This window comes from Microcaecilia unicolor, chromosome 9 (genome assembly GCF_901765095.1).
Source record: "Microcaecilia unicolor chromosome 9, aMicUni1.1, whole genome shotgun sequence".
Taxonomy (NCBI): Eukaryota; Metazoa; Chordata; class Amphibia; order Gymnophiona; family Siphonopidae; genus Microcaecilia; species Microcaecilia unicolor.
The window spans coordinates 40,120,610-40,234,161 of NC_044039.1; the positions used below are offsets into that span (position 1 = coordinate 40,120,610).

Genomic DNA, 113,552 nt, shown 5'->3' on the forward strand with positions numbered 1-113,552 from the left:
CAATAAGTATAACGATATTAAAAAACAAGAAACACAAAGTGATACATTTGTACTGGACTAACTAACTTAATATATTTCTTAAGTAATTCAGCAGTTTTAAAATCCTTTAATAAGTTTAATTAAATGACAGCCTGGCTAGGAAAAATGCGTGAAGAGCAGACGACGTTGACGACTGACGCGTGACACTCAACCGAGCATGTTGATGAGCCTGCAGTGCCTTCATGAACCAAATGCACGAGAACTACATTTACCAGAAGGCAAACTCCACTCACCATCTTTCTTTTCTCTACTTGTACCTTGGGAATCGTAGTACGAGGAACCTTTCCGCATCACGTGACAAGAAAGCGTACTATCGATTGGTCCCTCTGATGACAGGCAGTGCCGGTTCTGAGAGCAAATAACTGGTGGTGGCGTTTTATATTCCTCTTCTTCCCGTACGCGGGCGGGATGGCGGTGGTGCTGTCCTTGACGAAGCGCAGTTTTTCGCTGTTGAAAACTGGCCGGTGGCTGCGGGATTTTGGAATCTGTAGAAATGTTTCAGGAAGCATTCATGAGGTAATGACCTCGATCGGGTCCCATTTCCCTCTCTCTCCTTCTCCTTTATCGCTCATGCTTGCGCTGTCCCGGCTGAGCTTTAGTTTCTATGTATGTGATGGTCATCATTTGAAAACCGAAACTATTCAGAAGGTAACGGCGACGAAATAGCTAAGGTGGACAGTAGATGAAAACATAATCACAAATAAAGATGCCAAGATTATCCTACCACCGTTTCGATTCTTTGAACCTCGCGTCTGTTAAGACAAGAGATAAAGGAGAGGGAAAGCTCCAAAGCAGCCTGTATTAAATCCGTTTGCCCCTTTCCTCAGAAATGGGCATGAAGCAATAATGAACAAGTTGTATCTGATGTTTAGAGTCTTGAGGTTTTCACAAAAGGTGAACAAGTAAGGTGGTAGGTAGCAGGTAAGGTTAATACTTTAAAAAGAGGGCTTAATTTGTAGACAGAAAGTGTAACTGTTGAGCTGAGATAACCCATTAGTCTGCTCTGCCTCCCCTCCTGGCTGCCTAGAATGGAGGAGGAGCTGAAGCACAACACCTCTGCAGCTCTTGAGTTTGAATATAGAAGTAGTGGAAATCAGGGCTGGCCCTGTCACTAGATGTTCACCTACCGTGGCTAAATTTGGAGGGGGCAGGGCAAAGAATACTTTAATCTTCTTTAGCCAGCACATGCCCTCCCTTCCTGTCCCTGGCTTCCGAGCTACCACTGTTGCCCTACTTCTTTCCAGACGACCCCATATGTACTCGGGGTTGGTACAGGGGCATCCCTAGTAGAATCAGCACACTGCTTTATCTCGCCCTCCTCTCCAACAAGTATTGAGAGGAAGGCAGGACCTGGTAACACTGGGGCACGGGTCTCTACCGGAAAGCCACATGCTAGCTTCAAGTAATACTAAAATCTTTTTCAAGTGTATTCGAAACAAAAAGCCTGTGAGGGATTTGGTTGGCTTGCTTAGATGACCAAGAGGCAAAAGGATGCTCAGAGAAGATAACAGCCGAAAAAAATGAATTCTTTGCCTTCGTCTTTACTGAGGAGGGGTTGGGTGTCATACCCCCATCAAGAGCTTTCTTTGGTGGTAACAAAATTGCTTCTGTGCTGAAGATATACAACAAAGTATAGGAAACCTTCAACAAAGGAATAAAGCTTTATGATATTGAACCTTGGATAAACAGAGAAAATGGTGACGGATAAAGGTATTATGGCTATCCGGTGTGCCTATCTGTACCGTCTACTATTCCCTGTCCTATCCGTAGGAGAGCCTAATGTTTGTCATATGATTTCTTGAACTAGCAGTAGCAGCAGCAACTGTGGAGTTCCTAGTTTAAAAAATACAACAGTTAACTAAGATCCCCTTTAGAAAGTTCGTCTTACTAAGTTAAAGAGAGAGAAAACAGAGGATCAAACGCTACAGATTGGATATTTCAGGAATTATTTCTTTACTTGAATTAATTTCAACTGAATTGCACAGAGTTAATCCTCTTCTGCAGCCCTTCCTCTTGAAATCAAGCGTTCTTTTGAAGTTTGGAGTTCTTTTATTGATTGGTATGCACAAGACAGGTTACAGTCATAGAACCACATTACACTTTCTAGTGTGGCTTCTGTTGGACAACTATCACCACCATTTTGGATGTGTAAACCTGTGGCCTTTCTTTCCCATCGGTTGAAGGGAGGGATGGGGTTAGAAGGTTTAGTTGTATTTTTGTTATTGAGGTAATTGTATTATTTTTTTCTTGTTCCCATTTGACCAAACTGCAGCTATTATATTAGTTCGGGACTTGTATACCTTTAAAAATTAATAAAAATCAAAGTAAAAAAAAAACATCATCAAGCTCAAATGGCTCCTCCCACACTATTGTGATGTCATAATGACAGAAAGGTGGCTATAAAAGGCTGAACTTCACAGTGGCACTGCTATTTGAAAGGATGGCAGCAAGCAATGAGCATCTCTGCTGATGTGGGTCTGGATATTGGGAAACTGAAGGGGCTGGACCACAGGCCATAGAATAAAGGTGAGACTATTGCTGCACAGAACTAAACAACACATTAACTGTTCCTACTCCTTCAGCCTCTCCTCATCTTGTTCTCATCCCTCACTACTCCTATTTGTGAACCCGTCATGAGCCTCCAGACTCAGAGCCAGGTGTTAGTGTCCAACCTGAGGCTGAATGGCATGCCATCCCCGCATCAAAGGCTGACGACCAGCCCATTCTCATTCCTTTGGCTGGGCAGCCCACCCCCATACCCAGGACTCTGTTCCTGAGGCTATCCACTACTGACACCATACAGACACCCCCCTCCCCGCAACATGGGCTGGACCGTTCAGACCTCCCTCACCCCATAACTGGGGCTGGACTGTCAAGCCCCCTAAGCCCTCACACCAAAGGCTGGGCTGTATAAGAACCAGCCCCCAATCTCCTATGTTTGGTGCTGGAAGCTGCCAGAGTACCCTGGCTGGGGTCATCTGTCCCTACTCCTTGGGAGGAGGCTGGGGCTGTGGGTCACCCCCCTGGGGTAGTGGAGGGCAGTTGGTTCCCTCACCGGAGTAGTGGAGGCTGGGGGCCACCTGCCCCCTCCTCTTTGAAGGGGTGGGGGCCAGAAGCCCTCTCCTCCCCTTGGGTGGGGGCCAGGAGGTCTCTCCACCGTGCCTGGATGGGAGCCAGGAGGCCCCTCCACATCCCTGGATGGGGAGAGGCCTGAACCCTCCACCCTCTCTTGGAAGCAGTGGGGGCCCCTTCATCCTCCTCCCTTTGAAAGGGTGGGGGCCGTCAGCCCCTCTGCCCCTCCTCTGATGGGGTGGGGGCTGGGGAGCCCTTCTACCCATCTTGGAAGGGGTGGGGAGGAGTGCCCCTCCTCTCTCCCTTAGAAGGGAAGGGCAGTGGGACTTGATATATCACCTTTCTGTGGTATTTTGCAACTACATTCAAAGCAGTTTATAGGTACTTATTTTGTACCTGGGGCAATGGAGGGTTAAGTGACTTGCCCACAGTCACAAGGAGCTGCAGTGGGAATCGAACCCAGTTCCTCAGGATCAAAGTCCGCTGCACTAACCACTAGGCTACTCCACACTCCTCCTCCTAGGGGTGGGAGTCGTCAGAACCTCCCCCTTGGATGGAGGTGGGGGCTGGAAGCCCCTTCCACCCCCTTGACAGGATGGGGGCTGGAGGCCCCTCCACCCCCACCTTGGATGGGGCTGTCTACCCCCTTGGAAGGGGTGGAGGCTATCAGCCCTTCCTCCCCTCCCCCCTTGGAAGGGGTGGGAGCCGGATGTGGAGAGGCTGGAAGCCCCTCCACACCCCTGGATGGGGGTAGGCTGGAGGCCCTACCTGCCTTTGGGTGGCTGGAGGCCACTACCCCACCTGGATGGGGTGGAGACAGGTCCCTCCTCTCCCCTTTGGATGGGGGACTAGAGGCCCCTCCACCCCCCCTTGCATGGGGTGGGGGCTGGAGAATCCACCCCCCCATGGAAGGGAACTGGAGGTCCTTCCACCCACCTTGGAAGGGTTGGAGGCTGTTGGCCCCTTCACCTCCCTTGGAGGGAATGGGACTCTCGACCCCTCCCTTGGATGGGGTGGGAGCTGGAGACCCCTTCCAACCCCCCTTGCATGAGGTAGGGGTTGGAGGACCCTACACTCCCACCTTGGACGGGGGGTGGGGGCTGTCAGCCCCCTTCTCTTGGATGGGGTGGGGGGTGGAGGCTGAAGAATCCCCATCCCCCCGTGGAAGGAGTGGGGACTGGGGGCCCCTTCACCTCCCTTGAAAGGGTTTGGAGGCTTTTGGCCTCTCCTTGGATGGGGTGGGAGCTAGAGACCCCTCCAACCCCGCATTGCATGAGGTGGGGGCCCCCTCCACCCTCCTTTCCTTGGAATGGGTGGGGGGCTGTCTGTCAGCCCCTCTACCTGCCTGGGTGGCTGGAGGCCACTACCCCACCTGGATGGGGTGGAGACAGACCCCTCCTTTCCCTTTGGATGGGGGACTAGAGGCCCCTCTACCCCTCCCTTGCATGGGGTGGGGCTGGAGAATCCACCCCCCCATGGAAGGGAACTGGAGGTCCTTCCACCCACCTTGGAAGGGGTTGGAGGCTGTTGGCCCCTTCACCGCCCTTGGAGGGAATGGGACGGCTCCTCCCTTGGATGGGGTGGGGGCTGGAGACCCCTTCCAACCCCCCTTGCATGAGGTAGGGGTTGGAGGACCCTACACTCCCACCTTGGACGGGGGGTGGGGGCTGTCAGCCCCTTCTCCCTTGGATGAGGTGGGGGCCCCTCCACCACCTTTCCTTGGAATGGGTAGGGGAGCCAACTTCCCCTTCCTTGGATTGGGTGGGGGGCCGTTGGCCTCTCCCTTGGAATGGGTGGGGGGTTAGGGGCCATTCAACCGTCCGGAAGGGTGATTCGCCTTCGGTCCCTCCTCTTGGAGGGTGTTGGGGCTGCGAGTGCCTCTACCCCTTTTCTTGCTCCTCCTCCTCCCTTGGAAGGGTTGGGAGTGCCTTCACCCTCTCTTGGGAGGTGGAAGGGGTGAAGGCAGTCTCCCTTGGAAGGAGTGGGGGCTGGAGGATCCTCCATCCCCTTCCTTGGAAGGGGTGGGGCCTGGCGGGTTCTCCTCTCCTCCCGGGGGGGGGGGTTAGAGGCTCCGCCCCATTTGTGCCCTCCCTTGGAGGGAGGCTGGAGGCTCCCCCTCCCTTCTTTGGAAGGGCCCGAGGGCTGGCTCCTGCACCTTTTGGAAGAGGGGCAGCTTCTCCCCCTCCCATGGAAGGGGGGCTGGAGTCCTCTGCCCCTCTCCCTCCATTGGAAGGGGGAGGTGGAGGCTCCTCCCTTGGAAGGGGGTGGAGGCTTCTCTTATTCTCATTCCCTTGGAAGGGGGGTCCACCCCCCTTCTGCAAGGGTCCACCCTCCTTCTGAGGGGTGGGGTTGGATGCTCCACTCCCTCCCTTGAAGGAGGGCTGGAGGCCTCCGCCCCTCTCTGAAGCGGGGCTGGAGTTCCTCCGCACTCCCTTTTTCCCTTGGAAAGGGGGCGGCTGCAGGCTCCTCCGCCCCCCTCCCTTGGAAGGGCACGCTGGAGGCCTCCGCCCCTCCTCCCTTGGAAGGGGGCGGCTGGAGGTTCCTCCGTGCCCTCCTTTTGGGGCTGGAGTCCTCTGCTCCCTCCCTTGGAAGGGGGCTGGAGGCTCCTCCGCCCCCTCCCTTGGAAGGGCGTGCTGGAGGCCTCAGCCCCTCCTCCCTTGGAAGGGGGCTGCTGGAGGTTCCACCGCGCCCTGCCTCCCTTGGAAGGGGTGGTGGAGGATCCTCCGTGCCCTGCCTCCCTTGGAAAGGGGCGGCTGGAGGCTTCCTCCGCACCCTGCCTCCCTTGGAAGGGGGCGGCTGGAGGATCCACCGCCCCCTCTTCCCTTTGGGGCTGGAGTCCTCTGCTCCCTCCCTTGGAAGGGGGCGGCTGGAGGCTCCTCCCCCTGCCTCCCTTGGAAGGGGGCTGGAGGCTCCTCCACCCCTCCCTCCCTGGAAGGGGCGGCTGCAGGCTCCTCCCTTGGAAGGGCGCGCTGGAGGCCTCCGTCCCTCCTCCCTTGGAAGGGGGCGGCTGGAGGTTCCTCTGTGCCCTGTCTCCCTTGGAAGTGGGCGGCTGGAAGATCCACTGCCCCCTCTTTCCTTTGGGGCTGGAGTCCTCTGCTCCCTCGGAAGGGGGCCGGAGGCTCCACGCCCTGCCTCCCTTGGAAGGGGTGGTGGAGGCTCCTTCGCCCTCCCTCCCTTGGAAGAGGGTGGCTGAAGGCTCCCTCCTCCCTTGGAAAGGGGGCGGCTGGAGGTTCCCTCCGCGCCTTGCCTCCCATTGGAAGGGAGCTGGAGAATCCTCCGCCCCCTCCCTCGGAAGGGGGCGGCTGTAGGCTCCTCCGCACCCTGCCCCTTGGAAGGGGCAGCGGTTGGAGGATCCACCGCCCCCTCCTCCCTTTGGGGCTGGAGTCCCGTTCCCTCCTTTGGAAGGGGGCGGCTGGAGGTTCCTCCGCGCCCTGCCTCCCTTGGAAGGGGGCGGCTGGAGGTTCCTCCGCGCCCTGCCTCCCGGAAGGGGTGGTGGAGGCTCCTCCGCGCCCTGCCTCCCTTGGAAGGGGGCGGCTGGAGGCTCCTCTGCGCCCTGCCCCTTGGAGGGGGCGGCGGCTGGAGGATCCACCGCCCCCTCTTCCCTTTGGGGCTAGAGTTCTCTACTCCCTCCCTTGGAAGGGGGCTGGAGGCTCCACGCCCTGCCTCCCTGCCTCCCTTGGAAGGGGTGGTGGAGGCTCCTCCGCCCTCCCTCCCTTGGAAGGGGGCGGCTGGAGGCTCCCTCCGCGCCTTGCCTCCCCTTGGAAGGGAGCTGGAGAATCTTCCACCCCCTCCCTCGGAAGGGGGCGGCTGTAGACTCCTCCACACCCTGCCCCTTGGAAGGGGGCGGCGGTTGGAGGATCCACCGCCCCCTCCTCCCTTTGGGGCTGGAGTCCTGTTCCCTCCCTTGGAAGGGGGCGGCTGGAGGTTCCTCCACGCCCTGCCTCCCTTGGAAGGGGGCGGCTGGAGGTTCCTCCGCACCCTGCCTCCCTTGGAAGGGGGTTGGAGGCTGCTCTTCATCTTTCTCCCTTGGAAGGGGTGGCTGGAGGCTCCTCAATCTGCCTACTCAGCCCCCCCTCCCCTGGAAGGGGCGACTAGAGGCTCCTCCGCGCCTTGCCTCGTGGAAGGGGGTGGCTGCAGGCTCCGCCCCCTCCCTTGGGGGCTGGAGGCTCTTCCACTTCCTCCCTTGGATGGGGGAATTGGAGGCCCCTGTTGGGGGGGGCAGAGGGCACCTATAGCCCCCGTGCCTTCCTTTAAAAAGGGTGGGGGGCTGCTCGGCCCCATCCCATGGAAGGGTAGGAAACTGGAGGCTGCTCGCCCCTACCCTCCCTTGAGGGGGGGGCTGGAGGCTTCCCTTGGAAGGGGCTGCTGGAGCTCCTCTGCCCCTCCCTCTCTTGGAAGGGGCGGCCAGGCTCCACGCCCTGCCTCCCTTGGAAGGGGGAGCTGGAAGCTCCTCCCTCTCCCTTGATAAGGGGGGGGGCTGAGGGCTCCTCCCCCTCCCTTGGAAGGGGGTCTGGAGGTTCCTCTGCCCCCTCCCTCCCTTTGAAGGGAGTTGGCTCCTCTGCCCCCTCCCTCAGCAGGGCAGGCTGAGGCTCCTCCGCTCGTCCCTCCCTTGGAAGAGGGGCTGAAGGTTCCTATAGCACCCTGTCTCTCTTGGAAGGGGGGGTGGTGGCTCCTCCGCTCCTCTTTGGAGAGGGGGCTGGTTCATCCTCTGCCCCACCCTGGAAGGGGGGGCTGAAGGTTTCTCCCCCCTCCTTCCGTTGGAAGGGGATGGAGGCTCCTGCCCCCCCTCATTTCATCTCTCCCTTGAAGGGGTAGAGGATGGAGGTTTCTTCTTCCCTTGGAAGGGGTGGGGGCTGGAGGCTCCACCCCCTCCCTTGGAAGGGGGCTGGAGGCTCCTCCGCCCCTTTCCCTTGAAAGGAGGTTGCAGGCTCCTCCCCCTCCCTTGGAATGGGGGGCAGATGCTACTCCTTCCCTTGGGAGTGGGTCTGGAGGCTCCTCCACTCTCTCCCTTGGAAGGTGGGCTGAAGACTCCTCCCTTTCCCTCAGTTGGAAGGGGGCTGGAGACTCCTCTGCCCCCTCCCTCGGAAGGGGTGGGTGGAAGCTCCTCTGCTCCTTCGGAAGGGGTGGGTGGAAGTTCTGCCCCCTCCCTCACTTGGAAGGGGGGCTGGAGGATCCTCCTTCTCCCTTGGAATGTGGGTTGAAGGCTCCTTCGCCCCTTGGAAGGGGTGGAGCTGGAGGTTCCTCCTCCCCCTCCCTTGGAAGGGGGGACTAGAGGCTCCTGTGTCCCCTTCCCTTCCTTGGAAGGGGGTGCTGAAGGCTCCTCCCCCTTCCTCTCTTGAAAGGGGGGGCTGAATGCTCCACCCCCTCTCCCTCCTTTGGAAGGGGGGAGGCTTGAGGCTCAATGGGTGGGTGGGCTGCAGTAGGCTCACCTTTACGTGGTTCCTGATATCCAGACCCATTCAGCACAGATGCTCACTCCTGGTTGCCATCCTTTGAAATAGCAGTGTTCTGGGATGTTCAGCCTTTTATAGCCAGCTTTCTGTCATTATGACATCACAATAGAGAGGGAGGGACCATCTGGAAAAGGGAGGAGAGTATGAGCTTAGTGTATCCAGTGCAAATTAATTCACATAAGGAAATATGGTGCAGGTTGCAAGGGGGTGCTCCGAGCAGTCGCGTGGCTGTCTGTTCCACCGGTCCCCTGCCCCCTCTGATGTTATTTCCTGTTCTGAGGTAGGAGACTGCGTGTGACTGGCTCCATGCACTCCCTTGGTAGTGACCTGTCCCAGGTGGCGAGCAAGCTTGAATTATCCACTGCTTGAATTATCTCATCTGCAATTCTTTATCTATGGGGAAAATGCTTAGTAACAAGTGTTTCTTGTTTTTAATGTTTTAGAATAAAAATTCCAATCTGTCTGGCTTGAATCCCACCCTAGACGATCTCCGTCTCTTTCTACTTTCTCCTCCCCGACAGTGTCAAGCTCCGGTTTTTTCTGTTCGCCCCTCTTCAGGCTGGGCACACCCCCTTCCTTTTCTTTGCTCTTCTTTTTTTCCATACCCCAAACAAGACCCTCAACTTTCTGCTCTCCAGTGTCTGTCTGCTTCTCTCCCTCTCTTCCCTTCCCCAAATTGGCTCTGTATAGCTTCTTTCCTGCAGGAACTGGCCCCACCTCCTACCCCTCTGCTTGCTTGTTGTCTCTTCCCACACTGATTATTGTACAGCAGGAGAAATAGGAGAGAAGCAGCACATTATTTCGTGTCCTCCCCTCTTCTGCATCCCGATACAGGTCCTGCACGGTTTAAATCGGCAATCGGGCTCAGGGTGCCAGACGAGGAAGATGTAAACCAATATGCAGTTGCTGTCCTTCTCTTGTGATCAGGTTTGGGAGGAATGGGGGGGGGGGGGGGGGCATGGGAGGAGTAGCCTAACTGTTGGTGCAGTGGGTTGAGAACCAGGGGGAACGTTACAGCATTGCTCCGATCAGAATATTGGCTTCCACTTCCCATCAATCACTTATAAAGCGCTTTTACTGACATAAATTCTTTATCTTTCTTGTTTTCTAACAGCCAGATGCCTCAGTTGACAGCATAATCGTCTCCTTGTACCAACCCATTAACAAACTTGTTTTGACACTGTGCTAAAATTTTCTCTGTTGGCGGACCATCTCTCTGGAATGTTTCCTTTACACCTTTGTCAAAGTAGAATTTAAAACGTTTTATATTTTCATATACAGTAGCTAGGAATCTGCCGTTCCTTCCTTTAAACGTTTTTCTGATGTCTCCTATACATTTATTCCTCTGTCCTTTTGGTTTTGTAGTTCTTTTTGAACTTTTATTATAAATTTACCACCTAGATGGTATATAAAATCTGGAACTGGTTGATCCCCACTGCAGCTCCTTGTGACCCTGTGCTAGTCACTTAACCTAACCTTCCATTGCCCCAGGTACAGTCCCCACTAGTGACAAAGTGCTTATTGCAATATATAAACCACTTTGTGCCACAGAAAGGCGGTATATAAAGAGTATAATAAATAAAATAAGCCTTTGCCAGTGTTTGTCCCTCTCTTGTGTAGACTTGCTAAATCTCAGCAATATGACCTCTGCTGCCGAAGATAATAGCAATAGGACAAGTACAGACCCTTCAGGTAAAGATAAAACCTCTGGTGTAGCTATAAGGATTAGATGAACCTTTTTGTGGACCCTATTGTAGCAGAAGAGGGGCTATATAAGCTAAGAAAAACATCAAGAGGAGTAGCTACAATTTGATGGTCCCCTGAAACTTTAAAAGGAGATAATGTATGGCTATTTTAATGCTACAAATATCATTTCAATCAAGAGGGTTCACAAAGAAAACATACTAAAAGGAGGAACGAGGAATACTGCCAAAAGAAAAGTGTCAAGTGAGGGAGAGAGATTTAAAATCTCTCACTGAAAAAAACCAATGGAACAAAATATGAAAGTGATAACAGCTTTAAAACAATGCTTCCCAAACTTGTATCCGATATGACCCCCATATTAACACTAGAAAATTCACAGGTTCCCAGATGATGTGAAAACAATAGCAGACTGTCTCTCCCTCTCTCTCCTTTCTCCTCTCATTGGCTCAAAGCAGGAAGGCAGCAGCTTTTAAGCTTATTATGCAGATGCAGAAAGACCCCTCTGTTTCTATGCACACAAACCTGTGGTGTTGTGTTTGATGACCAATCCTGAAACATGTTGTTTGCAGCTTCAACCCTCCTTCGGGCTGCTCTTTGATATTGATGGTGTTCTGGTCCGTGGGCGGAACCCAATACCAGCTGCTGTGGATGCCTTTCGGAAGTTGGTGGACCACACCGGGAAGCTCCAGGTGCCAGTTGTTTTTGTGACAAACGCTGGGAACTGCCTTCGCCAAGCCAGGGCTCAGGAGCTGTCCAGTTTGCTGGGTCTGGAGGTAAAGAGGATGATAAGGAATGTTGTATTGTGCGTATTTTGTTATAAACACGCACCTGACAGTTTGGCAAACAACTGTATGCAGCCAGGAATTAGGAAAAGCAGAATTTTTGTTAATGCCCCTTAAGTTTTCTCCTGCTCCTGCTTTAGCTAATAAGAGCTAACCTTTTTGGGCTGTGGTGCCAATAATCTACATTGACTACTATTTAGGGAATTTCCTATCTTCCCACAAGCACAAATATTGCTGTGATAGGGCCTTGTCCATGGGCCACACATAGGGGGTAATTCTTTAAAGATTGCCTAAGGTTGGGTGCTGGGATGCTTAGCATGGAGGAGTGGCCTAGTGGTTAGGGTGGTGGACGTTGGTCCTGGGGAACTGAGGAACTGAGTTCGATTCCCGGCACAGGCAGCTCCTTGTGACTTTGGGCAAGTCACTTAACCCTCCATTGCCCGCCGCATTGAGCCTGCCATGAGTGGGAAAGCGCGGGGTACAAATGTAACTAAAATAAATAAAAATATAACAACAATTACATGCCACATTTACATGCCTAACTGTAGGTGTAAGAACTTGTGCAAATGAAATGGCTGATGTAAAGGCTCGCGCATAACTGCAGGTAGGTATTCTAGAACCCCTGCACGTAACTGCCAGAATGCCCCTGACCTGCCCATGCTTCTCCCTGTTGTGCACGCTGGAATTTGCTTGTACAATTTATAGAATACCGAATGATATTTACATGTGTAACTACTAATTACTGTTAATTATCACCTCAGGTACAAAAAACTTAGATTGTGAGCCCTCTATGAGCAGAGAAAGTACCTATATATATATGTGTACATTTAGTAGCACTACAGAAACGATTACTAGTAGACATGCGCAACTGCCCTTATGCTATAACGTGTGCACTAGTCGTAAAGTTGATCCTGCAGCCCTATAAATTAGGGGGATAATAGCTTCCTTTAGAACTTGGTATATGTGATCATCATCTCCATCCCCAGCCCTTGCTGGCCTAAGGTATTTACCAGAACCCAAAAGAACCCAACTTACAAGCCTCAAAAGCAAATATGTCTATGGAAAGAAATCTATACTTGTCACCCAGACTGGGGTCTCTCTGCTTAACTAGCTCCTCTTCATTCCATTGCACCCCCTCTGTATACAGTATTTGCTTGCTTGACTTGTATACAACAAGTTTGTTGCTTTGAGACAAAGCTTCCTGTTGGTTAACAAATCTATTTCTTGATGCTGAAATGTATTGTTTGAGATGTTAAGAAATGTATTTTTTAAACTGCTGTAACTCGGTGATCCTGACAGGGTAACTTCTACATACTAGGCTGTACGTGTATCACAGTAAAAGGTAAATTTTGTTAGTGGTAATGTTATCTGGATTGTCATGTTCGGCAATGTTGTAATTGGATAAATAATAATAAGCTATACAAATGGCAAGTCTTCCATCAGAGGCAATAGTGTCGCTGCTGGGATGGTGGGAGGAGGATGGGGCCTGAATCTGAGTCTTCGTATAGCAGTTGACAGCACTTCCACTAAGCTACCAGGCTAACTGCAGAAATTTGGTGCATAGTGAAAGAAATGGCCAGAAGGAAAAAAGGAGGCAGTAGTGCCTCTGTTTAAGTCTTTGGTGAAACCTCATTTGGAGTACGGTGTGCAGTCCTGGAGACTACACCTTCAGAAACCTACTGGTCAGTGGTCTTTGTCATAAAGCGTATGGGGACAGACTTAAGATCTCGTGTACCAAGTAGGCGTGGGGATTGGGTCTAGCCTTGACAGGAAGGTGGAGAGAGTTATTCAGGAGACAGGAAATAAAGGAAGTTATTTAGGACACAAGCAGAATTGATTAGGCTATGATGTAGTGTTAATAGTGGTTTCTGTTTTGATCATTTTATTTTTTGTTATATATTTTATTGATTATATAAGTTTTTGTATGCCACTTAGGAATAGACAGAAAAGCGAATAAACTAATTTGGAATTAAAGTGGGAGAGGGGAGGTTTGATAGAGAGATTTAAATACACCTGTACACAAATACACAGGAGGCAGGCCTCTTTCAGTTGAAAGGAAGCTCTGGAATGAGGAGGTGAAAGGGGACAGACTGAGGAGTAATCTAAGGAAATAATTCTTTTATGGAAAGGGTAGCAAATGCATAGAACGGCCTCCCACTAGAGGAGGTGGGGGAATCAAAGACTATATCTAAATCCAAGAAAGCGCTGGATAAGCACACAGGATATCTAAAGGGGACCAGAAGGGATTGTAGAGTTTATTGAATGGTATAGTGCGTAGACTTGATATGATCACTTTCTGTGTTTATATGTAAAATACCCACAGTTGAAAATGCCATTTTGAATGCTATGCTGTTTGGTAGAATTGACAGCAGAAAGTTATAAGCTCACTGCAAACATAGCACCAGCCACCCAGGCCCTTCAAAGTGGAACATATGTGTGGTTAGAGTCAGAGACAGTGATGTCTCTCTAGACATAAGTTTTTGGGAAGACCATAGGGGGGAGGCCAAAGTGACATTTCTACATTTTGCGCCTGTCCCTACAAAATGTCCCCCATCCAGCCTTTGAATTGGCTATAGAAGGCATTAAAAGAAAAAAATCTCAGGTGTTTTCTATGCAGGGCTGCTTTATTTATTAAAAAGAAATTATATTCTGCACTACCACAAATGTTCTAGGTTGGTGGTTCCCTAAACTGGATAGGTTTTCAGGATACCCACTATGAATATTCATGAGTGAGATTTGCATGCTCTGCCTCCACTGCATGCAAATCTATCTCATGAATATTCACTGTAGATATCCTGAAAACCTGACTGGCTGGTGTGCCTCCTGGACCAAGTTGGGAACCACTCTAGATGGATTGCACTCAATCCACCCATGGGGCCTGGGCAGACCTATTTTGTGGATGGTGCCTGGCCCAGCAGTGCAGGTTTCTTACCCATTTGCCAGCTTGCGGTGTCCTGTAGAAAAAATAGTGTTAAAATTGTGGGACCCCTGTCTAGGCCATGGTGCTGAGGGCTTTCTGATGTGATTTCCTGATTCTGCGACAGGCACCACCCTCAGCAGCACAGCTTGGACAGGGACTTTTGTTTGCTTATTGTAAATATACAATTCTATTTTTTTATTGGGATGTGTCGGGGGGTGGGGGCATCTACCAATACGCTGAAATCTGCCCCAGTGTGCGGCAGCAACCAAAGAAGCAAACAGGATGCTAGGAATTATTAAGAAAGGGACGCAAAATAAGACCAAGAATATTTTAATGCCTCTGTATCACTCTATGGTGCGACCTCACCTTGAGTATTGCATTCATTTCTGTTTGCCGTGTCTCAAAACATTTATGGCAAAGGTTCAAAGAAGAGTGACCAAAATGATAAAGGGGATGGAAATCCTCCTATATAAGGAAAGGCTAAAGAGGTTAGGGCTGTTCAGCTTGGAATAGAGATGGCTGAGGGGAAATATGATTGATGTCTGTAAAATCCTGAGTGGTGTAGAACAGGTAGAAGTGAATCAATTTGACAGTACAAAGATCAGGGGACACTTAAACGAAATTACATGGAAAACCTGTTAAAACAAATAGGAGGAAATATTTTTTTCCCTCAAAGAATAGTTAAACTCTGTAACTTGCTGCCGGAGGATGTGGTAACAGCGGTTAATGTATCTGGTTTTAAAAAAGATTTGGACAAGTTCCTTGATGAGAAGTCCATAGTCTGTTATTGAGATGGACATGGGGGAAGCCACTGCTTGCCCTGGGATTGGTATCATGGAATGTTGCTACTAATTGGGTTTCTGCCAGGTACTTGTGACCTGGATTGGCTACTGTTGGAAGCAGGATACTGGGCTGGATGGACCATTGCTCTGACCCAGTATGGTCATTCTTATGTTTTTATGTTAAGGAATCCTCCATACCAGGGGAGAAGAAGGGAGGGAACAAATATACAGGACCAGAGTGGGCCCTGTGCGCAGAGTTTCTTTTACCGATGGACCCCCTGTTAAGCTGAACCTGGGACAGATAGATTATAAAGTGGCCAGTATTAGGGCTGCACATTTAACATGTTAATAATGTGATTTAACATTTTAATAATGTGATTAACATGTTTAAATGTTTTAACTTGCGTTTAAAATCTTAACACATTGCTCTGTCCCCTCCCTCCCCCATATCCAGCTTTACTCCATTTCCCTGTTTTCTCCCCTCCCCGCTGGTTCATTCCTTTTAGATGGTCTGAAGCTCCTGCGCCTATCCTCTGCTTCTCCCTTCACCGCAACTGTGGCAGGCAACTGCAAGTAGAAAGCAGGTGAAGGAGTGTTCCCTTCTGCCTGCTGCGCCGGCTCTGCCGGACCCAGAAACAGGAAATTACATTAGGGCTTGATTTAACTTCCTGTTTCTGGGTCCGGCAGAGCCAGCGACAGCACAAAGTGGGGAATGTCCCAGCGCCTGCCCTTTGCTTGCTTCCATCGGTACAGGGGCTTCATACCACCTAAGATGAGTGAGCCAGTGGAGGGGGACAAGATGGGGCAATGCAGAATATGGGGAAGGTGGGAAGAGATGGGCAATGCAAGATATGGGGGTGGGGAGAGAGAGCAGTGCAGACTGGGGAGAGGAAAGGATCAGAAGGGGCAGGCTATGGGATGTGAGAGGAGAGACAGAGTAGTGCAGACTATGGGGAAAAGATGGGGCAATGCAGGATGTAGGGGGGAACATGGCATTATTAGGTGGTTGGGTGTGGGGTGAAGAGAGAGAGGTTGGGCAATGAGAGATGATGGTTGGGGGCAGGACTGAGAGATGGGGCAATACTGGATGGTGATGGTGTGTGAGAGAGAAGAGATGGGTGATACTGGATGGTGGAGGGAGAGATAGAGAGGTGATTCTGGATAGTGAAGGGAAAGAGAGAGATGGGTCGATGGTGGATGATGGAGAGAGAGGAACAGTGCTGGATAGTTGAGGAACAGAGAAAAAAAGGGGTAATGCTGGATGGCAGGGGAAGGATAGATGTTTGAAATGGGGGATGGAAGAAAGAAAAGAGAGGAGAGAGATGGTAGACATGAAGAGAGGGAAAATGCACATAGATGGCAGGGAACGGAAGATGCAGCCCATGGATGGAGGGAAGAGATGGAAACTAGATAGATTTGAGAAGGAGACAGAAAAATTGAAGTAAGTTGGACATGAAAGATGGATATAGGGCAGGGAGTGAAGAAGAAAGGAGAGAAAAATAGTGAATGTATAGGAGGCCCTGGAAACAGAGTTCAGAGCACAGAGAGAGGGAAGCAGAACCAGAGACAGGGAACAAAATGATTAGAAAAATAAAATCGCCAGACAATAAAGGTATGAAAAATGATTTTATTTTCAGTTTAATAATCGAAACATGTCAGTCCTGAGAATTTACTTCTGTCTGTAAGAAATATGAGGGGGAGCACTTTATGCAATTGATTGTGTGATTAAAAGTTTTAATCATGCGAATAAAAATGTAATCAATGTGCAGCCCTAGCTAGTATGCTATAAAGAAACCCCTGGCCAGTTTGAACCACTCAGTGAAATTTATATTACACAGTTATTTAATAGCTTCATTTGTTATCCTTCTATGTGGTAATAAAATTGGAGTATGTACAGAGAGAATCTCAAACTAAACCCTGCATGTCCACTTCTGTAACACACACATTTTGGACTAGATTCTATAAATGGTGACTAAAAAATTAGTGCTTAAAAATGGTGTATAGAATAGCGCTTAGCTCCAGGAACCGCGACTACATTTACGTCAATGAAAACCTGATGTATATCCCCATCCTGTTAATTCTATAACAATGTGCATAAATAAATAGCAAGCAATATGTGTGGCTGATGCCGCCTACCAGAGAGACCCAGTTATATGAGTGCTTGTGTCCACTGTGACATGAAGTTAGTTACAGAATTTGCAGCCTTTCAAACAGGTCCAGCTCCTTGGTTTATTCTATCATGATGATATGATCTGAATAGCTATGATTCTCCGAGGACAAGCAGGTTGGTTGTTCTCACATGTGGGTTGACGTCCGCGTCGGCTCAGGAATCTGATGGCATTTTGCAAGCAAAATATAAAAAACGTTTTGCCAGAGTCTTCTGGTGCGCGCGTGCAGCACGGACTGATTTTCTGCCCGTCGCATGAATGTGTTCCCTCAGTTGTTTTTTCTGTGCGTTGAGGTGCGGTGTTGTTTTTCGCTGTTCCTCACAGGCCCGGGAGAGAGTCTTCGTTTTTTGTTTTTCACTTTTTCTTTTATTATTGTTTCTAAAAAAAAAAAAAAAAAGTAGAGAGTTCCTTTACTTTTCTTAGTTTTTCTCCCTTTTGAAGTTTCCTTTCTTTTTCGACGTGGCCGGGTTTTTTCCCCTTATTTTTGTGCCTTTTTCTTTTAACACCATCAGATTTAATAGTCCCTGATTTATTCCTCAATGCTTTTTCTCCACACCGTTTAATGACTTCTCAAAATTGTCACAATATCTTAACATGTCTCCTATAGATGTTTCAAATTTCGCCTCAGTGGTGCTTAATTGTCCAATGATAAGTTTTTGGCAATTAATTTTAGCACTAAATTCCTCATCGGCTTCTACATAGTTTTTTAGAGGTATTTAAAGCACTTAACTTAAATATGCTCAGACTGGGGGCTCAACGCTGTCCGACATGCATGTTTCGCCACCAGGCTGTGTCAAGGACTTCCCCTGAAACAAATATTAGTAGAAACGTCTCAGGTCATTAGGCATGAGTAATATTTCTAATTCTCATACAGAATGACAAATCTAACATCTTTTAACAGGCACAATCGCGTCTTTTGATTTTGCCGAAGCCGTTTTTCCTTCCATGTCATCGAAGACTCCCAGCGGCTTCAAACGTTGTACTCAGTGCAACTGGACCATCTCAGGTACCGATACCTATGCCTGGTGTATCCAGTGCCTTGGGCTCGACCATAGCCCAGCCGCTTGTAGTCTGTGTCTTCGTATGAAGAAACGGACCCAAGCGTCTCGAAAAGCGCAGCGAGAAAAGCTTTTTGGGGCTCAGTCTGGTCCTTCGACGTCGACATCGGTACCGAGGTTGGCGTCATTGACATTGACATCGAGGGAAGCATCGACGTCGGGAACGGAAGTAATGGCTGCTGAAAGACCAATTTACGTTGGGAGCAGTGAGGCATCGAGTGGGTCTCCACCTGCCTCGAGGCCTCCTGCTATGCAGACTCCCCGGGACCGACCTTCGTTGGACCCAGCCCCTAGGAGGCGTGAGGATTCCACGTCCTGATCAGTACCGAGAAGTCTCGATGACGGGCGTTGAGCAAAGGTGAAGAAGCACAGTCATCGTTCTCCTTCGACACACGGTGCCGGGAGCTCCGGGGCGTTGAGGGAATCGGCACCCAAGAAGAGTCAGCGCCGAGAGGATTGCTCCCCCTCCCAGGAGGTGCTGATGCGTCGGTCTTCTGGCAGCCCGGTACCTGCCCCCGAGCCTCGACAGATTCTGCCACCGGCTCCTTTACCAACCCCGCAGCCTTGTCTGACGGCGGCTCTTGACGAGCGCATCAGGGCCCTGCTTCCAGAGCTTCTGGAAGGATTGCTGCGCCAGTTTGCTTGGTGTAGGGGGGTGATTGCGCCTTCTGTACCGTCTGCTGCAGCGGCATCTGGCCCTTCGCCTGTGGTGAGGTCTCCAACCTCGGTGCCGCCTGCCACCCAGGTCGACTCCCCTTCGACATCGGTGAAGGAAGCTTCACCGGAGTCCAGGTGGGCGTCGACTTCTCGGCACCGCCATCGTCGTTCCTCGGCGTCGAGGCAGGCTCAGTTTTGGACTGCTCTGAGGGATGTTTTGTCCGATACTGAAGATGAGCGTTCGTGGATGTCAAGCGTGCTGCAAAAATAGTGAGTCCCTGTGCCAAACAATATTTGACGGCCGAACAACCCTGGCCTTACCTGCGGTAGGAGATGAAGAGCAGGGCACTGGAACCACCACCAGGCGATAGTAAGCAGAAGGCAGGTTCCGGCAAAGTCTCTAGGCAGGCGGCAAGCAAAAGCAGAAGGCAGGCTCCGGCAAAGTCTCTAGGCAGGCGGCAAGCAAAAGCAGTAGTCAGGTCCAGGCAAAGTCTCTAGGCAGGCGGCAAGCAAAAGCAGTAGTCAGGTCCAGGCAGAGGTCAGATCAGGTCAGGCAGCAAGTAGAGAGTAGACAGAGTCTCCCAGTCGCCAGCAATCTACCAAAGTAGAAGCCGAAGCACTGAGGACAGGGATAGACGCTCTTAAATAGCCCCCACCATCGGGAGCAACAGGAGTCAGCTGAGGCAAGAGGCTCAGGATTGGCTGGCAGCAGGAGAGGGGTGGAGCCACGGTGTGGGAGCCCAATCCCGGCAGCCAGAGGCTGAGCCAGACGTCCCGCGCTCCCGGGTCCTGCACCCGGAAGAGAAAGAGATACCAAGGCGCTGGCACTGCCAAAATGGCCAGCGCCTAAATGCAGGGACCAGGATGACCCCTTGGACCCGTGCCCCCGGGTGAAGACGCGAGGCTGCAAGACCGTTGGCCCCGCCACACGGGCCGATGCTCCCTCCCACGGAGGTGCAGAGCGGAGGGAGCGGGGCAGGCGATGAACGCACCGGTGAGGAGCATGACAGTGGGAGGAAGAGGAAGATCCCAGGTACTTCTCTTCTGACGAGTCCTATGGGATTCCCTCTGAACCTTCCCCTCCACCACAAAGGAGACTTTCTCTTCTGGAGAGTCTATCCTTTACCTCCTTTGTCCGGGCTGCAGCTATTCCCTTCCCTATGGAGGCTGAGGATGAACCCAGGGCTGAGATGCTCGAGGTCTTGGATTATCTTTCTTCGCCTAGAGAGGCTACAGCAGCTCCTTTGCATAATGTACTGAAGGAAGTCCTTATGCGAAACTGGTTGTTCCCTCTGTCTAATCCCGTGATCCCGAAAAAAGCTGAATCCCAATATCGGATCCACAGTGAGCCTGGATTGATGAGGTCTCAGCTACCTCACAATTCCATGGTGGTGGACCCCGCCCTCAAAAGCGCCAAGAGCACTAGGGCTATGTCTCGGCGCCCCCAGGCAGAGAATCTAGAACCTTGGACTCTTTTGGGGGAAGACTTAGCAGGCTGCTATGCTCGCTGCCAAATACTAGCTTGTTCACGAGCGTCCACTTGCGGAACTCGGTGAGGCAACTGTCCAGCTTGGTTGATGCACTCCTTCCGGAGCAGGTCGAGCCTTTTTGTCAGGTGGTCAGGCAGCAGAAGGCGTGTCAAAAATTCCTGGCGGGGTACATTCGACACTTTTCATGAAGCATCCAGAAGCTGCCCAAGGTATAGTGATGCGCAGACGCTCATGGCTGCGTGTCTCTGACCTGGATCATTCGGTACAGCAGCGGATGGCGGATGTTCCTTGCCAGGAGTATAACCTTTTTGGTGAGAAAGTAGAGGATGCTATGGATTCTCTCTCTCGCTGGGCGTCTTCTGCTACTACCTCCTCATCTAGGAGGTATTTTGGGGGGAAGAGGAGTGCTCCCTATTCCTATGCTAGGCACAGGTACATTCCTGCTTCTTGGCAGCCTGCCCAGGCTCAGTCCCAGCCCGCTCGTTCTCGTCAACAGCATGCACCTAATGCCACTACGGCTCCCCAGCAAAAGCAAGGGACGGGCTTTTGACTGGCTCCAGTTCAGCATAGCCTCAGTAAACGTGTCCGTACCGGATGACTTGCCGGTTGGGTGGAGGTTAATGTTTTTTCACCAAAGGTGGCCTCTTATAACTTCTGACCGGTGGGTTCTTCAAATTGTCCGGTTAGGATACACCCTCAATCAGGAATTCAAGCCTCCAATTGCCCACCGGGAGCTCAGTCCTACAGCTCCCAGCACAAGCAGGTACTTGCAGAGGAACTCTCTGCCCTTCTACAGGCCCAAGCGGTCAAACCCGTTCCACCAGGGGAAGAAGGGCTGGGATTCTATTCCAGGTACTTCCTTGTGCAAAAGAAAACAGGGGGGATGCGTCCCATCCTAGACCTAAGGGCCCTGAACAAATTTCTAGTTCGAGAAAAGTTCAGGATGGTTCCCCTAGGCACCCTTCTTCTCATGATTCTGGAAATCTCTGGATTTAAAGAATGCTTACACACACATCTCGATACTTCCAGCTCACAGGAAGTATCTTCGATTTCGGCTGGGAACACAGCACTTTCAGTACCGTGTACTGCCTTTTGGTCTGGTATCTGCGCCCAGAGTGTTTACAAAATGCCTAGCGTTAGTCGCAGCGTCGCTACGCAGATTGGGAGAGCATGTGTTTCCTTATCTCGATGATTGGCTGGTGAAGAGTATCCTCCCATACCCTCTAGTAGGGAAGACTTTACTGAAACTCAAGCAAGACCGCGGAACAATGATCCTGATTGCACCCTTCTGGCCCTCTTCTTCTGGAGTTGTCCGAAGAACCGTGGAGATTGGAGTGTTTTCCAACCCTCATCACTCAGAACGAGGGGTCGCTTCTACATCCTAACCTCCAGTCTATGGCTCTCACGGCCTGGATGTTGAGAGCTTAGAATTCGCCTCCTTGGGTCTTTCAGAGGGTGTCTCCCGAGTCTTGTTTGCTTCCAGAAAAGATTCCTCGAAGAGGAAGTTTGCTGTCTGGTGTGACAGCAAGGCCCTAGATCCTCTTTCTTGTCCTACACAGACCCTGCTTGAATACCTTCTACACTTGTTGGAATCTGGTCTCAAGACCAACTCCGTAAGAGTTCATCTTATTGCGATTAGTGCTTTTCATCGCCGTGTAGAGGGTAAGCCTATCTCTGGACAGCCTTTAGTTGTTCGCTTCATGAGAGATTTGCTTTTTTGAAAACCCCCTTTCAAACCTCCACCAGTGTCATGGGATCTCAACGTCGTTCTCACTCAGCTGATGAAAAGCTCCTTTTGAGCCACTGAATTCCTGCCATCTGAAGTACTTGACCTGGAAGGTCCTTTTCTTGGTGGCTGTTACTTCAGCTCATAGGGTCAGTGAGGTTCAGGCCTTGGTAGTACATGCACCTTATATAAAATTTCATCAGAACAGAGTAGTCCTCCGCATGCACCCTAAGTTCCTGCTAAAGGTGGTGTCGGAGTTCCATCTGAACCAGTCAATTGTCTTGCCAACATTCTTCCCCCGTCCTCATACTCGCCCTGGCGAAAGCAGTTTGCATACCTTGGACTGCAAGAGAGCATTGGCCTTTTACGTGGAGCGGACAAAGCCCTTCAGACAGTCCGCCCAGTTGTTTGTTTCTTTCGATCCCAACAGGAGGGGAGTTGCCATCGGAAAACGCACAATCTCCAGTTGGCTAGCAGATTGCATTTCCTTCACTTATTCCCAAGCTTGGCTGACTCTAGAGGGCCATGTCACAGCTCATAATGTTAGAGCCATGGCTGCGTCAGTGGCTCACTTAGTCAGCCTCCATTGAAGAGATTTGCAAGACTGCAACGTGGTCATCAGTCCACACATTCACATCTCACTACTGCCTTCAGCAGGATATCTGACGCGACAGTGGATTTGGGCAGTCAGTGCTGCAGAATCTGTTTGGGGTTTAGAATCCAACTCCACCCCCCTAGACCCATTTTTGTTCTGTTCCAGGCTGCAGTCTCAGTTAGTTGTTTATCGTTTCAGGTCAATCTATGTTATATCCTCGTGAGGCCCAATTGACCAATGTTCATTGTTTTGAGTGAGCCTGGTTGCTGGGGATACCCCACATGTGAGAACAAGCAGCCTGCTTGTCCTCGGAGACAGCAAAGATACTTACCTGTAGCAGGTATTCTCCGAGGACAGCAGGCTGATTGTTCTCACAAACCCGCTCACCTCCCCTTTTGAGTTATTTGCTTCCTTTTATGCCTTTTGATTTAACTGATGGAACACGTTCACGTGACGGGCGGGAAATCAGTCCGGTCATGCACGCGCACCAGAAGACTCTGGCAAAACTTTTTAAATATTTTGTTTGCAAAATACCGTCTGATTCCTGGGCTGACGTAGACGTCGACCCACACGTGAGAACAATCAGCTTGCTGTCCTCTGAGAATACCTGCTACAGGTAAGTATCTTCGCTTTACTAGCGAGCTTCCCAGGTCCCTTGCAGAACCTTCCAGAAAGACCCAGCTGTGCATCACTTTCATTTCCCATTCATAATGGTCAGCCTTCTTATTTTTGCACTATTTTTCTGAATTAATAGTTTACTTGTAACATTACTGAGGCAGAATGGTATCTTGTTTGTCCAAACAACTTGGGTAATGGATGTACAGAACACAGGTGAAAGGGGAGAAGAGCAGTGACCCCGTTTCTTCCTCACATGGGGAAAGAAGAGCCTCTGCTTCCAGCCTCTCTCTCTGGCAATTGAGCCCAGTTGCCTGTGCGGTTCTAGTAGTTTCCTGGTGCTGTCATCAGAGCAAAATGCGTTTCAGAACTTATGACCTGCCTGAGTTGCTCACTGCAGATGACACAAGTCTGCAGTATCTGCACCACCATCAAAGAATCCTTTTTCAGCTTACTTTCTGAAGGGAAAGAAGTCTTATGAGATGATTCTGTGCATGTGCCCTCCTAGTTGCTTTTGTGTTTGGTATCCTATCCACACCAAATTATCATGATCTGTTGGAGAACACAAGAGTCGAATAGTTCCGATAGTGGTATGTTTTAGATCCACATATCTGAGGACTGTGGGCTTGTACATATGTGGCTCCCAATATAGTTCTGTGTGGAACTTCTGGTCCCCAGTCTCCAGTGGGAAAACCCCTTAGTACTTCAGTTTTGTTGTCTGATGTGAGCTCCAGAAGACGCATCTGATGCTTTGTTTGTACTATAGTGATAGTGTGTTTAGAAAAAATATATATTTTCAACTAATAACATATATATGAGCTGGAACTACACAAAGCATCTAGGAAGGGACACTTTTAAGGGTTCTTCCTCTTTGTCTTCACATACATTGTGGCATGTTGATCTTCTCTTAATTAAAAAAAACATTGGAGTAAATGATTTATTTGATGTGGGGGGGGGGGGGGGGGGGGGGGAAGAGACATGCAAGACACATTACTAGGAGACACTTTCATGTTTTCTCACATCACCTTGCAGGTGTCTGAGGACCAGGTGATACTGTCTCACAGCCCTTTGCGAATGTTTCATCCATTTCACAAGAAATGTGTTCTGGTGTCTGGACAAGGACCGGTGGAAGAGATAGCCCGGAAGTATCCTTGCTAATGTTACACTGTATATATGTTGCAGTTACAAAATGATCTCTCAGTAATTACAGTAATTTGAGGCCCTTAATTTTCTGGTAAGTGGAAGTTGAAATTGATAAGTAGCTGCTGATTAATGAAGCTTCCTGGAGACGGCTAGAGTCCTGTTATCCTGGGTAGTTGAGAGCAACAGTGGCCTTTCTCTTCTAGTTTAGGGAAAAACAACCACATCAGTCACACAAATGTAGAGTCGTAGGGGTTTTCTTAATTCTTACCTCCAGTTTGTGTGTCTGAATGACTGCTGTGGTCTCAGAAATGTGCAGTACGCTTGTCCCAGACTAGAGACCAAGGCAGTGCTCACCAATCTTTCTGCAGCCGTGACCCCATTTCACATGGCCATAGAAAGTGTGTAATCCTGGAGTGGTGCAGGACAATGATGTTCTATGAATAGCTCGCCCAGGTCGTGACCCCCAAAATGTTTTATGACCCTATTTGGGATAGTGACCCACAGTTTGGGAAGCTCTGGTCCAAGACTCCTGCTTGTATCAACAGGATTACTTCCAATAGTGTTCTGTTCAGGAATGGTAATGGTACTTGGAGGAGAAGCAGGCAGCTTGTTCTCACATGTGGGTCGACGTCCGCGTCGGCCCAGGAAATGGAGCAAATTTTTGAAGCAAAAATAAAAAGTTTTGCCCAGAGTCTTCTGGCGCATGAATCGCGCGCATCGCGCATGCGCGGACAACTTCCCACCCGTCGCGTGAGCGTGCCCCTTACTTCTTTTTTGTCCTCGACGAGGTGACAGGTTTTTTCTGCTCTTCTCGTTTTTGGCCCAGGAACAGTCTGACGACTATTTTCTATTTCTTTTATTATTTTTGTCATTTTCTTAAAAAAAACCAAAAACATATTTACTCCCGTAGTCTCTTTTAGTATTTTTGCCAATTTTTAAGTTTCCTTTCTTTTCGATGTGTCCGGCCTTCTCCCTTTTTGTGCCCTTTACTTTTTCGGCACGATCGCATCGTTTGATTTTGCAGAAGCCGTTTTTACTTCCATGTCAACGAAGACACCCAGCGGCTTCAAACATTTTACTCGGTGCAACCGGACCATCTCAGGTACCGATACCCACGCTTGGTGTATCCAGTGCCTAGGGCCTGACCATAGCCCAACCACTTGTAGTCTGTGTTTTCGTATGAAGAAACGGACCCAAGCGTCTTGAGAAGCCCAACGGAAAAAGCTTTTTGGGACTTGGTCCGGTCCTTTGACTTCGACATCGGTACCGAGGTCGACATCGAAAGGAGCATCAACGTCGGGAGGAGACGTAATGGCTGCTGAGAGACCAACTTGCGCTGGGAGCAGCGAGGCGTCGAGTGGGTCTCCACCTGCCTCGAGGTCTCCTGTTATGTAGGCCCCCGGGACCTACCTTCGTCGGACCTGGCCACGAGAAGGCGTAAGGATTCCACGTCCTCATTGGTACCGAGGAGTCTCGATGACGGGCATTGAGCGAAGGCGAAGAAGCACCGTCATCATTCTCCTTCGACGCATGGTGCTGGAAGCTCTGGGGCATCGAGAAAGTTGGCACCTGAGAAGCATCAGCGCCGAGAGGATCGCTCCCCCTCAATACAGGAGGTGCTGATGAGTAGGTTTCCTAGCAGCCCAGTACCTGCTCCAGAGCCTCCACAGATTCTGACACCACCTGTTCCACCAACCCCGCAGCCTTTGATGGTGGCTCTCGATGAGCGCATCCAGGTCTTGTTTCCAGAATTTCTGAAGGGACTGCTACGTCAGTCAGCTTCGGTGTTGGGGGTGCTTGCACCTTCTGTACCATCTGCTGCAGTAGTGTCTGGCTCTTCTCCTGCGGTGAGGTCCCTGACTGTGATGCTGCCTGCGGCATTGGCGTTGGCTGCCACCTAGGTCGATTCCCCTTCGACATTGGTGGAGGAAGATTCGCTGAAGTCTGAGTGGGTGTTGGCCTCTCGACATCACCATCGAGGACATCGTTCCTCGGCATCGAGGCAGGTCCAGTGTCGGAGTACATTAAGAAAGGTCTTATCTAATACTGAACAGGAGCGTTCGTGGGAGACAGAGGAAGATCCCAGGTACTTTTCTTCTGATGAGTCCTATGGGATTCCCTCTGAACCTTCCCCTCCACCAGGATAATGCAACCTCGCAAGATCTTCCAAGCGTGGTGGAACTTTTTGCCACTCAGATCAATCACAAGGTCCCTCAGTTCTGTTCCAGGCTTCAGGCCCACGACAGACTAACGTCAGATGTCTTTCTCCTGCATTGGGGTACAGGCATCCTTTATGCGTATCCTCCCATACCTCTATTAGGGAAGACTTTGCTGAAACTCAAGCAAGACTGCGGAACTATGATTCTGATTGCTCCCTTCTGGCCGAGTCAGATTTGGTTCCCTCTTCTTCTGGAGTTGTCCTCCAAGCAACCGTGGAGATTGGAGTGTTTCCAACCCTCATCACCCAGAGCGAGGGGTCACTTCTGCATCCCAACCTCCAGTCTCTGGCTCTCATGGCCTGGATGTTGAGAGCTTAGAATTCGCCTCCTTGGGTCTTTCAGAGGGTGTCTCCTGAGTCTTGCTTGCTTCCAGGAAAGATTCCCCGAAGAGGTGTTATTCTTTCAAATGGAGGAGGTTTGCTGTCTGGTGTGACAGCAAGGCCCTAGATCCTCTTTGTCCTACACAGACCCTGCTTGAATACCTTCTACACTTGTTGGAATCTGGTCTCAAGACCAACTCCGTAAGGGTTCACCTTAGTGCGGTTAGTGCTTATCGTCGCTGTGTAGAGGGTAAGCCTATCTCTGGACAGCCTTTAGTTGTTCGCTTAATGAGAGGTTTGCTTTTGTCAAAGCCCCCGGTCAAACTTCCACCAGTGTCATGGGATCTCAACGTCGTTCTCACCCAGCTGATGAAAGCTCCTTTTGATCCACTGAATTCCTGCCATCTGAAGTACTTGACCTGGAAGATCATTTTCTTGGTGGCTGTTACTTCAGCTTGTAGGGTCACTGAGCTTCAGGCCTTGGTAGTGCATGCACCTTATATCAAGTTTCATCAGAACAGAGTAGTCCTCCGCACACACCCTAAGTTCCTGCCAAAGGTGGTGTCGGAGTTCCATCTGAACCAGTCAATTGTCTTGCCAGCATTCTTTCCCCGGCCTCATACCCGCCCTGGCGAAAGCAGTTTGCATACCTTGGACTGTAAGAGAGCATTGGCCTTTTACGTGGAGCGGACAAAGCCCTTCTTCAGACAGCCCGCCCAGTTGTTTGTTTCTTTGAATCCCAACAGGAGGGGAGTTGCCATCGGAAAATGCACAATCTCCAGTTGGTTAGCAGATTACATTTCCTTCACTTATGCCCAAGCTTGGCTGACTCTAGAGGGCCATGTCACGGCTCATAATGTTAGAGCCATGGCTGCGTCAGTGGCTCACTTAGTCAGCCTCCATTGCAGAGATTTGCAAGGCTGCAACGTGGTCATCAGTCCACACATTCACATCTCACTACTACCTTCAGCAGGATACCTGACGCGACAGTTGGTTTGGGCAGTCATTGCTGCAGAATGTTTGAGGTTTGAATCCAACTCCACCCCCCTAGACCCACATGTGAGAACAATCAGCCTGCTGTCCTCTGAGAATACCTGCTACAGGTAAGTATCTTCGCTGTTTATGGCAGTAGGGGAACATTGGGCTAAGCATTGGTGTGGATTTATGGAGCGGATTATTGAAAGGCTGATTTTAGTGCTAGAAAAAGGATAAAACAAGTGAAATGTCCACAAACACTAAAGGATCTAAAGTCAGATGCCAGTAGTCTGGGAGATGCTCACTGACAGTTATGACAGAGCCAGAAAGTGAACATAGAGAGTAGATGTTCTATTACAAGAGTAGAATGTGTCTAAAGATCTGATCCGTAGAGGAAGGAAGAGAAGAGCATCACTGAATCTGTATGATTCAGGTACATGTGATAACCAGCACAAGAAAGATGAGTTTTGTAAAGTTAAGCAAAGTAAGAAAAGATTTTATCTATTTTGGAGTCATCTAAAATCTGAATCTGATCTAATCTGGTATTTATATTCCGCTGAATCCCTCCAGCTCCAAAGTGGATTGCATAATATTATACTACAGAGATAAGTAAATTAACTGGGAGATACAATAAAAAAAAAATCACTACCATAAAACATTTCTGAAATAAACATTTTATGGGAGCACCAGGAAAAGAGGATAAGTATAAATGTTTTATATTTCAGTTTTAATTTAAAAAAATGCATGCCTATCTATATCTCTTGAAAAATGACTTTTTAAAAACCCACAAGAACTGTGGATAGAGAAAACAAATTGGATAACTTCAATTGGCTTTCTATAATCCTCAAAACTTGTCCTGTGCTATATTTTGGGCATTCAAATGATTATGGCATAGTAACAAAGACGCTTTTAGACTTTGATGCTGTGTTGTGGAAAGGGATTTGGATGTAACTCACATCTTTTCAGTTGTAGCTTAAGGCAAGTTACATTCAGTTACAGTAGTTATTCTCTTGTCCTCAGAGGGCTTACAGTCTGTGTCTGAGGCGCTAGAGGATTGGTGACTTGCCCAGGATCACAAGGAGTTTCTGTGGATTTGAACCCTGGCTTCCTGATTTGTAGCCTGCTGCTGTAACCATTAGGCTGCTGCTCCTCTTCACCAATTCAGTGAGCCTCACTGAGCCTGTAAACAGCTTGAATTGATGATGTCCAGCCTTGTTTCTTAAAGATTTTTATTTCTTGACCATCCCATGTGACTTTCAGTGTGGGCTTCCAGCATGTGGTTACCATAGAGGCACTGAGGGAAGCATTTCCTTTGCTGGACATGGTTGATCACAGTCGTAGGCCAAAAGATATGGTAAGCATATGGTAACAATAAAATCACTTTAAAAAAATGAATGTGTCTCTTAATGTAAATCTTCATGTCAGAGAATATAAAAATGCCAAAGCTGATTTAGGCATTTTGGAGCAGATGTTCTTAACCCAGTCTTTAGAGCAAACCTAGACAGGCTGGATTTTGAGATATCCATAATGAATATGTATGAGAGGTTTGAATGTACTGCCTCCATTGTATGCAAATTTATCTCGTATATATTCATTGTAGATATCCTGAAAACCTGACTGGCTGGATTTGAGAACTGCTGTTCTGGAGGATTGATTCTGGAAGGCTGCATAGTTCTTTCTGCAGAAAATATAGTAAGAAAAAGGGTTAGGTGGATTGTACCAGTGTGGCCATCTTTTACAGTAAGTGCTTATGCAACTTTCACAAAAATGATCCCACTGAAAGGAATAGATTAGAGCAATATGCTGTTCTCTCTCCTATGCTTGCCCCTCCCTCAAACTCATCTCATCATGTGACCCCCATAAAGCTCCTCTGACCCGAACCTGGAACTAGATTTGAACACACTATATTAAGCCTTCTTGTCTCCCAGCTTACTGTAGGGAGCTGCATGTGCCAGTGATTTTTCCCTTCACACTCTGGGCATCACTGATCTTCACTTTAGGACTGCCATAATGCCCCGCGCGCAAGAACTACTTCTGGTAACTTTTTATTGCTATCCTGCTGCTTCTGAACTGATGCTTTCTCTGCTATGACTCTCCAACTCTTCCATTTCCCTATTCCTGTGCTCTGGGGCAACCATCCTACCTCCCTTTGACATAGGCTTCATTCCCTCTCTGTTGGTTTTTGAGCTGCATTAAAATTGCCTACGTCACTGTGTAACCTTCTAATTGACTTTCTCTGTTGCAGTTCCTTGTGTAAAAAAAAAATCTTATTTGCAACTTAATCAAAGATCATGGGTGCTCTCTTTTTTGCCTTACAGAAACTTGGATTAAATCGGGGGAAGAGTTCCACCTTTATGCTTGCCTTCCACATGGTTTTGATGTTTTTTCTGTTTTCCATTCCTGTAAACTTAATAGCTAAACCACTATGGAGCTCATTTTCGAAAGAGAAAAACATCTAAAAAGTGGCATAAAGCACATTTGGACGTTTTTCCTCACAAAACTGTCCAAATTGATATTTTCAAAACCTATTTTTCAGATGTTTTTCAATGCTGTTCGTGTGCAGTGTGTCCAAATCTGAAGAGGGCATATTGGGGGCATGTCAAGGACGGGATTTGCCATACTGGGACAGACCGAAGGTCAATCAAGCCCATCATCCTCTTTCCAACAATGGGCAAACCCTGTTAGAAGTATCTGGCAAGATCCCAAAACAGTACAATACATTTTATGCTGCTTATCCTAGAAATAAGCAGTGTATTTTCACCAAGTATATCTTAATAATAGTCTATGGACTTTTCCTTTAGAAAGCCATCCAAATCTTTTTTAAACCCCACTAAGCTAAGTGCTTTTACTACATTCTCTGCAATGAATTCAAAAGTTTATTTATATATTGAGTGAAGAAATATTTTCTCCAATTTGTTTTAAATTTACTACTTTGTAACTTCATTGCATGCCCCCTTGTCCTAGTATTTTTGGAAACAGTAAACAAGCGATTCACGTCTTCCCATTCCACTCATTATTTTATAAATCATATCTCCCCTCAGCCGTCTTTTCTCCAAGCTGAAGAGCCCTTGCCGCTTTAGCCTTTCCTCATAGGGAAGTCGTCCAATCCCCTTTATTATTTTTGTTGCCCTTCTCTGTACCTTTTCTAATACCATTATATCTTTTTTGAGATGCAGTGACCAGAATTGAACACAATATTCGAGGTGCGATCGCACCACTGAGCAATTTACAAAGGTATTATAACGTCCTCATTTTTGTTTTCCATTCCTTTCCTAATAATACCGAACATTCTATTTGCTTTCTTAGCCACCTCCGTACACTAAGCAGAGGGTTTCAACATATCAACAACGATGACGGCTAGATCCCTTGCCTGGTCTGTGACTCTTAACGTGGAATCTTGCGTTACGGTCAGGTCTAAAACTAAGATGTTTTGAGCTAGACCTGTTTTTATAACAAGGCACAAAAAGGTGCCCTAATTGACCAGCAGGCTTATTTTTGAAAGAGAAGGGCGCCCATCTTTCGACACAAATCGAGAGATGGGCGTCCTTCTCCCAGGGTCACCCAAATCGGCATAATCGAAAACCGATTTTGGGCGTCCAACTGCTTTCCGTCGCGGGGACGACCAAAGTTCATTGGGGCTTGTCGGAAGCATAGCGAAGGCGGGACTGGGGCGTGCCTAACACATGGGCGTCCTCGACTGATAATGGGAAAAAGAAGGGCGTCCCTGACGAGCACTTGGGCGACTTTACTTGGTCCATTTTTTCTTACGATCAAGCCTCAAAAAGGTGCCCGAACTGAACAGATGACCACAGGAGGGAATTGGGGATGACCTCCCCTTACTCCCCCAGTGGTCACCAACCCCCTCCCACCCTAAAAAAAAACTTTAAGTATTTTTTGCCAGCCTCTATGCTAGCCTCAAATGTCATACCCAGCTCCATGACAGCAGCATGCAGGTCCCTGGAGCAGTTTTAGTGGGTGCAGTGCACTTCAGGCTGGTGGACCCAGGCCCATCCATCCCTACCTGTTACACTTTGGTAGGTTTTGAAGGGCTCACATTTACCACCACGAAACTCACTGTACCCATATTTCTCCGAGGACAAGCAGGCTGCTTGTTCTCACGACTGGGTGACGTCCGCGGCAGCCCCCACCAACCGGAAAAAAACTTCGCGGGACGGTCGGCACGCAGGGCACGCCCACCGCGCATGCGCGGCCGTCTTCCCGCCCGTGCGCGACCGCTCCCGCCAGTTCCTTTTTTTCCGCGCCTGGAGAGAGTCGTGCCTTGCCGCTCTCTCTACTTCAGCCGCCGGATTCTTGCGATCGCGTATACGCGGATCGCGCTTCGTTAATTTAATTTAATTTCCTTTTATCTTTTCTTTTTACAAACAAAAAAAAAAAAAAAAAAGACTGCGCGTGTGGAGCACGCGCTCCCCTTTTCCCTCGCTTCCAGCGGGGACGCTACGTTGCGGCCTAGTGGTCGCTCGGTCGTTTGTTTTTTCGTGGTGTGATTTTAGCCACCATTGACGACTTTGACTTCGCCGACGCGATTTTTCCGTCGATGTCCTCGAAGGTCCCGAGTGGATTTAAAAAGTGTGGTCGCTGCGGCCGGCCGATCTCGCAGACCGACACCCATGCTTGGTGCCTCCAGTGCCTCGGGCCGGAGCACAATCTCAAGTCGTGTGCTTTGTGTCTCGGTCTCCGGAAACGGACTCAGGTTGCGAGGCAAGTTCTGCGGGACCGTCTTTTTGGAACTTGTGCCGGCCCCTCGACGTCGACCTCGACGGCATCGGTATCGAAGGCCGGTTCTTCGGTACCGGTATCGATGCCCGAGACGTCGGCACCGATGGCAGCGACCCCAGGAGAACAGGTCCCGTCGGCCCGCCGGTCCGCCGGTGAGAGTGGGGTTGAGAGGCCGCGTGGGCAGTCGGCCCCGGTCACTCCCTCAGCTCGTGAGCCACGGGACCGAACCCTGTCTGACCCGGTGCCTCGAGACCGAGGGGGATCGACCTCCTCCTCCTCCATGCCCTCCGGCGCCGGTGACGTGCATCGAAAGAAGGACAAAAAGCGTCGTCACCGGACGCCCTCGGTGCACCCTGAAGAGGAGTCGACGCCGAAGCGTCATCGTCGAGAGGAGAGGTCCCCGTCGGTTGTGGAGGTACCGACGCGTCGGGGTTCCGGCACCTCGGTGCCGTCTCCTGGCTCCCAGCAGCTTCCGGCACCGACACCCTTACCGGCCCCACCGCCTTTCCCGGCAGCGGGCCTGGACGAGTGCCTCAGAGCCATCCTTCCGGGGATCCTGGAAGGGCTGATGCGCCAGGCTGTGCCGGCGCCGGGGGTGCTTGCGCCCTTGGCGCCGATGACTGTGGCGCCGGCGAGCTCTAGCCCGGCGCCGGAGCTGTCGACACCGCCGCCACTTGCGGTGCCGGTCTCGACTGCTACGCAGGTGGAGTCCCCGTCGACGTCGATGGAGGGAGCTCCGTCCCCGCCGGCGCGGGAGTCCACCGCTCGACGACACCGAGACCTCGGTGCCTCGACGTCGAGCCGGGCCCGGTACAGGACTCAGCTACATGAGCTAATGTCCGATACCGAGGATGAGGACTCGTGGGGGGAAGAGGAGGACCCTAGATATTTCTCCTCAGAGGAGTCTACGGGCCTTCCCTCGGACCCCACGCCTTCACCGGAGAGGAAGCTCTCACCTCCTGAGAGCCTCTCCTTTGCCTCCTTTGTGCGGGATATGTCGATCACCATTCCCTTCCCCGTGGTCTCTGTGGAAGAGCCGAGGGCCGAGATGCTCGAGGTCCTCGACTATCCATCACCACCTAGAGAGTCCTCCACGGTGCCGCTGCACAATGTCCTGAAGGAGACGCTGCTCCGGAACTGGGTGAGACCGTTAACTAACCCCACCATTCCCAAGAAAGCAGAGTCCCAGTACAGGATCCACTCCGACCCAGAGCTCATGCGGCCCCAATTGCCCCATGACTCAGCGGTCGTGGATTCTGCTCTCAAGAGGGCACGGAGTTCGAGGGATACCGCCTCGGCGCCCCCGGGGCGGGAGTCTCGCACTCTGGACTCGTTTGGGAGGAAGGCCTACCAATCCTCCATGCTCGTGACCCGCATCCAGTCATACCTGCTCTATATGAGCATCCACATGCGGACCAATGTGCAACAGCTGGCGGACCTGGTCGAGAAGCTCCCGCCGGAGCAGTCCAGGCCTTATCAGGAGGTGGTCAGGCAGCTGAAGGCATGCAGAAAGTTCCTGTCCAGGGGTATTTTTGACACCTGTGACGTGGCATCTCGTGCTGCGGCCCAAGGTATAGTGATGCGCAGGCTCTCATGGCTGCGCGCCTCTGACCTGGACAACCGCACCCAGCAGAGACTGGCCGACGTCCCTTGCCGGGGGGATAACATTTTCGGTGAGAAGGTCGAGCAGATGGTGGACCAACTGCATCAGCGGGAAACCGCTCTCGACAAGCTCTCCCACCGGGCGCCTTCAGCATCCGCCCCCACTGGTGGGCGTTTTTCCCGGGCACGGCAGGCTGCACCCTATTCTTTTGCAAAGCGTAGGTACAACCAGCCGGCCCGAAGGCCTCGTCAGGCACAGGGACAGCCCCAGCGCGCTCGTTCCCGTCAACAGCGTGCGCCTAAGCAGCCCCCTGCGCCTCCACAGCAAAAGCCGGGGACGGGCTTTTGACTGGATCCACGGGAACATAGCCGCCCTACAAGTGTCCGTACCGGACGATCTGCCGGTCGGAGGGAGGTTAAAATTTTTTCACCAAAGGTGGCCTCTCATAACCTCCGACCAGTGGGTTCTCCAAATAGTGCGGTGCGGATACGCCCTGAATTTGGCCTCCCTGCCTCCAAATTGTCCTCCGGGAGCTCAGTCTTTCAGCTCCCATCACAAGCAGGTACTTGCAGAGGAACTCTCCGCCCTTCTCAGCGCCAATGCGGTCGAGCCCGTACCACCCGGGCAGGAAGGGCAGGGATTCTATTCCAGGTACTTCCTTGTGGAAAAGAAAACAGGGGGGATGCGTCCCATCCTAGACCTGAGAGGCCTGAACAAATTCCTGGTCAAAGAAAAGTTCAGGATGCTTTCCTTGGGCACCCTTCTGCCAATGATTCAGAAAAACGATTGGCTATGTTCCCTGGATTTAAAGGACGCATATACTCACATACCGATACTGCCAGCTCACAGACAGTATCTCAGATTCCGCCTGGGCGCACGCCACTTTCAGTATTGTGTGCTGCCATTTGGGCTCGCCTCTGCCCCACGAGTGTTTACCAAGTGCCTCGTGGTGGTAGCGGCCTACCTACGCAAGCTGGGAGTGCACGTGTTCCCATATCTCGACGATTGGCTGGTCAAGAACACCTCGGAGGCAGGAGCCCTCCGGTCCATGCAGTGCACTATTCAACTTCTGGAGCTGCTGGGGTTTGTGATAAATTACCCAAAGTCCCATCTCCAACCGTCCCAGTCTCTGGAATTCATAGGAGCGCTGCTGAATACCCAGACGGCTCAGGCCTATCTTCCCGAAGCGAGGGCCGCCAATCTCCTGGCCCTGGCTTCGCAGACCAGAGCGTCCCAGCAGATCACAGCTCGGCAGACGTTGAGACTTCTGGGTCATATGGCCTCCACAGTTCATGTGACTCCCATGGCTCGTCTTCACATGAGATCTGCTCAATGGACCCTAGCTTCCCAGTGGTTCCAAGCCACCGGGAATCTAGAAGATGTCATCCGCCTCTCCACCAGCTGCCGCACTTCACTGCGCTGGTGGACCGTTCAGACCAATTTGACACTGGGACGTCCATTTCAAATTCCACAGCCCACGAAAGTGCTGACGACGGATGCCTCTCGCCTGGGGTGGGGAGCTCATGTCGATGGGCTGCACACCCAGGGTATGTGGTCCCTCCAGGAAAAGGATCTGCAGATCAACCTCCTGGAGCTCCGAGCGATCTGGAACGCACTGAAGGCTTTCAGAGATCGGCTGTCCTACCAAATTATCCAAATTCGGACAGACAATCAGGTTGCAATGTTTTACGTCAACAAGCAGGGGGGCACCGGATCTCGCCCCCTGTGTCAGGAAGCCGTCGGGATGTGGCGCTGGGCGTGCCAGCACAGCATGCTTCTCCAAGCCACATACCTGGCAGGCGTAAACAACAGTCTGGCCGACAGACTGAGCAGAGTCATGCAACCGCACGAGTGGTCGCTCCATTCCAGAGTGGTACGCAAGATCTTCCGAGAGTGGGGCACCCCCTCGGTGGATCTTTTCGCCTCTCAGACCAACCACAAGCTGCCTCTGTTCTGTTCCAGACTTCAGACACACGGCAGGCTAGCGTCCAATGCCTTTCTCCTTCATTGGGGGACCGGCCTCCTGTATGCTTATCCTCCCATACCTTTGGTGGGGAAGACCTTACTGAAGCTCAAGCAAGACCGCGGCACCATGATTCTGATAGCGCCCTTTTGGCCCCGTCAGATCTGGTTCCCTCTTCTTCTGGAGTTGTCCTCCGAAGAACCGTGGAGATTGGAGTGTTTTCCGACTCTCATTTCGCAGAACGACGGAGCGTTGCTGCACCCCAACCTTCAATCCCTGGCTCTCACGGCCTGGATGTTGAGGGCGTAGACTTCGCTGCGTTGGGTCTGTCTGAGGGTGTCTCCCGGGTCTTGCTTGCCTCTAGGAAGGATTCCACTAAGAAGAGTTACTTTTTCAAGTGGAGGAGGTTTGTCGTTTGGTGTGAGAGCAAGGCCCTAGAACCTCGTTCTTGTCCTGCACAAAACCTGCTTGAATACCTTCTGCACTTATCGGAGTCTGGCCTCAAGACCAACTCAGTAAGGAATCACCTTAGTGCGATTAGTGCTTACCATTTTCGTGTGGAAGGTAAAGCCATCTCTGGAGAGCCTTTAGTCGTTCGATTCATGATAGGTTTGCTTTTGTCAAAGCCCCCTATCAAGCCTCCTACTGTGTCGTGGGATCTCAACGTCGTCCTCACCCAGCTGATGAAACCTCCTTTTGAGCCACTGAATACCTGCCATCTGAAGTACTTGACCTGGAAGGTCATTTTCTTGGTGGCAGTTACTTCAGCTCGTAGGGTCAGTGAGCTTCAAGCCCTAGTAGCTCATGCTCCATATACCAAATTTCATCACAACAGAGTAGTGCTCCGCACTCACCCAAAGTTCCTGCCGAAGGTGGTGTCGGAGTTCCATCTTAACCAGTCAATTGTCTTGCCAACATTCTTCCCCAGGCCGCATACCCGCCCTGCTGAACGTCAGTTGCACACATTGGACTGCAAGAGAGCATTGGCCTTCTACTTGGAGCGGACACAGCCCCACAGACAGTCCGCCCAATTGTTTATTTCTTTCGACCCTAACAGGCTAGGGGTCGCTGTCGGGAAACGCACCATCTCCAATTGGCTAGCAGATTGCATTTCCTTCACTTACGCCCAGGCTGGGCTGGCTCTTGAGGGTCATGTCACGGCTCATAGTGTTAGAGCCATGGCAGCGTCAGTGGCCCACTTGAAGTCAGCCACTATTGAAGAGATTTGCAAGGCTGCGACGTGGTCATCTGTCCACACATTCACATCACATTACTGCCTCCAGCAGGATACCCGACGCGACAGTCGGTGCTGCAGAATCTGTTTGGGGTGTAAATCCAACTCCACCCTCCAGGACCCGAATTTATTCTGGTCAGGCTGCACTCTCAGTTAGTTGTTCTTCGTAGGTCAATTTCTGTTGTACCCTCGCCGTTGCGAGCTTCAATTGACCTGGGTTCTTGTTTTGAGTGAGCCTGAGAGCTAGGGATACCCCAGTCGTGAGAACAAGCAGCCTGCTTGTCCTCGGAGAAAGGGTATGATACATACCTGTAGCAGTTGTTCTCCGAGGACAGCAGGCTGATTGTTCTCACCTACCCTCCCTCCTCCCCTTTGGAGTTGTGTGTTTCATCTTTTGCTAGTTATTCAACTGGCGGGAGCGGTCGCGCACGGGCGGGAAGACGGCCGCGCATGCGCGGTGGGCGTGCCCTGCGTGCCGACCGTCCCGCGAAGTTTTTTTCCGGTTGGTGGGGGCTGCCGCGGACGTCACCCAGTCGTGAGAACAATCAGCCTGCTGTCCTCGGAGAACAACTGCTACAGGTATGTATCATACCCTGTAGGAGCCCCCTTCACCCCTTATGGCTATGGTAGTGGGTAGTGTACAGTTGTGGGGAGTGTTTTTTTTTTTTTGGGGGGGGGTTGGGGGGGCTCAGCACACAAGGTAAGGGAGCTATGCACCTGGGAGCAATTTCTGAAGTCCACTTCAGTGCCCTCTAGGGTGCCCGGTTGGTGTCCTGGCATGTCGGGGGACCAGTGCACTACGAATGCTGGCTCCTCCCATGACCAAAGGGCTTGGATTTGGTCGTTTCTGAGATGAGCGTCCTCGGTTTCCATTATCGGCAAAAATCGGGGACAACCATCTCTAAGGACGACCATCTATAAGGTCAACCTAAATTTCACGATTTGGCCGTCCCCGACCATATTATCGAAACGAAAGATGGATGTCCATCTTGTTTCGATAATACGGGTTTCCCCGCCCCTTCGCCGGGACGTCCTGCAAGATGACCACTGGAGGGAATTAGGGATGACCTCCCCTTACTCCCCCAGTGGTCACTGACCCCCTCCTACCATGAAAAATGTGATTAAAACATTACTTACCAGCCTCTGTGCCAGCCTCAGATATTATACTCGGGTCCATTAGAGCAGCATTCAGGTCCTTGGGTATTCTAGTAGTTGGGTGCACTGCAGACATGTGGGCCCAGGCCCATACCTGTTACACTTTTGGAAACTGAGCCCTCCAAAATTGACAAGAAACCCACTGTACCCACACATAGGTCCCCCCCTTCATCCATAAGGGCTATTGTAGTGTGTAATCAGGCGCCTCTCTTGTGCAGCCAGGGATAGAACAATGTCCTCTAACCACAGGATCCCGGTACAATGAAGAAACAGATATCCACCAGTAACTTCAAACTCAAGGACTTTATTCCATGCAGGTTTCTAGTACACAGTTCCAACAGCAGCATTCACCTTCAGTCCTAAGCACCTATAAGCCACCTGAAAGTGTGTGGCCAGTAGTCCCCTTTAAGCAGAAGGCTCTTAGCACATGTCAGGATTCAATATAGGCTACAGTCTTGGTGCTTTATTCAGTGCACCATAAACATTAGTTTAATTCCAAACAGCAGCAGTCCATTCAATTCATTATCATGGTTAAATTACAAAGCAGCAGTTATACTTCTATTCTCTTCACCCTCATAATGAGCTCCATATTTTAGGGACTTCTCACACCCAAGGGATTCCCCCTGCAACAGCTTCACTAGTAAGGTCAATACTTTAGGGACTTCTTCTTACCCAAGCATTTTCAGCCCGCAAATACTTCCAAGACTTCAGTACTTTAGGGACCTCCCTGCCCAAGGGTTTTCAGCCTGCAACTGCCTCTCAGACTTCAGTACTTTAGGGACCTCTCTGCCCAAGGGTTTTCAGCCTGCAAATACTTCTCAGACTCCAGTACTTTAGGGACCTCCCTGCCCAAGGGTTTTCAGCCTGCAACTGCTTCTCGCCTTCCTTGCTGCTCTCCCTGAACTGAACTGCTGAGACTCCTTCCCACCTGCCTAATCAATCCCTGGCTTCTGCCTTCACAACCAATCATTCTCCCCTCATTAGCTTCTCTACACACCCATACCAGCTGAGTTGAGCATGAGCCTAATGAGGAGCTCCTGCACACAGGGTTTCCTAGCTCTCTTTCCTCCATACCAGCTGAGGCTTGCGCATTAGCCTAATGAGGAGCTCCTGTACACAGGGTTTCCTAGCTCTCTCCCCCTAGGGGCAGCCAATCTACACATCCTGTCAGCTTATTCTCTTGTCTTCCCCTATTGCAGCTAGAAGTCCAGTCCGGGTTCCTCATCTCACCCCCTGGCTCCTTGCCTGCAATGCCTTCTGGGGACTTGTAGTTCAGATTGAAACTGCCTTAACCCAACTATCCTGGATGTGACTTTATCTCAAGTGGTGTTACAGTAGGGAGTAATGGGATTTGGGGGACTCAGTAGACAAACTAAGGGAGCAATGGTGAGATATGTAACTGGGAGCATTTATTTGAAGTCCACTGCAGTGCCCCCCTAGGGTACCTCATTGCTCTCCTGGGATGTCTGGGGGACAAGTCTAGTAAAAATGCTGACCCCACCTACATCCCAATTGCTTGATTGCCTTTGTTTTTCATTTGGACTTTTTTTTTTAATGGTCAAAAAAAGCCCCAAAAAAGTACAAAGCACAAAAGCTTGTTCAAAATACTATTTTTGAAAAAAAAGATGACATTTTTCTTTTTTTGAAAATAACCTTCTTTCTTATTTGGAGTTTGGACGTTTTGTTCAAAAAGTCCAAAGTCAGACTTGGCCGGCATATCAAAAATGCCCCTCCACGTATGCTAGTGATTTGAAGGACTCTGAAGTCCTTTCCCCTTTTTCCAATCCTGAAGTTTTGATCATTAAAGTAGATGCCACTCATCCTGTACATATTCTTCCATCTATATTGGAGTTCCTTTCTTCTTTTTTTTTTTTATTTTGGTTTTGTGAACTGCTACGATCTTCTGCTAGAAGTGGTGGTATATTAAGCTCGACAATAAACATAAACATACTGTCCCCCTTCCCTCTCTGCTGAGAAATGGGAAGCACGTCTCCAGGCCCTCACTGAAGCCACAGTTTGCTTTCCCAGCCTTCTTATTCTGGGAGACTTTAATGTTCACGTTGATGATCTCCAGAGTTGCAGAGCTAGGTACTTTCTTGATTCCTTATCTGATCTTTCTGTTCACCATTGGGTTTCTTTCCCAAGTCACATAACTGGTCACACCCTGGATCTTGTTCTCACTCTGCGGGACTCGCATGTTCTTCCTTCATCACTTTTTTTTCCAGTCTCCCTTTCTTGGACTGATCAGTCTCTTATTCTCTTTGAATTTGTCTTGAGCTCCCCTCCCCAGCCACTGCCATCAGTCTCTGATCATTGGACTAGATACGCTTTCTCAGATTGAATCCAGCTCTTTCCCCATCGCTGTTTTCAGTCCCTGCAGACTTCTCATCTGAATCTCTTCATGAGCAAACTGGGGCCTGGCACTGTGTTCTAGAGCAAAGTTTTGGCATTATTGCTGTGTACTCCTTTTATCAATTTGTCTTCTCATGATAATCCTTGGTATTCTCTAACCTCCACTTACTTAAATGTCAATATTGTTGTGCTGAAAGACTTTGAAAAAAGTCTGAATCCCCATCTGCCCTGCAAAACTGCAGGAACCTTCACCACAAATACAATTCCCAGTTTAAAAAGGCAAAAAAGTCATACATTAGTAATGGGCTTCTAAAATCTCCAAATCCCTCCAGGGGATGGTTAATCCCCAGGTTCAAAATATGACTAGTATTACCACCACTGCAGAGGCCCTTTTCCTATTCTTCACTAATAGACACCATATTAAAACCCCTGCTGTTGCTGTCTATCCAACTGTCCACCACTACCTCTACCCCCGCTTTCTCATCTACCCTCACCACATCTGAGGTTGGTAACACTATCTGGACCTCTTTTCAGACACAAACCCTTTTCTCTTTGAAAGCAGTCATGTTCACAATGAAATTTGCTTAGTGCCAATGTGATCCTGTTCCATCTTTCTGGTTGAAAGTCCCTGAGCTATGTCTCCTTCCTACTCTTCTATCCATAATTAATCTCAGCCTATCCACTGACCAGTTCTCTGATCTATGGAAGCTGGCTGTAGTCAGCCCTATTCTAAAGAAAGCCAGTTCTTAGACATTACAGCCCTGACTTGAATCTTTCCTTCATGTCTAAAGTTCTTGAAAAATAGTGTTTAATCAGCTTGCTGCTTCTGCTGAAAAAGCATTAGCCTTACACTCATGCCAAATCAGGCTTTAAGGCCCATTTCAGTACTGAGACAGTAATTACTGCTCTACTCAGTGAAACACATTCTCATATTGACCAACATAAAATTGTCTGGTAGTCGCTGTAGATCTTTCCACTACTTTTGTTCTTGTTGGCCACTTTCTACTTATCATCTGTAGGCATTACTGGTGAAGTTCTCTCTTGGTTCACATCTTTCCTATCTCGTTCTTTTCAGGCTATTACTTCCTCTTCCTTCTCAGGTAAAAGGGAACTCCACTGTGGCATCCCCCAAGTATCAATCCTTTCCCCCTTGTTGTTCAATCTGTTCTTGAGTCCCCTTGCAGTCCTCATTCAGACACCAGGAATCTCTGCCTACCTTTATGCAGATAACATTCTTCTTATGTACCCAACCAACCCTTTTCCCCCCTTCAGTTGTTCCTCTTCAGGCTTGCCTTGACTTGGTCACACACTGGCTGGCTAAACATCAGCTAGTGCTCAACAAAGAGAAAACTGTTGTCTGTTGGTTTTCAGGCACCATAGCCCCCCTTCTTCCCATATTAATATTTTTGGTGCTTTACCCCAGTTTCAAACTTCTGTTACTTAGGAATTACCTGGGATTCCTCCCTCTCCTTTTTTGCCCCAGAATTCACATCTGTCTAAAGTTACTTTTCTCATGCTCCACCAGTTACAAGCCATGTGCCATCTTTTTGATCTTAATAACTTCCACTCACTTATCCATTCATTTATTTTACATCCCAACCCGTTTATTGTAATATTATTTATGTAGGTCTACCCCGTTCTTCACTGAAAAAATTGCAAACTCTTCAAAATACCACCATAAGATTGCTTTGTCACACTCACCGTACAGACTGCACTACTCCTTTACTGAAACATTACCACTGGTTAGCTGTTGAATATCACTTAACCTACAAAGTAGTGATATTGACCTTTAAGGCCCTCAGAGTAGGCCTCCCTGACTACCTTGCTTGCTTCACCATCTCTTATTCACCTGCTAGAGTTCTCTGCTCTCTTAACGATCACCGTCTTGTCCTTCCTTGCACTAAGTCTGCCCACTATTAGTCAACCAGCTATAGGGATTTGTTCCAAATGTGAGATGAAAGGAAAAAGAATCGTCCCCTCTCTCTCTCTCTGTAGTGATCTTTCTCTTAAGGGCTTCAAAGCTAACTTAAAAGCCTGGCTTTTCAGGCAGGCTTTTGGAGGGTCAGTTTGACCAGGCCCAGCAGCTAGAGGTTGTTTTGGTTCCTAATTCCTCTCTTTTTTTTTCTGTGAGATTGTATAACTTTACTGCTTTTTAATGGAGTTCCTTTCTGTTTCATATTTTGTTGTAGCCTGCTCTGCCCCGGCAGCTAGAGCAATTGAACAAGTTTGAATAAAGTATAAACTATACACTTTCCTGCAAACATTGTATACTCAGTTATAACCTGTGCTTCTGTACCATGCTTACCAGCAGCAACAGTAGCCAGTTGCTTGGACGATTTGGTACTGAAATGGCCGTAGATACAAGAGCTTGGGATCCGACCTACACCACTCTTTATTTTAACTTATGCTGAAAGAAAAATCTACAGAAGTAGCTGAGCTCCACCAGAACAGCCTGTGCTTCTTTACCATTTTTTTTTAAAGAAGCCTTCTGCTTGTAGGAGGCTTCTGAGTTTTGCAGATTGAGGTTGGGAGGATTTCCTATTTGCATATTCAAATGTGGAACTAAAAATTAGTATTTGAATGTTAGTCATTTCCTGTTTCCCTGATCTATTCCTTTGTACATCATTTTCCCTCAGCCTCCTGTGACTGTAAACTTTCCCACTATAGAAGGTAAGCCCTGGGCTGGCATTGGTGCATGGTTTGAAATTAATAATTTATTTGTTAACGATTAGTAGATATTGTTGAATGAATCTTGTGTGTTAGTGTCTGATGCCTGAACACATGCCTACCCTTCAGCCAGCTAAATAGATTCTCTTTTTCTTTAAAAATGTTCATTGGTTAAGTTGTACTTGGAACCTCTTGATGGTGATATTTTGATCCCATTCTTCTTGAGGTTTTTAAAATGTAATATCCTCATCTGTAGTAGACCAGTCCAGAATCAATGGCAGGTGGGAGACAGAGCCAATGAAAAGGGAGCTCAGGGAAAACTGTTCAGTATTCTGCCTCCAGCATATGGTTGGTAGACATACCACTCAATGCTTTTGGACTGTTCTGGTCTTGGAACAGTTGGAGAATTGGGTCCCAGTAGAAAGGAGGGTTTCAGAAGGAATTCAGGTTCTCTCTCTCTCTTAGATCCATGATCGAGGTACCCCAGAGAAGTCTGGGGTCTTGACTCCTTCTGAGTCCTAAGGTTCGGACTTCAGTTTGCTTCAGTTTTCTCCCCCTCACCCTTCTTCCTGTCTTTGCAGCTGACTGTTTCTTTCTTCTCCGACAGCTCCAGAGCACCTGTAAAATTTAGCTTATTAAAGTTAGTCGCTCTGGAGCTGTCTGAGAGGAGGAAACATGCATGGTAAAGAATGCTCATTAGAATACATTTGCATAGGGTTCTTGGTGGCTGCTTACGGCATACTTTAGAGTCACAGAAAACCCCTTTGTGCATTACTTGCTAAATAATTGCTTTAGAATGGCTACAACCAGTCTTGTGCATTGGGCCCTGAATATTGTACAAGGGGAAAAGTTGATCAGATTTTATTCTGGAATAAGCTTAAGTCAACATTTACATTTATGGAAGATTGGTATGTTCATAGTGAAAAAATTTTAGGTTGTTTGGCAGCAAAATATGCTAGACTGAGATATCCTAGATAAAGTAATAAATGGTTCACTGAAGAATTGTTGAAATTTTAAAACAAGTGTGCAGGAAGCTTGAATTGCTCTGGCAAAAGGAGAAAACAGCTCCGAAACAGACAAAATTGGAAGCTAGCTATTCATAAATATAAAAGCTCTAAATGTTAAAAGGAGAGATTATTATTCTAATTGGATTGGGACTGAGACATTAAATATAAAACATCTTTTTTCAGATAGTGATTTGACTGATATTCATCAATGTAATTTTTCAATGTCTGATAAGGTCCCTACTGCTTTTGAGTTGGTAGAATTTTTCTAAAATGAAATCTTTAAGGGGTCCTTTTACAAAGGCGAGCTGAAAGATTGCCTGCGATAATGTCAGCGCAACTGTAAAAAATGCCTTTTAAATTTTTTGCTGAAAATGGACATGTGGGAAAATGAAAATTGCCGCTTGTCCATTTTGGGTCTGAGACCTTACCACCAGCCATTGACCTAGTGGTAAGGTCTCACTCGGTAACTGGGCAGTACTGGTCTATACACGTAAAATGCTGATTACCACCCGCACACCAGAAAATAAAAATATTTTCCAGCGCTTGTGGCAGAATTGCATAAAAAATGAAATTACCGCAAGGGCCATGCGATACCTGAGCGGTAACTCAAAATTGATGCGCATAGGTGCCTATGCGGCTTAGTAAAAGGGCCCCTAAGATTGCATTTTCTGGAGATCTCTTCCCTTCATGTAGTTGAAGGATTATCTGTTAATATTGAAGCAGTTCTGAGTCTGGTCCAACTTTGCACCTCCTGATTGGTGTCAAATGCATTGTATAAGAAATATACTAAATCTTATTGTCAACTTGATTCTTGTCTATTCTATATTATAGAATCAGCATCTTTTATTTTGGTTACGATATACATTAGCTTTAGGTATTTTTTCCCCACTAACTTGGGTAGTATTATAATTACACATATTTTGAAGAATAAAAAGGAATCCAGCTGTTCTGTTTCAGATTAGACTTATAGCATCAATACCGCTATTTGCTAAATTGATAAGAATATTCTCTTCAACCAACAGAATATCTAGATACACATAATACACTTCATTTTTCTCAATCAGGTTTTCGTTCTACATTTAGTACAGAGACAGTATTAGGATCCCTAATGGATACTGCTAGGTCAGCACAAAGTGAAGGGAGAAAAATGTTTGTTCTTCAGCTTGATTTTTCAAGTGCTTTTGACTTGGTGGATCACATCTATTACAGATTTTAGAAGAAATTGGGATATCGGGACAGATTCCTACCTGATTCCACGGCTTTCTAGTCCAGAGGTCTTGCAAAATTAAAATGGATAATGAACTCTCCAGTTCCTGGCAAAACTCCTACAGAGTTCAACAGCGGCCACCCCTGTCCCCGATGCTATTAGAGAGAGCTGGATTTCTAAATGATAGTTGTACTGATGATGTTAATGTTTTAATTCCCTTGCATCTGCCAAAGATGTATTACTCTTATTGAACAGTGGATGTTGAAACGTTAAAATTAAATAATGAAGTTTCTTCTGATTTGAGAATAAACCTGATCCCAATACAACATCTTTTGTAATTAATATAAATATAAACTTTCATCAGTATTTACAAATTTGGGAGTATTTGTGGACAAAAAATGGATCTCTAGATGCTCAGGTTAGTTGTCTGATAAAAAAAAACAACAACAACTTTTGGCTTGATGAGAAAGCTTTGTCATATATGCAGATTTTTCACATTAGATTAATTCAAATTGCTAACACAAGCATTATTACTCTCACAGTTGGCCTACTGCCGTATCATATATCTAGACTGTTCTAAACAAATACTGAAAAATTACAGTCTATACAAAATATTGCTGTACGCCTGATTTTCTCCCTGAAGAAATACGATGGTATCTCCCAGTTTTATATGAAGTTGCATTGGCTCCCTATAGAAGCTAGGATCCAGTTTTTTTCTGTATTCTTTACAAAGTACTACAGTTATTTTAAAGCACACTAATACCAGTAACATAGTTCATACTGGATGACAAGATACTAGATCAAAAATAAATCTAGGATGTAACAGAATAATCCAAAGTTATCACAAATATTAATACCATGATCATCAATAACCTTACAGAAACACATCTTAACTATGGTACTGCAACATATTAATTCCTTATCACATTTGTAAAACAACATAGCCTTTAAAACCTTCTTAAAAATATTGTAACTAGACATTTGCCTTAGCTTTTGGAACTCCCTCCCCTTTAAATGCTTGATGTACAAATAAGCAGGTAAACAATTTCTTCAAAATAATCCCCTGAGGACACGGGAAAGAAAATGAGAGAGAAATTTGAGTAGTATTGTCCTGATATTGGTCGGCATCCAAGAGAAATCATATATTGAGGAATCAGGCCGAATACAATCTTGAATAACAAACATTTCAATTTAAACAGCACCTTAGCTTCTATGGAAAGCCAGTGCAGCTTAAATAAAATATGGTGTAATTCTGTCCGATTTCTTAAGAGAAAAAAAAATCAGATGTACAGCCACGTTTTGAATGGTTTGAATTGTTCTCAATAGCTGATCTGATAAACCCAAATATACAGTAAACAGTAATCTAATTTTAGGGATCAACGATTGTACCACTAGTCAAAACAGATCTTCTGATAAATATTTATGAATACTTCTTAACTTTCTCATAACATAGAATCTATCTGAGATTCCATGGATAATTTATCATCCAAAATGATACCCAAGTGTTTAATTGAACAGTCTAATAAATAAGACTCTCCATCAATACTGAGATTCAAATCCATAATTTATTCTGCCTGGCACCCAACAGCAAACATTTTTGTTTTTTTCTCTAATTTGAGATAATAAGAAGCCATCCAATTTGTAATAATTGAAAAACAATGAGAAATAGTATTATGAATATCCTTTAAACCAGAAACAGGAAAAATTTATAGTTACCGGTATATCATCCACATATATATAAATAGAGTAACCTTCCTTTTCCAGATGTCTACCCAGGGAGGGCATAAGTACATTAAACAGAACTAGTGATGGGGGGGGGGGGGGGGAATCCCTGCGGGCAAAGATCAACTTTCTGATAACAATCCCTGCGTCTTAACTGGATAAGATCTAGAAACTAGAAATCCCCTAAACCATGAAAGAACTTTACTGGTTACACCAAAACCATCAAGGATTTCAAGCAAATCTTCATGATCAACTACATCAAATACACTAGAAAAATCCAGTTGCAGGACAAGCACTCTGGCCTGCTGAAAAGATGTCCAATATGATCCAGAAGTGTAACCAGCAAAGTTTCTGTGCTTGATCAGCATAACATCCAGACTGTGAAACATGCAACAACTCAAAATGAATCAAATAAGCTACAACTTTTGTCACTAAGGCCTCCATTGTCTTTACAAAATAAGGAATTGAGCCACAGGTCTATAATTTGCTGTGTCACTTAGATGTCAAAGGATTTTTCAATGTAGGCATAAGAACAATCTCAGAAAAATACTTGGGGAAAGTGCCAGATATATGAATTAAAACTCCCCTTCCAACTGTTTCCCCAATGAGGCCATCATAATGTGAACAAGATTGGCAAGTTTTCCAAACTGCAGATCTCCGCAATTTGGAAACCATGGAGGAAATGTGGAACCTGATGTTTTCTCCTGATAAGATCTACATTTTAGGTATCCTCTAAACTTCTCCACAGATGCTGATATTCTCTAATAATTTGAGTAGTATGTCCTGCTTGACATCAAATGTGCCTGGTATATCGAACAGAAGCACAATGATCTTTTTTCCAATGCTAATTAATCTTTTAAACTCTGCCACAAGGGTTGTTAAGGCTGTCTCAGTACTATAGTGAGGTCTGAAACCGAATTGTGATTTGTGTAGTGTGGAAATCAAACAAAATAAAACATGGAAAAGAAAATAAGATGATACCTTTTTTATTGGACATAACTTAATACATTTCTTGATTAGCTTTCGAAGGTTGCCCTTCTTCCTCAGATCGGAAATAAGCAAATGTGCTAGCTGACAGTGTATATAAGTGAAAACATTCAAGCATTACTGTGACAGTCTGACAGGGTGGGAGGAGGGGGGTGGGTAGGAAGTATGCATGGGGACATCAAAGCATATCATTGATATTCTAACAGGGTGGGTGTGGATAGGTGAGGGGAGGGTGATCAACAGAGACATACAGCTTTATGGTTTATAATGGGCTAGGAACCCCAGATCCTTGTTAAGTCCTTTCTGTTGGATGTTAAAATATTCAATCATTCTGACTTCAAAGGTCTTACGTTCTTGTATGGTTTTAAAGTTACCTTTGAGGATTCTCACTGTGAAATCACTGGTACAGTGTCCTGGTCCTGTAAAATGTTGACCAACAGGCGTGGGAACCCTGCTGGCACCAGTATTGTTCATATGATGTCTATGTAAATTGAATCTTGTCTTAAGCATCTGGCCTGTTTCTCCAATATAGCATCCTTTGTTACATTTTTTACACTGAATGATATATACCACATTGGAAGATGAGCAAGTGAAAGATCCCTTTATGTTGAATATCTTTCCTTTGTGGATGACTTTGGGGTCCTGTGATTTCCTGGAATGTTACTCTTCCATTCATTTCTGCTTCTTTTCGAGTACTGGATTTACGCCTTCTGAAATCTGTTGTAAAGCTGGCACCCAACTTAGGCATAGAAATGACATTATTCTATAATATTATGCCTAACTTCTGGGAACATCAGCTGATCCACTTATACTCCTCCCATAGCTACACAAGGCTGCTACTAGAGATCACATTAGCCATTCTGACTGCAGAGACAGCATGGACAGGAGCAACTGGGGATCACTCCTGCCTCACCTACACCACTAGACCACCAGGGCTTGCTTGTAAGGTAGGCCAGGCGGACCTATGAGTGGGTCCAGGAAGGAAGGGATCATGCTGCCGTGACTTCTACTGGCAGTCTTGTGAGACTGCCACTGGAGATTGCAGCAGCCCTTATTATACAGAGATGGCATGAGCAGGAGTGATTGGAATCACTCCTGCTATGCTGCCCCAATTATGCCACTAGACCACCAGGGCTTGTAAGGTAGGCCTGAGGAGGGGTCTGGGAGGGGATATGCCATGTGGAGCTGTCCATAGTTGCCAGTTTTGGCTTTGGATCTGACTGAAACCAAGTGGCAAATTTTGGTTGCAGATTCTGTTTTGGCCAAAAAACATTTTTGGTCGCCCTCTGCTTTCTTGCAAGAAGGCCATAAGAAAGAATTGTTGGTCAGTTCTTTAAAGGTACAGGTGGCAGTCTTAATATGCTCCAAGGGATGAGTTGAGAAGTTGTCTTTAGCCTCTTATTGGCTCCTCAGGTGTGTGAATTGCATAAGACCTCAGATTCTGAGCAGTTGTCCAGATTGGAATTTCAGTTTAGTGCTTCACACCCTGGGGGGAGCCCCATTTACAAGAGTAGTGTCAATGTTTTATCTGAACCAAGATATCCCCTCATTTTAGAAATACTGTGGAAATTAATTTAGGGGGTCTTTTACTAAAGCTTAGCTCAAGTTATCTGCAACAGAACCCATAGGAATAAAATGGGCCCTGCTGCAGATACCTGAAGCTAAGCTTTAGTAAAAGACCCCTTCAGTATCTTGAGAGTTGCACATGGTGTACGCTTGCAGTACTTGGGATTTGCCATTCCTTAGCGTATGCAGCAGATGAATCCAAGAACTGGTGGGTTGTGTCCATCTACCAGCAGGTGGAGATAGAGATTACAAAGCTGAAGGCAGTGATACCAGACGGCCAACTCTTCCTTCACCTCAGTACATCTCTATCTCCAGCAGGTGGTGGACGGCGCTTCAGCAGCTCCTGAAGCTCCTGAGTCTCTGCCTTTTTCTTTTCGGCGTGGGGGTACTGTGCTTTAATGTGGGCAACGCTGGCATTTGAAAGCTGTTCCTGCTGCGGTAGCAGATGCTCCGCAGTGGGACTCTGTGTGGTGGCGTGTTTGAACGCTGGGGAGGGAAGTGCTGAAGTTCTCCTTCCCTGAGCAGCCTTTTCCCCGCGCTAAAATGGCGGGAACACGCGTCTTTTTGCTGGCGTGGCCCTCTCTTCTCCTGATATCAGCTCTGATCCTTTCCTCCCCTGTGTCCTTGATGTGGGCAGGGGGGAGGGTGGCTTCTCCTAAAGGACCTTGTGTTCCATTAGAGACTGCTGGTCCAGGGGATTCCAATTTATTTTCTCCAGCCTTTGGTTTCCTTTACCAAAATCACTGTTGAGTCAGAAACTGTTTGTATATAGCTGGAGCAGTGGCACAAATTCTTCTCAAACTGTCCCCACTATGCAAGGGGATCCAAGGAAAGAACAGAATTACTTTAAGCTGTTTCTATATCTTCTGAGCAGGATCTCCTCTGCTCTGGGACCCTTAATTTGAACCTTTCTTCTTAAGAGAGCTTGGCCTCAGTAGCCCTCTTTGTGATTGGGGGAGTTTTTATGCCCATCTCGGGCAGATGGGTTCTAGAGGGCTAAGTTTTCCAGAAAGAATCTGATGGTCCTGCGATGTGCCTTCTTTTTTGGGGATGCACATCAGCCACTGGGGGCTTCTCTGGGGCAGGGGATTTCTGACCCCCCCTCCTCGAGCTCATTCTGCTTCTCTGTATGCCTATATGTTTGTGAAATTCTTTTTATACTGGCAGTACAGGCTTTGGCTATGAGCACACCACCCTGAGTGTGCCTGATTTCTGATCTTGGAAGCTCAGCAGGTTTGGGCTTGGCTGGTTTCTACTTGGATGGGAGACTGCTTGGGAATACCAGGTGCAGTAGGTTTTCTTATTTTTTTTTTTCTGCACCTTTTGCTCCTTTACAGGTGGGAGCAGGGTTGCCAGGTGGAAAACTTTTTTCCCACCCAAACGAGCCCAAAACCCGCCCAAAGTCAAACCCCGCCCCTGACACCCCCACCCCACGTCATCACCCCGCCCCCGCCGTCATCAACCCCGCCCCCGCCGTCATCGGCCCCGCCCAGAACGTCACTAACCCCGTCCAAAACGTCACTAACCCCGCCTCCGTGGCCGAAAAAAACGCTTTAAAAACTGCCCAAAAGACCCAAAAGAAGCCCAAAAAACCGCAACCCGCCGCAGGCAAAAATTTCCCACGGCGGGTCGCGGAAAACCGCCCAATTGGGCGGTAAAACCGCCCACCTGGCAACACTGGGTGGGAGCCTTTGGCTCCACCTTTCTGTGTGAAATGTTACATACTGTTATTTTCTGGGGCTAGTGCTCTGGTCTCCATGGTAACCAGGGAACCTCAGTGATGTCATGGGGCTTTATCTCCAGGTGCAGTAGTTTCAGCAAAATATCTTTTTTTTTTTTCTGGAACATGGTTGGCTTTCAGCCTGAAGGTCACAGGTTTAAGGCTGGTTTGTGCATCATATTAGAAGCTGTTGCCCTCTGCTCCTTTTCTATGGGCATATTTTACTTCCCTCTCTCATATTGCTTGCCTTGACAAGCAGTTCTTTGCATAGCTGGGACAGTTTGCACTAGGCTACAGTGCCAAAGGTTAGCTGCTGTTGTTTCCCACAGCAGCTCTGCTCTTCTAGTTTTGCTCTCTGACTCTGATCAAACTATTGCATTCCAGCTCCAACTTCCACTGTATCTGTGGCACCTCTAGCTAGCTATTTGTTGCAGTGTCTCTAAGGCTTTTATTGCACTTTTGCATTTTTTCTTTATATTGGACAGCTAGCTATATTCAGAGCTACTTCAATTTAGCCTGCACTTCAGTTTTCCCTGCACTTCTCCCTTAGGAAGCATTTCTTTTCTTTCCGTTTTGGCCCCCTCATCTGCAGTTTCTCTGGCAGTTCTGAGCCCTCATGTTCAGTTCCAGGCTTTGTCTGTCGGCATGGCTATGGCTCCATTCACCTTTTCCTAGGTTTGGGAGTTTTGCGGCATTCTCCACAAGGACAGCATCAGAGTGCACCTCGCTGTAGACGAGGTCCGAGAGTTTATCTTCCCGGGTCTTCTCGGAAACCTTGAGTTGGGTGGTTGCCCTTCAAATGAGGCACCTCGTCCCATTCCAGACAGCTCTGGTACGATTTTTTTCTTCATCGAGGACTGGAGGATCTAGTTGCGCAGTCTGTTCAGGGCGCTGATTCCTCAGGTCTGGCTATCCATTCATATCTTGGGCTTTGTGGCGGACAATTTGGAGGTAGTGCTGTGGGTGGTGCTCATAGATGACATCTACAGCTCTTGCTTCTCGACGGGTGGTCTCCTGTGTTCCAGGAGTGTCAGCAGTGTCTTCCGTGGCTGTTTTCGGTACGCCTGCGCATGAACTGGTGGTTTTGCAATTCCTCCCTGTGGAAGGGATGCCTTGGCGCCTCCACAGTGGATGGTGGTGGTTACAGACTGGAGAGCCCTTTGCCTCCTCCTTCCGTCTCCAGGGTGGTGGATGGAACAGGGGACAGTGTAGCCGATCTCCCGCCTGGATCTGCTTTTGGTGCTGTTCGTCTTCTAGCCTTTCAGGACACGTTGCAGGCCAGGCGGTGCTTGTGCCTTCTCCCCTGCTTGGACCTGCTTTTGGTGCTGGTCGTCTTCTAGCACTTCAGGACACGTTGCGGGCTAGGCGGTGCTTGTGCCGTCAGAGAAGATGAGGTGGCTGCTTCCTCGACAGAGTGGGACTCAGAGTCAGACTGTGGCTATCAGGGTGTGTCACCCCCATGGAGTGGGCAGAGGACCTCGTGTTGCGTTTCTTCGTGGCCCACTTTGCGGGCTTTTCCTATGGTGAGTTCTCTTTTCTGCCGTCTTCTGGTCTCGGTAGAATGGTTATTCCGCACCAGTGCTTCTCCAACATGGCCTCAGGTACAGTGGCGTACCAAACTGGGGGCGGTCCGCCCCGGGTGCACGCTGCTGGGGGGGGGTGCCGCGCGCCGGTCAGCATCGTTCGTTTCCATGCTCCCTCTGCCCCGGAACAGGTTACTTCCTGTTCCGGGGCAGAGGGAGCATGGAAACGAATGATGCTGACCGGTGCGTGGCACCCCCCCCCCCAGCGGCGTGCACCCGGGGAGGAGGAGTTTTTTCCGCCGGGGTGGAGGGTGTCCTTTCGCCGGGGGGGGGGGGGGGGCGCTGCATGGGGGGAGCACTGCACCGGGGGGGGGCGGGGCACATTGGCGATCCTCCCCGGGTGTCAGCGCCCCTAGGAATGCCACTGCTCAGGTAAAGAGCTCCGTAGGTAGATCTGATGCTCTTCTGTCATCGGAGAGAGGGTGATTCTGCAGGGCTGGTTGTTCTTTTGCTTCCTTAGCTGGAGGACATTCTTCAATAGTGTTTCCTCCATGGTCTCTCTGCAGCCGAGCTCCTTTCGAACCGCTTTCCACCGGGGTCGAGTCATTCTGGTAGCTCCGGATTAACCACGGCGCCCTTGGTCTGCGAATATGGTGAGGCCTTCATTTTGGATCCGCTTGACTCCGGGCTCTTCCTTCTGGGTCCGCTCCTGAGTGGATGATCCCTCTCGCTTTGGTCTTACGGCCTGGTTTTTTGAGAGGCCAACTCTGAAGAACAGAGTTCTTTGGACGCTATGATTACTGTTCTGTTGCGATCTTGTATGTGGTGCATGGTTCACTGCAACCGCGTATTCTCGGCTGGTGAGGATTTTTTGAGGTTGGTTGCGGCCTACGCTTGGTCTTCATTGTGGGCGTCTGTTCCTCAGCAATTGAGTTCTTTCTGCAGGATGGGTTGCAGAAGGACCTGGTCTGGCCTTGCACTCAGAGGTGGTGCATTTTTTGCAGAGTGTTTTGCTCCTTCGATGCTGCGACCTTCTTCTTCCTGAAACCTCATTCGTATTCTCCGAGTCTAGCTTGGGGCTCCTTGTCTACCAAGCATTGCTTCGGACTCCTTTTGTTCCTTTGCAGAATGCTTCACTTAGGAACTTACAAGCAGTGTTTTTGGTCGCCAATTCTACGGCACGCAGAGTGTCTGAATTTTTAGCACAGCCATGCCGAGCTGTTTTTTTTCTGCAATTTGCTGAGTCTGGAGTGACCTTGCTTTCAGTTCCTTCTTTTTTTTTTTTTTCTTACATTTGTACCCCGCGCTTTCCCACTCATGGTAGGCTCAATGCGGCTTACATGGGGCAATGGAGGGTTAAGTGACTTGCCCAGAGTCACAAGGAGCTGCCTGTGCCTGAAGTGGGAATCGAATTCAGTTCCTCAGTTCCCCAAGACCAAAGTCCACCACCCTAACCACTAGGCCACTCCTTTCTTTTCCGGCAGTGGTTTGGCTTTTCTTTTTCAGCCTCTTTCTTCCCTCCTTTCGGGAGGGGGATTTTCACGCAGAGTACACAGCGCTTTGTCTTCTGGATGTTCAGAGGGCTCTCTGATATTTGCAGATGTTGCATATTTTTCAGTGTTCAGATCTTCTCTTTGTCGCTGTTTCTTGCTGTGGTACGGAAGCCTCTGGTCTGATCTGATTTTTTTCTTGTTGGATTGCAGATAATTTGTGGATTTTTTGGAAAGGTTACGTCCTGCCGGTGGCATTCCAGGCTCGTTTCACGAGTTTGCTATCTACTTTTGGGCGGAACGGGTGTGCTTTCGCTATTCAGATGCTGCCTTTGCAGTGACAGTTCTGTTTCAGGGAGCGGCGACTTCCCACCCAACTTAGGGATTGCTTTGGTACATCCCACCAGTTCTTGGATTCAACTGTTGCATATGCTAAGGAAGGTAAAATTATGCCTTACATGCTGATAATTTTCTTTCCTTTAGTAGCAGCAGATAAATCCAAGATCCTGCCCTTTGTCAGCCGTGCTTGTTTTGCCTATCTGTTCTTGTCCTGGTCTTTAGTTTCCAAAAAAAAAAAAAAAGAAGAGGAAAGAGAACAGAAACCACTGAGAAGGACTCCATCGCAGTTGTGGTTTCTCTTAAGTCAGACTGACAAGTTTCTGTTTTGTATGGTTGGTGAGGAAGGCTTCCTGGTTTCTTGTCTGATTATGCTTGGTGATGAGACATGTACTGATGTGAAGGAGGAGTTGGCTGTCTGGTATCACTGCCTTCAGCTTTGTAATCGCTGTCTCCACGTGCTGGTAGATGGACACAACTCACCAGTTCTTGGATTCATCTGCTGCTACTGAAGGAAAGAGAATTATCAGCAGGTAAGGCATAATTTTACCATGATGTCAGAAGATCGGATCAACTTTTTCTTCTAGTTGGAGGTGTTAAGAAAGGCTTGATGACCATTGCCCTTTGGATTAAGGGCACAATTTCTTCAGCTTATTTACTACAAAGTTGAGTTTCTCAGGAGTTAAGAATTCATTCAACTGTTTCGTCAGATGCCATTTGTAGAGCTATGACTACCCTCCATACTTTTTCTAAGGAATATTGGGTTGGATGTGGCTGCCAGGAAAGAAGCAACTTTTGGTGTGGTTGTGCTCAAGGCAGGGGTTGCAAAATTCTGCTCTCATAAGTAAGAGCTTTGATATATACCATTGCTTCTGGACTGGTCTGGTAGACATAATGAAGCTGAAGTTTGTTCTTACCTGTTAATTTACTTTCCTTGAATTCTACCAGACCAGTCCAGATTCCCTCCCTGAGCTGAAGGGCTGTTGATTTCAGTTGATGTTATCAAAATTTGTTTTATAACTTATTCCTGTTGTTCTGGCCTTAATTGTTGGACCTTGAGCTCCATGGAATTTAAATCTTATTTTTAGACATTGCTTTGATACAATAATACTGAACAGCTGTGCCTGCATGGTGCCCTATGTATGGCTCTGTCTCCCATTGGTTCTTTACTGGTTCCGTAGGACTCAAAGGAAATTAACAGGTAAGACCAAATTTCAACTTCAGTTTAAAATAAATTTGTACATTAGGTACTTGAAGGCACTGCTTTGACTTTTTTTTTTTTTATGAATGGTTGCCTTAAAATCTTAAAGCCACAGAAATACTCAGTTAAAAAGAAACATTTCTGATAAATGACTTGATTTTCAAATCAAACTGATCTTGGGTTCCCAATATGAATATGGGGTTGGAGGGGGTGGGCAGTGTTATCCAATGTTAATTTAATATAAGCTTATTAAAGACCAGTATATAAAATCTGGGGTAATTTAAAAAGGTTTTTTAAGTTGTACCTTTTTATTACATTATTTTGTTGAACTTATGTTTTTGGGTCCTTTATGAAGTTTTTACTGCCAGGGCTCATGCAGTGTTATTTGTATGTATTTTGGCTACCAGATACCCTGATTGTCTGCTTCTCTCCAACATATAATGTAGGGTGCTGTATAATAGCTAATCGCTCTAAAAGGTTAACTTCCTTCCAGACTGCATTTTTGGGTCCACATGCATTGTGCTCAGCTCATTGCTAGAGTTAGAGGAACTGTATACTGAAACACTTCTGTAATAACCTACCTTGACAAAGCATGGTTGGTGCCTGAGATACTCAAAAGTATAGTTAGAGGGTAATAATATAATGTCTCGAACACAGTTCAGACAGATGAGGAGAAAATCCCAGAGTGAGAACAGAGGGGCCGATGCAGAAAGCTACCGTTAACCCTGCCCAATCAGAAAAAAAAGTGGCACCCATCCCCGGACCTTGAACGAAGCAGGGGTGATGCCCACTTAATCCTGCTCCTGCCTTCAGGCTGTCATTTCCAAAATGGTGGCTCCTGCCCCTGGGGATGCACTGGGTGAAACCAGTTTGCCATATAAGGAAGAAATTCCCTTATATGGCAGACTGGCCCCACCTATGTATTTCAGGATGCACTACTTGGAGCATGTGCTGCCATTTTGGAAATGATGGCCTGGAGGCAGGAGCAATGCCCACTCGCTCCTGCCTCCAGGCTGTCATTTTCAAAATGGTGACTCCTTCCCCATGCATTGCATCCCGGGGATGCACTGGGTGGAACCGGTTTGCCATACAAGGAAGAAATTCCCTTATATGGCAGACTGGCCCCACCTATGTATTTCAGGATGCACTACTCGGATGGCCTGGAGGCAGGAGCAAGTGGGCATCTAGGGAGGTCTTAGAAAGGGGGTCAGGGTGAGGTGGTGCCACGACACCAGGGACGTTTCTTAAAATTCTGGTTGGGCAGGGATGTCACAAGACCCCCTGGCGGTAGTTTTGGGAGGGAGGTTGCTAATCATGTCAGGGGTGGGAGTAGGGGTATGAGGGGGGCAGCTCATTCCCAGTCCCTTCAGGGAGTGGGAGGGCCACTAGATACCAAGTAAATTTAATTTTGAGGAGGATGTGGGGTTCCGTTGGTCAGGAGAGGAGCAAGATCAGGACTGGTGCAGACTGCCAACACCTTTTTAAAAAATGTCACCTTTTCCGTCAGTGCCTGAGCCAACTGCTGCTCAGGCACTAGTAGGAAGGGTGACATTTGCCAATGAACTGTGGATTGCGGACCCAATTTTAATGCGGCACTAATTTGTATGCTTACTGATACTGCATCCCACAGCAATTTTTTTGCAAGAACTCCACGTTTGGTCAGCGACTCTAATGCGCTGTTTTCTGCATCGGCACCTGAATTTCGTAGTTTGGAAATACTCACAAATCTTTGTTCTGTGCTCTTACCATAAGGTCTTTTTCCTTCTTGTGTAGAACACCTTGCATTTTGCAGCTTATTAAGAGTAATGTAGTTCTCTGTCTTTCAAAGCGGTGATTCTGTTTGGAGAGCCTGTCCGGTGGGAGACCAGTCTGCAGCTGATTATTGATGTTCTTCTGAGCAATGGAAAGCCCGAGGTGGTTCCATCGTGTCTTCCTCAGCCTCATATCCCCATCTTTGCCTGTAATATGGACCTTATGTGGATGGCAGAAGCCGAGATACCAAGGTTTAAAAAAGATCTTTGCTTTTCCATCTTTTATCAATAAGCAGCCTAAAATATTGGGTTAATTTTAGTGGGCCTCTCCAACTTAACCACATTAAACTGATTTACTGAAAATGGCTCTCCCTCACTGTACGGAAAATTTTTCGTGCTTGTTCCAACATATGCGTACTCTTAGCTACATAACAGAAGAGACATTCATGGGAGCATTGAGCTTGGGGAGGAAAATAATGCACAAAACTTCATTTTCAAATCTACACACATTGTATTCAGTGAACAAATGGGTAAAAGCATGTGGTACATGGCTTGTGGAACTGTTTCCAACCCCATCTGTGTATGTATGTGTTTGTATATATGTTGTTTCTTTTTGTGTCTCTGAGCTGTTTGTATGAAAGGGTTCTGAAAAATGCTGTTTGTTTGGAAAGAGTAATAAAATAAAACCAATTGTGGTACATTTAACCATTAGATGCCACTGCCAACTGATTTCAAAGAAAGCACTGTATATTTAAACCATAGGGTATCACTATACTAAGGTGACAGATATTGCCATTTTTCTCTATCACTAGGAGGCCATATACAGTACATAGCAACCGGTAGCAAACTACATGGTTCAGTCATTAGGTGTCCCTAGACATAGCAGCCATCAAGAAGGTATAGAGTGCAACCAGTAGATTTCACAGTCAAATTTACAGCAAAGAAAATTTGCCAGCCCAACAGGGATAGGGGTGTGGCAGCCATATTTGGGAGAGCATGCAGAATATGCTTCATGGTATAATTTCCAACCCTGTTGTGTGGGTGTGTATGTATGTGTGTATATCTGTGTCTATATTTGTGTGCTTATATATATGTATACTTGTGTGTATGTCTGTGTATAGATGGGTATATCTGTATGTTGCTCTGTGTGTGTAGTTGAGGGTCACAGTATTCAACAATTTGGGCTGTAGGGGACAGAGTAGATAGAAGGTATGAAGAGTTCCAAACCATGAGGTTTACCCCAGGCTTGTGGAAAACAGTTTACTGTGTGCAGACTTCATTTTGATTCTAAGGAATCAATTGTGATTCTGAACAAAACTGTTTTTCTTCATAAGAACATAAGTGCTGCCATACTGGGACAGACTGAAGGTCTATCAAACCCAGTATCCTGTTTCCAACAGTGGCCAATCCAGGTCAGCATCTCCCCTTTGTGTTCCTGTCCCTATGCTTCTCTCTGTGCCCATCATCTCCCTTCTGTTTCTGTCTACCTTCCTGTGTCCAGCTTCTCCCCTCTCTTCCTCCCCCACACCAATGTATCTCCCTCCTTCTGCTTCAGTATTTCACTCCCTCTTCCTTCATCCCCTTGGTTCAGCACCTCATTCCCCCATCCCTTGTGTGCCCCCCCCCCCGTCAAGCAACTCGCTACATTCCTTCCAGCAGCCCCTCTTCCACGGGTCCAGTGCCTCTCTGCCTCTCTCCCTGCCCCCCAGCCCCCCTCCATGGATCCAGCATCAGCCTCTAACCACCCCCCCATGGGTCCTGTGCCTCCCTTCCCCCCAGCCCTCCCTCCTATGAGTCTAGTGCCTTTCTTCCTTCCCTCCAGCCCTCCTCCCCCATGGGTCCAGCGCATCTCTCCCTTCCCTCCAGCCCTCCCCCCATGGGTCCAGTGCCTTTTCCTGCCCCATCCCCCTACAGGTCCAGTGTCTCTCTCCCTTCTCTCCAGCTCTCCCCCCATGGGTCCAGCGCCTCTCTCCCTTCCCTCCCATGGTCCAGCACATCTCTTCCCTCCAGCCACCCCCCCAAAATGCATCCATTTGCCCCCTTCTGCATTTCCAGTGCCTCCCCTCTTTGTGGGTCTGGCACTTTGTCTCCCCCAACCCCCACCGTGGTAGCTCTATCTTATGCAGCCGACAGTGATTTCCACAGGCTTGCTCCGCGGCCTTCCCTCTGCTGGGTCCCACCTTCTAATGCAACTTCCCCTGTTTTTGCAGGGGAAGTTGCATCAGAATGTAGAACCCAGCAGAGGGAAGGCCCCAGAGCAGGCCTGTGGAGATTGCTATCGGCTGTATAAAGTAGAGCTACTGTGGGGGGGGTGGGGGGGTGGGGGGGGGGGGGAGGAAGCTAGACACAGATGCCAGACCCCCAGAAGCTAGCCATGGAAGTAAAGCTTGTTGTCGTTCTCTTGAGGCAGTAAAAAATTCTGCTCCTGCACCTATGGTAAATGTGCCAATGTTTTTCCTGCTACCACGGGTCCCCCTCCCTGTATCATTCTACTTTATGTATCTTTTTGTGAGTGTGTGTGTATATGTGTGTATATATCTGTTTATGTGTGCATGCATGTCTGTCTGTGATCAGAAGAGGGTTGAGGCACTTTGAAATTGCTTTTCCCATCGAAATTCATTGAGCCATTTTTTGGGGGGACTTTATTTCTCCGAGGACAAGCAGGCTGCTTGTTCTCACATGTGGGTCGACATCTGCGTTGGCCCAGGAATCGACATTTTGCAAGCAAAATATTTTAAAAGTTTTGCCAGAGTCTTCTGGCGCGCGTGCGCAGACTGATTTCCCGCCCATTGCGTGAGCACTTCTTAGTCTTTCTCTGCGTTGAGATGCGGCAGCGTTTGTTTTCTGCTCCTCTCAGGCCCAGGAAGAGTCTTCTTCGTTTGCGATTTTGTTCACTTCTGTTTTTTTGCTTTTTCTTCACAAGATTAAAAAAAAAAAAAGGTTCCCGTAGTTTTCCCTTTAGTTTTTTTTCCCCTATTTCAAGTTTTCTTTCTTTTTCGTCACCTTTTTCTGATTTTTAGGCACAATCACGTCTTTTGATTTCGCCGAAGCCGTTTTTCCTTCCGTGACATTGAAGACTCCCAGCAGCTTCAAGCGTTGTACGTGGTGCAACCGGATTATCTCAGGTACCTATACTCACGCCTGGTGTATTCAGTGCCTTGGGCCCGACCATAGCCCAGCCGATTGTAGTCTGTCTCTTCGTATGAAGAAACGGACCCAAGCGTCTCGAGAGGCCCAACATGAAAAACCTTTTGAGGCTCAGTCCAGTCCTTCGACATCAGTACCAACGTCGTTGGCGTCAATATCAAAGGGAGCATCGACGTCGGGGAGAGAGGTAATGGCTGCTATGAGACCAACTTGTGCTGGGAGCAGTGAGGCATTGAGTGGGTCTCCACCTGCCTCGAGGCCTCCTATTTTGCAGGCCCCCCGGGATCGGCCTTTGTCTGACCCGGCCCCGAGGAGGATTGAGGATTCCACGTCTTCCTCTTCGGTATTGAGGAGTCTCGATGATGGGCATCGAGCAAAGGCTAAGGAGCACCGTCATCGTTCTCCTTTGACACACGGTACCGGGAGCTCCGGGACGTTGAGAGAGTCGGCACCTGAGAAGCGTCGGCGCTGAGTGGATCGCTCACTCTCGATACAGGAGGTGCTGATGCGTCGGTCTCCTAGCAGCTCGATGCCTGCTCCCAAGCCTCCACAGATTCTGACACCGCCTGTCCCATCGACTCCGCAGTGTTCTTTGATGGCGGCTCTTGACGAGCACATCCGGGCCTTGTTTCCAGAACTTCTGGAGAGACTGCTACTTTAGTCAGCTTCGATGTCAGGGGTGCTTGCGCCTTCTGTACCATCTGCTGCAGCGGTGTCTGGCCCTTTACCTGTGGTAAGGTCCCCGACCGTGATGTCGCCTGCGGCATCGGCGTCGGCTGCCACCCAGGTCGACTCACCTTCGACATCAGTGGAGGGAGCTTCACCGCAGTTGGACAGGGCATCGACCTCTTGACATCGCCATAGAGGACATCGTTCCTCAGCGTCGAGGCAGGTCCAATGTCGAAGCATCTTAACTCAGGTTTTATCCGACACTGAGCAGGAGCGTTCGTGGGAGTCAGATGAGGATCCCAGGTACTTCTCTTCTGATGAGTCCTTTGGGATTCCCTCTGATTCTTCCCCTCCACTGGAAAGGAGACTGTCTCCACCGGAGAGTCTGTCCTTTTCCTCTTTTGTCTGGGAAATGGCTACGGCTATTCCCTTCCCTGTGGAGGTTGAGGATGAGCCCAGGACTGAGATGCTCGAGGTCTTGGATTATTCTTCTCCCCTAAAGAGGCTGTGACAGTTCCTCTGCATAAGGTACTGAAGGAAGTCCTTATGCGAAACTAGTCAGCCCTCTGTCTGGCCCTGTGGTCCCGAGAAAAGCTGAATCCCAGTATCGGATCCATGGTGAACCTGGGTTGATGAGGTCTCAGTTACCCCACAATTCCTTGGTGGTGGACTCCACCCTCAAGAGAGCCAGGAGTACTAGAGACTATGCATCGGCGCCCCCAGGCAGAGAAGCTAGGACTCTTGATTCTTTTGGGAGGAAGACTTATCAGGCCGCTATGCTCGCTGCTAAGATCCAGTCATACCAGCTCTTCACGAGTGTACACTTGCAGGACTCGATGCGTCAACTGTCCAGTTTGGTTGAGACACTCCCTACAGAGCTGGCCGAGCCTTTTTGCCAAGTGGTCAGGCAGCAGAAGGCGTGTCGCAAGTTCCTGTCCAGGGGTACTTTTGACATGACATCCAGAATTGCTGCTCAAGGTATAGTGATTCGCAGACTCTCATGGCTACGTGTCTCTGACCTGGATCATTCTGTCTAGCAGCGGATGGCGGATGTTCCTTGCCGGGGGGACAATCTTTTTGGAGAAAAAGTAGAGGATCTAGTTGATCAAAATCAAGAAGCATAATGATGCTATGGATTCTGTCTCCCACCGGGCGCCTTCTTCTACAGCCTCCTCATCTAGGAGGTTTTTTGGAGGGAGGAGGAGTGCCCCCTATACCTACTCTAGGTGTAGATACGCTCCTGCTTCTCGACAGCCTGCCCAGGCTCAACCCCAGCGTGCTCGTCAACAGCGTACGACTAAGGCCCATTCTGCTCCCCAGCAAAAGCAAGGGAGGGGCTTTTGACTGGCTCCAGTTCAGCATAGCCTCAGTAAAAGTGTCCATTCCGGATGACTCACCAGTAGGGGGGAGGTTGATGTTTTTTCACCAAATGTGGCCTCTCATAACCTCTGACTGGTGGGTTCTTCAAATAGTCCGGTTAGGATACACTCTCAATCTGGAATCCGAACCTCCAAATTGCCCACCGGGAGCTCAATCTTACAGTTCCCAGCACAAGCAGGTACTTGCAGAGGAACTCTCCGCCCTTCTACAGGCCCAAGCGGTCGAACCCGTTCCACCAGGGTAAGAAGGGCTGGGATTCTATTCCAGGTACTTTCTTGTGCAAAAGAAAAGAGGGGGGATGCGTCCCATCTTAGACCTAAGGGCCCTGAACAAATTTCTAGTTCGTGAAAAGTTCAGGATGGTTTCCCTGGGCACCCTTCTTCCCATGATTCAAGAGAACAATTGGCTATACTCTCTGGACTTAAAGGATGCTTACACACACATCTCGATACTTCCAGCTCACAGGAAGTATCTTCGATTTTGGCTGGGAACTCAGCACTTTCAGTACTGTGTGCTGCCTTTTGGTCTGGCGTCTGCACCCAGAGTATTCACAAAGTGTCTAGCGGTAGTCACATTGTCACTACGCAGACTGGGAGTACATGTGTTCCTTATCTTGACGATTGGCTGGTGAAGAGCACCTTGAAGGCAGGCGCTCAGCAGTCCATGCGAATAGAACTACTGGGGTTCGTAATCAGTTACCCCAAGTCCCATCTCACTCCAGTCTAAAAGTTGGAATTCATTGGAGCCCTGTTGAATACAAAGACAGTTCGAACTTATCTTCCTGAGGCAAGGACAGACAACCTCCTGTCCCTGGTGTCCATAGCTCGAGCGTCTCAACAGGTCACGACTCCGCAGATGTTGAGGCTTCTTGGCCACATGGCCTCCACAGTTCATATGACTCCCATGGCACGCCTACACATGAGATCGGCTCAGTGGACCCTAGCTTCCCAGTGGTACCAAGCTGCAGGGAGTCTAGAGGATGTAATCCAACTGTCCTCTGACTTTCGCAGTTCTCTTTAGTGGTGGACGATTCGATCCAGTTTGACCTTGGGACGTCCATTCCAAATTCCTCAGCCACAAAAAGTGCTGACAATGGATGCATCCCTCCTGGGGTGGGGAGCTCATGTAGATGGGCTTCACACTCAAGGAGCCTGGTCCTTTCAGGAAAAAGGTCTTCAGATCAATCTCCTGGAATTGTGGGCGATCTGTAACGCTCTAAATGCTTTCAGAGATCGGCTGTCCAACCAAATTATATTGATTCAGACAGACAATCAGGTTGCCAAGTACTACACCAACAAGCAAGGGGGGCAGCAGATCTCACCCTTTGTGTCAGGAAGCCATCCAGATGTGGCTTTGGGCTCGCCGTCGCAGCATGTTTCTCCAAGCCACTTATCTGGCAGGCGTAAACAACAGTCTGTCCGACAGGTTGAGCAGGATAATGCAACCTTACGAGCGGTCACTGAACATGGGCGTAGTCCGCAAGATCTTCCGAACGTGGGGCACCCTCTCAGTGGATCTTTTTGCCACTCAGATCAATCACAAGGTCCTTCAGTTCTGTTCCAGGCTTCAGGCCTACGACAGACTAGTGTCAGATGCTTTTCTCCTGCATTGGGGGACAGGCCTTCTGTATGCGTACCCTCCCATACCTCTGGTGGGGAGGACTTTGCTGAAACTCAAGCAAGACTGCGAAACCATGATCCTGATTACACCCTTCTGGTCACGTCAGATTTGGTTCCCTCTTCTTCTGGAGTTGTCCTTCGAAGAACCGTGGAGATTGGAGTGTTTTCCAACCCTCATCACCCAGAACGAGGGGTCGCTTCTGCATCCCAACCTCTAGTCTCTGGCTCTCACGGCCTGGATGTTGAGAGCTTAGAATTCACCTCCTTGGGGTTTTCAGAGGGCGTCTCTCGGGTGTTGCTTGCTTCCAGGAAAGATTCCACAAAGAGATCTTACTCTTTTATGTTTCAACGGTTTTTATTGATGACAAATTGGAAAATACAACTTACTATACCATATTAATAGCATGTTTAACATGAGCACCGCTGGTACACATCCTTATTGTTAGTCATCAAACTTTTACATTTAACCCTCCCCTTTCAGCTATTTGTTCCGACTGTTTGACACCTGAATATAATACAACCCAATCTTAATTGCAGTATAACAGAACATTGAAAACTTACAGTGCTTAAACCGCCTAATATCTCAACAGTATCAAATTTTATTATTTAACCCTCCCCCCCCCTCCAACCCACCCCTATTCCCTTGTATTTGCTGGAGGATGCTAATTGTTTGCCAAATGGGCTGCCACACTTGACCAATCATATCTCTCCATTTGGCTAGGAACCACCCATCCTCTCGGCAACTGGACTCTGTCGAGAGGGACGCCTCTTTAACCCAAGGATATCAAAGCACATCCATGGATCTCTGCAGTATTAACTTCATACCAGATCCCTGTCCTCCACCTTAACACATGAGCCTCCAATCTATCCAGACCTCCCAACCTATTCCCAAACTACCACCCCCCCAGCAAGCATCCAATGGTCCTACCTCTGTCTCCAGCTTCGGGCAGCCTTCACACCCCCACCGCTTCCCATTAATTTTTATCAGGCATTAAGAAGCAAGCTGCGCCCCCTCGGGCTAAGAATTTGCAGGTATGGCATCCAGATCTGGATAAATTGTGCTCTACGTTTGGGAGATTGTTTTGAGTCTCTAGCCTCCCAGGTAGCCAGAAGGTGCACCTGGTTCCGCCAGTGCCAGTAGGCCGGCTCATCCGGTGAGGTCCAATATTGCATGATGCACTTTCGGGCCACCAAACTCAGCTTCCTACTTAACTTTATAGTGGGGGCACGTAGCGGGGCAAAAGCTCTTGGCTGATCTAGCAGAAACTGCCTTTCCGTGCCTTGAATCTTATTTCCCAGTCTAATCAAAAGCCCCTTTACTCGCTGCCAAAACACCCGCACCTTGGGGCATTGCCATAGTGCATGGTATAATGAGCTGGGACCCCTACCACATTTGGAACATGCTGAACTGCCCGGCCCCAACACATGAGCCAGCTGTGCTTTAGGCCCCGAAGGACCACTCTGTATCCACATTCCCTCAGTCTTTCATCCTGTACTAGCGTACGAATTCCCTTCAAAGTAGCTGCCACATCCCAAGATGCTAGCGAGGACCCTAAATCCTGTTCCCATTTGTGTTTAAGGCCTTCATATTGTCTCTTAGGGCTACGTCGAACCAGGGTTCCATACAGACCAGAGACTGAATACCTCTCTGTCATCAACTCCTCGAAGAAACCTCGAATTGTTTCACCCATCCGCCCCTTCAGGGTTGCCTGGTTCAAAGATTTCATATAATGTAAGCTCTTTGAGCAGGGACTGTCTTTCTTCTATGTTTGTGCAGCGCTGCATATGCCTTGTAGCGCTATAGAAATGCTAAATAGTAGTAGTAGTAGTAGTAGTAATCTGTGCATAAGCAAACCTATTGCCCCATGTAGTCCCCACCTTATCCTGAAGAGCGTCAAATGTTATTACCTCCCCACTTTCCAATAACAAATGTTCCAAGCGCGTAATACCCGCCCTCGCCAGCTACCAAAGTCCGGGTTATCTAGCCCTGCTGCAAAAAACTGGGTTGCCTACAATTGGTATTTGATCCGTAATGTGTGGGTGTCCCCCCATCTGCCTCATCCACCACTGCCATGCCTCCCGAAGAGGTTGGAGTAAAATACTTTTTTTAAATTTAGAAGGGATCAGGCTACGAGGTAAGTGGAAAAGGGCCAACGCTTCGTAAGGCGCAAAAAAAGCTTGTTCCAGAGTTAGGGGTGTATAGTATTGCGTAACATTGAACACATCTCCCAGATGTCTTAGTAGACACGCCTGATTGTATAAGAACAGGTCTGGGAAGCCTATACCTCCTTGCTTCCAGCTCCCAACTAACATGTCCTGGCTGAATTTGGGTTTCTTCCCTGCCCAGCAGAATCGACTAAAGAGGCGAGTCACCTTTTTCAAATCCTTCTGCAACAAGCGGATTGGCAGTATTTGTAAAACATACAACCATCGAGGGAACAGCACCATCTGTATTAGGTGCACCCGTCCCATTAATGACAGAGGGAGATTCATCCAGGAGTCTAATTTATCTCTAGTATGTTCGAGTAAAATCTTAACATTTAAGTGATACAGGTCAGAGGTGTTCATTGTGAGCCGAATTCCTAAGTATTTTAAAGAATCAGTGGCCCACCTCAAGGGGAAATCAGGCCCCCAGTCCCTTCGATTCACCGCTTGCGAGGCCAGAGCCTCGGATTTATTCAAGTTTATCCTAAATCCTGCATAGTCTCCATATTCACGGAATGATTCCAATAAGGTGTCTAGCGACTCTCTTGGATTCACCAGGTGTACCAAGAGATCGTCTGCAAATGCTGCGATCTTGAATGTATGGGACCCCACTCGGACTCCCTGAATCATAGGATTTCCCATGACTTCTCTAATAAGGGGGTCTAATACCAAAACAAAAAGAAGGGGGGATAAGGGGCATCCCTGTCTCGTGCCCCTCCTGATAGGGAAGCTCTCTGATTCAAGCCCATTTACCCACAGTGTTGCACTAGGATTGGCATAGAGAACATGAATTGCTTCAACAAACCTCCCTGAGAATTCATATCGTTCCAACGTGGCAAAAAGGAATTCCCAGTGGACCCTGTCAAAGGCCTTTTCCACGTCGAAGCTGACTAGCAGCGACGCCATATTTCCCTGCGAGCTGTATTCCAATGATGCCAGGATTGCCCTTAGGTTTTTACTCACCGTCCGACCCCCCACAAAGCCAGTCTGGCTTTCATGTAGCAATCTAGGTAGCAATCTCGCCAACCTGTTGGCCAAGATTTTCGCCAACAGCTTAGCGTCATAGTTCAGTAAGGAGATAGGACGGTATGATGTCGGTTCCAAAGGGTCCCTCCCAGGTTTGAGCAAAACTATTATTTGGGCTCTGTTCAAGTCTGGGGGCATCGCCTGTCTCTCTATTAATTGATTCAAAAATCTAGTGAGGGCTGGTATAACATCGCCGTCCATTAATTTATAAAATTCCCCCCGTAAACCGTCAGGTCCCGGGGCCTTCAACCGTGGGCTGCGAGCTATGGCCAAGCTAACTTCATCTTCAGTGATTAATTGATTAAGGCGCCCCAGCTCCTGTGGCATAAGTTTTGGCAATGCTACATTGTCTAGGTACATCTGATTAGAAAGGCCCTCGTCCTCTGGAGGGGCGTACAGCTCCTTATAGAAAGTTCGAAAAGTGTCACAAATTGCCCTGTCGGTTGTGAGGAGACCTCCCCGTCTTTGCCGAAGCGCTAAAATGTTTCTAGTCCCACCCCGGGGAGTAATTAGTTTCGACATTAGTTTACCCGTTTTATTACCGTGTTTATAAAGCATGTAGCGATAGTAGACCTGTGACTTATGTGCCCTCCCCTGCAGGAGCTCATTCAAGGCTGTCTGAAGCTCCAGCACTTGTTGCTTGTCATCTATCGCATGTGTGTCCCCATACCTCTTCCGCGCCTGACAGAGCTGTTTACTCAGACGTAAGATCTCTCTATCTTGTGTCTTCCTCACATAATGGGCATGGCTTATGATTTCACCTTTGAGAACCGCCTTAGCTGCCTCCCAAAACAAAACTGGGTCGTCTAAGTGTATTTGATTATGGTTACTATAGTCTGCCCAGCTAGCATGTAAACGGCCCTTAAGCACTGGATCTGAACTTAGCTCCAAAGGGAATTGCCATCTACACGTCCGCTGGGCGATACCCCTAGGGATCCACTCTATCTTAACCCAGGCGTGATCAGAGACCGCATACGGCCCTATTTCCGCCATGGTCACCTCCCCAAACATCTGACACAATGTCAGAACATAATCAATACGTGACTGAGTCGAGTGAGCCCGTGAAAGGTGAGTGTAATCTTTCTCGCCCGGGTGTAGCACCCGCCAAACATCAATGAGATCTAACAGCTGGCTCAGCTGCAAAAGGCCTCTATTATTGTAATATGAGGAGGCTGTCCCAGGGGCTGATCTGTCCAAAGAGGGGTTCCAGGCTGCATTAAAGTCATCCCCCACTATTATGGCTGTATGCGGTTGCTTTAACAGGAAGTTGATCAAAGTTTGAAAAAACCTCCAATCGTAGCTATTAGGAGCGTAGACATTACAAATTAGCAGTCTGTGCCGTCCAACCACCGCTTCTAGGATGACATAACGTCCTGCGGCGTCAATCAGAAGGGGGTTGATCTCTGAGGCTATACCTTTTCTAAATAGTATAGTTACTCCTCCCTTTTTGCCTTGCGCATTTGCCGCTATACAGTTTCCTATCCACCAAGTGCTGAGTTTGGCATGCTCTATCTGATCCAAGTGCATCTCCTGTAGGAGTGCAATATCTGTTTTCTGCCTATTTAGCTGTTGTAAAATCTTAGAGCATTTTATTGGCGAGTTCACTCCGCCTGCATTCCATGATATAATTTTAACTATTGTACAACATGAAAGTGAGTGGTTAATGCCATGAGAATCCATTTTTGTAGTGGGAGAGAGCAGCCCAGCCTCTGCCCTCCCCAGCCTCTAGCTTCCCGCTTATCTCCCATAGCTCTAGATCCTGGACCCGTTCTATCCGTAACCTGCCTCCTACCCGCAATCCACCCTCCTGAGAAAACCAGGGATATGAAACTCCAAAAAGATCTCCGCTGCCCTCCCTTGCCATTCCCTTTTGTAGGACTCATCTCCTGCTTACTTCTACCCACTTCCCCCCTTCCCATCTCCCCCCTGCCCTTTACACCCGGACCCACAAGCTGGGACCATTACTTCCTTACGTCCCTCCCTCCTCCTTCCTTATAATGTAACAGTGAGCTTTAAACAATACCCCCAAAAAAATTTTCAATAGGACAATTCTATACAATATCATCCCCCCCTCACCAGGGGAGTTTCCCACTCCGCTCTTCATTCACACCCGCCGCGGGTGGATTCATCCAGCTATTAGTATCGATAACTTCTTGACTGCAGCTGTCTAGCAAAACAGTCCATCTGTGTCCAAGTGGTCTATCTCTTTAATGTAGATTCGCTGTTATTTTAATTTGAACAATGAAATTGAACCATTAACTACGGGTCCCCTCTGACCCGTGTCATTGAGCCCCCTCAAGGCCCTCATGTGGCCCTCTCCCGAGGGCTACTCAACGTGCTTCTGGGGGTATTGTATCCAGCTGTTTTAAAAAGTCCTTAGCCTCCCCCGCCGTCTCATATATCTTGGTGGTGCCCTCATATGTGATCCGCAGCTTGGCGGGGTATTGCAGTGCGAATCTGATTTTTTTCTGAAAAAGAGTGGAGCAGACTTCTGAGAACTGGCGACGCCTAGCCGCCACTCCCGCTGAATAGTCCTGGAAGCATCTAACCGGGTTTCCATCGTGTGTCAGCGTTTTCCCCTCTCGAATTAGCCGGAACACCTCCTGCTTCTGGGCATAATTCAGAAATCGTATGATGACCACTCGAGGTCTATTAGTACCAGTCATTTTTACCCCTAAATGATGGGCTCGTTCTATCTGCAAAGGTCCCAAGGCTTCTGGGAATTGTAGTTCCGTTGTAAACCAACGGATTAGGAAAACCTCCAGACCCCGCTCAGGTACAGTTTCGTCGGGACCTGTTTTCCAGGTCCTCGATCTTTTCCTCCATCTCCTGCAACTTTTTCTTGGTTTGGTCTTGTGCGCTTTCTACCTCCGTCACTCTGTCCTCAATTTCCCCCACCCGCGACTGAAACGTTGCACAGTCGCGGGAAAGGTCTGTAAGCCGGGCTTGTACCTTTTCCAGGTTAGAGTTTATGGGTGATAGTCGGCGCTCCAGCATGTCCTCCAACACTGAGGACATCTCCGCTGTAATTTCAGCAATCCAGGTCGATGAAACCGTCGGTCCAGCCAGGCTTGCGGGTGGCACCATCTTGTCATCTGTTCCCCTGCCGTGGAGCTTATCTCTATGCGCGGTTTTGGCCGCCATCGCACCGTCGGGGGGGTCAGTATATGCGCGTACCAGCTGCACCGGGTGTTCAGGCTGCCGTGGGTAGTATTTGTTTTCGCGGGGTATATCTGATTTATATTAAGGAGAGAGAACCGGAGCCGGAGAGATCGCTGTTTTTACCCTCTCGCGGACATGACGTCACCGGAAGGGTCTTACTCTTTTAAATGGAGGAGGTTTGCCATCTGGTGTGACAGCAAGGCCCTAGATCCTCTTTCTTGTCCTACACAGACCCTGCTTAAATACCTTCTACACTTGTCAGAATCTGGTCTCAAGACCAACTCTGTAAGAGTTCACCTTAGTGCGATTAGTGCTTATCATCGCTGTGTAGAAGGTAAGCCTATCTCTGGACAGCCTTTAGTTGTTTGCTTCATGAGAGGTTTGCTTTTGTCAAAGCCCCCGGTCAAACCTCCACTGGTGTCATGGGATCTCAACGTCGTTCTCACTCAGCTGAGGAAAGCTCCTTTTGAGCCACTGAATTCCTGCCATCTGAAGTACTTGACCTGGAAGGTTGTTTTCTTGGTGGCTGTTACTTCAGCTCGTAGGGTTAGTGAGCTTCTGGCCTTGGTAGTGCATGCACCTTATATCAAGTTTCATTATAACAGAGTAGTTCTCCGCACGCACCCTAAGTTCCTGCCGAAGGTGGTGTCGGAGTACCATCTGAACCAGTCAGTTGTCTTGCCAACATTCTTTCCCCATCCTCATACCCGCCCTGGCGAAATCAGTTTACATACCTTAGACTGCAAGAGAGCATTGGCCTTTTACATGGAGCGGACAAAGCCCTTCAGACAGTCCGCCCAGTTGTTTGTTTTTTTGAATCCCAACAGGAGGGGAGTTGCCGTCGGAAAACGCACAATCTCCAATTGGCTAGCAGATTGCATTTCCTTCACTTATGCCCAAGCTGGGCTGACTCTTGAGGTCCATTTCACGGCTGATAATGTTAGAGCTATGGCTGCGTCAGTGACTCACTTGAAATCAGCCTCTATTGAAGAGATTTGTAAGGCTGCAACAAGGTCATCAGTCCACACATTCACATCTCACTACTGCCTTCAGCAGGACACCCGATGTGACAGTCGGTTTGGGCAGTCGGTGCTGCAAAATCTGTTCGGGGTTTAGGATCCAACTCCACCCCCTTAGACCCATTTTTGTTCTGTTCCAGGCTGCACTCTCAGTTGTTTATGGTTTCAGGTCAATCTATGTTATGTCCTCGCCGTTGCGAGGCCCAATTGACCAATGTTCATTGTTTTGAGTGAGCCTGGGTGCTAGGGATACCCCACATGTGAGACAAGCAGCCTGCTTGTCCTTGGAGAAAGCGAAGATACTTACCTGTAGCAGGTATTCTCTGAGGACAGCAGGCTGATTGTTCTCACAAACCCGCCCACATCCCCATTGAAGTTGTTATTTATTACTCTATATGCTTTTGGATTTAACTGAGGAGAAGTGCTCATGCGACGGGCGTGAAATCAGTCCGCGCATGCGTGGTGCGCGCTGCACGTGAGCCAGAAGACTGGCAAAACTTTTTAAATATTTTGCTTGCAAAATGCTGATTCCTGGGCTGACGCGGACGTCGACCCACATGTGAGAACAATCAGCCTGCTCTCCTCGGAGAATACCTGCTACAGGTAAGTATCTTCGCTTTTTCTTTAACTCCCAGTCTGATCTGGCTGACTTTTGAACTCAGTATGTCCTACAGGACGTTTCTTAATGGTTGAAGGCTTGTGAAGAAAAAGCCTTCCGTTTGGCTCTAAAATGAGATTAATTAAGCTTAGGCCCTCTGGATCTGGTACTATTTGGGAATCTTTCCCTGCCCCCATTTTTATATTATCCCTTCCTTTTATCATAATAAAGTTCCAATTACAGGCACTAAATCCAGCCTGTAGGTGTCACCATTGTATAATGACCAGGACTTGCCTCCCTGTAAACACAGCCTCCCTAGCCCTGGCCAACCCAGGGGGATGAAGATCTGAAGAGATACAATTTATATATTGTAAACTGTGTTGACTGTGCATACAGAAATGTGATATAGAAAAAGCTTTAAATTAATAAATCCAGAGTCATATAGAGGGCAATTTTATAACAGGTCCTTGGTTGGAAGAACAGGAAGATGCCTATTTTCAGCCTATGTGTCTCTGTACAATTCCAGGGGTAAATTGCAGAATTTGTGGGTAGATTGAAGCATATTTTAGAAACTGCATATAAATCATGATTCCACTAGTGCTTCTCCCAAACTCTGCCCCAGAACATGCTTACATGTGGGTTGTGTAAAAGTACTTTTTTTTTTTTTTTTTGTTACATTTGTACCCCACACTTTCCCACTCATGGCAGGCTCAATGCGGCTTACATGGAGCAATGGAGGGTTAAGTGACTTGCCCAGAGTCACAAGGAGCTGCCTGTGCCGGGAATCAAACTCAGTTCCCCAGGACCAAAGTCCACCACCCTAACCACTAGGCCACTCCTCCACTTGCCTTCTTGGCACTGCACCTACTTTTATAAAATTACCCCAGGGATTATGCATGCAAAGGTCCTTTTATGTGTGTAAAACAGGGTTTCACATGTGGAAAAAGTTGTTAAAATTACCTCCATTAAGTAGATTAGTATAGCTGTGCCTATGTTAATGTGTATGAACCCTCCTACCCCCCCCCCCCCCCCCCCAGTTTTGCACATTAAATTAGCTGGATGAATTCTACTTTCTAATATGGAATCTATATTCTGACTGAGTGAACATGTCAGAAAACATGAAAGTAAGAAACAGAAAATCTCCCGACCACTGTTCTGTCTAAGCTGAGTGAGAGTCCTCCACCTACAGCCCTTCCAGTGGGGGGGGGGGGGGGTGCTGTTTCACTAGCACATTTTCAATCGTGAGGGATAGTTAGACTCTGCAGGACTCCAGGGAACCTGCCTGACCTTAGCGATTGAAAACCCAATATTGAAACACCATCCCCAAATGGCAGCAATGCAGGTGGAAGACTCCTGTTCAGTTTAGAGGAAATAATGCTTCCAGCTATCAGATTAAAAAGAACCTAAAACAAAAACCGTTGCATTTTTCTTTCTTCTATAGTTTCACAGTTTTCCAGTAGTAATAGTGTTTCCTAATGGGACACTTTGTCGTCAAGAATGTCTTGTTAGGGGCTCTTAGCTTGGTTTGGCTTCATACTAAGAGTGTCTCGAGCTCTGTATTACCAGGCGGTACACTTGGTCATTCTGAATTGTTTTTCTAGCTGGGTTCTTCTAACCAATGCACAACGGATCAATGCTGGTCATGTTTGAGTAATGTCACTGATGGGATATTTCATTTTTGGTGTAGGTTTGGACATGGCATCTTCCTTGTTTGTCTAGAAAGCATATACAAGAAAGTAACTGGCCAAGAACTGAAGTATGAAGCTCTGATCGGCAAACCCAGCATCATCACTTACAGCTTTGCTGAGTATCTCATCAAGCAGCAGGCGCAAAGGCTTGGCTGGGCTGGGCCTATTCGCAGGCTATATGCTATCGGGTGAGATCCCAGCTACTTTCACTTGGAAGAAAGCCTCTATGTGTGTTTAGGAAAATGAGACCGTTCCTGCTGTTGCAGATATAGAATGGTGTCCTGACAAAGTCCTGGAGTCATTACAATTGAGCCACTTGTGTGTGCAGCTGGTCTTTTAGTAAGGCTGCCAGCTGGATGCAGATTCGCAGGACAGGGTTGATACAGTCCTGTGTTTACCCCAGTGCATGCTGGAACTTATAATCTTGCTTTTCTTAGAGAATGCAATGGGGAAATTAGAACTACAAGCCCCTGCATGCAGTGGGGTAAACGCAGGACTGGATCAACCCTGTCCTGTGAATCTGGATCCAGTTGGCAGTCTTATTTTTTAGACTTATAAAAGTGAGCATTTATGTTTAGGAGGCATCAATAGGGAAGGCTGGTATGGTCTAGGGCAGTGGTTTTCAACCCAGTCCTCAGGGACCATCTGGCCAGTTGGGTTTTCAGGATATCCAGAATTGCTCAATCTCTAAGCGTTACAGCCTATATTTACGCTGATGACATGTAGCTTTTACATGCAGGAGCTTGTAGTTTTAATTTCCCCATTGCATTCTCTAAGAAAAGCAAGATTATAAGTTCCATAGACTTCACTGATAGCTCAAATTAGCTTCAACATAATAAATTGGCCCATCCAGAAAAGTCTATATATGTTCTCTTCACAAATTCCCCTAATGCCACTTTTTTTTAACCGGTCCTTCTTGGCTCCATCACCATCTCCCAACAGCCAAATACTTGCTTGCTGACTCCTTATTCTTCCCAAATTCCCCTAATGCCATTATTTTGTGGCTCCATCACCATCCCCCAACAGCCAAGTAGTTGCTTGCTGACTTCTTATTCTTCCCAAAGAACATTGAGATCATCATTTAGTAGTACCCTCATTTCGAGAACATTTTCTTGAGCAAGCTAGAAAAGTGATCTTAGTCCAAGGACCCAAACACTGGAATAAACTACCACAGTCCCTCTGTCATCGAACATCCCTCCAAAATTTCAAATCGAATCTCAAAACCTTCCTTTTTTCATATGCTTATACTTAACACCCAGTGATGCCTCCCTCCCCCCATCACTGCCTATATGGGATAAGCCTGACTAACAGACAGACCCCTTCCCCCCAGTTACTTTCTTTTCTATCCAATCAAGATTGTAGTTTACCCTCTTTCTTCCCAGTCATGTTATCCCCTTCCTTCCACTTAAAATGTTTTTAGATTGTTAGCCACCTAGATATTTAATATGATGGGCAGGATAGTAAATCTCAAATAAAACTTGGAATATGCTTGAGAGAGACTTGTATGCACTGCCTTCTTAATATGCAAAATTATCATGCATATTCATTGTGGATATCCTGAAAACTGGACTAGGGGAAGGAAGGTTTAACATTTATTTATTTTGTCTCTTTCAGAAATTAAGGTAGGCATTTTAATGGGGAGTAGCGTAGGCTGGCTGTTCCAAAAACAGCAAGGGAGATGCTTATTCAATGTTTAAACCTTTCTTGAAAGTCACCAAATGACTTGACACTGCTGCTGTGTTTCAGCCCCAGTACGCCTGCTTCAGGAGTCTTGTGGTGTAGGACACTGAAATTCGCCTTCATTTGCATTAGATTTTGAAAACATCATGCACCCTACAATAATTCACATCAGAAGATTCCTGAAGCTGGCGCATTAGTGCCAAAACACGGCAGCTGTGTCGAGTCATTTGGTGACTTTCAATAAAGGTTTAAACATTGAATAAGCGTCTCCTTTGTTTTTGGAACAGCCAGGCTATCCTACTCCTAGATTTGTATGGTTAATGTTCGTAGGGACTGAGTGTTCCTCCACAGCCTGTGGGTTGTTCCCTGTTTCCCATGTGGTAGACATTGTAAGACAGACAGATTGTAGAACCATTTGGGTTCAGTAACTGATATTGGTTTGTTTTGTTCATTTTACCTTTTTGTGATTCAGTAACGTTATCTTTGGAATATGTGAGCATTTATGTTTGTGAAAGTACTTACAGTCAATATTTACATTAACAGACTTTCTTCTTCTTTCCTTTGCACAGAGACAATCCAATGGCAGATATCTATGGTGCCAACTTGTACAATCGCTATTTGCAGATGGGCCACCAAGATAGTGTCCAAGCCACTGTGCATGGCAATATGTTTATGGGAGCAGCCCTCAGTGAGGAGCTTCCTAAACTGAGTAAAGATTGGAAGGCCACTTGTAGCTTCACAAAAAGTTGTGAGTCAATTCTGGTCTGCACTGGGGTGTATGGAAATCAAGGCGAAGTGCCCTCTGACCCGAATGAGAGCATAACCAAGACTGTGTTTCATGGACATCGAGACTTTCGCTTTGACCCCAGTCTGGTGGAAGCTTCTTACATTGTACAAGATGTGAATGAAGCAGTGGATCTTGTTTTTCAGAAGGAAGACTGGCTTCGGCCTTGAAGGAGCTTGACTGCATGTAGGGATTGACTGCTGGCTAGCTAGCACCAAAAGAGTCATGTTCTTCTAGAACTAGAAAGTGGAAAATTCAGGGTATCATTGTATGAGAACCATCCTTTATGTCTCCATTTTTAGAGTTATCTGAAATGAAGGCTGCAGGAATGTTTTGTGATTGACTTTTCACAGAAATACTTTCTTCAGGAAGAACTTTTCCAATTTAGTGGCTAGTGACAGAAATCTTTAGTGTATACAATCTTGTGTGTGATATTCCCCATTATTCTTCAAACACTGTAGTTGTTCGTATGCATAGTTTACCAGTGTGTATACATATGTACTTTTCTCTTTTTTTATTTTTTTTTTAGAGCATGCCAAATACTAATTAATTCGACATAATTGGTTGATACACAATCTGTTATGAAAGGGCTTCTTGTCAAGGTGACCTAATTGGGCAAGCTACTCTTTGAAATGCAAAATCCATAAAATGAAAGTACAGAAACATGTCCAGATGCTGTAATAAAGATCAGTAATTGTGTAGATAATGAGGGTACTGTAAATGTACAAGTGTGTGACAACTATTTTATTTCATGATTCAGGTCTCATCCTTTGCAAAACACGTTTGTGCTATATTTTTCTATGGCATAGAGCATTATCACAGCTTTTAAAAGAATACAGGAAGGAAACTTGGAGAATAGCAAGGTCTCATCCTTTGCAAAACATGTTTGTGCTATATTTTTCTATGGCATAGAGCATTATCACCGCTTTTAAAAGAATACAGGAAGGAAACTTGGAGAATAGCAAAAGTACCTGATGGGGAAATCGTTCATTTTTGGACTCCATTTGAAATTCTGTTCAGTGTGGGAGAAGATGCTCCTTTGTTTTCTCTTCCTCCTAGAACAATCTCAGATCCCCCTTCATTTTCTCTTCCTTCTAGAGCAATCTGATTCCCTTCTGTTACGCATATGTTGGCAGGTAAAGACCTGCACATCTATTCAGTCTGCCCAACAAGGAGGCCAGAGATGAATCTGGCACTCTGCACAGGTTCCACTTCTTCGTGATTAAAAGCTGGTATACTTAATCTCTGTCTCTCCGTAGTAGTCTTGGGGCATAGACTAGAAATCTATCTGGCACCAGACCTACTTCCCAAGTACTGGAGTTGCCATCAAAGCCCATTCTAACCTTGATCCTGATCTGTTTTTGCTGTTTATAGGACCCAGACAATAGAAGTCTGCCTGGCGTACCTTCTTCCTAATCTCTGCAGCTGCTCTCAAAGCTCACTCCAGTTGAGAAAGGGGGGGGGGGGGGCAAGATGGTAGCCTGAGTGAGTCTCGAGTGCTTACTGTGAACCAGCGTTCTCTGGCATTTTTCCTTGATTAATTTTTTCTTTCGTGATGCCCCACACCAAGGCAATTCAGGATTTGACACGGACGGTAACTAAATCTGCCCAGGATACCTCCCTTATTGTAAGTAAAGTGCATAATTTGACCCTTATCTTTGGAAAATGTTAAACAGGAATTTGCTCTACAGTCATCAGTTAATAATTTGGAAAGTATAGTGGCCACTTTGGTGAAAGGTAAGCTTTTGATTCATCGGACAATAGAGCAAATTGAGAACTATAATAGACGCTTGCATCTGTTGAGTACTGAGCTTTCTCAGGACTATGGTTATAACCCCTATAGATTTCTTCAAGAAGTATCATTGAGATTTTGAATTTCTCTTCGTCAATTCCTCCTTTTAATAAGATTTATTATCTTCCTCCTACTCAAGATATTGGGACTGGAATTCAAGGTTTATCTGCACTGTTGGAAGATTCACTGATTGAGGTTTCTGATCAAGGGTCATTGCTTGTTTCATTTATTTTTGAGCAAGATCTTAATGCTGTGATGTGATTGTATTTCAGGAATATACGTACCCTTTTACGGTCATAGAATCTAGATATATCCAGATGCAGCGAAGGTTAGACAGTTATTTGTGGCACTTAGGGAAGAGACGAGGGCTTGGTGCATCTTTTCTTCAGCATATCCATGTAAATGTTTAGTTTGATATTTAAGTACTAAGTATATATTTTTTTCACATCAGAACAAATGAAAACCTTTTTGGATATGAAGAAGCTTTCCAGTGGATTGAGGGAAACTGATTTATTTATTTATTGCATTTGTATCCCACATTTTCCCACCTCTTTGCAGGCTCAATGTGGCTTACAATACATCATGAATAGTGGAAGCATATAGGAAAAGATACATTTAGCACTATAGAAGGATTTTGGGTAACATGATAATGATAGAACATAATAGTAGTTTAACAAGTAAACATGATCATGATAAAACATTTTAGTATTTTACAAGCAAAAAATTGTAAGACAGTTCTGGATATTTGTATTGGGTTCATATTTGTTGGTCTTTATGGTATGCCTTGCTAAAGCGATGGGTCTTTAGTAGTTTGCGTTTTTAAGTTGCGCGGTAGCACGTTCCAGAATTGTGTGCTCAGGTAGGAAAAGGTTGACGCATGCGTTAGTTTGTATTTTAGACCTTTACAGTTGGGGAAGTGAAGATTAAGGAATGTGCGGGATGATTTTTTGGCATTTCTGGGTGGTAGGTCTATCAGGTCTGACATGTAGGCTGGAGCGTCTCCATAGATGATTTTGTGACTAGGGTACATATTTTGAACGTGATGCGTTCTAGCCAATGTAGTTTTTCTCTTAGGGGTTTGGCACTTTCATATTTTGATTTGCCGAATATGAGTCTATGAGTAAGCCGTGACGTATATGTGGGATTAATCGGTTAAGCCTTTCCTAATGTCTATTTCCTAATATTGATCTCCTTATCTTTATCCCACTCCTCAACTGAACTCTAAGGAAGAGAGTATGAAGTTTCATTTTCTTTTCTTCTATACAAACTGGGTTTTTTCCCCTCTCTTTTCCCTCTCTGTATTTCTTTAAGCAAGTGTTAACTTGTGTTTCAAATGTTATAAATAAAATATATATATAAAAAAGAAGCTCTCTCCATTTATGAGACTGTTAAGTTATATAGTGATCCGCTGTGTTTATCCCAAGTAGATGCAGCCCTGTAATTAGGCGAACTGAGGTGGTGGCCTTGAGTGGCACTTCTGAGGAAGTGACATTTTGCCTCTGGCCGGCCTGGAAAAAGGTTGAGAATCATTGCCATAGAGTCTCTGCAGCATTTAAAAGCAAAATATGCAGATCTTTCCAAATTTATACCCCGAATGCATCGGTAGAAATCTCACTCATTGCCTTCAATAGTCATTATGGTGGTGAATGTCACTGTGGGATGGGCCACTCTTGATATTGTTGTGGTGCACCAGCCTCTTTTAGTTCCACCAAAATTTGTACCAGCTGCTCCTTTCTACTACCTGCTTGGTCTGGCAGCAGTAAATCAGATATAGAGTGGGGATTTCCCTTAGTTCCAACTGCTCTGGCTGCTGGCACCACACAGCTGCTAAAATCAGAGAGAATCTACTTTGTTTCATGTGCAGACAGGAAGTATTTGTTCTTTACTTTCAATTCCTGCACAGTGCTGGTGTCTAGAATGGCTTGAGCTAAGAAAGGGACTCCCTTCTCTGCAGTGGATTTAGTGGTGCTGGGCAGATAGGAGAAGGAGGTTGATGAGACCACTCTTATTCTGGAGCTGGGTAAAGGGTGCTTGGGGGCTAACAAGGGGGCAGGTGCGAGATAGGAGCTGGGGTTTGTAGATGGGCTTGATACAAGGGAAGGAAGGGGGGTGTTGGTGGTGGGAGAAGGACAGATATTGTTGGGGGGGGAAGAAGCATGTGCATATGCAGGGGAAGTTGAAGCTGGAGGGTCACAGAGATGGATGTGGGGGTTAAGGTGGGAGAAAGATAGGGTACAAAAATATTGGAGAAGGGGGTGAGTGGATGTTGGAGAAGAGCTAGGAACAGTGACTATTGGGGAAAGAGGAAAAAGAGGGCTACAAAGAGTGTTTGAGGGATAAAAGAAGGTGATGTAAGTGAGAGAGGTTGGAATAGGGGAGGTAAAGGTACAGGATGGAAACCTCAATAAGGGGGTAAGACATAAGAAAGGGATACAAGATAGGGGAGAGATGAATAACAGGCAGAGGATGTGAGAGGTAGAGATTGATGAGGCCTGGGAGGTGATGAATACAGGGGTTGGGAATAGGGGACTAGAAAGTGAGTGAAATTCAGAGAATAGGAGGCTGGAGAAGGAATGAGAGGAGTAGGGATGGGAGGAGAAAGGAGGAAAGTGTAGGAAGTGGAAAGCTGATAACTAGATGAAAGGAGTAGGGATGGGAGGAGAAAGGAGGAAAGTGTAGAAGTGGAAAACTGATAAGTAGATGAAAGAGGAGCTTGAGCATTGTGGGGAGAAGGAGGGATGAAATCTAGTTGCAGGTTAATAAAAAAAAAATGGCAACTGAGAGAAATGGAGATGAGTGAAACAGAAGGATCAGTGTCAAAGTCAGGCATAAGGAAGAAGGCAGGGCAGTGAAGAAACAGAAAATGGAAATAAGATCCTAGAAAGCTGGGCCCAGAGCAAGCAATCTTCAGCGCCCCACCGCCACTGCCCCCTTTCCGCAGTGACGAATGAGAGTGCTCTTCCGGCTACAGGTCCTTCTTCCTGCCACGTACCACCTCCTGTGAAGTAACTTCCTGTTTCCGCATAGGCAGAATGCAGCAGGAAGAAGGACCTTTGACCGGCAGAGCAGTCTCTTGATTGCTGGCGCCAGGCCCTCCTTGGAGGCCAGGGAATTTTGCCCCCCTCTCCCCTCTCAGTGGCCCTGCTGGAAAGGGTGAAAAACAGCAAAAGGAAGTAGTAAAGAGAGACCAGGACCAACCCAATTCCAAAAAATAAAATGGACAGAAAACAAAAATACAAATTTATTTTTGTTATTTAGAGAAAGGTACCATCAGCTTTGGAAATGTGCACTTCTTGTATTTTGTTCTGTACTGAAGGAGATGCATCTCTGTTTTTCTGGGATTTCTGTCTGGTTTCTTTTGTTTTCCATTTCATTTTTTGTCTACATTATGTTTCAAATTTTTAATCTCATATTTTTTTGTTGAGTGATGGCCTGTATTTTCCTTGTGTAACAGGGATGAGGGATTCAGTTATTCTCCGAGGACAAGCAGGCTGCTTGTTCTCATGACTGGGTTGACGTCCACGGCAGCCCCCACCAACCGGAACAAAACTTTGCGGGCGGTCCCGCACGCAGGGTACGCCCACCGCGCATGCGCGGCCGTCTTCCCGCCCGTGCGCGACCGTTCCCGCTCAGTCTTTTCTTTTCCGCGTTGGAGAGAGCTGCGTTCGTCTCTCTGTCAGCCCCGGAAACCGGATCGCGCTTTTGCCGCGAGATTTTTCTTCGTTGTTTTTTTTCTTCGTTGCTTTCTCTGTTTTATTTGTTTTCAAAACAAAACAAAAAAAAAACCGAGAAAAACTTTGTTTCCCTCGTCTTTTTAGCGGGGGCGTCTCGTTGCGGCCCGCGTGGTCGATTTATTTTCGAGGTGTGAATTTTACTGCCACCATCGACGACTTTGACTTTGCCGACGCGATTTTTCCGTCGATGTCCTCGAAGGTCCCGACTGGATTTAAGAAGTGTGGTCGGTGCGGCCGGCATATCTCGCAGACCGACACTCACGCTTGGTGCCTCCAGTGCCTCGGGCCGGAGCCCGATACCAAGACGTGCACCTTGTGTCTCGGTTTACGGAAACGGACACAGGTGGCAAGGCAAGTTCTACGGGACCGTCTTTTTGGAACTTGCGCCGGCCCCTCAACGTCGACTTCGACGGCATCGGTGTCGATGGCCGGATCTTCGGTACCGGTACCGATGTCCACGAAATCGGCACCAACGGCACCGACCCCAGGAGCACAGGTCCCGTTGGCCCGCCGGTCTTCCGGAGACGGCAGGGGTGAGTGGCCACGTGGGCAATCGGCCCCGGTCACTCCCTCTACCCAGGGCCCTCGGGACTGAACCCTGTCGGACCCGATCCCTCGAGGCCGAGGGGGATCTACCTCCTCCTCTTCAGTACCGCCGATGACGGGCACCGGAAAAAGACAAAAAAGCACCGTCATCGGTCGCCCACGGCGCACGTGGCTCCCGGCTCCAGAGACGATTCGACGCCGAGGAAGCGGCAGCGCCGGGAGTAGCGCTCCCCCTCTATGGTAGAGGTATCGTTATGTCAGGGCGCCAGCACTTCGGTGCCGTCTCCTGGACCCAAACACCTTCCGGCACTGACACCTCTACCGGCCCCCTCGCCTTTCCCGACAGCGGGCCTGGACAAGTGCCTCCGAGCCATCCTTCCGGGGATCCTGGAAGGGCTGATGCGCCAGACTGTGCCAGCGCCGGGGGTGCTTGCGCCCTCAGCGCCGTTGATGGAGGCGCCGGCGTGCTCTAGCCCGGTGCCGAGGCCTTCGACGCCGACGCCACTTGCAGCACCGGTCTCAACCGCCACGCAGGTGGAGTCCCCGTCAACGTCGATGGAGGGAGCTTCATCCCCGCCGGCGCGGGAGTCCACCGCTCGACACCGCCACCGAGGACTCGGTGCCTCGAAGTCGAGCCGGGCCCGGTTGAGGTCTGAGCTACAGGAGCTCATGTCCGACACCGAGGAAGGAGGCCTCGTGGGGGGAGGAGGAGGACCCCAGATATTTCTCCTCAGAGGAGTCTGTGGGCCTTCCCTCCGACCCCACTCCTTCACCAGAGAGAAAGCTCTCGCCACCTGAGAGCCTCTCCTTTGTCAGGGACATGTCGATTTGCATTCCCTTCCCCGTGGTCTCTGTGGATGAGCCGAGGGCTGAGATGCTCGAGGTCCTCGACTATCCATCACCACCTAGAGAGTCCTCCACGGTACCGTTGCACAATGTCCTCAAAGAGACACTGCTTCGGAACTGGTTGAGACCTTTATCTAATCCCACCATCCCCAAGAAAGCGGAGTCCCAATACAGGATCCACTCAGACCCAGAGTTAATGCGGCCTCAATTGCCTCATGACTCTGCGGTCGTGGACTCTGCTCTCAAGAAGGCACAGAGTTCGAGGGATACCGCCTCGGCGCCCCCGGGGCGAGAGTCTCGCACTCTGGACTCGTTTGGGAGGAAGGCCTACCAATCTTCAATGCTCGTGACCCGCATCCAGTCCTACCAGCTCTACACGAGCATACACATGCGGAATAATGTGAAGCAACTGGCGGATCTGGTCGACAAGCTCCCCCCGGAGCAGTCCAGGCCTTTTCAGGAGGTGGTCAGGCAGCTGAAGGCGTGCAGAAAGTTCCTGTCCAGGGGTATATATGACACCTGTGATGTGGCATCTCGTGCTGCGGCCCAAGGTATAGTGATGCACAGGCTCTCATGGCTGCGTGCCTCTGACCTGGACAACCGCACCAAGCAGAGGCTGGCCAATGTCCCTTGCCGGGGGGATAATATTTTTGGTGAGAAAGTCGAGCAGTTGGTGGACCAACTTCATCAGCGGGAAACCGCTCTCGACAAACTCTCCCACCGGTCGCCTTCAGCATACACCTCAGCAGGTGGACGTTTTTCCCGGGCCAGGCAGGCTGCGCCCTATGCCTACAACAAGCGTAGGTACAGCCAGCCAGCCCGAAGGCCTCCTCAGGCACAGGGACAGTCCCAGCGCGCTCGTTCCCGTCAACAGCATGCCTAAGCAGCCCCCGGCGCCTCCACAGCAAAAACCGGGGACGGGTTTTTGACTGGATCCACGGGAACATAGCCGCCATCAAAGTGTCCGTGCCGGATGATCTGCCAGTCGGGGGGAGGTTTGGTGGGGAAGACCTTACTGAAGCTCAAGCAAGACCATGGCACCATGATTCTGATAGCGCCCTTTTGGCCCCGTCAGATCTGGTTCCCTCTACTTCTGGAGTTGTCCTCCGAAGAACTGTGGAGATTGGAGTGTTTTCCGACCCTCATTTCGCAGAACGACGGAGCGCTTCTGCACCCCAACCTTCAGTCTCTGGCTCTCACGGCCTGGATGTTGAGGGCGTAGACTTCGCTTCGTTAGGTCTGTCTGAGGGGGTCTCCCGTGTCTTGCTTGTCTCTAGGAAGGATTCCACTAAAAAGAGTTACTTTTTCAAGTGGAGGAGGTTTGTCGTTTGGTGTGAGAGCAAGGCCCTAGAACCTCGTTCTTGTCCTGCACAGAACCTGGTTGAATACCTTCTGCACTTATCAGAGTCTGGTCTCAAGACCAACTCAGTAAGGAATCACCTTAGTGCGATTAGTGCTTACCATCTTCGTGTAGAGGGTAAAGCCATCTCTGGAGAGCCTTTAGTCGTTCGATTCATGAGAGGCTTGCTTTTGTCAAGGCCCCCTGTCAAGCCTCCTGCAGTGTCATGGGATCTCAACGTCGTCCTCACCCAGCTGATGAAACCTCCTTTTGAGCCACTGAATTCTTGCCATCTGAAGTACTTGACCTGGAAGGTCATTTTCTTGGTGGCAGTTACTTCAGCTCGTAGGGTCAGTGAGCTTCAAGCCCTGGTAGCTCATGCTCCGTATACTAAATTTCATCATAACAGAGTAGTCCTCCGCACTCACCCTAAGTTCCTGCCAAAGGTGGTGTCGGAGTTCCATCTTAACCAGTCAATTGTCTTGCCAACATTTTTTCCCAGACCGCATACCCGCCCTGCTGAACGTCAGTTGCACACATTGGACTGCAAGCGAGCGTTGGCCTTCTATTTGGAGCGGACACAGCCCCACAGACAGTCCGCCCAATTGTTTGTTTCTTTCGACCCCAATAGGAAAGGGGTCGCTGTCGGGAAATGCACCATCTCCAATTGGCTAGCAGATTGCATTTCTTTCACTTACGCCCAGGCTGGGCTGACTCTTGAGGGTCATGTCACGGCTCATAGTGTCAGAGCCATGGCAGCGTCGGTGGCTCACTTGAAGTCAGCCACTATTGAGGAGATTTGCAAGGCTGCGACGTGGTCATCTGTCCACACATTCACATCGCATTACTGCCTCCAGCAGGATACCCGACGCGATAGTCGGTTCGGGCAGTCGGTGCTGCAGAATCTGTTTGGGGTTTAAATCCAACTCCACCCTCCAGGACCCGAATTTATTCTGGTCAGGCTGCACTCTCAGTTAGTTGTTCTTCGTAGGTCAATTTCTGTTATACCCTCGCCGTTGCGAGGTTCAATTGACCTGGGTTCTTGTTTTGAGTGAGCCTGAGAGCTAGGGATACCCCAGTTGTGAGAACAAGCAGCCTGCTTGTCCTCGGAGAAAGCGAATTATACATACCTGTAGCAGGTGTTCTCCGAGGACAGCAGGCTGATTGTTCTCACCTACCCTCCCTCCTCCCCTTTGGAGTTGCGTTTTTACTCATTTTTGCTTGTCATTCAACTGAGCGGGAACGGTCGCGCACGGGCGGGAAGACGGCCGCGCATGTGCGGTGGGCGTACCCTGCGTGCGGGACCGTCCGCAAAGTTTTGTTCCGGTTGGTGGGGGCTGCCATGGTCGTCAACCCAGTCGTGAGAACAATCAGCCTGCTGTCCTCGGAGAACACCTGCTACAGGTATGTATCATTCGCTATATGTAGGTTCTGTATAGGAATCTGTAGCAGTCCATCTTTTCCAGCTGGAAAAGAGCCCATCACCCTGTGTGCTTAATAGAAGACCCACACCCCCGATTTCCTGGAGGTGTGCTGATGTTCTAGAATATTTGCAGTGCTAACTTTTCATAAGTAGGGTGGGTGCAGTTTGAGTTCTTAACTTTATGCTGGGATGATATGAGAAGCTTCTGAATGTCTGTTTGCAAGGTTTTTTGTCTTACAAAATACAAGTTTATTTCTACTAAGATGCGCTAATTGCAAAATAGCCTTTTAAATGCCTTTTCTTTAAGGATTGTGTAGGTGCTAATAATGCCTAAAAAGAAGAGTCTTTAAATACAAACGTATTCGTTTTGCAATTTTTGTGCTTTATAAAAATAAACTGGTATATAGTGCATTATATGCATGTGCATGTTATGAGTTTATTTTAGGATTGCTAATTTGTGTATGTTATATGTGTAAATATTGTGAAGACGAGGCTTCTCCACCCGCTCTCCAGCAGGCTTCACTGGCCCCTGGCTCCCGAGCAGGATTCCAGCCGGTCTCTTCCCAGCATCCTGAACACTCCAACCTCAAGATCCTGGGCCCTTTTTTCACTCAGGGTGAGCTTGCAGGAAATATGCAGATTAGATGCAAATCACTCAAGTTCAACACAGCATATTCACCAAGTAGCTCTTTATTCCAGCCCCCTGGGGCACACTTCTTCCAGCTTAAAACACGTTCCTTCCCATCTTAACACATTATCACAAGCTTAAAACTCTTTCACAGATCTTCCCACTGAGCCTCACACCCATACACACCTGGGCTCAGTGCTAACAGCCTTCTGTCCTCCAGCCCCTGGCTGCTAGTTCCTTGGTCTTCTTACACAGTTCTATATACGATTAACACAACAGTCTCTCTCTAGAGCCCACCCAGTACCTTCAGGGAATTCCTCTTTCCTCAGCTGCCAGCTCTCCAGTTCCTTTCTCTTCTCTTTTTCCTTTCCAAACTCAGGCAGGTATAAAATGGGTGCCTGGCTTCTACACCCCTTTAGGCTCTTCCCCCTAATTCCAGGCAGGACCCAGCCCATAACAACCTTCACCTGTTTCCAACCCAGGACTCTCCCAGGTCCTAGCGACCTCCATCTGGACCTTCCCCTACTGGCTCCCTCTAGTGACTCATCCTATGCATAAGCATTTCCCCCCATTCCTATGGGAACAGCGCCACCTAGTGGCCTACCCAGGATAGGACAGCCCCTTATTCTTCACAATATTTATATGGTAAATTGTAAAGCACTTCTTACTTTTGACGACGGTGCCTTTGGCTTGGCTCTCTACCTCTACTACTCTGAAATCCTTTTCTCCTCAGTAAGTTGATGCACCTTTTGGGGGAAAGGTTAAGCCCTGTGGTTCTCCTTATGACGTAGTGCAGTGATTTCTCCCCCCCCCCCCCCCAGTCATTCAGGTTTTCAGAATATCCACAATGAATATTTATAAAATTTATTTGCATATACTGCCTCCATAGTATGCAAGTCTATCTCGCAATGCATATTCATTGTGGATATACTGAAAACACGACTTGCTGGGGTTTCCTCAGGACAGGTTTGGGAATCGCTGCCTTAGTTCCAGTGCCATAGCGAAGGCTAATGGCACCCGGGGTGGGTCGCCGCTGCACACCCCCCCCAGGTGCAGCACGGCGCGACCCCCCCTCTGCGGCGCAACCCCCCCTCTGCGGCGCAACCCCCCTCTGTGGCGCACCCCCCCCGGACCGCATTCTTACCTGCGGGAGGGCCGATCCGCCCCGAGTGCACGTCACTCGGAGCTGTGTCAGCCCCGCTGGTTCCCTGCTCTCTCTGCCCCGGAACAGGAAGTAACCTGTTCCGGGGCAGAGGGAGCAGGGAACCAGCGGGGCCGGAACCCCCCGAGCGCATGCACCTGGGGTGGACCGCCCCTCCCGCCCCCCATTCCTACGCCACTGCTTAGTTCCTGGGACAGGGAACTAAGGTGCTGGTGGGCCCCTGGGTGAGGTTCCCCACTACCTGCTCTTCTACATGCTCCTTGTTGGATACCCTCTGACACAGGAAGACCTGGCTCCTCCCTTGTACTTAAGCTTTTATAATTCCCTCCAAAAGCTTAAAACTCAAATTTTAGTGGGCAATTTGTTTTTTTCAGAATAGACCTAATTTTTAGGTTTGAATGACACATTCTCTGGAGCAAGGGCCCAGAATGGTCTTCTTGACTGCCCATGTTTGGACTACAACCCCCATCAGTAGCATTCTCTTCTTAAGTCCTTTGAGCTTCCTGTAATGGATTCATGGACCCCAGTGGTCCATGGACAGGTTGGGAACCACTAGTATGTGGCATTTACCACACCTGTCTTCTAAACTGACTTCAGTATTAGACCCAAAAAAGGCCAAGCAATGAGCAAATTGTCTCTAAACTGTCTAGCAGTACAACTACTTTAAACCAAAGAGATACTGTAATAGTGTACAACATTCAAATTGAGTGAGAGAAAAAAAAAGAAATTGCTAGAAACAGAGATACAGCAGCCTTTAAATAGCACCTAAACCTCTCAGAGTTGACAACTGTGGAATTAAAATCATGATTTTCTGTAGAGATGCAGCAGTAATGAGAGGGTTAAATGCGAGGGCAGGGAATCTGAGAGAACAAGCACCTCCAAAGCAGCTGGAGACATGACAGCACAGCTGTTCTGCTGGGACACAGCCTGACTAAATACAATAGAATCATTTCCTCTGGTTCTCTGCAGCAGACTTTTCTGCATAAAGAGTGTAATTTCTGTGCCATGGTTTTATAAATTTGCATATCAAATAATTATGCAATTAAAAATAAAACATTTTATAAAAGTGTAATGTCCTGGTATTTCTGGTGCATTTAGTTAATTTATTTGGAGCAAAGCCAGTGTTAGGGGTGGGGCAAACAGCTAGAAGGGGCTTCCTGAGCATGTGAGCATTCAGGTAGTACAGGACAATGCCTATTATCTTCCTGATACCGTCTTGCCTGCCCTTGTTTGGACTTCATCAGCCCTGAAGGTTTAGATTGTAAGCTCCTTTGAGCAGGGACTGTCCTTCTTTGTTAATTGTACAGTGCTGCGCAACTCTAGTAGCGCTTTAGCAGTGGCGTACCAAGGGGGGGTGGTGGGGGCGGTCCGCCCCGGGTGCACACCGCTGGGGGGGTGCCGCGGCGCGCACCTGTGGGCTCCGACTTCACTAACTTCGCTCGTTCGCTGCAGCTCCCTCTGCCCTGGAACAGGTTACTTCATGTTCCGGGGCAGAGGGAGCTGCAGCGAACGAGCGAAGTTAGTGAAGTCGGAGCCCACAGGCGCGCGCTGTGGCACCACCCCCCCAGCGGCGTGCACCCGGGGGGGTGTCATTTCGCAGGCGGGGGGGGGGGGGGCGCGCATCGGCGATCCGCCCCGGGTGCCATCCAGGCTAGGAATGCCACTGCGCTTTAGAAATGTTAAATAGTAGTAGTAGTAGTGTGATGAGGACACATGTATGTGATAAAGTCACATCCAGGATAGTTGGGTTAAGGCAGTTTCAGTCTGAAATACAAGTCCCAGAAGGCATTGCAGGCAAGGAGCCAGAGGGGGAGATGAAGAACCCGGACTGGACTCCTAGCTGCAATCAGGGAAGACATGGGTGTAAGCTGGCAGGTTGTGTAGAGTGGCTGCCACTAGGCGGAAAGAGAGTTAGGAAACCCTGTGTGCAGGAGCTCATCATTGGTTTCATTAGTTTAATGCTCAACTCAGCTGGTATGGGTGTGGAGAAGCTAATGGAAGGAGAATGATTGGTGGTGGTAGCTGAAGCCAGGGATTGATTAGGCAGGTGGGAAGGAGCCCCAAGAGTGAAGTTCAGTTCAGGGGAAGCAGAAGGAGAGAAGCATTTGCAGGCTGAAAATCCTTGGGCAGGTAGGTCCCTAAAGTACTGAAGCAGGCTGAAATTCCTTGGGTGAAGCTGATGCAGGGGAAAACCCTTGGGTAGAAGGAGTCCCTAAAATATTGAACTCTCCAGAAGGTAAAGAGGATAGAAGGTAGAAAATGCTGCTTGGTGACTGAACTGTGATGATGAACTGAAAGAACTGTTTGTCTTGGGAATTGAATTACTGTTTATTGTGCACTGGATAAAGAGCCCAGACTGCAGCCTGTAAGCCTGTATTGAATCCTGGTATGTGCTATGCTGCTGTTGGAACTGTGTACTAGAAACTTGCATGGAATAAAAGTTCTTAAGATTGAAGTTACTGGTGGACATCCATTTCTTCATTGTGCCGGGAGCCTGTGGCTGGAGGAGATTGTTCTATCCTTGGCTGCACAAGAGAGGTACCTGGTTACAGTAGTAAGGTTCTTACACACTGAGGCGCTTTCCTGGCATCTCTCCTCCAGCCACCCCTGGTGGTCCTGGCATTTCTTCCTCTCTGTCCCCACCCCAACTGCTTCCTGGCAGTCCTTTAAACTTGCCTTTGTGGCCAGCAGCACTAAAAACATATCCCCCACCTCGATATTCAAAAGCATTTAACTGGCCAAGATTGGCACTTGGCTGGGTAAGTGCCCCATAGTTGGCTATCTGCAAATTTTCAGTGGGACATGGCTGGCTATGACCAGCTGTTTGTAAAATGTTATGCGTATGAAGAATAATGGGTACACACTAATGGGCCCACACCAAATGCATTACCGTGGGTTTAACTTGTTTTTACTGTGGGTTTTACTGGTCAAGCAATGCAGAAATGGTTTCAGTGTGGGTATTTGCTTGTGTGGAAACAATTACCGCACATGGCGTAAAAATGCATATTAATGTGGTCATTATAATGTAGCCATGCCAAAAAAAAAAGTTTCTGATGTACATGCATCAAAACCTTTTCATCAAGTTCAGGGCAGGGTTGGATGAGAAGAGCGGGTGTCTCGCAGCACCTCTTATCTCAGTCCAACCCAACCACCCTGACCAGATTTCTTTCTGCAGTGCCCCCTCCTGAGCTGGACACCCCCTTCCCAAGATATTAAAAAAATGTTGCTCTAGTAGTCTAGTGGCCCACCTCCAGACCAACCCAACCTCTCTCCTGATATTAAAAACAAACTTGCCCTGGTAGTCTAGTGGCCCCATCCTTGCTCCTGCCTCCAGCATTGTTATCTGCAAAATGGTGTGCCCTGCTCTGCATGGTGCATCCTGGTGGGGTCAATTTGCCATGTAAGGGAAAAATTCCCTTATATGGCAAATTGACCCCCATCCAGGTCAGGGCACTGCCATTTTACAGATAATGGCTGGAGGCAGAAGCCAAGTGGGCATCATTTAAGGTATTGTGATGGGGGGGGGGGGGTAGGGGTATTTTCCTGCTGTCTCACCTTTGCTGGTCAGAGGCCTGGAAAGCCTGAACTATCTTTTCCTGATCTAAGATGGATTTTGCAGCTGAGGCCTGAATACATATTCATAAGAGAGATTTACATGCAGTGGAGGCAGAACATGCAAATCTCTCATGAATATTCATTGTGGGTATCCTGAAAACCTGACTGGCTGGGTTGCCTCCAGGACCAGGTTTGGGAACCACTGGGCTGGTGGGGGGATGTTTGTCAGGGAATTGGGTGAGGAGGCAAGAGGCTGATCTAAATGCTGGGTATGCATGTGCATTTTTTTAAAGTTACCCTTCCTTTCAGTACTTGAGCCAGTCACTGCTCAGGCACTGAACAGCACAGTGGCATTTAGCAATGAGCTGTGGATTACTGCTGCAATTTTAAGGTGGCAGTAATTTGCATGCTCGTTGATTAACATAAAGCAGAATAACCGCTACTCTTGTATACCACTACTGACTCACCGTTCTAAGCGGTTAACAAAATAAACTAGAATATGTATCTAGGAATTACATAAATTAGAAGAAACAAAACCCAATGAGAGTAACTTACAATTCATTAACTAACACATCTTCAAAAGAGTAAAGTTTTTAAAGTCTTTATAATTATAAGAATGCAAAAGAAGGTTAGAAATATCCTCTATTTTAGCTGCTTGAAAAGCTAATAATGACTCATAAATTCTCATTCTCTTTTTTTTCTTCAAACATGAAAAAGTAAAAACGTTATTTTGTATTCTCCGAGGCCTAAATTAATTGGTAAAATAAAAATATTCAACCATATAAGCCAGACCATCCATGTACGACCTTGTATAAGATACAGGAGAATTTAAACGCAATCCTTGCATCCATAGGGAGCCAATTAAGTTTGTTTTTTTTTAAATAAAGTGAAATACTATCATATTTACTGATTGAAAAGATTAGGTGAACTGCTGTATTTTGTATTGTTTGCAGTTTTCTCAATTATTTAGTGCATCCTTTAAAACTGAGATTACAGTTTAAACCAGGGGCGTAGCCAGACAGCAGATTTTGGGTGGGCCTAGGCAAGAAGTGGGTGGGCACCAAATGTTCTCTCCCTCACCCCCACATCAAAAACATATATCTCAACTGGTGAGAAAATGCTTCTCTCCAGTCTCCACCTTGGTAGTCTGCAGCAGGCATGCGCTGAAAACTGAGCATGCGAAGGTGCCAGTATTGTGGAGAGCAGCATTTTCATTACCATGTGCTACTGTTTGATGGGCCTGAGCCCTAAGTGGGTGGGCCCCGGCCCACCCAGGCCCACCTGTGGCTACGCCACTGGTTTAAACTGTTCAACTGTAAGAAACTTGTGACTCCATCACAATTTTCTTAACAAACTTAACAAAAAGAAAGATACCTTCACCAAAGCATTAATTTGAGGTTCTAGAGACATTGAGGCATATTTTCAAAGCACTTTGGGAGGCTAAGTTCCATAGGTTTCTATGGAACTTTGGGAGGCTAAGTGCTTTGAAAATGAGCCCGAAAGTACAATCTATCAGCACTCCTAAGATTTTGATAATCAGAGCAAATTTATATTCTATCTGGTTAATCATGATAGATTCAGAAGTTGGCTTTGGCTGATTATTGATCAATAGAAACTTCATGTTATCTGTGTTTAATTTCAGCTTATGGTGGTTCATCCAAAATTTTATGAACATTTAATTTTTCCGTATATTAGGTAACTCTAATTGTAATGTACTATATATTGGAATTAAAACTGTAATATCAGTGTAACTGTAGGTTTTAAATTCCTGTTTTTCTAATTCAAATCCCAGAGAATGCAAAAAGCCATTAAACAGTGTGGGGGGCAAAAGCAACCCCTGAGGTACTCTACAGGAATTTTGCCATTTGTCAGATAATACATTATTCATTATAATCCTATAGGATCTATACATCAAAAAGTCTCAAAGCCAATTTGGAGTTCATTCTTATTAATTCTAATTTCTGTAATAAAATATCATGGTCCACTAGATCAAAGACACTAGATGAAACTGAAGTAATAAAACTCTGTGCCCGTCACTGAGGAATTACCTTGCGTGATCCAGCAAAGAACCAATCACTATTTCTGTGCTAAAATTTGAACGAAAGCCTGATTGTGATGAATGTAATATATTATGATTGTCTAAATATTCTGTCAACTGTGAAACAACCAGACCTTCCATAAATTTTACAAATAAGGGAATTGAAGCAACTGGCCTATAATTAGAGGAAAGTTGACTTGGTACTTTCATATCTCTCAAAATAGGTGTAATGATGATTTCGCCTAAGTCAGAGGGAAAAATTCCTAAAGAGAGGTTCAGGTGCAACCAATTAGAGTATAGATCTGAATTTCACTGGGGATGCTACCATGATGTTAATTGGACAACTATCCAGTTGACAAAATGATTTGACATCTTTCTTAAATAGTGTATTGAATTCTATCCAATTTGGAGAAACAAAATTAGACCAAGACCTATCCACCAATATATCATTGACACAGACTTTTTTTAAATTAAAAGATCTACCCAAATTATTGGTAAATTGATTTCTAATAGATGCTATTGTATAGCCTGCCACAGCATTTTTATAGCACTAATTTCACAGTAGAGTGTGACCTCTAATGCGAGACGTTCTGCATAAGCTCCATAATCTGTACCTAAGGCTCACAGTGTCCAACTTTCAGGCCCCAGGGGACAAAGTAGATACGGAAGCTGGAGAGTTCAAACTGTGGAGTTTACCCTAGGCCTGTGGACAACAGAAGGTTACTATGAGCAGACTCAATTTTGCTTTCTAAACAATCCATTCTGATTATGAATAAAACTGTTTTGCATCAGAGATGCCGGCCAAAGGGAAATGTACCAGCTCCAACAGAAATAGAACAGAGCTAGATGGAAAAAGGACAACTCTGTAGCAAATGCATCCACGCTGATGGTGAGAGAGCCCTGGTGGGGATGTGGTGTACTGTAGAATTGGCAATGGCTATCTCTAAAGGGAACAGGGTAGGAGAAATATACAAGGTCTGGCATTTTGAACAGACATCTACTAGAGAGCTTGGGGGTGGTGTCGGAATGTAGTTTGTTTGGCCCCTCTTTGCAGAATGTATAAACATTCATCTACGTCAAAAGCAGGAAGCATCAGGGTTTCCTCAGTGGTGTATTGATCAACAACAAAACAGGTACGGAGATGATTTCTATCAGAAAAAAGGTGTGCTTTTATGCACTGATCAGATAATTGTGAACCCTGCAAAATGACAAATTGCAAAACTATTCTTAAACTCTTTGTGGGGGGAAGTTTGGTCAAAGAAGAAATCTACCTACCACAAGTATTGTGAGAGACCCCATTGAGCTGTATATGTACCTGTTTTCCCATGAATACACTGTGTTGTCTTGTTATCTTATAGGAGATTATGTGGATTGTGTCACATGGAAAGAACTTTGTGCACTATCAGGTTAACACATCTTTGTAGCCTCTTTTTACAACTGTGCATGCCCGGCTAGAGCTATACAGGGTTCTTGATGCTTTACAAGAACGCTGTCTTTATCACGACACAGACTCTGATTTTTGTGAGCAAGGAGGGTGAGTGGAATCCTCCTTTGTGTGACTAGGTGAACTAACGAGTGAGATCCCTAAGGGTGAGAATGTCACAGAGTTTTTCTCGGTTGGTCCTAAAACATATTGAAACAGGTTATCAAGTGGGGAGATATGACTGAAGGTAAAAGGAATCACACTCAACAGTGGAAACAGTGAGAAAATACATTTTTGGGGTCTAAAGGAGCTTGTTATGGATTAAGATCCAAGGGAGGCAGTGGCTGAACAAACCAAAATATCCATCCAGCAAAAAGGGATTGTCAGAAATAAGGCCCGGTATCTCATTGAATTTCATGTACTTAAAAAAAATTCAACTGGTTATATATGACTAGTATAAAAGGCCCGTTTCGGTAGGCAATGAAATGGGTGCTAGCAAGGTAATCCCCCCCTGCAGCGTCCTTCCTGTCTCCCCTGCCCCCCCTGCAGCCACCCATCTGGTCTCAGGACCCCCTCCCCACCAACCCTCCTCTGCCCCTGCAGCCACCCATGTCCAGCAACCCTCCTCTCCCCCTGCAGCTACCCATGTCCAGCGACCCACCTCTCTCCCCTGCCCCCCTGCAGCCACCCATGTCCAGTGACCCTCCTTGCCCCCTGCCCCCCCCCTGCAGCATCCCTTCTGTCTCCCCTGCAGCCACCCATCTGGTCTCAGGACCCCCTCCCCACCTCCCTCTTCCCTGCCCCCCCTGCAGCCATCCATGACCAGCAACCCTCCCCTCCCCCCTCGGCGTATCACCCAAACCCCTCCCCCCCTCGGGCACATCAACCCCCTCGCCACCGCAGCTGCCAATACTAATGCTGTCCGGCCGCTGCTGCTGGCATTGGCTGTCATCTCTGCAGCTGCTCCTCCTCTCCCCTCTGACATTGCTGCGCTCCTCCGGGGTCTTCCTGCAGGGGCAGTGACGTGGAGGGGAGAGGAGGAGCGGCTGCAGTGACGACAGCCAATGCCAGATGGCTGTCTACGGAGCTGCGTTTCAGGTTAAAAATCTTTTTGTACTGGCCGCTGCTGCTCCACAGGAGAAGCAGCAGCAGACGGACAGCGTTAGTATTGGCGGCTGCGGGTGGCGAAGGAGTTGATGTGCCCGAGAGGGGGGGGGTAGGGGCTTTGGTGATGCGCCAGGGGGAGGGTCTTGGGTGATGCATCGAGGGGGGGGTAGGGGCTTGTGTGCTGCGCCAGGGCAGAGGGGCTTGGGTGTTGCGCTGAGGGGGGGCACTGAGAGCTGATTGGTAGACAGGGGGAGGAGTAGGGAAACATGCTCCGTGTGTTTCACTACTCCTCCCCCTGCCTGGCTCGCGGTTTTGCAGGGCAGGGGCTTGGGTGTTGCCCTGAGGAGGGGCACTGACAGCTGTTTCCCAGGCAGGGGGAGGAGTAGGGAAACATGCTCCACGTGTTTCCCTACTCCTCCCCTTGCCTTGGAATCAGCTGTCAGTGACATCACTGATGTCAGTGCATTCTAAACTGCCTAGCAGACCACCTCCGAGGGAGCCACGGTACCAGGCACATTAGAATGTTGGAGGTGAGAATTATTATATAGGATAAACATGGTTTGGCTCAAACTTTTACCATGCTACCTTATGACTACTGATTATGTCCAAACTTCTTGTGTAATGTGCTCAAAAACTTTGCATATGCTTTACTTAACTTTTTAAAAATTGTATTCTTCTTAGATGAATACTGTTAGAGCAAAGCAACATGTATAAAGCATTGGGTGCTAAAAAAAAGTTATTTGTGTGTGCTTTACTTAACCTAAGAAGCATACAATTAAAAAAAACTATTTTCATTTAAAAAGAAAAAAAAACTTTGCTTATCTGTAACTTTTCCAGTTACTAAAATACAGTGCCTGGAAGCTGTTCATACATTTTATTCACATGACCTTGTCTATCAGAGGATGGTGAGGAGGGGCAAGGTTCAGAGTGATATTAAACACCACCTTTTTAAAATTCCCAAAGTTGCAACATTGTCAAATGTACGGGTGTGAAGTAACAGTATGTTTTAAAGCCTGTAAAATATATTGGATATTGGATATTTCCCTGTTTTAATTATGTCTGAAGTGTATTTCTCCTATTTGGCTAGCAAATGGTGCATTTTTATGCTTAAAGCTGTTATAGGGAACTGAGTGTTCTTTTTCTTTAACACAAGCAGGTAGCAGTATATGTTTAAAACTTGTTGACTGGGCTCTGATTGACCTGGAGTTTGAAAAAATTACACAGTAGTGCTGACTGTTGCTTAAGTCTTAGCCAGGAAGAAAGAGAGACACATCTCTTTGCTGAGGCTTGGTGAATTATATGTCCTGATCTTCCCAGATACTGTTTAGACAGTATATAGATGTTTGGTTAGTGTTATAATTGATCCATATTTTGGTTACCTGTTATTGTTTTACAATTGCTCATATTTTTGTCCACTGTTCCAAGTTCTGAGAATAAACAGAATTGTTTGTTCACCCTGTTTGACTGGTTGTTTATGTGTTGGGTCTGTGAATGCTTTCTGGGAACTGTGGGACCACTGGGAGTGTGGCGCCAATAACCTAGAAATCTTTGGGGATAATTGGAGAGTAGAAAACTTGCCTAGAGGCAGTTGTGACCCAGTCGGTGGGAGGAGGGTGCTAGTGTAGAGCACAAGCGACAGGTGCTGGCCGACCTGAGTTGTGCTGGGGATAGACCCTCTGAGTGGTTGAGGGGTAACCCTGGGTAGGTGGCTAGGCATTTTGTCACAACAGGTCTGGATTTGTTTCTCTGTCTGAAAGCAGAGAATTCCATGTGAAATCAATTGTGCTGGGGCTATCTACTGCTGATATGAGGAGAGGGGATATGCAGCTCTCGTGGACAGGAATCAGTGCAGTGAGTTGACTCTTACTCCACTTTAAAGGTAAAAAGAAATAAAACAGATGCTATTTCTTTTTTCTTTCTGGGTCCTCTGGAAGGGTGATTAGGGAGGCTCTGCTCTCTACAAACAGCTGTCTGCAGAAAAGGGAAGCAGTGTGGTTGAGGGAAATTGTTCTCACACAGACAAGAACAGTGTAAAACCAGCATGTATTGAAAGTCTGATGAGCCAGACCTCCCCTTTGGTTTCTTGTGAAACTTATCTTAAAACAGCTATGTGTCTGCTGATTGTTTTTCTGAAAAAAGGAAGATGAACAGACTTCTGCCTTTAAAAACAAAGAAATGGCTTTAAGGAGAGGGATAATACAAACTTGATTCAGTTTAAAATAAACATGTTTTAGGGGATTAAAATTGTTAGAGCTGCAGGATAAACAGCAAAGGTATCCTTTTGAAAGAAAAAAATTAAAAAAAGAAACAGTCTGAAGACTAAAAATACCTATTTTCTTTCCTTTGGGGGAAAAAAAGTTTAAGCTGCACACATTTGTCCATGGCTGTGGAGGTGGTGTCAGGACTTTTGACATAATTTCCCATTATGTGACCCTATCCAAGATGGCAACAAGTAGTGTGAAACAGGTACTGACGTGAAGTCGAATGGTTTGCCGACTATCAGAAAATCAGTTCTGAAGGAATATACTTTTCCTCTGGATCCTTTTAAAAGATTGAATCAAGTACTAAGTGTTAGGAATAATGTTAGACCCAAATCTAACGTACAAAAATCAGATCAATGCTTCAGTCAGAAAATACTTTTTTCATTTGTATAAATATGTATTATTAGATCATCATTGAGTTCATCTAATTTCAGGACACTTGCCCAAGTGAACTTGATCCCTCTTCTCAATTACTGTAATTCATTATACTATAATATCGGCAAACAACAGCTGAATCATTAGCAGTTACTACAAAATTTGGCTGCTCGTTTAATAGATGGCCTGGGAAAATACAGTGAAGCTAGCCCTTTATTACATGAACTACATTGGTTAAGAATAGAGGCACATATTAAATTTAAAATTGCATGCTTAGTTCACAAAAGTGTTTATGGGGAAACCTAGACAATGGTGGGTCAGTTATTACCATCTTTAGGTAAGAGAGGTCATTTGAGGCATAAGGCATTCCAGAAATCTAACATTAGATATACCAATAGTAAAGAACTTGAAGCTGAAGTTAATCTGCGAACGTTCCTTTTCTTTTCATGATCCTAAGATCTGGAATTCTTTTCCAGTTTCTCTACAGACCACTGCAAATTATGTTTCCTTTTGTAAAGCTTTAAAATCAATTTTATTCTGATTTGCTTGTATACTTTGTAATACTCAGTATTGTAATTTATGTATTATTAAGATATCTTGTTGATTGTAAACCACTTTGATGTTATGGTTATAAGCAGAACAGAAGTGTCTGCATTGAATGGAATGTGTCCAGTAATTGCCACCACCTTGGAAAAAGGGGTGTGGTTATGTCATTTCCTGTGATATGCTAAAAGGGGTGGGGTTATGAATAAAAGGGGTGGGGTTTGGGGTAGGGCTATGCAAATAAGGCAGTGCTAGGGCTGTGGTTATTCAAAAGGAGTGGGGTATAGGCAGGGCTATGACATCATATCTGGTGACATCATCAAAGGGGGTGGGGCAGGGAGTGCACAGGGCTTGGGCAATGACCTGGATGTTTCTGGGCTTCTGATTGCCTGACAGAATTGGAAGTGGGCATGGCAACCTATCAAAAACATTAAATTAGCTTTCACAACACAAGTGACATACACTACTAGTGTACTTGGAATAACTTCACTGGACAGTGAAAAAGCTGGTTCCAGCTCTTCCCATTCCTTAACCCCTCCTCCCCAGAAAAGTCAAACATACTCCCCCTGGGACATCCCAGCCCAGACCCCCCCCCCCCCCTTTAATAGGACCCCTAAGTTAAGATGAATAAAATGTCTTGTGACATTTGCCATTAGCCCTGCATCCATTGCACAAGGGAGGAAAACTCTTTCACAAACATTGTTTTTCTCTCTACCCTCCTTGCCAGTAGACCTTAGCAATCAAGAAACAGGCAAAATCAGGTACATCATCAGATCAGGTTGTTAACGTATTTCCAATAGTTCATTCTAATCCATCTAACCGTCTCTAGGCTTTCCTACAGCAGCAATTCTTTTTACCATTTCTCATATTCAAGAAGCTCAGGGAATTTTACTGTTCTCAGAATTTCTCTCTGCTCCTGCATTCTTCTCTGTTCTTGGATTATGGGATACAGTTCAATACAGGGTGTATGGCTCATTGGCAATGCTCTAGTGAATACATTTAACGACATACAGAACTCACATAGTGCATTTTCATATCCCGGCCCATGTGGGAGGGATTTTCAGTAGTTTATAAATAACCTATCTAAGGGGGAGTAGAATTATTGTTAAAATGGTAGAGGAGACAAACAGTAAGGGGATGGCCTGCTGTCTGGTGAGAAGTGGATAGAACGGAAATCTGTCTCCTCTCCTCATTCCAGTCCATTTGCCCAGCATTTGAAAACTGCATTTTCTGGAAAGAGTATCCATCTTAGGAAAAAGATGGGAGAAGCTTTCCTGAGACGCCGCAGAGATGGCAGGTACCCAGGGAAAGTCTATGGGAATAACAAAGGATCTCACGTCTAGTTCTGGGAAGTTGGAAGCAAGGGAGGTCGAAGGGACTCGAGAGACTGGCAGTGGCATCTCATCTATAACTGTTCCGTGCCTTTTCTGGATTGTCTTTCTGGTTTTTTGACTCGAAGAAATAATTTGCAACTATATTTACTTTTTTGAATCTGCTTTGGAATCGGAACAACGCCGGAGCGTGAAGATTTTTTTTTGATTCAAGTAATCCTTTGGGCACAGAAGCAGACATTTGCCTGGCATTAGCAGCCGCCTTTGAAAGGGGAGAAGACCGGAAAGAATGGAGCTCAGCTGCAGAAATAACGAAAAGTTAAAAGATGTTTCACTTCACCCACCTTTACATGTCAGACTGCCGAATCTAGCCTGTTCCCTCTAGATCCACTCCAGCTTTCCCTTCTCTCCGGCGCTGCTGCCTGCGCTCCCTCCCCGCGTCTCCGCCGCTGCCTCTCCGGCTTCTTCTCATCTGCCCCGGCGAGCAGGGGGCGCCGTGATCTCCCTTTCCTACCATGAACGCAGCGCCCGGGCACCAGTCCTCGGTCTCCGGCTCCTTCCAGCCCTCCTCCTCATCGTCGGTCGCCGCCATCCCCGCCGACCTGCAGCCCCTCTTCCTCCGCAGCTCTTTCCGCCGAGGCTCCACGGAGAGCAGCGAGAGCGGCGGCAGCAGCAGCAGCGGCAGCGGCGCAGAACACGAACAGAACAGCAGCATCTGCAAACCACTGGTGCCCGCCGCCCCGCCGGCCTCTACCGCTGCAGCCACGGCCGCCACCCCGCCCGCTGCTGCTGCCGCCGCCCCCGCCTCCTCCTCCAGCACCTCGTCGCCCACCTCCTCCGGCATGAGCGTGGGCGAATTCGCACACGGAGCCCCCTTGTACGAGCCGGGGGTGGCTCGGGGCTGCAGCCGCGGGAGGTCCCGTTGCTGCTACAAGGCGCTGTCCTTGGTGCTGCTGCTGGCTCAGGGCGGCTTCCTGGACCTCTATCTGATCGCTCTTACCGACCTGTACTGGTGCTCCTGGATCGCCACCGACCTAGTGGTGGTAGTCGGCTGGGCCATCTTTTTCGCCAAGAACAGCCGAGGCAAGAAGAAGGACAGGGCGGCCGGGGGCAGCAGCGGGCACCACCACAATTACCACTACCCAGCGGGGAAGGCGCAGCCCAAGCGAGGCGAGTTCGCCTTCGCCTACCTGGCCTGGCTCATCTACTCCATTGCCTTCACCCCCAAGGTGGTGCTGATCCTGGCCACGTCCATTTTGGAGCAGATCGAGCTTCGGCTGCCCTTCGGCACCACCGGCTTCAGGATCACCGTGGCTCTGTCCGTCCCGCTCCTCTACTCCCTGCTCCACTCCATCAGCGAGGGCCCCTCGGGGTCACTGAACCAGCGGGCCGCCGCCTGCTTCCTGGGCACCTGCCTCGACCTGCTGGACAGCTTCACTCTGGTCGAGCTGCTGCTGGAAGGCCGGCTGCCCTTGTCACCCCCGCTCAAGTACACGGTCATCTCCGTCTATTTCCTCACCTTGGCCTCGCCCGTCCTCTGGCTGTACGAGCTGAACGCCGGCCGGCCGGGGGGCTGCGCCCGCATCTGGCTGCACCTGTTGGCCGGAACGCTGGTGAACGGCTCCCTGCTGGCGCTGCGCTGCTTCCTGGTCTTCTCGCCTGCCTTCCAGCAGCCTGTCTCCGTTTTTCTGCTCAAGAACGTCTTCTTCGTGTGCAGCGGGACGGTGGAGGCCCTGGAGCAGTGCTGCCAGCTGCGGAAGAGCCGCAAGTACGAGGCAACTCAGCCGGGCCAGTTCAGCCACTGCATCTCTGAGAACGACATGGGCCCCCATGGCTATGTCAACACCCTGGCGGTTACCTCTCAAAACTGACCTGCAACTCTTCCAGCGTTCCCACTTTTTGTTTTTTCTTTTCTTTGTGGGGAATGCAATCATGCGTTTGCCCTTAATTTCCAATCCAGTGCACTTCTTGGATTTAATACATGATTTTTTTTCCATATGGGCAACACCAGTCCTTTGACCCCCCTCCCCCAATTTACTGAGATGTTCAGGCTATCCCGAATGAATATGCATGTGTTAGATTAGAGATGCCTCCATAGAGCGATTAGAGTTGAGCATGCAAATCTTGGTGTACTTAGATTTGTGGGTGCAACTCAATTGGTTAACAAGCTGATCAGTGCCGATAACTGGATGTTAACAAGCAATTTTCAGCACTAATTTGAATTTATACAGACTACTGCAGTGGCGTACCAAGGGGGGCGGTGGGGGCAGTCCGCCCCGGGTGCACGTCGCTGGGGGAGGGGGTGCCGCATGTGTCTGTCCTTCGTTCGTTCCATGCTCCCTCTGTCCCGGAACAGGTTACCTGTTCCGGGGCAGAGGGGGCATGGAACGAACAAAGGACAGACACGTGCGCGGCACCCCCCCCCCCCCCAGCAGCGTGCACCAGAGGGGGTTCTTTCACGGGGGGGGGGTGTCCTTTCGCTGGGGGGGGGGGGGGCGCATCGGCGATCCGTCCCGGGTGTCAACCCCCTTAGGAACGCCACTGGACTACTGTTAAGCGTATTCTATAAAGTAGTCTGGGTAAATTCTACCCTGTGGATCTCAAAAGTGGGTGTGGCCATGGGAGGAGCATGGGCAGGTTGTGGGCATTCCTAAAATTTGTGTGCCCTGTTATAGACTAACCCGTTCCACAACTAAAGTTAGGCATGGGCATTTACACCAGTTTTTCATTGGTGTAAATGGCTGCGCCTAAATTTTAGTCATATGGACGGTTCTACGTGTATTATATGAACCACACCTAACTTTAGGCACAGTTTATAGAATATAAATAGGCATGTTTTAGATTGGTGCCAAGTTTTTCAGCACCAAATATAAAATCAGACCCAATATATATAAATCAATCATATGCATTTTTATTCTAGATAGTCTGCAAATCTAACCAGTTTGGGCACTTCTATCCCTTCTCCACTAGGGCCAGAGTTGCCCAATCCAATAAGTCTGTAGGATTTGGCTTTTAGACTATCAGCTACATTTGTGTTTGCTAAACTTTCACATAGATCCACACATTTTTTTTTGTCCCTTATTCTTATTTTTTTTTAATAGCTGAACTTGCAAGGTCATTTTTAAAGAGGAAAGATCTGGAATTCAATTACTTCTACCAATTAGTTCAATTTTTAAATCATTTTTTTAAATATAAAAGCCTGGAACTCTGATGAGAATTTTTAAAAATTCATTTTCCATTCTTTCCTTTCCAAGAAAAAAAAAATCATACATTAAGGAGAAAACCATGTATTAAGGACAGTGCTGGCATCTATTTCATCCTTACTATAAAATCCAATAGTAAGAGGCATGTTTGGTGGACTAATGATCACACCAGTAATAAAAAGACTCTGTTAATACATAGGAGCTGGCTTTAGCAATGCTACTTTACATTTTAAACGAGACTAAACTTCAATAATTCCACTGTGATGGCATTGCTGGAGTTAATTGATACAGTACTTTCATTGTAAACAGATAAGGTGCAGGAGCTATGAGGATTAGTGATGACACTGTGTCTTCTTTTATTGTGCCAAACTAACTCAACGGGGTAAACAGTGTTTCTTGTTCGTGAATTCTTCTGGACGCCTACTGTTTTCACTTTTCCTCTAAAATCAAGTTCTTGATAGTTCTGCCCTTTGCACACAGCGCTCGACAACTTCACAACTGACCAGACTAACCTCTTTGACTATGTGACCATGAAGATTTGTTGATGTTGCCTCTGATAGCCCTATAAGACACATCTAAACGCCTTCATCCAACTTGGATTTAAGAAGAGATGTTTATGGAAGACCAAATCTACATGAGCCATATATTATGGAGAAAAAGTGTCTAAGTAGCCATGAGAAGACTTTGTAACACCTTCTTTTCTACACTAAAAATATTTAGTTTTGTCTTTCATCCTAGCTCTGTTTTCAGGAAAACAGATTCTAACTGTGAAGATAACGTTATTGCCTTTTTTGGAAGGGAAAAACATGCTCTAGTGCATGTTTATCCTCCATAAAAAGATCATTTCTATGGTGCCAATTTGTTTCTGCTAGATATTTGCTCTGCTCCCTGTAATATTGTGACTGAATTTGTAGGTGGTGTTGTGGAGGTGCTATTTTGTACCTGTTCTAGAACTACAAATGTTTTTGCAGGTCCTCCCTTTTATCCATAGGCAATTGAGTGGGGTAGGCCACTAGGAGCATAGCCTTACCAATGTTTCCCCCAACACAGCATCAGCAAGTAGAGAGCTTAGGGGTGGCATACGGATGTGATTTGTTTGGCCCTTCCGACAAAGAGGTGTTTTGCTGCCCCTACTGTTATCAGGATGAGCTTGGGCCACGATGGACCTGTTTGGACAAAACTTGTTTAGTTTGGAAGCGGGTAAGGGGAACAGAGAAATATTTCAGGTTTTGAATTTGTCTTGGCTCTGAATCACCGGTGACATGGAAGTCTTATTAAGCTGAATTTACCATTTTTCATATAGTCTTGTGAATGTTATGTGCAGTGTCTATAATGGTGAGATTAAAGAAAAGAGAAGAAATAGAATGAGGTGTGTAGGCACATTTCCTGGTGAGTCATTGGAATCCAATTAAGCTTTGGCCACAGCTGACCAGAAGAAGCACAATTGTATACAGAGCAAAGGGTATGACTTGGAAAAAACCTTAAAGCATATCACTTGCTCTTATAGCATAAACTGAAAAGCAGACCCAGTAGCAAACATGACAGATGATTAATACATTAGTCAGTTAACGAATAAGATTGGACCTTCTAAATGTATATGAAAGCAAATGTGATCAGGCCTTTCCCCTAGTGTCAGACAGAGTACATCAACCTGTATCAGTTTTGAAGTTTAATCAGAGGAATTAATTTGTGACCGACTAGTTGTAGCTTGGTTCTTTCTCAACTATTCCCAGTTTTCTGTTTATCTTTCCTTACTCACCCCACCCCTCGAATCATCAGTCATGAAAATGTAGTGACTATAACAGTATGATGGAACTCTGTAAAAGCTTGTTTGTAATCCTGTTCTTTGGTGACTAGCAGAAATGCCATTGGGCAGACAAAATATTTCACTAACCATTGGGCATTTGACCAGATTCCATCCATTATTTTTAAATTAAATGGTAATATTGAATTTCATGAGCAAACTTTAGTGTTGGATATGCCAAAGGACTCATTTGAATTCATCTCTCTCTCTCTCTGGGTGGGCAACCATGGTCCTTGAGGGCCACAACTCAGTTGGGTTTTCAAGATTTACACAATGAATATGCATGAGATTGATTTACCTGTACTGCATCCATTGTGATCACCTTGAAAACCCAACAGGCTTGTGACCCTTGAGAACTGTGGTTGCCCAACCCAATATATATCTATTTATTGAATTCTGCACTAAATCTCTGGTTGATGATATTTAATCTATCAAACTAAAATATGAATTACTTAATAGTTCCCATAAATATGAATGATTCAGTCTAGAAAATGGGTCAGCTGTTGGCTTGCCCAGCTGGTCTGTCACAGGACACAGGCTATCCAAAGAAATGTGTGTGGGGGTGGGGGGGGGTTAAAGTAAAACTTCCATGTAGCAAACCACCAACCAATTTAAGACATGTTTTTAGTAAACAGGCCCATTGCAAATAATTGGAGTCTGTAGCTTTTCTAGCCCTAGCTGTTACTCCAGTTCCTTGTTTGAGAGGGAGGCAATACTGCTAAAACTCTGCTCCTGCTTCTGGCTTCTACTGCTAAAGTTCCCCATGCTGTATATATGACTTTGGCACCTCTGACACAGGGCATGCAACCAAATGTCTGCAAGGAGCAGGAGAAAGGGTATCCGGGGAAGGGGGTGAACAAGAGGAAGAGAATAAAGGTGGAAGTTAAATACAAAGCTGAACAGTGGGTCTCCTGGGAAGATTTGTCCTCTCACAGGGGTAATATCTGCTGAACAAAGAGAAGACACTTTTTGGGCTCATTTTCAAAAGAGAAGGACATCCATCTTTCGACATAAATCAGAAGATGGACGTCCTCCCAGGGACGGTATCGGTATAATCGGTATAATCGAAACTCGATTTAGGACGTTCCCAACTGCACTCCGTCGCAAGGACGGCCAAAGTTTAAGGGGGTATGTTAGAGGCGTAGCGAAGGCGGGACTTGACCGTGCCTTGGACGTCCTTGACCCATAATCGAAAAAAACAAGGACGTCCCTGACGAACACTTGGACGTTTTCACACGGACCTGTTTTTGTTACGACTAAGGCACAAAAAGGTACCTGAAATGACCAGATGACCACTGGAGAGAATCGGGGATGACCTCCCATTACTCCCCCAGTGGTCACTAACCCCCTGCCACCCTCGAAAAACATCTTTCAAAATATGTCGTGCCAGCCTCAGATGTCATACTCAGGTCCGTGACAGCAGTATGCAGGTCCCTGGTGCAGTTTTAGTGGGTGCAGTGCACTTCAGACAGGTGGACCCATCCCCACCCCCCAACCTGTTACGTTTGTAGAGGAAACAGTGAGCCCTCCAAAACCCACCAGAAACCCACTGTACCCACATCTAGGTGCCCCCCTTCACCTGTAAGGGCTATGGTAGTAGTGTACAGTTGTGGGTAATGGGTTTTGGGGGGCTCAGCACACAAGGTAAGGGAGCTATGTACCTGGGAGTAATTTATGAAGTCCACTGCAGTGCCCCCTAGGGTGCCCGGTTGATGTCCTGGCATGTCAGGGGGACCAATGCACTGCAAATGCTAGTTCCTCCTACGACCAAATGGCTTGCATTTGGTCGTTTCTGACATGGACGTCTTTGGTTTCGAAAATTGCTGAAAATCAGAAACGACCATGTCTAGGGACATCCAAATCTAGGGACGGCGAAATCTAAGGATTTGGACGTCCCTGACGGTATTTTCGAAACAAAAGATGGATGTCCATCTTGTTTTGAAAATACGGGTTTCCCCGCCAGTAGATTTCACCACTTTGCAAGGACAGCCAAATCGCAATTTGGACATCCCTTTCGAAAATGCCCCTCCACAGCTTGTATCACTGCGCCTCTCCCCCTCCAAAGTGTATTTAAGCCAATCTTGTTTACCAGAGGTGATGTTTACTGGAACTTCATTCTTTGGCTCTGTTAACCTAGTCAACGCATTCTTGCAGTGAATGCTTCATTTCAAATCTATTAATTCTCTTTATAAGCAGATGTAATTATTTTATGCTAAGGTTTTCTTTTTTAATTGTGTTATAGTTCCTAGTAATGGAAAATTCATTTTAAGTACATGTTATCATTCTTCGATTATTTTCTCAATAGTTCATGATGAACTCCCTAAAAAATGGTTACAAATTTCTCTGCCACGAATAACAGCAGTGATCTTTATATAACTTAAACTAGCAGCCACCCAGTGAGACTTTCCCTGTGGTAGCATAGTACACTGGGTCTCCCTACCACATGATTGTGTCTTTTACCACATATAAAAAGAAGGGAGGGATAGGCTGAGTGAAAGTACACATGGAGATCGCAGTTTCAGATTTCCATGCATACTTTGTAGAAATGTGCATTCATTAGCATACTTTTAAAACTTAAGTGCATGCTACATCACAGTAATGCATCTTAACCTTTGAATTAACATGTAAAATCTAATGGGTGTTAAATAATTTTTAACACAGATGAGTGACATGAACTGAAAAAAAGGGAAAAAAATTAGGAAAAATCCAAAATTAACCAAACTGATTATTTCTCTCATACACCTCACTAATACTTTGCATCTGCTTCCAGGTTGGTGCAGTGTATGCAGGTTGTTTGTTACATTTGTACCCTGCAGTTTCCCACTCATGGCAGGCTCAATGTGGCTTACATGGGGCAATGGCAGGTTAAATGACTTGCCCAGAGTCACAAGGAGCTTCCTGTGCCTGAAGTGGGAATCAAACTCAGTTCCTCAGGACCAAAGTCCACCACCCTAACCACTAGGCCACTCCTCTGGAACCCTCCTTGTGTGTGTTACTCAGACTGCTAAAACCTGTCGTTTCTTACTCTATAACATCACCAAAATTCGCCCTTTCCTTTCTGAGTATGCAACCAGAACCCTCATCCACACTCTTATCACCTCCCGCTTAGACTACAGCAACTTGCTTCTCACAGGTCTCCCACTGAGCCATCTTTCTCCTCTTCAATCTGTTCAAAAGTCTGCTGCACGACTAATATTCTGCCAGGGTCGCTATGCTCATATTAGCCCTCTCCTCAAGTCACTTCATTGGCTCCCTATCCGCTTCCGCATTCAGTTCAAACTCCTCTTACTGACTTACAAATGCATTCACTCTGCAGCTCCTCAATACCTCTCCATTCTCATCTCTCCCTACACTCCTCCCCGGGAACTTCGCTCACTGGGTAAATCTCTCTTATCTGCACCCTTCTCCTCCACCGCTAACTCCAGACTCCGTTCCTTCTATCTTGCTGCACCGTATGCCTGGAATAAACTTCCTGAGCCGGTACGCCAAGCCTCATCTCTGGCCATCTTTAAATCTAGGCTAAAAACCCACCTCTTCGATGTTGCTTTTAACTCCTAAACCTAAACCTTCAACTGTCCCCTATCCCTGATATGTCCTGTCTGTCCTAACCCTTATCCCTTACTTGTCTTGTCTGTCTGTCATAATTAGATTGTAAGCTCTATTGAGCAGGGACTGTCTCTCCGTGTTCAAGTTTGAAGCGCTGCTTGCGTACGTCCGGTAGCGCTATAGAAATGATAAGTAGTAGTAGTAGTATTTTCAAAAGGAAACTCCTTGTTGTGATGGGGGTTTACAGTCATGTAGACAGCAGCCCACTGGGGGCAGGACAGGACAGCAGAGCAGTCCAAGGAGGTTTAATTGACAGGAGACAGCAGAAGCGAGCTTGTCCCATTAGCTAACCTGAAGCCAATAGGCACAGCTTGCTGCCATACACTCAAAATACATGAGTGTAAAAAGATGGCGACGGGCTGTGACGGGAAGTAAACCTCCTTGGGTGTAGACTGCTTCAGCCTTGTCATGTGATGCCATCTCCTGTCAATCAGATCTCCTTGGAGGAGTCACAGCATAGCAGTGGTATAGGCACAGGTAGGCCCACCCAAAATTCTGGCACCTTGTTAAGGCTGATGTGGATCCCCAAGCCCCGACAGCTGGAAGAGGTCCTCCAGTGGACAGTTTAGGTCTTTCTCTTACTTGTTTCAACCAGCAGCACTGTCCATGCATTGCCGCTGTGCTGCCTACTCCCCTGCACATGCTCACTTTTTGCGCATGCACAAAAACTGAACATTTGTAGGAGGGGAGAGGCCAGTGTAGAGCAGCATGTGGACAGTGCCACTGGCTGCAATAAGTAGGAGAAAGACCTGTTCTACCTGCCCGGCAGGATCCCTGGCAGCTCAGGTATTTATTTGTTGGGTATCACTGCTGCAGGAGCAGGGGGTGGGGGAAATTGTGTACTCTTATGTTCTTAATTAAATAGGAAATAAGTATTGTTAGGTACTCTGCAGCATGTTACTTTCACTTTTTATCATGGTAACAAGGATAAAAATATAAATTATTCATTAATTATACAGAAGACAAGTAAATAAAAAGTTACGAAGCTAGTATCACAGTCTGACCTTTAAAAGCTAAAACAGCACAAGGTATACAATGGCATTGCTTCAAACCTAGCTCAAATTAGTAGTGAATGAAGGTAATTCTTTTGTGAAAACTGTTCAGCAGAAGCATAGCCAGACATGATATTTTGGGTAGGCCTGATCCCAACCACTTTGGGATCAGGCCTACCCAAAATATCATGTCTGGCTATGCTTCTGCTGAACAGTTTTCACAAAAGAATTACCTTCGTTCACTACTAATTTGAGCTAGGTTTGAAGCAATGCCATTGTATACCTTGTGCTGTTTTAGCTTTTAAAGGTCAGACTGTGATACTAGCTTCGTAACTTTTTATTTACTTGTCTTCTGTATAATTAATGAATAATTTATATTTTTATCCTTGTTACCATGATAAAAAGTGGAAGTACCATGCTGCAGAGTACCTAACAATACTTATTTCCTATTTAATTAAGAACATAAGAGTAACCATACTGGGTCTGACCAATGGTCCATCTAGCCTAGCATCCTGTTTCCAACAGTGGCCAAGCCAGGTCACAAATACCTGGCAGAAACCCAAATTGTGACAATATTCCATGCTATAAATCCCAGGGCAAGAAGTTCCTTCCCAACATCTGTCTAAATAGCAAACTATGGCCTTTTCCTCCAGGAACTTGTCCAAACCTTTTTTAAACCCAGATATACTAACCGCTGTTACCACATCCTCCGGCGAAGAGTTCTAGAGCTTAACAATTTGTTGAGTGAAAAAATATGTCTTCCTACTTGTTTTAAAACTATTTCCTTGTAACTTCCTTGAGTGTCCCTAGTCTTTGTACTTTTGGAATGAATAAAACATCAATTTACTTCTATAAAACATCAGTTTACTTCTACTCGTTCTACACCACTCAGGATTTTGTAGACCTCAATCATATCTCCTCTCATCCATCTCTTTTCCAAGCTGAAGAGCCCTAACCTCTTTAGCCTTTCCTCATACGAGACGAGTTCCATCCCCTTTATCATTTAGGTCACTCTTTTTTGAACCTTTTCTAATTCCACTATATCTTTTTTGAGATACGGCGACCAGAACTGAACACAATATTCAAGGTGCAGTCACACAATGGAGCGATACAGAGGCATTATAGTATTTTCCGTCGTATTCACATCCCTTTCCTAATAATTTCTAGCATCCTGTTTGCTTTTTTGGCTGCCGCCATACATTGAGCGGAAGATTTCAGCGTATTATCTACAACGACACCTAAATCTTTTTCTTGAGTGCTGACCCCCAAGGTGGACTCTAGCATCAGGTAACTATGATTTGGATTATTCTTTCTAATGTGCATCACCTTGCATTTGTCCCGATATTAAATTTCACCTGCTATTTGGATGCCCAGTCTTCCAATTTACAATGGTCTTCCTGCAATATTTCACAGTCTGGACATGTTTTAACAAGCTTGAATAGTTTTGTATCATTGGGAAATGTAATCACCTCACTCATCATTCTGATTTCCATATCATTAATAAATATGTTAAATAGCACTGATCCCAGAGGCACTCTCCACTGTTCACCCTCCTCCATTAAGAGAAATTACTTTTTTACCATACCCTGTATTTTTGTCCAATAACCAAGTCCTAATCCACACCAGAACCTTGCCTCCTATCCCATGACTCTTTAATTTTCTCAGGAAACTTTCATGAGGAACTTTATCAAATGATTTCTGAAAATCTAAATACAAAACATCAACCAGCTCACCTTTACCACAGTACATTTTATAAGAAAACTTTCACTAGAGACATGAGGCATCTCTAGTCCATATTTCACCATAATTTACTGAGGGCTGGATGAATTAGACTCATGCAATGTTAATCAGGCACCGTAGGTGCACCATCAGCTCCCTCCTCCCCCCCCCCATTATCTTTCCATAGTCCTATGTTCTCCCTGAGATTTTGATAATTTAACTCAACAATCATGATTACCTAAGCATTACCCATCACAGAAGTCCTATATAAATCTGCAGATGGTCTTTACACTTTTAAATATGAAACTTTGTTTTCTATGTAAACATGTAATGTGGGCTATATCTATTTATCCAAGAAATGGGCTATTTGAAAATTATATAGCTACACCACCTAGCAGGGATTATGTGTGAACGAGGGAAAAGTCTCAACTACTACGGCAGTCTTCACACATCAGTTGGTTTGACTGCACGTAGAAAAAGTCATCACAGACTAAAAAACCCTCAGTGTTTTTTTCAATTTTTTGTAGACACTACATTTTTAAAATTTTTCTTTTTTTCAATTAGTGCTTCAATTGCCAAGTTCGTAACACTTTAAAAACAAAACACATTCAAAATCTTCAAAAAATGCATCAATTGCACTTGTCTTGCCCTGTTATCCTCTGAATAATGCGCTGATTCCAACGGTCCCGTTTCGATTGTCTTCGTCAGGAAACCAAACCGCACAGAGGTCTCAACAATATGGAAACTTTAGCTTGATCACCAGCGTTACAGAGTTTGGCGTCCTCACTCATCTCTCATTGAAAATTAAAGGCCAAGGTGTCCAATTATACACCACCACGTCACAAGCAAAATGCGTGAGTCAGCTGGCCCCTATTAATGCTGACCGTGACAGCTCAACCCAATACAGTGATCTTTGTTTATAAAAAGATTTTTTTATTTATACAAAAAACAGGGTAAGACACACACTGTCACTGTGTTGAACTTTATAGGAACGCTCCCCATTGTAGCGATGAATTGAGACCCGACGGTTCCAGCGTCTTTAATCTGTGGATCCATCTCTGCTCTGTTTGCAGTAACATTTTACTGCAATCACCTCCCCGTATATGTTCTCGCATATGATCAATTACCCAACATTTGAACTGTGCAAAAGTGTGATTGAACTCTCTGCAGTGAGAGACTAACGGTGCCCCTAACTTCAATGACGTTATG

At 47.3% G+C, this 113,552-nt stretch overlaps 2 protein-coding genes across 4 annotated transcripts; both read left to right on the forward strand.

Moving 5' to 3' along the window:
* Positions 1 to 376: 376 nt before the first annotated feature.
* HDHD5 (haloacid dehalogenase like hydrolase domain containing 5) lies at positions 377 to 79,396 on the forward strand. Of its 3 annotated transcripts, none has more exons than XM_030214979.1 (8): positions 377 to 555; positions 10,838 to 11,041; positions 24,094 to 24,206; positions 28,979 to 29,072; positions 43,399 to 43,432; positions 58,017 to 58,191; positions 74,452 to 74,640; positions 76,702 to 79,396. In XM_030214979.1, the coding sequence occupies exons 1-8, from the start codon at positions 448 to 450 to the stop codon at positions 77,084 to 77,086; spliced, it is 1,302 nt and encodes a 433-aa protein (XP_030070839.1). In that variant the 5' UTR covers positions 377 to 447; the 3' UTR covers positions 77,087 to 79,396. The 3 variants fall into 3 exon arrangements, with proteins under 3 accessions (XP_030070839.1, XP_030070841.1, XP_030070840.1); XM_030214980.1 differs by lacking the exon at positions 377 to 555 and adding an exon at positions 9,405 to 9,491; XM_030214981.1 differs by lacking the exon at positions 10,838 to 11,041.
* Positions 79,397 to 101,534: 22,138 nt separating this feature from the next.
* Positions 101,535 to 102,890, forward strand: TMEM121B (transmembrane protein 121B). The gene has a single exon (XM_030213751.1). It carries the CDS (start codon positions 101,535 to 101,537, stop codon positions 102,888 to 102,890), a length of 1,356 nt encoding a protein of 451 aa, XP_030069611.1.
* Positions 102,891 to 113,552: the final 10,662 nt, after the last annotated feature.

What these genes read in the sequence shown, in the direction of transcription:
- HDHD5 (XM_030214979.1), top strand. Translation starts at nt 448, where the DNA reads ATGGCGGTGGTGCTGTCCTTGACGAAGCGCAGTTTTTCGCTGTTGAAA. An exon ending in AAACTTTCCCACTATAGAAG is followed by an intron (nt 43,433 to 58,016) that starts GTAAGCCCTGGG and finishes TGTCTTTCAAAG; the next exon opens with CGGTGATTCTGTTTGGAGAG. An exon ending in GCAGAAGCCGAGATACCAAG is followed by an intron (nt 58,192 to 74,451) that starts GTTTAAAAAAGA and finishes TTTTTGGTGTAG; the next exon opens with GTTTGGACATGGCATCTTCC.
- TMEM121B (XM_030213751.1), top strand. Translation starts at nt 101,535, where the DNA reads ATGAACGCAGCGCCCGGGCACCAGTCCTCGGTCTCCGGCTCCTTCCAG.